Below are 121,896 nucleotides of genomic sequence, written 5' to 3' on the forward strand. Positions count from 1 at the left end.
TTACGCATCCCTGGCAAAAAAATCCCTAACTCTCCGTTCTTATTTTAGGTGTCTTTTCTTCTTTTCTTTCCTTTTGAGGTTACCTGTGCTCCTCTTAAAGAAGCGATTAGCAATCTGTTTCAGCTTTTAAAATCCTGTCTTGGTGATCAATTGAACCAAATTGAAAGTCAGATTACCAGATTAGACTTTAAAATGTCATACTGCTAAACCAGTTCTTCCCAAAGCGGAGAGATCAGGCTGCCCCAGGCGGCCAACCCTGGGCGGACACACAGCACTCGCCATCAGAATGAACTCCCACCAGTTCGTTCAGCGGACCTGGTAGCCCAGTCAAGACCCAACCAGCTACAAGGGAACCTGCACACTCCCTCCCACATCCCCGCAACAGGCCCCTGCGTTGCTTCCCTGGAGGAAAGGGAGCCAGAAACCGGATCCCACCCAGACCCCCCCGGGGTCTCTCTTTCTCTCCCCAAGGGTGAGCAGTCTCTGTTTCTGAGGCCAGAGGGCAGCGTGTACAGGAGTGCTGGTGGGCAAGGCGGAGACCAATAGGCTGTAGAGATTGTCCGCCCAAGAAACTTGACTGTGAAAGAAGCGGGGGGGGGGGGGGGGGTCTAAAGGCACTGAGCTCTAAGGGCACTTACTGGTGGTTAATATTTTTCCACCTAGAATAGATTTAGGGTGCCAGCCCGGCTAGGTGGTAGAGCTTTCGGTGCCCGATCTCACATTCTTGAATTCAAGCTTCACATTGTTCATGACATTCAGTGGCTCCTGGGTGGTTCAGTTGGTTAAGCATCAGACTCTTGATTTCAGCTCAGGTCGTGAGCTCAGGGTCATGAGATTGAGCCCTGGGCCTGGCTCCGTGCTCAGTGTGGAGTCTGCATGTCCCTCTCCCTCCCCTTGCTGGACTCTCTCTCTCTCATAAATAAATAAGATCTTTAAAAAAGTAGATTTAAACATTTGCATGAGAAAAAAAAGTCAAGAGAAGAAGGAAACAATTTTTTAAAAATTTTATTTACTTATTTGTCAGAGAGAGAGAGAGAGCATGTACAAGCAGGGGAGTGGCAGGCAGAGGGAGAAGCAGGCTCCCTGGCAAGCAAGGAGCCCACTGTGGGACTCGATCCCACGACCCTGGGATCAGGACCTGAAGCAAAAGCAGACGCTTAACAGACTGAGCCACCCAGGTGTCCAAGAAGAGAATTAAGGAGTGAGGGGGTGGGGTACTATCTGTGGAGCCCAAGGAGGGACACTAACCCAGTGTTCAGATAGACGCGTCCGTCATTTCTCATGTTAGGACAGTGGAGTAAAGACAAAGATGTTGCTGGATTCTTTTGGAGTATATTAACAGTCCCCTCGTAGGAGGGGAGATGCTTCCTGGACATGCACAGAGCCATAAGCTTCCTCCAGGGGATGGGACCAGTGCTGTGACCTCTTCACAGACACCTACTGCAGAGGATACAATAATGAAACATGAGACAAAAATATAGGGCCAGTTTAAAAATAACAGTTTAAAAAATATAAAAAATAAAAACAACAGTTTAACCTAAGAGATCTCCAATTTCATTTTGCCCCAACAATAAAAGGGGGCGGGGAATGCCTAGGAGACTCGTTTGGTTAAGCATTGGACTCCATCTCAGCTCAGGTCTTGATCATAGGGTCGTGAGTTCAAGCCCCGCCCCACACTGGTCTCCATCCTAGGAGTGGAGCCTACTTACAAATAAAAATACAGGGTGCCTGAGTGGCTCAGTGGGTTAAGCCTCTGCCTTCAGCTCAGGTCATGATCCCAGGGTCCTTGGATCAAGTCCCGAGTCGGGCTCCCTGCTCAGCAGAGAGCCTGCTTCTCCCTCTCTCTCTGCCTGCCTCTCTGCCTACTTGGGATCTCTCTCTCTGTCAAATAAATAAATAAAATCTTTTAAAAAGACAAAAACGACCTGCTATTTAAAAAAATAATGAAATAAAAATAAAAAACGTAACTATAAATAAATAAATAAATAAAGGGCCACCTTTTATTAAAGAACATAGTGCCAGAAAAGGTCTTCTACTGTCTTTATCTCATATTCGAAAACCAGGCACTTCTTTGAGCAAAATGATGAGATCCCAAAGGTTCTAAAAATTTGGCTCCTCAGACTCTTGGTAGTTTGCACGTTTCCACGTGGAGGTAAGAGACCGGCTCATCTCATCTTCAAGCCAACCTATTGTGTCTGTTACAATATTGATTTTAGTTACTGCGTTTATAGTGCCTTGCGCTTCCATTTCTTTGGAATAAACTGTTGACTTCTGCTGGGCCCGCTGGTGACGTCACCCCTTCCGTGGTTTACCTTCCCCGGTTGCTGTTCCAAATGCTGCCTGTACCTCCAGGGAACCGTCTCCAGATCCTAAGACAATTCCATATTAAAATTCAGTATTTAAATTTACATATATTTGCAACTCCACTCTAAGCTCTGAAAATAGGTATTGTTTTGGCATCATCTTTTAAATTTCTGGAGCCTCTCAAACAGCCCCTGAATATAAGAAAAAGGCAGGGCACCTCCAGTCCTATTTAAACCGGTCCGTACAGAGCACCTCCTGAATTTCTGTTTGCACGTGGAGATATCACCGCTGATCCTGCCTCTGCGGTCATGTCCTCTTCACAGCAACGTTTTGGTTGTGAAACTGTTTTTGCGGTTCTGCCTGCGATTCAATGAGCTCATTTCCTCGTCATGCATCTGCCTCTGAGAGCTCCGTCCAGGTCACGTTGGAAACAAAACAGTGGGGCAGCTCGTCGGGGCCCAGCTGTCGCCAAACTGACATGACAAACACCAAGATCTCGGCTCTGGTCTAGTGACCACTGGGAATATGCATTTGCTAAGCGTCATAAGAATCCACCACATTTTTTTTTTTTAAAGATTTTATTTATTTATTTGACAGAGAGAGATCATAAGTAGGCAGAGAGATAGGCAGAGAGAGAGAGGAGGAAGCAGGCTGCTTGCCAAGCAGAGAGCCCAATGTGGGGCTCGATCCCAGGACCCTGAGATCATGACCCGAGCCGAAGGCAGCGGCTTAACCCGCTGAGCCACCCAGGCGCCCCTGCACCACATTTTTTTATAAACATCTGACAATTCTTGTCCTTGCCGATTCCAATGTGGTTTCTTTGTCCTTGAAACCCAAACACAGAGCATTTTTAAGCACCTTAGAACAGCAAACATTTATTATTTCACACAGTTTCTGGAGATCAGGAACCTGGAAAGGGCTCAGCTGAATGGTTCTGGCTCTGGGTCTCTGGTGAGGCTGCCTTCAAGCTGTCAGCAAGGGTGGGCGTCTACCAGGAACCCCCCAATTCTCCAACATTTTCAAGGACTGTGCTAGGTCATGGGGAAACAAAAATGTATAAAATGTGGTCTCACCCTTGAGGAGCCATGGGATGTATAAATGAATTAACAGGGAGCCACTCATGACAGTTCTGAATTTCTGGTTATAAACCACAAGTCATGGCTAGGGGTCTGAGCGAAGAAGACGGATTTCCTCTGCCTTTAGCAGCACGGTCTCTGGGCTTACTGACTGTATATACCACCAATTTTTTCTTAAATTGAGCATTCAGGTCCAGTATACATATTTATATGTACGTATATTTATAATGCTATAGCACTAATATATTAGGTATATCCCATCATATACTCAAATTAGTAATTTAGATAGTATGAGGTTATAAACGTATAATTCTTCCTGTACCTCTGAGAACCTGCTCATTAGGGGAAGCCCTCTGAGATGCACCCTTGTACCCACTGAGAATAGTTGCTCATGAAAAATTCCTAGAGAATCTCAGAATTTTGTATTAGTGGGAATTGACAATAAGCCCAGAGAGCAACTAGATGAGATTATCTGAAATAAAGGGGCTTCAGGGGTCATAGCCAGACGATTATTTTCAAAATAAGTAGTTATCCTCATTTTCTTGGTCTTAAGGACAGATTAAATGGGGGCACCAGAGTGAAAGAACTATATTATTATTATTATTTTTTTTTTTTTTAAGATATATAGGGACGACTGTGGCTCAGTCATTAAGCGTCTGCCTTCGGCTCAGGTGATGATTCCAGAGTCCTGGGATCCAGCCCCCGTTGGGCTCCCTGCTCAGCAGAGAGTTTGCTTCTCCCTCTCCCACTCCCCCTGCTGTGCTCTCTCTCCCCCTGTGTCTCTCACTGTCAAATAAATAAAATCTTACAAAAAAAAAAAAAAGGACAGATTAAATTGGCTGTAATTCCTTTTCTTTTCACCAGTACTTCCTCCAGGAAGTTCTGGAAACGGCTAAGCCAGGAATAACCCATCTCTGGTCCTTGTGCATCAGCTGTTGCTCCTGGGACAGAGTCCTCAACCAGAATGGGTCAAGACATCGTTTTTTTGACCCCACATTGGTTGGTGAAGTAAATCACACTTTCCATTTTCCTATTTCATGAAAGGAAAAGAGAAAGGGAGAAAAGAAAAAAAGACAAATGGGCCAGTTTGAAATGTTTCAGGTTATCTAGAGAGAAATTTCTCTGTCTCTGGGACATCTCAGGCTGCCCTCCCCCCATCCCCTCTCCTCACTAACACCTTACGGGAGACCCAAACCTGATCTCACATCTCCAAGAGCCTAGGGGCTCCGGGACACTTGAGTTGGGCTGCTCTGTTGGAGGTGCTGCAGGTGCCTGGAAGGGCAAGCCAGTGCCCCCCATGCTGGGATCCCGGGGCTGGGGGTGCAGAGCACTGGTAACACAGGAGAGGGGGAGCCAGAAGTAGGTGGCTGGGGTAGGATGGGTAGGGATAAGGGACTTCAAATCAGAACAGCAATTTCCACGGTGAATATATGAACAGAGCAAACTAAATAAAGAGGCAGGGACAGGAGACACACTGGGGGTTTGCAGCTTTAGGAAAAAAGAAGGCAAATGAAAATGAAAGCCAAGGCCTTTTTTTTTTTTTTTTTTTACTGGTTCCACTTTCTGGAATATCCCAAATGCGGCTTGGGTGGGAGAGAAGAGACTCTCTTTTAATTATCTGTGTGGTTTTGAGTTTGGGGATGATAACGCACTGAGAGGAGTTGCTTTTGCAACTTGAGCTGAGAAAAATTTTGTCGGAAAAAGGGAAATTATTCAATAATAAAGGCAATCATTCTTCAACTTAATGCCTAGTTTCTTCACACCAAGCCATCTCACGGACATCCAAGAAACACTGTAGCTAGAGACAAACGGTGAATTAGTGCCTTCAGCCCTTGCTTTTCAGGAATAGAGATAGTTCAGTGTTTTCCTCCCTGGACTGGCCAAAAAAAAGCTATCTTAAACTGTTCAGATCTCTAAAAATCTTCTTACCTCTCTCCTCAGCCACCAATATTAGGAATACTATTGTTCTGAAGAGAGGCTGAGATGGATTTTCTTTTCTCTGCATATCTCTGGAGTGTCTAGAAACCATTTTATTTGGATACAATGAAATTTGGGAAGTAAAAACTCATCTCTTGTGGACATTTGGGGAATGAGTCTAGCTCTGCTGCTAGTGTCTATGTTTTACTCTGCTCAAAAATCAGCTTCTTGGGACGCCTGGGAGGGTTCAACGGGTTAAAGCCTCTGCCTTTGGCTCAGGTCATGATCTCAGGGTCCTGGGATGGAGCCCCACATCGGGCTCTCTGCTTAGCAGGGAGTCTGCCCTCCCCACTGCCTGCCTCTGCCTACTTGTGATCTCAATCTCTCTCTCTGTCAAATGAATAAATAATTAAATAAATAAATAAAATCTTAAAAAAAGAAAAAATCAGCTTCTTAACCCTTTTTTTTCCTTCTTTTTTTTGAGACAGGGAGGGAGAGCCAGAGAGGGAAGAGGTCAGAGGGAGAAGCTGACTCCCTGCTGAGCAGGGAGCCTGAGCTCAGGACCTGAGCCAAAGGCAGAAGCTTAACTGACTGAGCTACCCAGATGCCCCATTAATCTTTTTTCAAAGTTTTTATTTATTTAAGTAATCTCTACATCCGCTCTGGGGCTTGAACTCATGACCCCAAGATCAAGAGTTGCATGTTCTTCCCACAGAGCCAACGAGGTGCCCTTAAAAAATCATCTTCCAATATTGGTGGGCACGAGGTATTAGCTGAGAACTTTATCATTTTGAAGCTTAAAAAAAAAATACAATTATAGGGGCACCTGGGTGGCTCAGTGGGTTAAAGCCTCTGCCTTCAGCTCAGGTCATGATCTCAGGGTCTTGGGATGGAGCCCCATATCGGGCTCTCTGCTCAGTGGGGAGCCTGCTTCCCCCTCTCTCTCTGCCGGCCTCTCTGCCTACTTGTGACCTCTGTCAAATAAATAAATAAAATCTTTGAAAAAAAATACAATTATAAAGCATTATCGATTTGTCAATCTTGGAGAATACCTTGCTGCATTGACTTGAATGTTGGAAATATTTTTAGACAAGCAAATATATAATAGTTGTTATTAAATATAGGCCAAAGAAGGATATGGACTTTTTTTAAAGCTAGAAAATATAAACCATGGTCAATTTTGTTGAAGTGAAATTTACCCTGGGAAATTAACATCTTAAAGTCTTACTAAGAGAGAGAGAGTGCTTGCGTGGTAGGTGGGGTGGGGAGGGGAGGAAGGCACAGACTGGAAGGGGAGGGAGAATCTTAAACTGGATCCCGGACCGAGATCGTGACCTGAGCCAAAATCCCGAGTCCACGCTCAACCAACTGCACAAGCCAGGTGACGCTGGAAGATTAACATTCTAAAACATGGATGGGCCCCCTCCCATTCTTTATCTGCTTTCTCTTCTCTTTCTTTATCTGATATCTGATACGATATTGCTAGATTCCAGTTTGGATTTTGCTAAACATCAGTGATGAGGGAAGCAGAAAAGGCAGGGACCTTTCCAGAAACTGTTCTTAATGTGAGATGTTGCTCTCAGCTGACCTCCCTGGGACTGCTTCTCGAGCTCTATTTCTTGTTTGATCTGGTTCCTCTAAGACCCCTGGAAAGCAGGAGAACTTGGAAGTGATATTGGCCAAGATGATTACAGGTAGGTCCGTTCCTTCTTTATTGGCAAAATGAAGCCGAGGAGTTAAAAGGGTGTATTTACACAGCAGGGCAGAGCCAGGAAATCTATTGTTTCTGTATTTTATCAAGTCTGATTGCTGTAGAGTTAAAAAGCCTAGAAGCAAAACAAAATACCAGCTTCTTAACACTGTGTTGACATCTAATTTGGTTTAGGTTTCATTCTAAAAGGTATTTTAAACACATTGGAAAGTTGAGGAGACTGGAAATTAAATACAAATGGGTATCTAGGATCTTAATTTTAGCCCATCTGAGAATACAGAATATATTGTGTTTTTTTTTTAAATTAAGCTGGTTTTTTCCCCCAGTTAATTGTAGATTTACGTGCAGTTGTAAGAAATAATGCAGAGATCCCATATACCCTTCACCCAGTTCCCCTGGGGGTAACATCTTGCAAAACTACAGCACGCATCACAGTCATGATATTAACATTGATACAGCCAAGGTAAGGAGCTTTCTCCTCCAAGGATCCCTCTTGTTGCCATAGCCAGACCCACTCCCTCCTCCCCGACATTTCTTTAACCCTTGGCTACCCCTAAGCTCACCTACATTTCTGTAATTTTGTCATTTTAAGTATGTTTTATAAAACATGGGGGAATCTGCAGTTTTCTTTCAGCATTATTCTCTGGAGAGTCATGCAGATTATATTTTACATCTGTAGTTTGTTTCTACTGTTGAATGAAATGTCTTCGAATCTTTTGCCCATTTTTAAAAATTGGATTGTTTGTTTTTTTTTACTGTTGGTTTTGAGGATTCCTTCTCTATCTAGATACTAGTCTTTGTTGGATTTGTGGTTTGCAAATATTTTCTCCCAGTCTGGAGCTTGTCTTTTCATTCTCATAACTGGGTCTTATGCAGAGCAGAAACCTTAAATTTTTTTTTTTTTAAGATTTTATTTATTTATTTGTCATAGAGAGAGAAGCGAGAGTGAGCACAGGCAGACAGAATGGCAGGCAGAGGCAGAGGGAGAAGCAGGCTCGCTGCCAAGCAAGGAGCCCGATGTGGGACTCGATCCCAGGACGCTGGGATCATGACCTGAGCCGAAGGCAGCTGCTTAACCAACTGAGCCACCCAGGCGCCCCTGAAACCTTAAATTTTGATGAACTCTCAATTATCCATTCTGCCTCTTAATGCTTTTTGTGTCAAGTCTGAGAACTCTCTACCAAGCTCTATATCCTAAGATTTTCTCTTTTAAGAAAGTGTTATAGTTTTATGTTTTACATTTAAGTCCATGATCCATTTTGAGTTAATTTTTTTTTAGGGTTTGAGATTTAGGTCAGGGTTAACTTTTTTTTTTTTCCTATGGATGACCAAATGTTCCAGCACCAATTTTTGAAAAGGCTATCTTCCCACCATTGGATTACTTATGCAAATTGTGAAAAATCAGTTGTGCATATTTGAATGGGTTTATTGAAATTGTTATAAAATTAATTTACATTTATTTTAAAAGCATTTAGCAAGTCAGCTTAAAGGAATGCAAAAGAAATGTTAGATCAACTGATCTGCCTCTCTTCAATTTATTCCTAGTTAAGATATTTATCAGTTCACACTCTGATTATTTTTATGACTCAAGGCATGTGGGTTTTGGCTAGACCAAATATTTTCTGTAGTGATTAAATTCTATACTGTGGAGCAAATATTCAGTATTTCATAACCTAATGGTTTTCTGCCTAGAAATATGATAAGTAGTATATAATTGCATGTAGATAATTTTATACTTATCTGTAACTCTGTACTGTAATAACCATCTTCTTTGGCGTGATTTTAAAAAGTACAGTCTTACTATAAGGTGTTTCCAATATAACACAAAATTCATTATGCCATGAGGTCCTACACTGGAACCTTCCAGGTGGATGGACTTCCTTACGAGCAATAGATTGAATATATATGTAATTACGATGATTCCAGAGCACAGACTTCCCTTCTCCTAGTATCATTTAAAAAAAAAAAAAAACTATGCTGAAAGGAAATTGCTTTTCTCCCATATCCTTGCTTAGCTGACTATTAATGCCATCAAGAAGCCAGGCCATACCCAGAACGTCAGTTCAATCTCAAAGCTAGAGCAGTTGTTCTAGACCTCAGCTGCCTAATAGCATTACCGGGAAAGCTTTTTACAACCTCAGTACCCAAGCTGCAGCGGTAAATTGGGATGCAGGCATCAATATTCATTAAATTTCCCAAGTTATTCCAGTCTGCAGCGAAGTTTGAGAACTATTCCTGCCTACTTCTTTATGCAATTTATTATTAGCATAATTTATCACTCAATATGGTAAATACGGTATACTGGGTTGTCATAATGTACTGTGTGAACTTCCATCCTTCGGGTTCTAGTGTTCCTTGGGTGATTAAAAAATCTCTAACATGCTTTTTATTCTGTTGGCAAGAGTAACACATACTCAATGTAGAAAATTAGGGGAGGGGCGCCGGGGTGGCTCAGGGGGTTAAGGCTCTGCCTTGGGTTGCGGTCGTGGTCTCAGGGTCCTGGGATCGAGCCCCGCCTTGGGGGCGGGGGTGGGAATTTCTGCTCAGCAGGAAGTCTGCTTCCCCCTGCCTCTCTGCCTGCCTCTCTGCCTACTTGTGATCTCTATTTCTCTCTCTCTCTGTCAAATAAGTAAAATCTTTAAAAAAAAAATAAAGAAAGAAAATTAGGGGAAAAACAAGCAAGCATAATGAAGGAAAAAAGTCATTTTAAATTTTATCATCCAGAAAGAATTATAGTAACATTTTCGTCTTTTTTCTAGGCATATATGCATACATTAAAAAAAATATACATATATGTTTTCAGCTTTTATCCTATCAAGTTGAGATGATATTGTAAATGTAGTTTTCTAAGTTATTTTAGATATCTGATAAATAAATGCAAAAATTAGTATCAATAACAAACTGAAATTAATACTGATTTGCAATGATCATAATTATCATAATTTTTGTCAAATTTTGTAATGGTTAAAATGTCATAATTTTTACAACTTTACATGCCCTGATCTGGGTTATGGGTATTACTAGTTAAGATATACTTTTTAAAAAGTCATTTTAAGGATGCCTGGGTGGCTCAGTGCGTTAAGCATCTGCTTTCAGCTCAAGTCAAGATCCCAGGGTCCTGGGGATAGGGCCCCCAGCCCCGTGGGCGTCTGGCTCCCTGCTCAGCCTGCTGCTCCCCTGCTTGTCCTCTCTCTTTCTCTCTGACAAATAAATAAGTAAAATCTTTACAAAATTAAATAAATGAAATTAAAGATCATTTTACGTTGCTGTAAAATAACATTTAAGGTATGTGACTATACTTTCCAGTATATTTTCCCCCTAAATTGACAACTTACACTGATACCTCCGCTATCACTATATGAATTTAGAATTATTGCCAAAAATGCATCATTCCCAGCCAAGCTAATAACTATTATGGGAAGATAATTAAGTTATCATTTTTCCCCCCAAATCTTTTCAATACTCAGAGTAATGATATGAAGCGGGACAAGCATGTAAAATGAATACAAACTTATTAAAATACAGAATGGATTTGCCTTCAGCTGTAATTCAGGCTCAAATGCTGGTTGATTTATTATTGTCTGGATTTCAATGGGATATGCATTCATATATCACTCACATGTGCCTTGGTATTTTCATTATAGGGAAAAATCTCATACATATTCATTACTGAATATTTAGGGAAGTCATATAAGCAAAAAACATTTTTATAAAATAAAAATCATCTATAACGGGGCACCTGGGTGGCTCAGTGGGTTAAGCCTCTGCCTTCGGTTCAGGTCATGATCCCAGCATCCTGGATCGAGCCCCGCATCGGGCTCTCTGCGTGGTGGGGAGCCTGCTTCTCCTTCTTTCTCTGCCTGCCTCTCTGCTTACTTGTGATCTCTGTCAAATTAAAAAATAATAATAAATTAAAAATAAATAAAATTATCTATAACTATTGTTAAATGTTAAATAATTCAGTATAATTGTGGATGCATCTCAATATAATTATGCTAAGTAAGAAAAGTCAAATGAAGTAAAGTACATAGGAAGCAGATGATTCCATTTTTTATTTTATGTTATTTATTTATCTGAGAGAGTGTGAGAGCGCACGTGTGTGTGCAAGGGGTGGGGGCAGAGGGAGAAGCAGACTCCCCACTTCCCCAGAGCAGGACCCTGGGATCATGACCTGAGCTGAAGGCAGACGCTTAACTGAGTCACCCAGATGTCCCTACATGATATCCATGTCTATACATTTCTGTAAGATTCTAGAGGATGCAAACCCGTTTGTGGTGACAGAAAGCAGACCAGCGATTGCCTGAGAAAGCAGTGTGGGACCGGAGGGGCTGGAGAGAGGAATTAAAAGGGTACATGGAGAGATTCTTGGGTAAATGATTGTGCCCATTATCCTGACTATGATGAAGATTCCAAGAATGTATGCATTTACCCAAACTCATCAACTTGTATACTTTAAATGTGTGCAATTCTTTCTACACTAATTATACTGCGATAAAACTGTGAAAAAAATATTCTAAGGGACTGTTGGCAACTTTCAATCAGGGGATTTGTTCCGTACAGTTTTACTTCAAATGCTGAATACGGCACTCACTCACTGGGTGTTATTTTCACTAACCCATCATTTTTACTTAGCAAAACACCCCGTAATTTTGCACTCTGAAATAATCAGTGTTTCCAGTTCTCTCATAGAAACTGAATTTCAAATATTTTACTCATAATTTCTTCAAAGAATTCTCAAGAGCTCAATAACATTCAAAAGAACATATCCAAATGATTATTTCATTTTTCAAAGTTTTCAGTGATTTAGTAGCATAAGCAGCTGCAGATTTTGGAATCTTTTTCGTGTAATTGATTATGCTCCCAATGAAGTTATAATGAAGTCACACATTGGAGGGAGGGAAGGGAGGGAAAGTGTATCTAGTTTCACTATTGATTTTCTATCTTTTATTCTAATTTACCACAGCTATCCCTCCTATAGATACTGCATTTGTAGGAATGACAAGAAGTCATTAAAAAAAGAAAAAAAAAAAAAAAGCAGCCAACAGAATTGGGACCAATGCCCAAGAGTACAGAATCTCACCACCCATCAAGTAAAATTTAGATGGGAGTTGTATAAAATGGGATAAAATAGTCAACCTCTCCTGTGCATTTGCTTTTGGTAATTCTTAAGGTCAACCATCGGTCATTTCATTGCTAATCACAAACAATAACTGAAGTGTTTTTTGATGTCAAAGACAACAAAAATAAGGCACCTGGGTGGCTCAGTGGGTTAAGCAACTGCCTTTGGCTCTGGTGGTGGTCCCGGAGTCCTGGGCGAGACCGTCGGTCTCCCAGCTCTGCAGGGAGTCTGCTTCTCCTTCTGACCTTCTTCTCCCCTTTCGTCCTCTCTCTCAGTCTCTCTCTCAAATAAATAAATCTTAAAAAAAAAAAAGACAACAAAAATATTGTAGATCTGAGATTAAAAATTCACAAACGAGGGCCGCCTGGCTGGTTCTATTGGTCTTGATCTCAGGGTTGTAAGTTCAAGCTCCATGCTGGGTGTAGAGTTTACTTAAAAATAAATAAATACAGTCTTTAAAAAAATTCACAAAGGTATTCAGATTCATAGAGGAACATAAAAATCTCTCAACAATTTATAATGTGTGTTTCTAACGTCTTTTACAAGTCAGCAAATGTCGACTTATGAAACCCAAGTTTTCAGCTCTGAAAAGTTCCAAACGTTTTGCCTGGTACTCAACTCAATAAAAGTCTATTGAATTAATATGTTAAAATATATTTTTTTAAATATTGGATACATACAGGACCTGTGCAGAATTTGTGAAGTGATTTGAGGATAAGAGGATTAAGGTAACTTGGTCTGCCCTGGGGAATAGGAACCTTTCAGATACTTTTGGATACCCTCCAAAAATATGCCCAGAGAAATCTCTCTCCAGGTTGGGCAAATAATTCACTATATCATGGGCTCCAGTCATAAGTGGCTGGAGAGAAGCCTAACTCTAGAAAAAGGAGGAATTAAAGCTATCCTGGCTTCTAGGTGACTGCATTCCAGTTGTATTCATTTGTTTGTTTATATTAGACACATCCTGAACAAAGTTCAGCTACGTCAGGTATGTCGAACTTGTTCTTTGTGGAATTTGCTTTTTTTTTTTTTTTGAGTTTTATTTAAGTCATCTCTACACTGAACGTGGGGCTTGAACTCACAACCCTGAGATTGAGAGTCACATGCTCCTCTGAGCCAGTCGGGTGCCCCAATACATAAATTTTTAAAAAAATTTAAATATATTATATACATATTATATATAATATTTATTTTATATATTATATATTTCATATGTATTTTATATGCCATATATATATATATATATACACACACATATATATATCACCCCGCCATCTTTTTTGCTACTTTAGTGTAATCCTGTAATCTTAGATTTGGGCCAGAAGGCAATCTTAAATCTTAGTGAATGAAACTGATAGAGCTGGCTTTATAGTTAATCCAAAGAAATAGATTTCTTGAAATTTAGAAATTTAGCATTTGCCTGTATTTATGATGTAGGTCTACAGGTGGTTGACCTTTGATCTTCATCTGTACATTGAACTTTTTCTGTAGCTCCTATATGAATGAATGTTGATTAGTAAGTCATGAATAAAGTAAAATTGTTAATTCTTAGGTTTTCTGGTTTACAGTTAGTAAATGCAAGAGAGGAGTGGAGGAATTGGGTTCTTAGGTGATTTAGATATCTTGATGTAAGTAATTAGCTCAGAAAAAAAGTAGGCTTCTTATTTAGAGAATACAATGAAGTTATACGTGGTAGTTTCAAGGTTGGAGAGTTTCCGTGTTCTAAGTGAAATTGCCTGAAGGCTTTGCAGCTAGAGAATGAATCTATGGGGGTAGAGTTAAGGGTTGGTTTTAAATTGTTTTAATAATTATAATTATGATTGCCTTTTCAAGGGGCTGTATTAAGTCTGATATAACATGTTTCACAGTTGTGAATTCATTTAAAACATAGTCAAAGAGGTTTTGGTGTGTGCACAAGATGCCTAGTTAGGACTTTAACTTTTATTGGTAAATCTCGTGTGACCCGTCTTTCTGGAGAAATTAGACACGAAGCATACAAGTTCAGCCTGCTGTACCGGCCGTGTGTATTTGTTTTTGAGAAATTTCAAGCTGTTTTTATGAGAGTATCAACTCTCACAGAGAAACGACTCTACCACCAGCTGCCCCATGGGAGAAGATGTGTGGGACACCTGTGTCCTGCTGTTTGGGAGAGAAGGGGCTGCTGGTGAGAAATTGGGGTAACCGACAGCCCGGGACTGAGAAGTGGAAAATTGATAACAGCTGCCTTCTCTCTATCACTGACACTAATCCAAGCAATTCTAAAGGTGTCTCCAAAACCCTAGAAAAGCAAACCTTGGTGACTTGATTTAGAGTCTTGGCACCGAATGGGCACTCGATAAACAGCTGTTGAAAAAGAAAGGAATCAGGCACCTGCTTGGCTCAGTGGGTAGAGCACGTGAGTCTTGATCTCGGGGTTGTGTTTGAGTCCCATGTTGGGTGTAGAGATCGCTTAAAACAATGAGATATTAGGGGAAAAATGGATGAATGAAAGAAATGAATGTAGTGTTCTGAATAGCATATGTCCTATTATATTGAATGTTCTAAGTGGTATATCCAAAAGGTTGGGACATGGCATTGCTGGGGATAATAAATAGTACAACTACTCTTCTTAATAAAAATAACAGAGAGTAGCTCCCCAGTCTACAAGTAAGATGGAAAAGGATTCTTTAGGCAGTCCAGAAACCAAAGGTGCTTGTGTGAATATACAAAAGAGCCTGTCATTCTTTTTTTTTTTTTTTAAGATTTTATTTATTTATTTGACACAGAGAGAGAGAGAAAGAGAGAGTGCGAGCACACAGGCCAGGGAGCTACAGGCAGAGGGAGAGGGAGAGGGAGAAGCAGGCTCCCCGCTGGGCAAGGAGCCTGATTCAGGGCTTGATCCCAGGACCCCGGGATTATGACCTGAATGGAAGGCAGACGCTTAACCGACTGAGCGCCCCGGGTGCCCCAAGAGCCTCTTCTTCTTCTTCTTTTTAAAGATTCTTCTTTTTTAATTTATTTATTCGACAGAGAGAGATCACAAGTAGGCAGAGAGGCAGGCAGAGAGAGAGGGGGAAGCAGACTCCCTGCCGAGCAGAGAACCTGAGGTGAGGGTCAATCCCAGGACCCTGAGATCATGACCCAAGCCAAAGGCAGAGGCTTCACCCACTGAGCCACCCAGGCGCCCCGGCCTATGATTCTTAATATGCTTATCGGGGAGCTGTTTCAGGCAGATGAGGGAGGACTAGAAAGTGTGTATTTCTTAAAATAAGATTTTGCGGGCGCCTGGGTGGCTCAGTGGGTTGAACCGCTGCCTTCGGCTCGGGTCATGATCTCAGGGTCCTGGGATCGAGTCCCGCGTCGGGCTCTCTGCTCAGTGGGGAACCTGCTTCCCTCTCTCTCTCTGCCTGCCTCTCTGTCTACTTGTGATCTCTGTCTGTCAAATAAAAAAATAAAATCTTTAAAAAAAAAATAAGATTTTGCTGGAGCACCTGTCTGGCTTAGTTGGTGGAGCATGTGACTCTTTGATGTCAGGATTGTGAGTTCGAGCTCCACAGTGGGTGTGGCGATTACATAAAAATAAAATCTTAGGGCACCTGGGTAGCCTAGTCAGTTAAGCAGCTGCGTTGGGCTAAGGTCTGGGATAGAATCCCGAATCGGGCTTGAATGGAGAGCATACTTCTTCCTCTCCCTCTGCCTGCTTCTCTGCCTACTTGTGCTGTCTATCCTTCTGTCAAATAAATAAATAAAATCTTTAAATAAATAAATAAAAATAAAATCTCCAAAAAAAAAGGATTTTGCTTTAAAAAAATCAGAATATGAGCATTTTCATGGCCTGAAAAATAAGCACAAAGCAAGCAGTTGCTAATCGAGGCTGATGATGTGGCTTGTATAGTGTTGGCTTGAAATCCTTGACCTTGTAATATTTCTCTGAAAATTTAAAAGGTGATGTGAAAAGCTTTGTTAAGAATTTCCCAAGAACTGAGTAATTATAATCTCACAGAATGGGACATTTTGATAGTGTTTGTACTACATATTGATACATTTTCATATGTGCTGACCTTAGTCATTCTCAGATAGACTTTAATAGCATTTTTAACCCTCATGTGAGGCCTAAATGCCACTTTTTTACAGATACTCCTCAGAAGAGAGAACACACTGGAAGCTTCCTACAGAAGGGGAGTAAGGTGTTGAACAGAGACTCAGTGTAGGAAGAATCCTTGCTCTTTTCTGCCTACCAGCTGTGAAATCTTGAGCACCTGATTTAATGTCTCTGGGCCTACTTTCCTCCACTCCACTGGTAAAATGAGAATCCTAGGCTCTACCTCATAGAGTTGGTGTAAGGACTAAATATGATGAGATATGCAAAGTGCTTTTAACAGCACCTGGCACATACATAGTAAGTACTGGGATGTTTCCCAAGTAGTAAACAATTTAAGTTGAAATGGATGAAATGCTTAAAAATGATGAAAACCAGCCATTTTGCGTAATACTGCTTAAGAAGCAATATATTCTAGAGAAAGTGGCCTTCATGTGCTTCTTCAAATAAAAATGCTAAATGTAGAAATATTTTATGCTGGATAACCATATGCCATTATACTACAAGCCACAGTTAATCAGGCACAAAATATTCTACTACTGAACTAACCGCTTGCGTCAATTCTGCACTAACTTGTAGGAAATCTGAGCAGGGGATATTTCTCTGGTATCCGGGGTCCATATTCCAAGTGTCTTCATTCTTCCAACTATTTGTGAAATTTAAGGCAATTCTTTGCCACTGAAAACTGGGGATAATTTTTCTTTTGGCCCTACCACCTTCATGCCTGTGTGCCAAGTAATCCAGCTGAAAATTTGATTTCGTTCAAATAATTGTTGGCTGCCTTGTGTATTCATGGAACAAGTATTCAGGAGCATAAAGGGTAGGAAGGCGAGCCCCTTAGGCTGATCCCCTGGAAGCCTGTATCTGTGGAGAATTACCGATGGTCCGTGGACAGATCTATGTCGTCATGTCTCAGCATGGCGCGAGGGAGAAGTGGCCTGGACCTCCAGCATCACGCCCTCGAAGGAGGACAGGCCCATTTCCAGTCACAGCCTCACTCCCCCGAATTCCCCAGGGAAGGAGGGCAGCCCGTGTCGCTGATGGCATCGCCTGACATCACTGGTTCCGGATGATAGGCGAGCGTGGGGCCGCCTGGCCCACCTCATCCGTGGCCTGACTGCATTAACCTCTCGGTTCCCAGCTCCTGCCATGCGAGGTGTCCTAATATGGTCAGGCTCCGCAGAAGCCAAGGAGCGCTCGCCTTTCTCCTGCTCTTGGGGAGGAGGCAGGGACCAGCCTTCGGAGGCTCATCCAGGCTGAAGGAAAGCAATTGGGGATTTGGGGTCGCTTGCTGGGCGGATGGAAAGTGTGCTGCCGCAGACGCTCTGCCTTGGGTTATCAATCATTTAATAAACCTCAGCAAATCCAATCTCCCCGAGGGGCCTTCTGCCCCCCTCTCCCCTTCTGCAACCCTGGGTCGTCCCCCCCTCACGCCCCCAGCTCGTGTCCCCATTTAGGAATGGGAAGCGCCCGGGGGTCGGGGTGGGCGGGCCGCCTGGACCCTGGCTGGAGGCTGGGGCTGCGCCTCTGGTCCTACAGCCTGGGGGGAGATGCTGCTGCAAGGCGTGTCTGGGGCTGGGCTCATGTGATGAAGCGAGGGAAAAACAAGGGGGAGGAGGAGGAGGAGGCAGAGAGGTGGCTTTTTTTTTTTTTTTTTTTTTTTTCTTTTAAGGAGTTTGCCGCGAGCGCGTCTCGTTCATTCGCAGTCTGGGCGCGTTCGGAGCCGGACCGCGGGAGCGGAAGGCGTTCTTGGGACCCCGCGGGCGCACGGCTTCTCGCTCTTCTCCGCGTTCCTGCCGTTTGGGGGAAGGTGTAGCCGGGCAGCGGGGCGCGGGAGAACCGCCGAAGAGCCATGGGTGCCGGGAGCTCCACGGAGCAGCGGAGCCCGGAGCAGCCGGAGGCGGAGAGCGCGACGCCGGCCGAGCCCGAGCCCAGCGGCGGCGGCCTTGCGGCGGAGGCGGCGCCCAGCGCGGCGGGAGACCCGGCCGTCGCTGCCGCCGACCCCGCCACCAAGGTACGGGCGCGCCGGGCCACCTGCCCCGGGGACGGGGGTGGGGGAGGGTGGTCTCCCTGGTTTCCGCCTGCGAGAACTTCCCGGCCCGTCCAGCCCATCTGCAAACTCGGGAGCACGCACCCCTCTTTCTAGCTTTCCAGGGTCTCATGTGTCGGGGCGGGACCAGAGCAGCCGCGAGCGCGGCGGGCTTGCATCTTTGTCGTGGGTCTCCGGGGGAGGCGACTGCGCCATCCGCAGTAATAAAATCCGCCCCCCGCCCCCGGCTAACTGAGCCTTTCTCCTCACTCTTCCGGTGGGAGCGACCCAGCCCTGAGATGCCCGAGATGCCCGGGCTGCGCGGGGGAGTCCGGGCGGTGGGGTGGGGTGGGGTGGGCAGTGACCCATCCGCCGAGGGTCCTGAGCCCCCCGCCCCTCTTTCTTCCTCCCGGATTCGGAAAGTCAGCTTTTGGGCCAGGACCCGTGTCGCAGCGTGGCGAGGCCGCCACCCGTGGGTTCCCCGCCGCGTCTGGTCTTTGGCACCAGCTGTGCCTGGAGAGCGGGTTTGGTACCCAGCCCTGCTGCGGCAGCGGCTCGAGCCGACACCGCCTTCCGATGCAGAGAAAGCCTGGGGTGTAGCTCGCTCCGAGCCAAAGAAAACCTGGGTAGACGCTGCCCTTCGAAAAGGAATGACAGGTTCCGTCAACAAGGCAGGGTCCTCCTTTTCGCTCCGTTCATTGCCTGTGGACTCAAGGGGTAAACATACCCGGGAATAGTTAGAAGTTCTCCAAGGATGCGGTCAGAGGCTTCAGCGAGGATTGCTTGCGCTCCTGTGTCTATGGAGACAGTGCTGAGCCTCCTAGAAATTTTGTATTTTATAGTCTTGAGTCTTTCAAGGCTGAAATATTTACTCTTGGCCACTTACAGCCGCCAAGACTGGGACTTGTTTGGATCGTTGCATTCTAGATCTATTTTTCCAGCACGTGTTTTCATTAGCAAGGCGTCACCTAATCTGTTTTGCCATATCCTTGTAGGAAGATGGAGGATAACTTATCATACTTAATATATTTTTTTTTTTTCAAAAACCCCGTGTTTTACTTGGGTTGGGAAGGTGGTGGGTAACTTAATACGTATTTTTTAAAGCCCCGTGTTTTACGTGGGTTTACAACCTGTGTTTTATCTGAGGATAAAGAATGTGAGGAACTTCAGATGTTTACAGTGTGAAAAACATCCCCTCCCCCACCAGAATCTGGGTAAATTTCACAGAACTGTGACCTCATTGCTGTGCCCTCTTTAGCTGCCCTAGTCTAGTTTGGGCTGAGAGACTGCTCTTAATTAGATTCCTTCTAGTCTTTAACTAATAACTACTTGTAAAACCCATGGTCCCTAGAGCTGTAGATGCTACTTGAGTACAGACTGCTAGTAAGCTAATTTTCTAAGACAGGGGCTAAGCTTTGGGCATAAGTCAGGTGCAGTCTTATTGAGGTCTAAGTCACATTTTAATACGTAACTGCACATCACCTTTTGATGCCAACTACGCCCAAGGGGCCACATAACCCAGTATTTAGAATCCAGTAGTGAAAGTAGTTTTAAGGTGTAATTGACAAAAGCTTCCGATTGGGCGCAGTTTTCTGTTTTTTTTTTTTTAAACTGGTTTTCACTACTTCAGGTCTTCCTAACAATTCATGCTGGAATAGGATGTTTAATTTCTTCCTGGTAAACTTGAATTTGTCCCTTTAAAAATACTCCTTCCATTCTCTTTTTGTCCTTCTTCCATAACCTTGTCCTCCTCCTTTTCTAGTTGCCACCATCTTGAAGCAGCCAAGCATCCTCCTTTATAAAAAAAATTGACTTAAATAACATCTAGAATATCATTGAGCTTTTTGGCACACTGCCCAGTTATCAATTTGGAGACAAATCAATACACTTACATGTATCCTTGGAAAATAGTGTCGTTTTTCATTTCAGCTAGCAAAATTTATTACACAGGTTTTCAAAAGTCCTTTTAAAAAGAACTCCCTAATTAAGAATGACTCAGCACACAGCTCTTACATCCCCTGTTCACCCTGTGAAACTCCAGTTGCTGACCTCTGAGTAATCCCATCTGCCTTTCCAGGCTCCTGTAGCACCACAGGTCCTTCCCAGCAGTTTGCGGCACATTGAGGTTAGTGACTGGACTGTTGTCCTGGTTCTGGAAGCTCCACGAGGGCAGGGACCGTGTCTGTGTTTGCGCAAGTGTTCCCCAACAGGTGGCATGCTGCCTGGTTTTGATTGTACGCTGTCAAGTTGGGGAATATCTTGGGCCATCGACTTTGTCTACAGTTTAACCTTTAATCGTGTCATTGTCATGGTCTGCCTCAGGTATCAGATAGTGACTACACCAGATAGGTCTGGTTATTAATAGACCAAGTGACTATTTTGGCAGTAAACTCTGTAGGGGCTCTCCAGAAATACAATGGCTTGTTCGCCTTGCAATTTTAAATTGTCTTCGTGTCGAATAGACAGAACAGTATAAATTGCAGGTGGCTCAAATGAGACCACTTTATACATTGAATTAGTTAGGATTTGCATCTTGAGCTTTCTTGAGTGGGCATGTGGACATTTGGGGGGTTATACTGATACACGCCCCCCCCGAGTGCTGATCACTAATTAATTAAAAGCTATCAACATTTTTTCTATCTAAATGATGTTTATATCAGATGCCTGCTGCTTATTCAATAATCAGTTTACTTTCTCTCTCTCTCTCTCTACCCGTCCTTTACTGAGTTAAGTACTCAGACCTCAGACGACATTACGCTAATTGAGTATCACTTCTATCAGATCATATGGAACGTAAGAAAAAAGACTTCATTATTGAAGCCTAACATTTAGGAGCACTGAGGCACAAGTCCTGGCTTTATTTGGTATATTTCTATAAAATGGAAGGGACCTTTTCTTCCAGTCAATTCTTTACGATCTTACACATGTAAATTCTGGGGGACAATGGTATCAATTATTTGCTAGGTTGAATTTTGAGACTTGGAGGCTTTGGCCCCTGCAGGGACAGGGATTACTAGACTATGCAAATGCAAGCAGTAAATAAAGCCTCTCACTTATTCCCCATCATGCGGTTTTAAAAGTCTGTCTTTGAAAGAGTATTAGGTGTCAGTACAGGGTGGAATGACCAATGACAAACTCACGGAGAGTCTGGCAAACTGGATTTCTCTCTTTCTTTTTCTTTTTTTTTTTTTTTTAGATTTTATTTATTTATTTGACAGAGACACACTGAGAGAGGGAACACAAGCAGGGGGAGTGGGAGAGGGAGAAGCAGGTTTCCTGCCGAACAGGGAGCCCACTGTGGGGCTCCATCCCAGGACCCTGAGATCATGACCTGGGCTGAAGGCAGACGCTTAATGACAGAGCCACCCAGGTGCCCCCAAACCTTGATTTCTTAAGCCAGGTTCCACATTCAGACTGGACAGTCAAAATTCTCTGAATTATCCTTTTTGTATTTTTTGCTCAATCAATGACTGAAAACGGAGCAGTGGTCGGTTGTAACCTTCAGGCCAATGTCCTTGGCAGGTGGGGAGATGGGGACTCATTTCTGTCCTTCTGTTTATCAGTTCCATTTGGTCACAAGAGCTGGGAATCACCAAGGAACATAAACATGTACTCGAATGGAAGAATCCATCATCCGATTGGTGGAGTTAAGGATCTTTGCCCTTCATGCGCTAAAACAGACAGTTGAGTTGACCAGCTGCATTTCGTAATTCTTCCCAGCCTGAGGTGGGATGCTTTCTCCCGCTTCTGTTTACAAACTGGGAATGGAGGACGGAGGTGACCTTACTGTGATTATGGATCAGTTTTACAATAAAAGGGCCAGGATTTAGGGTTTGGAGAGAATTACACGTTTGTTAACAGTGGTGTGTTGTGTGTGTGGCTGCCTGTTTTCCTATGGATTCCCTCCAGATTACAAGAGGTGCTACTTCCTGAGTAGAACAGACTCCAGACATTGGAGACGTCGGGGTGAGGATGGTCATTTAGCCTTTGGGGATTGCATAGGTTAGTGAATGTGTGTGAGATCACTGGAGATTTCCCCCTGCAATACTGTTGGGATGAGCCCGCCTCACACATGCATCCTTTTGGATACACTTTAGGTTGGCTAATCTCTGCCTCTATCACTTCAAAGCAATTAGAATAAGGATCGTTCTAATTTGGTATTTTATAGGATAATCAATAAAACAGAAATAACATGTTTTGCTTTAAAAAGGCATTATGAGGGCGCCTGGGTGGCTCAGTGGGTTAAAGCCTCTGCCTTTGGCTCAGGTCTTGATCCCAGGGTCCTGGGATCGAGCCCCCCATCGAGCTCTCTGCTCAGCGGGGAGCCTGCTTCCACCTCTCTCTCTCAGTCTGCCTCTCTGCCTACTTGGTGATCTCTCTGTCAAATAAAATTTTTTTTAAAAACCTAAAAAAAATAAAAAGGCATTATGAAATTTTTTCTTTGTCACCATCAGCTTTAATGCATTAAGTATTACAGAATACCACCGAAAGGGAAATCAAGCTAAATGGTACTCTTCTCCTTGGCCTCTGTTCTCTCTGCTTTAGTCTACTCATGAACTGAGAAATTAGAATTCATAGCACTGAGAAAAAGATAATCAGTACTTTTATCTCATGAAAAAAAAAGCCAAACTAAAGATCATTGAGCCCAATTCTTTGCCCTCTTATAACCTGAAAAAAATATAACTTAACGATGTTTCATTTTAAAATAATGGAAAAATACAAAAAAGCTGTGTTTGGGCGAAGCACTGTATATTATAAATGTGAACTTTAAATTTTCAAGGGGCGCCTGGGTGTGTCAGTCGGTTGAGCATCTGCCTTCGGCTCAGGTCATGATCCCAGAGTGCTGGGAGCCTGCTTGTCTCCCTCAGCTTGTGCTCTCTCTCTCTCTCTCAAATAAAATCTTTAAAAAATGTATAAACTTTCAAAATCTGTCATTAAAATTGACCTTTCTGCTTAGATTTTGGAGGGTTTTCTTGCAAATTAGCACCTTAGAGATTCTAAGTGTTGGGTTTTGTATGATCATCCTCTTGTTTCCTACTTGTTAGTGCATCTAATAAAAGGATTTAGGGGAATTTCAGTGATACATCCCTCTGTTATTTCTTAACCTTGAATAATTAAGTTATTGAAAACTGACTATAATCTGACTTTCTTGAATCATCTTCATAAGATCAGAAGTTCTTGTTTATTGTTGAAATTTTTGCTTAAAAGCATTGCATAACAGGATTTATTTAATGTTTATTTTAATTTCTTTTTAAGATTTTTTTTTTTAAATTAAGTAACCTCTATATCCAGTGTGGGGCTCAAACTCAAAAGCCTACAATCAAAAGAGTCACATGCATTCTGGACTGAGCCAGCTGGGTGCCCTTAATATTTTATTTTTCTAAAAATGTTAATGTTGAGGACTTTGATGTGTAGAGTATGATAAAAAATAAGTCTTCTATTACCTCTCTATCCCCCAGGCATTCACTGTGGATAGTTTGAAGCCAATGTTGGTGGTCTCTTGCATGTACTTTCCAAACTCGATGCATGTACCCGTATATAAACAAAAGCCCCAATTTTTAAAAAAAATTGAAAGAGTGGCGTGCTCTATGGAGCCAACCCAGTGCCACGCCCCATGTTTTTCCTTTAACAAATAAAATCATTATCACGCATGTTCTGCTATTTTAGGTTTGGAATAGCTTTTCATATCAGGACATAAAGACTTGCCACTGTTTTTATTAATGACTGCATATGTTTTCCCTTTATGGGTTGAAGTGCAGTAAACGTTTAACCAATCCCCCTGTGTTTACATGACATTTTCCTGGTCTTTCACGGTATTGAAGTAGCACAGGGACTGTCCGAGCTCAGATATCTTTGTATGTGTGCAGATAGATCTCTGGGGTAGATTTCTGCAAGTGGAATTGCTTGCTCAAAGCATTTATATGCGTTTAAAGATAAAAAAAAAAAAAATTGGGGGGCACATGGGTGGCTCAGTGGGTTAAATCTAAATCCTCTGCCTTCGGCTCAGGATCCTGGGATGGAGCCTGGCATCAGGTTCTCTGCTCAGTGGGGTGCCTGGTTCCTCCTCTCTCTAACTGCTGCTCTGCCTACTTGTGATCTCTGTCTGTCAAATAAATAAAATAAAATCTGTAAAAAAAATGATTCATAACAGGGAAAAAAAGCAAGTTGAAGAGTAAAAAGGTGGCTCAGGTACCGCTTGTATTTACTCATTCCTTCCCAGATTCATAAACAGACTTAATTTTATTTGCTTGGGCAATGACTTACTTCTTTAGCAATAAGTTTTCAAGTTTCTCCTCTAGGAACAATCTAAAATCATCCAGTTGCCAGAAATTTCTTCATACTTCTGGCCCATGAAATGTTGGAACCTGGGACCGGGACGGGCACTGGGACCAGCAGAATTCCACTCCTGGGAAAACAATAGGTTAATGCCCGCCCGCCCACCCATGGGTTCCAGTCCCCTTAGGACAAACTACAGGCTGGGTCTGTTAGCTGGAATAAATGTCCTTTCCCAGAAAAAAGGAGGCACTCAAAGCACAGAGACGACAAGATAATTCTCAGACCATGATAGGCTTCTCTCTCTCCTTCTTTTGATTATTTATTTATTTATTGTTGTGTGTCTGTGTGAGAGAGAGAGCACAAGCAAGCAGGCACGAGTGGTGGGGAGTGGTAGAGGGAGACGCAGACTCTCCGCTGAGCAGGGAGCCCGATGGGGGCTGGATCCTAGGACCCTGGGATCACGACCTGATTTGAGCCAAAGGCTGACGCTTAACCGACTGAACCACCCAGACACCCAGTCTTCTCTTAACACAAGTATCCTACAAGTTCAAAGGTTTTTGTCCTCCTCACAGCTTGTGATGTTTTAAAAAAAGTAAGGTGGGGGTGGGGGTTTCATTCTGCCCAACCTTAATCCCAGTTTTAGTAAAATGTCAGTTTTATCTTTGATTTGTAAATGAGGGAAGCTAAAACTTGGGAAGGCAAGATTACTGCCACTCATGGACGGATCAGGTGCAGACATTGCAAACCTGGCTGTCCAGTTCAGTCGTCTGGAAGCTCGTCGAAGACACCGTCCCCGATGGCGCTGTCAGAATCCCGGCAATGGAAGGAGCCCATGTTCTGTAGCCGCAGAGCTCGTCGGTGTGCCGATTTGCCTGGCGTGGCTGCCATTGCTTTAAGGGAGGGGTACAGGATGTAGGAGGTGACAGAGGGTCAGGGAGAGGGGCTCCAGGCTGGGATGACAGCAAAGGTTGACCGTGGTTGGAGCCTGTGTGCATGGGAGGGAGAGTTTCAGAAGATGCAGGAAGAACAGGTGCTCCAGGAAAAAATCAAGGGAAATACTTCCTCCTACGTAATTTCATCCTTTTATTCTGCATTGAAAATGAGTGTGCCGCCAGTAGAGGCTTCTCTACGTGGAATGTGAGATTCAGGATAAATAGATACTGAATTCCATGCGATTATGCTTTCTGAGCCAGAAGGAGCTACTTGTCATTGTTCATTTCCACCTGATGCCTCTTAAACCTCTTCCCTCATTTCTCTCAATTTACAATTTCCGCAGAGCTGGGGAAGGAGTGAGTTCATCCCTGAGGAGGGCTCAGTGGATGGTAGTCCGCTGATCCAAAAATCCTTGAAGAAATACTAAAGCCCAGCTAAGTCGTTGAAGATCAGGATAGGGTTCTGGCTTTGTCCATTATGTATTTACTAGTCAGTCTGGATTGCATAAAGATTTTTTTTTTTTAAGATTTTCTTTATTTGAGAAAGGGCGCAAGCAGGTTAAAGCAGCAGAGGGAGAAGCAGACTCCCCGCTGAGCAGGAAGCCGGACGTGGGGCTCGATCCAGAGACTCGGGGATCATGACCTGAGCTGAAGGCAGAGGCTTAACCTTAACACTGAGCCACCCAGGCGCCCTGACGTTTCTTTACCAGCTGCTCTCCTGCAGGCACCATGCCAGGACATGGGGCTACAGAGTGAGCGCCAAGAGCTCAGGACTAAGAAAGTCACAAGCTTTTCTTTCCAGAGTTAGCTCCTGACTCTGCTAGAAATGAATTGTTCTATGTCTGGAGGGAGAGATCGGAATTCATTTTCCATGCTGGTTACCTACTCTTACCAGTAGTATTGAGTCAGTAAGTCCCCCTGTTTAAAACTTGTTATGGCATCTATGTATAAATCTCTTTACTTTTTTTTTTTTAAGATTTTATTTATTTATTTGAGAGAGAGACAGTGAGAGAGAGCATGAGCGAGGAGAAGGTCAGAGGGAGAAGCAGACTCCCCATGGAGCTGGGAGCCCGATGTGGGACTCGATCCCGGGACTCCGGGATCATGACCTGAGCCGAAGGCAGTCGTCCAACCAACTGAGCCACCCAGGCGTCCCTCTTTACTTTTCTTTTTACTTAAAAAAAAAAAAAATTCCCTGCCGTGTTTGTATAGTAAATTAAAAGCATTAAGGGAGTGGCTCAAATGTCATCAGTTGTAATAGCTAGCCTGTGGTTTAAAATACTTTCCTGTTCTGCATCTCAGGTGTTAACCTACAGAGAGGCCTCTTTTAGGCAACAGGTTTGAGCAATGGAAACTTGATCAAGGCCAAAGGGCCTGGGGCAACCACCTGGCTGAATTCAGACGGGCTATCGACCCACCTCACACTACCCATAGGCCCTCACTGACCAGTGGGCTACTTAGATGCAGGCACAGTTACCATAAAAGGGAAAATTCCATACGTGCTGCTACGTGCCCACCTTCTCGCTTTAAATACAGCCTCCATCCCCTGCCTCCTGGCAGACACCCTCTCCTCCACTCTCCTGCCGGCTGCTCCCTTGCAGCGTGTTTGGTAAACATCTATCTCCTTTGTTCTGCCTTGGGTGAAGCCCGATCCACTGGCTTCTACCTGATCGTCCCCCCACGCTTGGGGGCCCCCATCCTATCGAAACACCAGAGAGAACACCTTACACTGGTCTGCCACGGCTCCAGATGGTTTATACATCCGTAAATAAAAAAAAGTAAGCGGGAAACAGATGTTATCTTCTAAACTTAATTTCTCTTGGTATGTATTAACATGCGTTGAAATTGGTCAGGTGTTCCAGGGGCGCCTGGGTGGCTCAGTCAGTTAGGTGTGCCATCTGCTCAGGTCCTGATCCCTGGGGTCCTGGGATCGAGTCCTGCATTGGACTCCCTACTCAGCAAGGAGTCTGCTTCTCCCTCCTTTTGCCTGTCTCTGGCTCACTCACTCTCTCTCTCTCAAATAAAATCTAAAGATTTGAATTAATTTGAGAGAGAGAACAGGTAGGAGAGCACAAGTGGTAGGGAGGGAGAAGCAGGCTGCCCACCGAGCAAGGAGCCTGACTCGGGGCTCGATCCCAGGACCCTGGGATCATGACCTGAGCTGAAGGCAGCCATTTAGATAGAAAAAGATAAAATCTTTTAAAAAAGTAGTCAATTATTCCATAAAACCTGTGGAAGACATTGGTCTAGATGGAGAGAGATTGGAGAGCTGAAGAGAGAACACCACCCAGCATTATCCCGAGTGCCTCATCATCTGGGTGAGGCGATGGAGTCCCTCTGGAACTCAGGATCGTGGGGTGGGGGTGGGGGATGAGGAGGCCTCAGGACAGGTCACATATCATAGGATAGGTAGCAGGCGATACTGCGGAAGGAACTTCGGGTACTCGCCACGGAGAAGGTGGAAACAAGTGATACTAACAGAAAACTAGGTAGAGCAGAAGCCACTGGGTTCAACGGCTGTTGGACCCTCTGCGTTGTCATACGCAGTCACTTGACCCCAGTGTGGCGGGTCCTCCTGAAACGACAGCGCCCTAGGGTTGACCCCGATTTCTTCCATTCCTAGTCAAGGAATCTAGGTAACATGGGGAATGTTTACGTTGACTTTCAAAGAAGACATTTCTTTGTCATTTTTTTTCATCTCCACTGCCTGCCCTCAGGTTTGCTGTTCAGAGGACGAATTACGGTTTGCTATTTTTCACGGTTTGCTATTTTTCACGTCGGAGCATTTGATTTCTTACTGAATTGAGCCATTGCAGGCGCTGAGCTTGTCTGCGGTGAGAATCGGTTTTCTATCGCCACTCCCCTGATACTGACCATTTTTGTTTAAGACCTGCTTTTGTTTTTGGAGTTTTTTTTAAAGACCCATTTCATTGCACCCTTGATAGGTTTCCTTACTCCATACAATACATATTGTTGTGGTGCATAGAACAAGAGTGTTGATGTATTTTATGGTTTCTAATCTTTGTTTACATTTTCAGTGCTGGGTGATAATTTTTCACTAAGTTAGCAAACTGTAGAATGCGTCTTAAGAAACTTTGCTTTGAAGTTATCCTTCATTTGGGTATTTATGTAAAACAGTCTTACTCCATACCCGTAACAAATCACAGGCTGTGCAAAGTTCAGCCTTAGATGTGGTCTGTCTACTTTGAATTTACAGTGTACTAGGACGAGGGAGGGAGAGTGGAGATCGGCTTGTCTACAGGACATTGCTAAGAGTTAGCCAGTCTCTTTATGACAAATTTTTCTTACTTGAGGAAGGACACATTTAACTAATATTTAGACATGAGGGTGTTTTTTTTTTTTTAGTTTTTATTTAAATTCCAATTAAGTGAAAATATAGTGTAATATTAATTTCAGGTGTACAGTTCAGTGGTTCAGCACTTAGACACGAGTTTCTGAGTCCTGTAGTGTTAATCTAAATATTTAAAGGGAAATTTTTGTTCTTTTCGCTCTTTTTATATGAAGAAAGTTATTGAAAAGTAGTGGAAAATGTCTCCACTAATGTTTACTAAATCAGTCTTGATTATTACCATCTTTTCTCCAATCCTGACAAAAGTTAGTGTATAAAACTTAAACAAAAAGGAGTTGACAGTCATGGGGGCAATACCCCAGTTGGTTTGGTTTTCTATCTGATGTTTTTCTTTGTAAAACCTTCAAGAGTTTAAGTTAACTTTAAACTCAGTTTGATGGTAGTTTTAGATCTGGCTCTTGTTTACAGTATAGAAAGTTGTTTTGCTTTGATTAAAAGGAAGGTTGGTTATTCTTTTGATACTAATTAAAGACATATTAAGATCTTTCCAAGGCTCAAAAGGTTTTTGTCCTCTATGCAGAGTCCGGTGACCAAAGAGGCCCTACAATGTTATCTATAAAGAAAGATTTCAAGTCACTTCTGGAACTGTGCCTGATAAACAGTCCTCCAGGACACGGAAGAATGCAAAGAATGCTTAAGTATTCAGGGAACTAGGTCATGGTTTAAAGTATTCTATTTGTCAGAGAAAGTTTCTCAAGCAGTCCCTCGGAAGGAGGGTGCTTTAGTCTTAGGCAAATTAGGTGTCTGAATTCACTTCTCAGCCTCAAGGAGGGCTGAGCTGCAGGGAGCAGATGCCACACTCCCCTGCACTTGGAACACCAAAAAGACAGTTAAGGCTCTAGGTTAGTGACTGGAAAAATCAGAGATGTGGTGTGTGTGTGTATGTGTGTTAATTGCATGATTGCAGACTAAAAATTACTGAGTATATATAGGCAAGTGATAATAGACTGTAAGTACATTTAGGAAGAAGAGGAAAACCAGAGGCTTCCTTTTAAGTGTACGGGGGTCTTTTTCTTTTCTTTTTAAGATTTTATTTATTTGTCGGGGGAGGGGGAAAAGCCGGTAGAGGGAGAAGCTGACACCCCACTGAGCAAGGAGCCCGATGTGGGATTCCCTCCCAATATCCTGGGATCGTGACCTGAGCCGAAGGCAGATGCTTAACCAGTTGAGACCCCCAGGCCTCCTGAGCCGGGGGTCTTTCTTGGCTGCCAGTGTTAAGCACTGCAGGGGACCAACTGAGGTTCTGCTAACTACATGTGACCACAGTGCCCACGGTTTGCTGTGGACTCAAGCTTGTAGAAACCTTAGTTTGCCCTGAATTGTAGCTGAGTGTTGGACAAGAGTCACAGACATGACAGGTTGTGAAGGTAAGAGAGAGTGTGTATATTCAGGCACCAGGGAAGGTGACCTAGAGGATGGACTGAGTGTCCCCTGAAAATTCATACCCTGACACATTAACACCAGATATGACGGTATTAGAAGACGGGGTCTTTGGGAGGTGATAGGTCATGAAGATAGAGCCCTCGGGATACAGGGTTAGTCATCTTGTAAGAAGAGAAAGCAGACAGCTTGCTTTCTCCCTACTATGTGTGGATACAATGAGAGCATGGAGAGAGCTCTCAACCAGGACTCAGATGGACCCACACCTTCATCGGGGACTCCCCCCGGCTCCAGAACTCCGAGAAATAGTTCATAGCAGCCTGAACCAAGGTAAAGGAAATAGAATGGATGGTGAATTGTTGAAAAATGGAGATGCTTGAGAGGATGCAAGAAAATGGAGAAATAGTAAAATAATAATAAATATTTAAAAGTGCTGAAAGGAGGCAAGAGGGAACCTTGTCATAATGGGAGAGAGAAAATGGTCTCAGGAAAAGCTGGGTGCCCCAAGTCTGTCTGAACTACAGGACTCCGCAGAATCTTTAATGTGGCGTCTTTAACCAAATGGAATTGGAAAATGCAGGGCTAGAGAAGAGAGCGGAGCTGAAGGAGGGGTTGAAGAGTCTGAAGAGGTAGCTTGTGGCTCTGCCGTGGAGAACGTTGAATTCTAGGTGTGACTTTTCTGCATTTATTGTGATCGGCAGCGTGAAGCCAATAATTAATTGGGATCCAAATCGACATCTGTTAGCATGTAGGCGGGGACTGACAATAACTTTAGTTTCTAAGCTGAGACTGAGAAAATAATTTTAAAATACTAGGGAAATTTGTTCTTTTTTGGTGGGGGCACCAGAAGGATGGGTTTTCACTTTCATTCATATAAAACTGATTGTATTTTTTATATGGAAGTTTTAAATTAACCACATGTAGAGAGACTCCCCCTCTCCAGTTAAAATGGGAAAATACGGAACATGTCCCAGCTTTTAAATGTATGTTATTTGGGAAATGTCTCAGATTATCCTGAGATGAAATATTTCACGTTTTCATATTCTTATTTAATGGCGTCGAGATTCGTTAGTGTATTTTGGTGGGGGAGGGCAGAGAAGTGGAAAGTTGGTACAACAATAAGGATCATTCAAACTGGCGGGTTGAGGACAGTTTGGATTAATTTCATTGCTAGATAAATCAGATAATTGCATCAGATTGAGATTATATTCAGTCTCGTGAGTCTAATTGTTTATAGACTTAATATTTATAGCACTTAATTGCACGGAGAACTAAACATCCTAGCAGAAGCCATGTTATGCCTTCATATTTTCCTTTAACGGTATTTTCTGGAGCCAAAGACAATTGGACTACTGTGGAGTTAAATGCTGTCAATACTGTGTTCCTCTAACCCTTTCCAGCTCCTGCAATGAATACTGGAGGTATTGTAACTGTATATGAACTTGAACGAAGATCGGGAGGGGGGCGGTCAGAATAGAGCCTACTTGAATGGGATTGCAAATTCTTCCTCTGGCAAATAAGAGTAAAGAGAAATGTCACCCGTTTGTTGCTTTTTATGGTCATGAAGAAGGAAAAACCCTCAAAGCTTATGATTCCTTTGCTATGAGCTGAGAGCTGGCTTATTTGGGCTTTGGATGAGAAGTTGAGAAAGACACTGATTTATTTTTTTTTTCTCGAGGCTGATCAAAGCTAATAACTGTATTTGGGATTGTAACTAAGCTAAATTTTAAAGAAAGTTGCCTCTTTTTCCCCCCTCTCTCTCTGCCTGCTGCTCTGCCTACTTGCAATCTTCTTCTGTCAAATAAAATCTTTAAAAAAAAAAGGGGGGGGGGGGTGCCTGGATGGCTCAGTGGTTAAGCCTCTGCCTTCGGCTCAGGTCATGGTCTCAGGGTCCTGGGATCGAGTCCTGCATCGGGCTCTCTGCTCAGCGGGGAGCCTGCTTCCCCCTCTCTCCTCTGCCTGTCTCTCTGCCTACTTGTGATCTCTCTGTCTCTGTCAAATAAATAAATAAAATCTTTAAAAAAAATTGTTTTAAAAAAGAAAGCTGCCTCTTTTAAAACCTAAAAGTCGGGGCGCCTGGGTGGCTCAGTGGGTTAAGCCTCTGCCTTCGGCTCAGGTCATGATCTCAGGGTCCTGGGATTGAGTCCCACATCGGGCTCTTTGCTCAGCAGAGAGCCTGCTTCCCTCTCTCCCTCTCTGCCTGCCTCTTTGTCTACTTGTGATCTCTCTCTGTCAAATAAATAAGTAAAAAAATCTTAAAAATAAATAAATAAAACCTAAAAGCCAACGTAGGGCTCTGCGTGTAAGATTGTTTTAGGCAGTAGTAAGTAAGCAGGAGCGGTTGAATCAAGGCATAAAGTACTGATTCTTGCTTCTTAATAAATATTTGATATTACCGTTTGTTTATTTTTATTAGATAGAGAGAGTGTGTGTATGAGGTGAGGCAGAGGAAGAGGGAAGAGAGAACCCCAAGCAGGCTCCACACCCAGCGTGGAGCCCAGTGTGGGGCTTGATCTCAAGCTTGACCGAGATCATGACCTGAGCAGAGGTCAGTAGTCGGAGCTTAACCGACTGAGCCACCGGGCGCCCCTGCTGTGTCTGTTTAGGTCCGTGTATACACAGTGTGTTGATTGAAGACACCCCTTTCCTGACCCTTTTCTTCAGTGTAACTTCGTGCTTATTCTCCCACGAGGCACTGATGTCGGTGAAAAAATTGGGCCTGGATGTGAGTTGAGTACTCTCTGCCCATGACCGAGGTCTCCTGACCCATTCCTGCTCGGTGTATTTCAGTGTTGACTTCAAGGTTGAAACGTGTTTAGAGAATGAAGTGAAGATACGCATAAACAGTAAGAGTCAAGTACGTAGGGAAATGCAAAGGAGTTGCTCTTCTCGGTGGCTGTCAGCTCACTAATAATTTTGGTTGGTTTTGAGTACCCATTGGGCACCAGGCAGTTTTGGGGGCACTTCTATATACTTATTTTACTACTAGCTCACAGCTTAGGTGCAGTAAAGGTATCAACCCTATTTTAAAGTTAAGCCCACAGAGTGAAAATTTAACTAGGAAGTAGAGCTTTTGGTTCACTAGCTCTTGGGTTCCGCGCTGGTCCCCGTGGTGTGCTCAGCTCCCAGTCTTCAGGCTGGTGGGTATGGGAGGGACCACTGCAGCCTGAAGTGGGTCTTGGCTATGATGCCAAAGAGATGTCCTTATTATAATTTTTGATATCTCATTATTAACTTCTGGGATGCCAGACAGCACCTGGGATGCCAATGCCCTCTGTTTTTCTAAGTATTTTAGAATATATTCCTATATCTGTAAATGGCAGACGATTCATTTTTATTAGCTAACCTCTTATTTCCACAGACCCCACTCTTCTACCCCATCATGGACTGGAAATCGCTAATGCAGGCTGTATAAGCAGTTTGGGTTTGGAGCCAAGTTACATACAACCTAAATAAGAATTGATAGCACTTATTTTTCTTCTTAGATGGAGTGACTTGAATGCCAGGCCCATGTAATCACCCTCCTTTCCCTTCTTGTTTTGCTCTGCCCTCCTGACTTCTCAGTTCATCATCCGTCCTACTGTACCCCATTGAACTCCATTTCATGTCAAACACATTTCCTCCCTTTGGACCAAACCCCAGCTGATTTGCCTTCTGTGGTCAAGGCATTGTCCTTGGGCGATTTTGTCTTTTAATACTAAATTATGTCCCACTTTTAGTCTCACGTACACCTCTGTGTAGTATCAGAGAAGTGGACCTCAAAAGAGTAGCATTCCTTCTGTCCCTTTTGTCCACCTTCCTTCCCATAGAGGGGGACTCTCTTGGTATCCCCCCCATCTTGGGAAAGGGGATCCCTGTCTTACTTGTGCTCTGCCTGTCATTTATCCATGTCCAGGCTGCTGTGAGGTTCTACTGGTTCTATTTCTGTTTCCTTGGATCTTTTCTTTATTCCCCAGTTTTAATGACCCTATGCAGTACAGGCAGAATTCATCTAAACTAGTCTTCCTACCTGTGTGCCGCTCCCACTGCTCAGGCCACTGAATGGGTGGGAACCACTGCTGCGAGTTCCTAAGCTGCACTTGTGCAAAGGCAAAAGTGGAAATAAGGTTGATGGAAAATAGTTTCTAAAAGTTGAAAAAAAAACCTGCTAATCTTCCTTCTTCTAGCCATTTTTTATATATACAACTGCTTTAGAGACAGAGATGGTTATAAAGGGGAAGTACCCTGGACCCCTGTAATTGGAGAGGTCCCCTGCTTGTAGTTGTATAAAGCCCTGCAGACTTTCCTTTGCTTCCAGCCACCCACCTATGAGTAAGTCCCTTACTCTTCATTCCCAAGTTGCGTCTTGAGCATTGAGAGAGAAGACAAAAACCAGTGGTTGAGTAAATGTTTTCTTTTGATCATCTATACATTTTTCTTCCTTTCAGTCCGTGAAAGTGGTAATAAGAGGATGTTCTCTGCATTGCATGTTTAATTTTAAGTGCTTTCCCATGTAGTGTGATAGCATAGCCTAAGAATTGTCTACATGACTGGGAGGTCAGTGTTCCACCACCTTGGGCATCCTAAATGCAGACGGTGGAAATCTTGATCATGCTTGTATGGGAACACAGTTGTAGTTTGGGCTGTAAATTTATTTCCTTACTGGGTTGGCGTTTATTTGGGGAATTCTGCTTGAATTAGAAATAAGGTCAGTTGACTTAAAGGTTTAGACATTTGATTTATTGGTACTTTAATTTTTAACTAATAGTGTCTGGTATGAATTAATGAACGTTTAGAAAGTCTTTGTTTTCCTTCTCCCCACCTCCAATAAGAAAATCCCTAAAGCCTCTATGGTTTTTATCACAAAACAGTAGGCTTAGATGGGAGGAGTTTTAGTGAAGCCGTTGTGTATCAGGACTACTTCAGGTGAACTAGTGTCAGCAGGTGATTACTGTCTCAAAGGCCATGCTCAGTCCCCCCTTCTTTCTAAAGCCAAAGAGACATTCCACAATGAATGCCTGCCAAGTCCAAGGTTTTGACAAGTTTTCTGGGTCTGTGTCCGTATACTTCAGAGTTCAAGCCCATTTTCTTTGCCTGCAAACCAAAGACAGTTTACTACCCAAAGTACTCAGCCTTTAGATTTATTTCTTATGTGAGTAAAAAAAAGGGTTGATTTGACTTCCAGAGTCCTTGCTTTTCTTAAACTTAAATTTTCTTTCTTTTTTTTTTTTTAAGTTTTTATTTATTTATTTGACAGATCACAAGTAGGCAGAGAAGCAGGCAGAGAGAGAGGGGGAAGCAGGCTTCCTGCTGAGCAGAGAGCCTGATGTGGGGCTCAATCCCAGGACCCTGAGATCATAACCTGAGCTGAAGGCAGAGGCTTAACCCACTGAGCCACCCAGGCGCCCCTTAAACTTAAATTTTCTCTCACTCACGCTGATTGAGTGTCTGGTAATCAAAAGGCTGAAGTACCACTTCCTTGAACTAGTAGCTTTGGACTTTTTCTAACTCAGAACTCATGTAGCTAGAGCCTTGCGAGCTGGTCTTTGAGGCCTCCGTTCAAAAAAATACTAAATTCCTTCCGTTGCTGTTTCTTTAGTCATTGCTCCTCTCCAGGCTCTCCTGGGAGCTGGTGTTCAGGGGCTTAGCTTCTGTGACATCAGGGTGCTCTGGAATTCTGAAACTGTCTGTCTCCAGCTGGGACACCTCTGTTCCATTGTCTCTGTCTCTTCAGCCTGAGCCCACTCATGTTAGATCTCAACCTGCTAGTCTCTTCCCTGTGGATGGCCATTTACAGGTTGGGGTAGGTGGAGAGGAGACTTCTGTGAGGAAAGCTACTGTGAGGAAAGCTAGTGGGATGTAAAAGGGAAGCAGAGAGAGGAAAGGGAAGGAGAACATCCTTTACACCAAGACAGAAAGCAGGCAGGAGCAGGGCGTGGTCCTAAAAGGAGTTTTGAATCATCTGCTGACAGGCCTCAAGGACCGAGGCAAAGCCTGTTAGCTCAGAAATGTTGTGTTTCCAGCAGTTTATTAACTTTGCTTGCCAATATCTTAAGATCTGTGTTTAATGCTAAATCATAGATGATTGTTCATTTGTCAGTAGATTCTATATGAAGATAGTATATACAAGTGCATGTTAAAGATACATTTTTAGATACTATAAATGTGTATGTAATATTTCTGGTTAAAAAATGAATTTAGCTGGGATGCCTCACTGGCTCAGTTGGTTAAGCAGCAGCAGTCTCTTGATTTCTGCTCAGGTCATGATTTGGGGGTCATGAGATCAGGCTCCTTGCTCAGCGGAGAGTCTGTCTACCCTCTTCCTCTCTCCCCCTCCCCCGCAAACGCACGTTCTCTCTCCTTCTCTCTCTCAAATACATCTTTCAAAAAAATGAATTTAGCTTAAAAAAATCTTACTTGCAGAAAATTACATACTGAAGCTTAAATCTGGGAAATAGAATTTTTCTAAAACTTAGGTTTTAGGTACAAAATTTAAGGATGTAAATTAAAGCATTCTTGAAAAAGCTTTAATTAAGATAAAAATTTACCCAACATGCAGTTCACCCATTTAAAGTATGCAGTTCAATGGTTTTCATAATTTAAAAAATCTTAATTGAAAAATTATCATTGAACCACTGGAAGCAGATACTTGTTCACGGATATGATACAGGTGCTTGTATCTGCTTAAATCTTTTCCTTCATTGGAATCCAGCTGGCCCCTTCTAAATTTTTTGAAAATCAAAGTTCTAAGAAAGGAACTCCTATTGCTATTGTAAATTTAGTCACTGTAGGGGTTTCCATTAAGTCGCTTGGCTAGATTAACTTCCATCCAATAGGTTTAAAATACACTAGAAGAAAATGAACTTGAAAAATAGATCTGAAGAAGATAAACTTGAATATATTAAGGAGAAAGGATAATAGGCTTATTAAAAATGAAACAGTACATACCTAAGTATATAAAAGCCAAACCTTTTCTTATGCTTCCATCCCCCCATCATTCTCCCTCATCAAAGAACTACAGTTAATAGTGGTTATAATACCCTTCTTGGGCTAGAATGGATTACTCAGCAGATAATGAAAAAAAAAATCAGTGATCACTAGGAGTCAGGTTGGGTTCACTGAAAACAAACCCAGTAACCAGATTTACTTAATTTTTTTGTTTTGTTCTTCCTTCCTTTCTTGGTCTTTTGTTGTTGTTCAGGTTTCTGTACTATAGGATTTTCGAGAATGAACCGATCGTGTTTCTGGATTTCACCAGAGATCGGACAAAATTGACTCAGCAGCTCTCCTTAAATGTAGGCGAAACATACAGTTGAATAAACATAACTGACGGGTCATCCTCGTAAGAATTGGTGGCTTCAGAACTCTCTTTGTGGCCTTGCCAGAGTAATTTTATCAACTTGCATAAGCCGTGAACGCAGAGGTCTCATTGACAAGGGGGTCTCATTGACAAGTGGTTAACAAGTTAACTACAAAACAAATGCTGTATTTTGTCTTTAAGTGTCGGCATGGTGAGAGTGTTGGGATAAAGGGGAAGGACCGTACAACTTTCTCTGCACCAGAGCAGGCAGACAGGAAGCACACAGGACAGAGGAAGGTTCTGCGTCTGTGTAGGGACAGGGAGAGAGAAGCATCTAATAGAGCAGAAGAAAAACACCCTGAAATGCACTGGATCTTGTGCTTTTGAAAAATCAGATTATAAAGCAATTTGGCCATGCGGTGGACCATACTGAGTGTTCACATCCTTTGTTCCAGCACTTCAGGTTCTGGAAATTGTACAAATAAATAACACAAGAAAGGAAAACTGTGCCGTGTGATGTTTGTTTCAGTGTTTATCACGCCTCATTTCAGATGCTGAAAGATCAGCGGAGTGAACTCTCTGTGTGGTGCCTGTACCCAACTCTTGTCATTAAAGGACATGAGAGAGGGGCGCCTGGGTGGCTCAGGGGGTTAAGCCACTGTCTTCGGCTCTGGTCGTGATCTCGGGGTCCTGGGATCGAGTCTCGCATCGGGCTCTCTGCTTAGCGGGGAGCCTGCTTCCCCCTCCCTCTCTGCCTGCCTCTCTGCCTACTTGTGATCTGTCAAATTTTAAAAAAAAAAATCTTAAAAAAAAAAAAAGGACATGGGAGAGGAATTGGTGGTGTCTCAGGCAAACGTGTGGTTTCAGAATGGGGGCGGTTCGCTGAACTGTACTCTGGACCAGCGATTCTCTAGTCTATGCGTGAGGCTGAAAGTTCTTGAAAATGAAGAGGTGTTAGAATGGTAGCGTTTTAGACAATTTAGGGTTTTTCCTTTTTAAGATTGTTGCAAACCCAGCAGATCAGCATGGGAGGGAATTGAGGATGAGCGGATATAATTTATAAGCAGGAGGGCAGTGGAAAGCTGGGGTTTTCATTGAGCGTCTGCTCATAATAGTATGCAAGGAGGGAAGGTGGTAATACACAATTCAGATACACTCTTACACTGTAGTAATAAATGCTACACTGGTTAACACTGGTCCAGGTGGAGTATTGTCCTTAGGACAGAGCCACATATGAAATCCAGATATGGCTACATAAAGTCAAAAGTGTGCTTTTCGGGTCCTTGAGAAACAGCTGCTCCACGAGAGTCCATAAAATGGCCAAACTCTGGTGACAGAAGGTGGGGTTTGAGGTATTAGGAAGAGGGTAGTCTTCAAAGGGTCAGCCCCATTTCCTATGCAAGTTTTACAAGGTCAGTTACAGATTCAAAGGACAAGGGATGAGATTTTGTGTCTGTAGCCTTTTTTTTAATAGACGATTTTTGATTCCTGTTAACATGGCCTTTTAAATTTCTAGAAGGCAGCTGCAGGACAGCATAGTTGTTCTCGGATTGGCAAAGTATCATTGTCCGTTAGGGAGGCTTTCTGTAGATAGAAGTAATCACAGGAACTTAGAGTGTGAAAGTTTCCGTGGAAGGTTAGCATGTGGTTTCTTTTTAGTGGACGCTGAGATGATTCAAAGGCAGGGTCTCCAGGCTACCATTCTTTTCCTTTGCCAGCAGGGAGCATCCTTTATTCTGGCCTTTGGAACCTTTCTTTTTAGGGTTGCTGATGGGAACAGCCTGGTGATCCTTAAGCCCCACCTAGTTCTGAATCCTGCACACCACTCACTGGGTGTCACTTTTTTGCCCGACATACCATTTCCCCAAGACCCCGTTTTGACTTTTCAGTTCCTACTAAGCTAAACTCAGATCCAGACCCTCCTGGGAGCGAGCAAGTCATCATTATTAAAATAATGGCACATGGGGCGCCTGGGTGGTTCAGTGGGTTAAGCTGCTGCCTTTGGCTTTGGTCATGATCCCAGGGTCTGGGATCGAGTCCCGCATTGGGTTCCATGCTCGGCAGGGAGCCTGCTTCTCTCTCCTTCTCTGCCTGCTGCTCTGCCTGCTTGTGCGCACTCTCTTTCTCTCTCTGACAAATAAATAAATAAAATCTTAAAATAAAATAAGGGCACCTGTTCTCAAACACATGTATTTAAAACAGAAGTAAAACTTTGAAAGCTGTGTGTATCAAACTTGTTTAGTGTGAATCTGTAAGTAGTGGTCCATTTGCTTAGGAGGGAATGCCTGATACCTAACTAAATTACCTATATTATATGGAAACTCCCAGTTCTGTACATTGTTTTAGTTTTGGAAATAGACTTATGTTTATCATTTACAAGACATTTCGATCGACTGTCAAACTCTCGTTTTAATATTCCAGAAAGAAAGTGAAGACTTGGGGCATATTCATACTCAGGGTTGAGAATGTGAATACCATGTCACGAGTGTTGGAAGGAAGTCGTTCCCAGTACCAGGTGTGGGAAACATTTGATGTCAGATGACTAGATTTCATGGTCAAGATGAAAGATGTTCAGTCTCAGGTGAAATCTTTGATGTAGAAGGTTTCTGCAGGCTTTTGAATATAGACACTACTATGGCTTTTCTAGGCTTAGCTGTCTTGGAGATCGCTGTAGCCCGTCAGTAGGGTGAATGGTGATCCCCAAGTGTTGGCCTGAGTCTTGACTTTTTTGTGGGGGGGAGGGTACATCCTTCCTAAATTTCTATTTAGTGCAGACTTTCTTTCAGTTAGCACTTTTGATTTTTTATCTTACTCTTTCTTCCATCCAAATTTGGTGGAAAAGAAGTTTGTCATCAGCCAAGACATCTGGAGGAGGCTTGCATAATTAAAGAATGTATTTGCTTTCCTTCAGGATTCAGCACCGCTCAAATCTGATTGTCATGACATTTTACTGTTGTTCAAGAAGCATTGTAGATTCTGTTTGTGATTAATCGGAAACGAACACCCTGGAGCAGATAAATTTATCCCGGAAAATATCTATGGGTAACATTACTTAGAAGTATTTACTAGTCTCAGTTGCTGAAAGATTATTAATTATTCCTGGGTTTTTTTTTTTTTTTTCTTTAAGATTCTTTTTTTTTTTTTTTTTTTTATTCCAGAGAGAGCGAGAGAGCCAAGAGCACAGGGAGAAGAGCAGAGGGAAAGGCACCAGCAGAAAGCAGACTCCCCACTGAGCGTGGAGCCTGACGGGGCTTGATCCCAGGAGCAGAGATCATGACCTTGAGCTGAGACCAAGAGTCAGATGCTTAACTGAGCCAAGCAAGCACCCCTTGCTCCTGGTTTTTTAAATAACAGCTTTATTAAGATATAATTCACATATCATAAAAAAATAATTCACATATCATACAATTCACCTCTTAAAGTGTACAGTTCAGTGGTTTTCAATTTGAAGAGTTGTATAACCATCATGGCAATCAATTTTAGGACCTTTGACCCCCCCCCCCCACCAAGGAACCCTAGAATCACTCTCCACTTCCCCCTCCCTTAGTCCCTTATAACCACTAATCTACCTTCCATCTCTAAAGAGAAATGTCTGGGGTTTTTGTTTTTTTTTTTTTTTTTTGACTTAGTGTAATGTTTGTAAGGTTCACCTGTACAGCACATGACAGTACTTCGTTTCTTCTTCTTGCGGGATAATAAGGTATTGTATGGCTACACCTCTCATTGTACTTAGCCTTGCATCAGTTGATCCACATTTGGGTTGTTTCCACTTGTTGGCTATTGCAAATAATATTGCTATGAACATGAAGGTCCAAGTTCTTGGGTGAATATGTCTTTCCTGTAGGAGTAGAATTTCAGGGTTATATGTTAACTCTATGTTTAACTTTTTGAAGAACTAACACACAGTTTTCCAAAGCCACTGCACCCTTTTACTTTCCCACCCTTTTACTTTCCCAGCCATGTAAGAGGGTTCCATTTTGGGTTTTTTTTTTTAATAAAGATTTTTATTTATTTGTTTGACAGAGATCACAAGCAGGCAGAGAGGCAGAGAGAGAGGGGGAAGCAGGCTCCCTGCTGAGCAGAGAGCCCGATGTAGGGCTCGATCCCAGGACCCTGAGATCACGACCTGCGCTGAAGGCAGAGGCTTTAACCCACTGAGCCACCCAGGTGCCCCTCCATTTTGTTTTTAGAGAACTAAATTTCCAGTATTCTAATTCACTCGTGCAAAGCTCAGAATTAAAGATGCCTTCTGAATGACTGTGTACAAACACCCTGAATCCGTGTGAACCTTGTGCATTGTGCACCCTGGCTTCTGGAAAATGGTCCTTATGGCCCTGACTGGTAAGCTCTTACCTATGAAGAAGTTCTCCTTCTAGAAGGGGGAGTTACTCAAATAGTAAAATATTTCCATGGTGGGAAGCAGGTAATGGTGAGAATTTCTGTTGGTTTAATGTGTTTCTCACCCAGTGTACAGAAGCAGTTTAAGATTGTATTTTGCCAGGTTTGTTTTCCTTCTCTTACTGGTTTTCCTTTGTTATTGAACTCTTAGACATCAGAATGCTTCGCTTTGAAAGAGGTTAGCAGTGATTTGTAAGAATGAATTCCTCTTCCTCCTCCTCAACCACAGTACTGTTACTGCTTTTGAGAGGTTTAACACTGATGTGATGATCTCATCTAACAGAGTCCATATTCAGACTTTCCCTGTTACTCCTTACATGGGTTTTATGCCTGCATTTGAAAAACTGAATCCAGGATCTCCTCAGTTCAGTTATTTGTTTACTTTTTTTTTTTAATATTTTATTTATTTGCCAGAGAGAGAGAATGCGCAAGCAGGGGGAGCAGGAGAGGGAGAAGCAGGCTTCCTGCTGAGCAGGGAGCCCAGTGGCAGGACTTGATCCCAGGACCCTGAGATCATGACCTGAGCTGAAGGCAGATGCTTAACCGACTGAGCCACCCAGGTGCCCCAGAAATTTTTTTTGTCAGAAATGTTCATATTTTTCCTGAAGGAAGTTGTGAGTTACATGATAAGACAAAATGAAGAAGTTCTGTACCTAAAGAGTCTTCAAGCGTTAGAAAATACGGAAACTAGAAATTGTAGAAAGATGAAAAAAGTAGCAGAAAAAAAAAAGTAGAGGTTCACACTTAACACAGCCATTATCTTTTAACACCGTCATCTCTTTTGTATGTTTGTAGAGAAAGAAAGATCATTTCACAGTTTATAATATTTAACTTCAAACACATTAAAAAAGAAACTCCGAGGGCGTCTGGGTGGCTCAGTTGTTAAGTGTCTGTCTTCGGCTCAGGTCATGATCTCAGGGTCCTGGGATCGAGCCCCGCATCAGGCTCTCTGTTCAGCGGGAAGCCTGCTTCTCCCTCTCTCTCTGCCTGCCTCTCTGCCAACTTGTGATCTCTGTCAAATAAATAAAATCTTAAAAAACAAAAAACAAAAAAACAAAAAAAAACCCCTCCAGTACATAGCAACAATGGGATGAAAATGGATACATTTTCCTCATCCTCACAGACCTGTTTCATCCTCTTCATCCTCACACACCAGATCATCCTCACAGACCTGTTCCACGCATATGCTGACCGTTTTAGCCTGACTGCCGTTTTGTGTTCACAGCAAGGATTTCCAAGCTGTCTTTTTTTCTAGCCCTTCACCTGCTGCATCTAGAAGACCTCTGGTTGGCCAGAGGATTTGCAAATGACAGACTCCAGAGCAGACAGTGCCCCTCATGTTTGAGATTTCCAGTGTTTGAGCCCTCAGAGCACCCCTTTAAGAATGCATGTCCAGGGGCGCCTGGGTGGCTCAGTGGGTTAAAGCCTCTGCTTTCGGCTCGGGTCATGATCCCAGGGTCCTGGGATCAAGCCCCTTGTGGGGCTCTCTCTCTCTGCTCAGCGGGAGGCCCCCCCCCGCCCCCGCCTGCCTCTCTGCCTGCTTGTGATCTCTCTCTGTCAAAAAAAATGAATAAAATCTTAAAAAAAAAAAAAAAAAAAAAGAATGCATGTCCAGGGGCTCCTGGGTGGCTCAGTTGATACCTTCAGCTCTGGTCGTGGTCCCAGGGTCCTTGGATCGAGCCCTGCTCGGGCTCCCTGCTCAGTGGGGAATCTGCTTCTCTCTTTACCCCTGCTGCCCGCGGCCCCCCCCGCCCCCATTTGTGCTCTTTCTCTCCCTCAAATAAATAAGCAAAATCTTAAGAAGAAAAAAAGAATGCATGTCCCTTTTACATCCAGAAGAGGGAAAAAAAACTGTTGAATAGATTTTTGAAAAATGAACCCACCATCCAAGAAGGTGATAGTAAAAAAAACAGCTTGACTGGGATCTTTCCTTAGAAATTCCATCATAGGAAACATCACATTGCTAAAGCTCACATTTTGCTGTAGAAGGCCTTTGAATGAATCATTGACAGGTTTTTTTAATAAGGATACTTTACACATTTTATATTGATTTAGTAATTTAAATGTTAAAATTTTTTTATACTATCACTGGAAGAAGAAAGATTTTTTTTTTTTTTTTTTTTTTTTTTTGTCAGAGAAAGAGAGAGAGCACAGGCAGACAGAGTGGCAGGCAGAGGCAGAGGGAGAAGCAGGCTCCCCACAGAACAAGGAGCCCGATGTGGGACTCGATCCCAGGACGCTGGGATCATGACCTGAGCCGAAGGCAGCTGCTTAACCAACTGAGCCACCCAGGCGTCCCAGAAAGATTTTATAGAATTATTTTCCTCCTATCTGTCTCAACGGGACCACCTACATATTTTTTACCCACCAAGTTGTGCATTTATATTTTTTTATTCTAATGCAGGATTGCAGAAAGGCTGCTTTTTATTATTTTAGTTGAATGACTTTATGCAGATTGAACCATTAGAATACCTCATTGACTTGGAAAAGTGTTTTAATTATCTAGACATCTAGACTGGTTTTGTTTAATTGGGTAAGATTCATGTTTGCAGGAAGAGAACAGCTCATAAATAATACAAATTACACTGAACATAATTGTTAATAGATGATACCACTGCCCATTTATTTGTCTAACAGTTGTTCACTAACAAACTGATCAGATGAAATTTTGCATATAAACAGAATTATGGTCGTGCTGAGGGGGCCCCCACAGACCGTGAAATACAGTTTGCAGAGTTAAACAATAAATTTTGATTTTATTCCCGTTCCCCGAGACCTTTTAAAATCTTGTACAAAATGTAAATGTAGCAAAGCTAAAACCGTAAAAGCTGATTTTCAGAGCACGGTGTTCTGGTGCCTGGAGTCCTTGTTGTCAAAGGCTCCCAAGGAGAGCTGGGGAGGAGGTGAAAATGTACATTTCTTCCTGCAGGGCTTTGCTTCATGTTTGCAAGTGATTCAGACATTTTTCTAGGTGCGAGTACATTTGATCTGCTTGGGGCTTTTGTGGGATGGAGAAGGGATGGCTGATGACACTTGAGTTAGCTTCGTCAGCAGTCCTGGCAGGGGGAGGGATACACTTCACATCCAGGTCTGCAGTCCCCGCAGTGCGTCTCCCTGTGGACGGAGCCTCCCGGAGCCTCACACAAAGGGAAGCTGGCAGGACTGGGAGTGGCTGGAGGAGCGTGCACACCTGCCGAGCCAAGATCTGGAGGAACCTAGTATTTATCATTTATTTTTACCTTTTTCCCCACCTAGGAGGTCACTGATTGTGTTTTATTTATCACAGTCACATGCCTTTAGGAAAGAGTTCGATAGTGCATTGATTTCTCTGTCCCTTTTTATTGATGTATCTCTTTAAAAAGAGTACAAAGGGACCTTTTTAAAAGACTGTCCGTTTTGGATGGATGTGGAAGGATTGACTTTTTTTTCTTGGTACTTCTGTAGTGGCATTTGTGTGTCCGTGTGCACAGGTGTAGACTCAGTTTAAGCAGATGGTGTTCATGGTCATTTAGGTAACAAGAAAGCCTAAAAGCAAGTACCACAACTTAGAAAATCTTGAAGATACAGAAGAAAATGAATCCGTCCTTTCCTAGGGGTAATTACTTCTGCAGCTGTTTAAAGGTGGGTTTGTACTCTGGGGGCTCCGGATTTCCGTCAGAGCAGGTGGAGATGATGAGCCTGTGTCTAAGCCTGGTTATTAACCGATGCGGCTGCAGTGAGTGTTGGACACTTAAAAATGTTATGTGGACCTCAGTGCCTTACTAAGTAATATGTATGTTCTTAATTTTTTTAAAAAAACTTGGATTTTACCTTTTTGGGATGGAATATTCCTATGGTAAACACACCCAGAGAGCTAAAACTCATTTTCTAGATCTTCTCTTTAAGAGTTTTTTTTTTTAAATGTAGAATGGTGGGGCGCCTGGGTGGCTCAGTGGGTTTAGCCTCTGCCTTCAGCTCAGGTCATGATCTCAGGGTTCTGGGATCGAGCCCCTCATTGGGCTCTCTGGTTGGTAGGGAGCCTGCTTCCCCCTCTCTCTCTGCCTGCCTCTCTGCCTACTTGTGATCTCTCTCTGTCAAATAAATAAAATCTTAAAAAAAAAATGCAGAATGGATGGAACAAGGTTCTGGCATATTGTTTCTAAAGGTCTAGATGTTACCAGGGGAGAACTTTATAGAACTAAAATAATAGGAAACAGTTCTGTTTAATTTCTTTTATTTATTTATTTATTTGTTTGTTTGTTAGAGTGAGAGAGAGAGAGAGCACAGTCAGGCAGAGTGGCAGGCAGAGGCAGAGGGAGAAGTAGGCTCCCCATAGAGCAAGGAGCCAGATGTGGGACTCCATCCTAGGATACTGGGATCGTGACCTGAGCTGAAGGCAGATGCTTAACTGACTGAGCCACCCAGGTGTCCCTGTTTAATTTCTCTTAACTTAAAATTTGATACTCAAGTAATGGCTCAGTAGGTATTTATTGAATGAGTTTCACACTTAGTTCTTTTTTTTTTTAAAGATTTTATTTATTTATTTGACAGACAGCAAGAGAGGAAACAGAGGCAGAGGGGGAATGAGAGTGGGAGAAGCAGGTTTCCGGCTGAGCAGGGACCCTTACGGGGGGCTCCATCCCATGACCCCAGCCAAAGGCAGACGCTTAACAACTGAGCCACCCGGGTGCCCCTCACACTTAGTTCTTAAAATGAGAATGCTTAAAACTGCAAATAGACTATTGCTTCCCATTGAACCATCTTCTTTGGTCTACTATATTTTAACAGGGCTATAAATCCTACTTCTTTTTTAGCTTTTCCCTTCTGTTCTTTTTGAACAAATATAAAACATTTTAAATGCTAATAAGAGTATACATAGGAACAGATTTTAGGAGTGATGTGTGGATTTTGTAAAAATCTATTCTCTGACTGTATTGGTTTGCCAGATAGTGGTGCATCTCCTAATATTTAAAAAAGTGTTCATCACTGAGTTACATGAGACATGGGAAGCCTTTTTTCCCCCAGGTCTTTAGGGAGTAGCTAACAGGTGCGTGTGAGTGTGTGCATGCGCGTGCATTTAGTAGGGAAGAAGCATTTCCTGTACTCCTGTGGAAGGGGGATAATAGAAGTTCAGCTTCTCATTTAAATTTTATTTAAAATCTACAGTAATGAAAGTGTGCTATAATTGAAAATTTCATAAATTAATTTCATATTAATTTCTGTGTTGAGGATAGTCTTTGGATCCCTAATGTATGACTGTGGATGGACTCACAGTGAGGGAAACTCCAAGTGCTGTTTATCTTTTTTTTTTTTTTTCAAGTGTTGTTTATCTTTGTTAAAGTTGCTCTATTAATCTGGTTGGATTTTGCATTTGGAAGGGTCCATTCTGTGAGCACAGATGTGCCGGATATCTCTCTCTCTCTGCAGTGATATTATAGGTATTGGAGTCATGAAAAGATAACTAGTTCATGACTTAGCTTAGGACAATGAGTTTTGAAGTGTTCTTCTATCAAAACCTCCTGCTGCTTTTCTAAAATCCTCCAGTAAGTTCTTAAATACAATGGATTTGAAATTGAGAACAACAGACTTTGAGTGTCATTACAATCTGTACTACGTCAGTGGTCTAGTTTGCCCACACCCAGAACCTTATTCCAGTTCTTGGGAAGATTCTTGTTATTCTAGTGAGATTGTATTCCCTGGGGCACCTGGGTGGCTCAGTCGGTTAAGCATCTGACTCTTGGTTCCGGTTCAAGTTCTGATCTCACCGGTGGTGGGATTGAATCCCGTGGGAGACTCTGTGCAGGACAGGGAGTTTGAAGATTCTCTCCCACTGCTGCTCCCCCACACCCCACTTACACTCCCTCTCTAAAGGGGAAAACAAATCTTAAAAAAAAAAGATGGTATCCCCTAGTATGATCTTATTAACATATTATCTTTTTTTATTTTATTGTATTTATTTGACAGAGATCACAAGGCAGAGAGGCAGGCAGAGCGAGAGGGGGAAACAGGTTCCCCGCTGAGCAGAGCACCCGATGCGGGGCTCGATCCCAGAACCCTGGGATTGTGACCTGAGCCAGAGGCAGAGGCTTTAACCCACCGAGCCATCCAGGCAACCTCTTTCTTTCTTTTTTTAAAATAGAGATAGAGAAGGAGTCTGGAACAGTGGCCTGGAAGCTGGCGTGTGTTTTTGTTTTTGTTTTTGTTTTTGTTTTTATTTTAAAGGGTGGTTTCTATTCTGAACAAGGTCTGTGACCTTAGACAAGTCACATTCTTTCAGATCTTGGTTCTCAGCAGTGTAGTGGAGGAACTATTCTAGATCTTGAAGAGGAACCCTTCATGCTCTAATGTCAAAATTTTGCTGTCTCCTTTTAAAAAATGTTACAATATTAGATACTGTATAAAATACTCAGAACATCCCCCCTCCCAGTTTTGCTGTATAAATTTTAAACTTATATTTACTTATGTCAATGTATATTACTTATAACTTACTGAATGTATAAGCATAAGAATTTTTATTAGGTTTCAGTTAGCTCAACACACTCCTATTTTGCTCTCATTTATAGAATTCCTTATGTTTTTGGGTTACTTAAATATATGACAGTTGACTAAGCCGTTCTTTTTTTTTTTTTTTTTTTTTTGACAGGGACAGATCACAAGTAGGCAGAGAGGCAGGCAGAGAGAGAGAGAGGGAAGCAGGCTCCCTGCTGAGCAGAGAGCCCGATGCGGGACTCGATCCCAGGACCCTGAGATCATGACCTGAGCCGAAGGCAGCGGCTTTAACCCACTGAGCCACCCAGGTGCCCCTAAGTCGATCTTTTTATTTGCGGGGAAACACACTGACAGCCTGTTTCCATTCTGCAGGGAGTGGCATTGTTCTGGGCCCTCTTCCTGTTCTTGCTATAAGGGGAGCTTCCAGGCTTCAGGAGAGAGAGGAGGAAGAGCCTGAGTTTTGTAGTCGAGACAGGAATTTGAAACCCCAGTCTGCCACTTACATAAGACCAGTGGCTTAACTTGCAAGTCTTCCTCTGCAAATCGGCTAGAAGGCTGGTCAGGCACACTTTTTACGTTGTGCTAATTTCAGTGCTGCCAGGAGCCTGTAAGGGTTGAGATGTCCCTTCCACGTCCCCGATACTGTAGTTGACTCGGACAGGCAAAGGATGCGATCTTAAATGTGCTTTTTGCGTTCCTTGAATTTATTAGAGCAGATAATATATTTCCGTTTGTTGATGTATTGGTTTAATTTCAAGTAATGAATGGTATCTGTTGCCCACTTTATCTATTGGTCTTATTACTTTAAAACTGATGGTTTATATTTTCACATTTCCAGGCAGTCCCTCAGCTGTCCAAATTTCACAATTTATTTCTCTTGCTGACAGTGTCTTCTCTCGGATTTCCAGGCGAAGGTCCCAGTCCTGACTTAACCTATCATGTCCTGATGGTAACATAGAATCTTGGCTTTGGGTGGGTAAAACATTGTCCATGAGATTGGGACCCAGTTTCTTGTGGCTGCTTTCTTTTGTCCACACACGCTGTTTATTTAACAAACGCGTAGGGCTTAGTCTGTTTCAGATGCTTCACAAATACCAACTTGTGTAATCCTCTCAACGACCTTATGAGACGACCTTACGAGACCAGGAAACTGAGGCACGCTCTGAATGGTGAAGCGGCTGGCCTCAGGTCACACAGCTTTCAATAATCGGAGCCCGGGTAGAAATCTTAGAGATCAGGCTTCAGAGAGGCCCGGCTTTACCTCCCTGGCTTTACCTCCCTTTACTCTGATGGACTAGGCTCTAGGTTTTTCCCTTCAGGACCTGGCCTGGTCAAAGCCGGATTTGGCTCTCCTCCAAGCTCACCCCTAACATGTGCAGGGCCCAGGGCAAGAATATAAATGAGGATCCACATAGCACATGTCAAAATACCTTAAATCTGTTAAGCTGCTGAGCTATTAGATTGAATGTTGTATCCCCTTTGCTGACAAGTAAACCTTCATAATGACCAGGAAGGCCAAATCTGAGCTTAGAATTCTTAAACCTTCGACCTTCCAGGCCAGAAGGTGGTAATGCAGGGGGCACCTGCTTCCAGCCTGTTGTCTCCCCACTCCTGGCTAACCCCACACCTCGAGGGGCCTCCAGCCTAAGCAGGTGATCGTCCAGCTCTGTCCCCGCCCCCTCCCAGCATTCATACTAACAGATGCCCACTGGCTGGTTTCTCTCGGGCCTGGGAACACCACAAGCTTGGGTCCCAGGGCAGGGGAGATGCTGATTTCAGGGAGGTTTCTCCTCTTGGTTACTGTAGGGAGGAGGAGGCCTGAGGAGGGCCAGATTGGGACTCTCTAAAGTGGGGATGTTCTTTGGCCTGAGTCTAATAGTGTTACCACTCATAGGGATTCCTTGAAGCAGTTGCCTTTCCCTTGATGGCGTCCTGCACTTTGTTGGTTGTTTCTCTCAAGGTTCAGGCCAGTCAATCATGAGTTCAGTAAACTTAGAGTGTGTTATGAGTAGGGTGCTGGACCTCCAACCTCATGAGTTCATCGAGTTTTCCCACTGGCTTAGCCATGGCTCGCTTCCCTCAGCATGGCCTGCATTCGTGTTGCATGAAACTGCAGAGGTGACTGGCGAAGAAAGTTGAGGATTTCTTCCTGATTAGCCCAAGACTGAGCCTTTAGGAAGGAGGATGATGGGGGCAAATGGGAAGTGGAGGCTCTTCTATAAGGAGGCTTTGTCTCCTGCTACAGATCGTGAGGAGTTAGGGTTTACGAAGTAAGGGAGACACATAGCAGATGGAAAACTAGAAAAGGTAACCAGGGTCAGTGCTCAGGGTGCAGGGAATCAGACGTGCAGTGTTGACATCTAAGCTAGAGCAGAAGTCAGAGTGAGTGCAGACAGCACTGAAAACATGACAAATGATGGGACTTGATGGTGCATCAGTGTTGGGATGAACAAGGAGCAGAGGAGCCCAAGGTGACCCCCGAGTGTCTCAGTTCTTGGCACGGAGGTGTTCTTTTCCTGGGAGTCCCATCAAGGAAAGATGGCCCCATTGTTGGGGCCAGATGGAAGGAAAGGACAAGAAAAACAGTGATTTGTGCTTTGTGATGTTAATAGTTGAAATTAATTGGATGCTTACCATGTGTCCGGTGCTTTCTTAAGCATTTAATATATACAGACTTGTGAATCCTCTTTCTACCAATGGCCAGAACAGGCATCAAGAGATGAAGGAAGCCCACCCAACTGGGGAGGTGGGAGAATGAGAAAATGAAAATGAAGACAAAGCCCAGGGGTTAAAAACCATGAACAGGATGAGTTTTTTTCTGAGCAACCAAGCCTCCAGTTTGGGAGTCCATTTTCCAGTGTCAGGTCTTGTGGGCCTCACTCCAAAACACATGACTGATTGGGTATGGCTGTTCCGAGGGTCCCCTCCCTGTTTCTGGTCTCCCTGCTGCCATTCTTGGCTTCTGTCATTTCATTGTCACTTCTCAGCCAGACTGATGGTTTTGGCAGTTTTTAAGTCGGCTTATGTCAACTCGACACCCAGTAAAGCATGAGACCTTTCAAGGGCGTGTAACTTTGATGGATTCTTAGAAAATGAACGTGTGTGTAAAGAGCTCCCAGGTCAGTTTGTAGAACATTCCCAGTGCCCCAGAAGCCAGCCTTGTGGCCTCTTCCAGTGAATACTGTTTGCTCTAGAATAATCCTGTCCTCTGCAAAATTTGTATGTTGAAGCCCTAACTCTCGTTGTGACTGTATTCAAAGATAGTCCCCATAAGGAGGTAATCAAGGTCAAATGCAGTCATAGAGTGGGGGACCTCATTGAGGAGATTCACATCCTTAAAAGAACAGACACCACAGAGTGCTCTTACTCATGGGGTATATGTGTGTGTGTGTGTGTGTGTGTGTCTTTCTGTCCTTCCTTTGCTATGTGAATGCACAGTGAGAAGGTAGCCATCTGCAAGCAAAAAAGCAGGCTCTCACTAGAAATCAGATTGGCTCACGCCTTGATACTGCACTTCCCAGCCTGCAGACCTGTGAGAAATTTCTGTTGCAGGTGGTGGTTCTCTGTTATAGCAGCTCAAGCTCAGGAACACAGAAACTTTGGAAACTGTACTTAGAAGGTCAGTAAGGAGAACAGAACGCAAGAAAGCTGTATGAGCATGCAGTGGTCTAGATTTCCAGATTCCATGAACTTATCTTAAGAAAGTGGGAAGAGGGGTGCCTGGGTGGCTCAGTCAGTTGTGTCCAACTCTTGATTTTGGCTCAGGCCCTGTTGTCAGGGTTGTGGGATTGAGCCCCATGTGGGGCTCCACACTTGGCTCAGAGTCTGCTTGAGATTCTCTCTCTCCCCCCCTGCCCCAATCCCCCCATGCACTCTCTTTCTCACATTTTTTAGAGTCTTCTAAAAAAATAGTGTGAAGAATGTCATTTATGAAACAGCAGAGTGGGATGTGTATTGGGCTCAAGTAAGACTAATCCCTTTTTTTTTTTTTTAGGCTTGGTTTTTGTTTTAAAGACTTTATTTCTTTATTTGACAGACAGAGATCACAAGTAGGCAGAGAGGCAGGCAGTGTTGGGGGGAAGCAGGCTCCCCGCTGAGCAGAGAGCTCGATTCAGGGCTCGATCCCAGGACCCTGAGATCATGACCTGATCGGAAGACAGAGGTTTAACCCACTGAGCCACCCAGGCGGCCTAGTAAGACTAATTCTAATTCCATTATACAAACTTAACTGTTAAAGCAGAGTGTTGTCCCCTACTCCCCACTGGCAGTAACTGTAGACAGTTTATAAGACATTTGCTAATTTCGTTTTTCAGCCATTATTATATGATTGGATACCAACTAATATATTTGTCTCACTGGTAATTCGCTTTATTGAGTTTTCCATTAAACTCTTTTTTTCCTTGCCAGAAGGTGTTCATACATACTAGAATTGCATTTTATTTTCTGCGTGTCTTTCTCAAACTACTGATTACCAGAGAGCTTCTAATCCTCAATGGAGAGTTTATGGAAAAGAGGGAAAGAATGCTTTTTAGAAGAATAAAGCACACACTTGAGACAAATGAATATTAAAACCATTGAAGTTCTCTTTTTTTGCAGTTATTTGGTAATCTACTCTTGTTTAGAAAAAAAATCTGTTTTATAACAAAATAGGGGGTAGATTAAAGTTAGAAAAAACTGGAAAATAACACCATTCAAAGGACTCTCAACTCTGTGTGCTTAGATAAGACATTTGAACTAGAGAATGTGCGTAATGATGGAAAGAAGGCATTTACAGTAACCTAAGCTCTATCTTGCATAAGATGCCTGTGTTACTTTGGAGAAAATGAAGTTTGAAACCTACTTTTCACCCTGATAATAACTGTTTAGTGTTGGTGATACCTTAGGAATGATGTCATTTTTTTTTTAAGATTTTATTTATTTATTTGACAGAGAGAGATCACAAGTAGACGGAGAGGCAGGCAGAGAGAGAGAGAGGGAAGCAGGATCTCCGCCGAGCAGAGAACCCGATGCGGGACTTGATCCCAAGTTCAGCGTGAGTCTGAGATTCTCTGCCTCACCCTCTCCAAATGCCCCCAGCTACACACTCACTCTCTCAAATAAATAATAAAATCTTTTTTTTTTTAAGAATTTATTTATTTGACACAGAGACACAGTGAGAGAGGGAACACAAGCAGAGGAGTGGGAGAGGGAGAAGCAGGCTTCCCGCCGAGTGGGGAGCCCGATGCAGGGCTCGCTCCCAGGACCCTGGGATCGTGACCTGAGCCACCTAGGTGCCCCAGTAAATAAAATCTTTAAAAAAGTAACACAGTTCTTTCATTCTGGTGTCTAGGTAGTTATATATCACAAAATAAAATTGTTTTATTATCTTTAAGAAATCTTTTCTTCCAGAGATCATTCACTTTGCTTATGAAGTTTTTGCCATGTGAGTAAGGAATTGGCCATCTCTGTTTATTTATTTTTTTTTAATATTCAAGAGATTTTTTTTTATTTCAGAGAGAGAGAGAGAGAGAGAGAGAGAGAGAGAGAGCACAAGCAGGGGGAGCTACAGAGGGAGAGGGAGAAGCAGGTGACATGGGACTTGATCCCAGGACCCTGAGATCATGACCTGAGCCGAAAACAGACCGTTGACTGAGCCACCCAGGTGCCTGGATTATATACTAGTTATTTATAGAATATACTAGTTACTTATCAAAGCATTTGTGGACAAAACAAGCTTGTCTACTCTGTCTCCAGGGGTCAAAGCAGATCATTTGCTTGTCCTGACTGAGATTCCTGAATGTGACCTATTTTAGAAGGTTAGAGCTCAGAGTTCTGGGTTTATACTTAAACAAGAACCAGAGAGTTGCCAGTTTGGGCCTGGGGCAGCCAGCTGAGATGGGTGCAGGTGTGTAAAAGAACCAGGAGCGGCACCGTTGAAACAGACTTCAGACAATAGGTGCTAACGTTAGTACTGTTGTAAAGTTGGTACTTAAATGTCATGATTGCAGATGTCTGAAATGCTTGATTCCTACATTTGTCGGATTTGGGATACGTGTGTCCTGTGTCTCACTGCTTCCCACCCTAACCACCCCCATTCAGAAGTAACCACTTCTGCATTTAACAAACGGAGTGCCTCCGAAATGAATGCTCCTGCCTCCCGAGTCAGGACAAGACTCCTTGTGTGTGTTTACGTGGCGAATGAGCACTGCTCTGTGTTCCCCGATAGAGCTAAAAATCAAGGTATTAATAGCATCACTAGGTGTTCTTTATGATAGCTGGCAGCTCTGAAAGCTAATTTGACAGGTATAACTTACGATTTGTCAATTAGGTTAATGGATTCCTTTTTTACTGGAAAATGTGCTTGTATAAGATCACTTATATTCAAGTAGTAATTAACTACCAGCGACAAGTGCAGATGAAGAGATTCAAGCTTCAAGCTAATACTCTCCCCAACCCCCCAACCATGCTGAGAGATGGTGACAACAGCTTTGTTTCTCTGCAAATTCATTGTTGCCCAGACTGAGTGTGCTTTTAATTAGGTCATGTTTTCGAGAGTGCTTGCTTATATATTAGTGAATATTCTGACCGCCCTGTGTGTATCAGAAGCACAAGTATGAGGGAATCAATTTGGTAGCAAAACCAAGCAAGCTAACAACAAAAACTTTGTAGTTGGTGTGCTTTTCGTAGCGCTTTGCCAATGATAAAGCTTTTCGCTATGTCTACTTTCTAGAAACACCTTCCAGGGGAGTTGGGTACATAGGTCCTGAGAGGAAAGTTGGTGTATGTGCAGAGTGTAACTCATGTAAGAACTTCGAGAAATCTTTAAAAACCAGGAAAACAGGCAGGAGGGGCACCTGGGTGGCTCATGATCTCAGGGTCTTGATTGAGCCCTACATGGGGCTCTATGCTCAGCAAGGAATCTGCTTGAGATTCTCTGTCTCCCCCCCTACTCCCCCCCCCCACTTAGCACACACATTCTCTCAATCTCTCTCTCTCAAATAAATCTTTAAAAAAAAAATAACAATGAGGGGCGCCTGGGTGGCTCAGTGGGTGTTAAGCCTCTGCCTTCAGCTCAGGTCATGATTTCTGGGTCCTGGAATCGAGCCCCACATCGGGCTCTCTGCTTGGTGGGGAGCCTGCTTCCTCCTCTCTCTCTGCCTGCCTCTCTGCCTACTTGTGACCTCTCTGTCAAATAAATAAATAAATAAAATCTTTAAAAAAACACAAAAAAACAAGAAACAACAACGAAAAGTTCCCAGAGCTGCCATGTTTCTATGTAGGTGTTGTCTTTCTTAGAATATCATTATAATATAATATAATATCATGTAATATAATATAAAATATCATTATAAATGCAGTTTAACCAGTTGAGGCTCACCTAGAGGAACAAGCAGGATGGGAGGGCAGAGGGGCATCCCAGATGTCTCTGCCTTCCCCGGGTTTTATTCATAGGCTTGTCTCCGCTCGTTTAGGATGAAGACGAGAGATGCTTGACTTGGAGAGACGTGTGTTGTGGCACCTGGACTGTGAGCCTGTCCCTTGGGTAACACGATGATGCGTATGTCTAGGGTTTGTGTTAGTGTTTTTTGTTCCAGTATCTTTGGCTTAGTGCAGAAGGCAGGCTTGGGAAGAGGCATCTGAACAAGATTCCTTGGATGCTTACAGTTGATAGAAGAAACACATCAACCATTATAAACCTGTTCTTAGAATAGTCACTGTTCCTTTGTGGAAAAAAACATTTTGGTGTATCTGCATGCTTACGGGACCTAGCATCATGGTTCCTCCTCCATGAGTCATGGTAGCTTGATCAGGGCCATCTGGGTGACAGGAACTCCAGGCAGTGTCGGGGAGGCCAAGATGCCGTCTCTGCTGAGCACCCTGGAAGGGGCCGGTGATGGATCCTTCCAGCACACCACTGCTGCGCTGGCTGGACACTGTGGTGCGCCAAGTTTCAGGCCGGCCGGCTGGACACGAGAAGCAGTGCCTGCTGTCATCTCTTCTCCTGCCCCCCCGCCAACCTCACCCCCTCCCCCGCCTCCACTCTGAAATGGATACAGAGGAAAACTTCAAGCCTGGCCGGCTGATCCCTCGTGCTAAGGTCTCAACAGTGAGGCCACCTCACTATCTTTTTTTGAAATGCCACTTCCCTTTCAGCTTCCCATGGGGGGGGGGGGGACACGACTCCCCTCCTCATCAGTTTCTCCTTGTTTTTAACCTCTCCCCCTCCTCCTGTACCTGCAGGGAAACCACGTCTCTGTGCCTGTAAACTTACCTCCTGCAAACTCCCCTGCCTCCTGACTCGTTTCCCCTTTTGAGAGCTGTTTTCCAGTTGTGACAAATGACCGAACTCCCGTGTCCCTGTTCACCAGCGGGTCATCTGCTGTGGTCAGTATCCGGTCTCTGGGACAGTGGCTGCCCCTGGGAATGGCCTGAGCATTTTGGAAACTATGGATGCCTGGGTACCATTCCTCCAGGTGCTGATTTCATCGGGCTGGGGTGTGGCCACAATGATGGTGCCAAGTGTCAGCCCCATGTTTATAGGCTCAGGATGAGAAATGTGCTCCTGTCTCACGGCTCATAAGGAGGGGATTCCCACGCCCTTCGTTTATCATGCTGCACGTCCTGCTGCGTCTGGAGGAACCCGGTAGCCCTTTGACCAGTTAAGGGAATGGTCCTACCATCGCCTGCCTCTTTGAACCTGTGGGATGAGGCAGTCTTTGCTGGATTGAGAGCAGACTTTCCTGGTCAACACCGGCTGTGCTCAAGGACTGGCAAGACCGCATTCATATCACTGGTATTTTGGTCCGCAGGCGGCCAGCTGAATTCCAGGGAGTCTGGGGCAAAGCACACGTGTCACAGAGACCCATTTCAGTGGATCATTTTAATTCTGCCGGTAACCGTCCACCCACCCTAAATGGATTCTCCAAAATGGCGTCTTCAAGTCCATTATCAGAGCTAAATGTTTAATAACTTCATTAAATAATCCATGCCATGGTGTATAGGAAACTTTGTAATTTTTTTTTTAATTTTACATTGAAGGAGGCATTTCTGGACGTCCCTTTGGATGGCTTGACATGGCTCGCACCGGCCCCCTCGCCTCCTTCCTTGCTGAGTGCCTTCTTCCATCCTAAAAGCTCCAGGTGGGCGAGGCTCTGGCAGTGGGACTCCCAGCCTGGCCGGCTTCAGAAAGAAGTAGATGTGAGGCAGACATTGAATCAATTGAAAAGCCGTTGAGAATTCAGTCTGGGAAGCTGTGGGTTGGCTCTGTAGCAAACACGGCATGCCACTCTGTAGATCGATGTGTGGCTTTGCTAGTCTCTTGGGATTCCTTTCAATGATGATGCTTGAAATATTTGGAGTCGAACATTGTAGAATAGCAAGCTGTTGTCGGATCTTTGGTAAATCACATTCTCTTAGATGGGCCATGTTTAAAAATTAAGTTCACTCTACTGAACATAAGACAGGCTGTTTTGTGTGTTCATTTTCTTTCAATCAAAGGGAGCACAGACTTAGAACTGAAGTAGCAACAGGGCGATCGATAAGTTCTCTCTACCTGGATATTAATCAGCAGTTATTTTATTTATTTATTTTTAAAAGATTTTATTTATTTATTTATTTGACAGTGAGAGAGATCACAAGCAGGCAGAGAGGCAGGCAGAGAGAGGGGGAAGCAGGCTCTCCACCGAGCAGAGAGCCTGATGCGGGGCTCGATTCCAGGACCCTGAGACCATGACCTGAGCCGAAGGCAGAGGCCTAACCCAGGCACCCCTCAGCAGTTATTTTAAACAATATAATTCAAAGGCAGGACAGCCATGAAATTTATACTGAAATTTATACACGAAATATATACTGATAATGTATGTCATTTAACTTTGACCTCAGTTATGCTCCTAATTAAATATTGCTTAGGTTGGACAAAGCTTGCAGTAAACTTGAACTCTCATTTCTATAGGCTGGGGTGGAACCTGCAAGACGTGGTAATTTGTGCTGCCTTGGGCTGCTTTGAACAAGTGATTAGACAATTTCATCAGGATGGGAGAAGAGCTTTGTGTAAAACACCCTTGTGTGTCCCACTTTTCCGTCTCTGTCTTCCCTCCTACATATTGGGGATGGGCCACTACCACCGGACACTCAGTCGATGTGTATTTGATGTGTCCCAGATGTGTATTTGATGTTAGATATTGGCATTTATTGTGCAAAGTTTGGTGCTGCAGATTTTTCATAACTAAGCCCCTCCCTGAAGTTTCTGATGCTCATTTTATAGGGACACATCTTCAGGGGTTTTTTTGTTTTTCAACTTTTTATTCAAAAAATTTTTTAAAAATATTTTATTTACTTACTTGTAGAGAGCACAAGCAGGAGAGCAGCAGGCAGAGGGGGAAGCACATTACATTTCCTGCTGAGCAAGGAGCCTGATGAGAGACTCCATCTCAGGACCCCAGGATCCTGACCCTAGCCCAAGGCAGATGCTTAACCGACTGTGCCACCCAGGCATCCCGAGGGACACATCTTTGATTAGAAGAAGTATTATTAGCACCTAAAAGGTGTTTGAAGCTGGAGATGATCCTAGTTTTCTCCTTTGTCAAAACTGTTTATCTGTCAGGCTAAGAAGCTAGTTAGCCTTTCTAAGGCACTCAGTGGATTTTAGAACTTATTTGGATCACTGAATTCCCAAGAAGGGATGCAATGGAATATTTTGCTACCTAACGCAGATCCCCCAGAAAGGATCTTAACGAGAGGAATGACTTGAATGGGACGGGGTGTGTAGGATGCAGGGGGAGTGGGGATCTTGTTGACTTGTGGGATCTTGTTGACTTGTGCGTCTACCACGAACCAAACGAGTATGAACTCAGTGTTCCAGGGGCTCAAAAGGAACAAGGCATGATTATAGCCAGAAATGTCTCAGAACACGTCTTGTGCTTTTAAGCTACTCGTGTTCATTGTTCTCTACACAGTAACCCTTTGATTATCTTGCCTTTGGAATCCTTAGGGGCCTATGAAGTCAAAATGGCAAGCAGTTTCCTTGTATATCTTGCAGGTGCAACGGTTCAGGCGGGGTGGGGGGACGATGGCCTGACTTAGACATTCATAATATATGTCATTACACTAGAAAATAATGCTTTAGGGATTCATTATCCTGAGTTGTCTAACTTGGCCACACCTGGAGAGTCCACGGCCAACTAACCACAGATGTCAGGTGCCTACTATGCGCAAACATGCAAGTTCGGCTTTGCTTGGAAGCTTCACAAAGTGATTAACCTGAAAGTCTTAATTCAAAACTGAATTGTTGGGTTGCCTAGTCTGTGTCCCCACGTGGACACACTGGTTCAGCTGTGGTTCACTTCTGTATTAGGAAGGTTGTATCAATGATCCAACATAAGTAGCATCATTTTTTCTTGGTTTCAGGGAAGCGGGGATTGGTGGGGGTTTAAAGAACACAGTTAAAGTTCAACCTGGAAGAGTTCTTCCTGATTCTACGAGGCTGAGTCGTGGTTCTTAGCCAGGAGTGTTAGGACCACCACCTAGAAGAGGCACAGTTTGAGGCGGAGAGCACCAGCAATGCCTCCTGCCCTCCAGTTCCAGCACGTAGTTTGCACACTAGACGCTGGTGTCTAGGATTCACGTGTTCTTTTGTGGTTTCATGGAGCATCTCTCTCTCCATTCAGTACGATACGACCTAAGTGTGGCGGGAGCTCCAGACCTTGCCAGGTAAGCCTTTTGTGTCCTGGGCTTCTGGTAGACCATCTTCACACAGCGAATGGCTGTACCTGGTAGGTGGTCCTTTTTATTTCCCTGATCTCAAGCAAAGATCGTACAAATTCTCTTCGTTGGAGGTCAGCGTGACAGATTTCCCACCTCACCAGATTCAGAGCTCTGTTTTCTTTCACATACTTTCCCAGAGCACTGAAGATCGTTCATATTTTTTCAAACAACTGTAACTTTTTAATGGATGGGAATACATAACCGACTGAAAAAACATAACTACATTTACCCTGGTGTCTTTAGTTACAGGGGCTGTTGATAGATGTGACTCAAGGGTTCTGTGGGCACGTTGTTTCAGAAAACAGTTCCAGTGGGGCGCTGGGCTGGCTTAGTCGGTAGAGCATGTGACTCTTGATGTCAGGGTTGTGAGTTTGATCCCCACACTGGGTATAGAGATGATTTAAAAATAAAATCTTAAAGTGTTGAAAGGATTTCCTCCTCGGAGATTGAGAGTGCACACTATACTTGATCAGAGTTTCCCCAGATGATCTGCTGTTGCAGACCTAGTGTATTGATACTCCTGGATACCAGTTTGAAAAGTGCTGATCATGGAGATTAGAGGTCTGGTTTGTACTTAAAATTCCCATTAATGAGTTACCTGTAGTGACCAAGGCTTTGGGATTTACATAAATAATACGAGATGTATTCTTTTTTTTTTTAAGATTTTATTTATTTGACAGATCACAAGTAGGCAGAGAGAGAGGAGGAAGCAGGCTCCCCACAGAGCAGAGATCCCGTTTTGGGGCTCGATCCCAGGACCCTGGGATCATGACCTGAGCCAAAGGCAGAGGCTTTAACCCACTGAGCCACCCAGGCGCCCCTTACTTTCTATTTTTAAATACTTGATTATTTGAATACTAGCATTCAGTTGAATGAAATTAGTTTTGTGTGCTGAAAGCATCACTGGTGATGCTAATGGCTCTCTCTCCACTTTCATCCTTTCTCATGTCTAGGGGTGACTCTGGGCTTTTCCTCCTGAAACTACATTAAGGATTATAATGAATTTTGCTGAAAATTACAAGAAATAGGAAAATCATAGAGGTGAATACTGCTTTAAAAAAAAAAAGAAAGAAATAAGGAAATCGGAGATTTCTGGACAGTGGCCAGAGACTCTGTGTCTGGTATTAAATACCCTTCACGAAGTGGCATTTTAAGGACCCACGAGCTCATGTGCTATGCAGAATCGTATTCCAGAAACATTACTTAGTGAGTTGAAATTTCAAAAGCATCGTTAGTCAGAGTGTGTGTTTTCTTTACGTGGGGCTGGAGGGAAGGAGCCACGTTGACTCTAGATGATGGTGATGAGATGCCCACCCCCTTTTCAAGGTCCTTCAGATGAACTCAGTCATGTTTAATGTCAGTAACCAGTAAGGAGATAACTTGTTGGTGTTGTTTTGATGAGTAGATGAGTGGAAAGAGAGAGCATGAAATTAAAAGCAAGCAGAGGTTTTATTTAAAGATCAGATGCTTTGGGGCATTAGTATTTTAAAGAGATGGAATTGCCTCCTTATAGGAGGGCCTCTTTTAGGAGGAAAGTGAGGACCAGAAAGAGATCTCTAAATGTCATTTCTCAGAGACAAGGACATCCTGTTATTATTACTTGAGAAAGAGAGAGCTTGGGCTAAGTGGGATGGGAGGGGTGAGGAGTAGAGAGAGAGGGAGAGAGATTCCCAAGCACCCCAGGTTGAGCCAGGAGCCTTGATCTCACAACCCCTGAGATCATGACCTGAGCCGAAATCAAAGGTCAGCACTTAACCGACTGAGTCACCCAGATGCCCCCAAAACATCTCATTTTTAGAGGTCACTAGACTCCCTCCTGACCCAGTAGTCTTCTCAATTTCATGGTTTGAAGAGCTTTTAGTGCAAGGTTTTGACAGTACCTCTGAAACTTGAGAAGCGGTCATTTTCTCTCTTCAAAAAGCCTTGCAAGTTTAAAGGTCTCCTTTCTCTCTCTCTCTCTCTCATTTTTTTTTTTTTTTTGGCTTTTTGTTTTGTGAATTACCTTGCATCCTTTCTAAGTTCATGGAATATAGAATAATAAACACCATGTGCCCATCCCCCAGTTTCAGCTGTGATCAACATTTTTCTAATCTTATGTTGTCAAATATGTATATGTATTTATATATTTTAAAGAAGATTTTATTTGAGAGAGAATGAGAGTATGAGCGGGGGTGGGGGGAGCAGAGGGAGAGGGAGAGGGAGAAGTAGACTCCCTACTGAGAAGGGAGCCCAATGTAGGACCCAATCCCACCTGAGATCATGACCTGAGTCAAAGACAGATGCTTAACCAACTGAGCCACCCAGGTGCCCTGATCTTACTTTATCAAATTTTAATTTTTACATTTTATTTGCTTATCTTAAATAACAAGATATGTTGTGTGCAGACCAGTCATTATATACCAAATAGTTGGACACTATAGAATAACATGACCACATTAGTACTGTCAGACATTACAGAATTGACTTTTTTGGAATCTTAAGAAAACCTTTAAAGATTAGTTCACCAGGGGCGCCTGGGTGGCTCAGTGGGTTAAAGCCTCTGCCTTCAGCTCAGGTCATGATCTCAGGGTCTTGGGATCGAGCCCCAAATCAGGCTCTCTCTGCTCCACAGGGAGCCTGCTTCCTCCTCTCCCTCTGCCTGCCTCTCTGCCTGCTTGTGTTCTGTCAGCCAAATAAATAAATAAAATCTTTAAAAAAAAATTATTCCACCACTCCAGTTTTCTTAAGTTTTATTTCTGCATCTCAGATATGGACTGCCCTTGGGGTGGAATGGTTTCATAACCAAGAAAGAGAGCATCTTAAGGCTAACTTGTTAGAAAGCATGGCTGTGTAGGGGAAGGCCTGGAGGGATTAAAGAATTCAGTGCAGTTAGCTCACAAAAATTAGGGCTGTGGCTAATCTAAAATATTTACAAATATGCGTTAGTGATGGAGCCATCTGTTTCTACATTTAGCCTTCCGCTTATTTCTAGAAATTTAAAAATAGTTTGGGAACTTCTCTCTGTGCTTACGTTTAAATACAAGAGAGAGCTGAAATAGTTTTACCTTATTCAGCTGTGCCTGTTCGGACAGTTTGGTTCTAGAATGAATACGCTGTTTGGAGCTATAGCTGTTGACTTAGTAAAATAACTCTTCAGCTGTAAAAATGGTTAACTTTTTTTTTTCCTCTTATGTTAGATCTCCACCCAAAATGAGGCTTGAACTCACAACCCTGAGATCGAGAGTTGCATGCTCCACCAACGGAGCTAGCCGGGCGCCCTGAGATGGTCAACTTTTTTAGCAGTGTTGACAGATGGGCTCATTAATCCCATGTAGTCTGTGTACGTGTGGTAGTGGGGTTCTGTATAGTCTGTCTCTTGCAGCAGCATAACTTGCTTTTGCTAACCAACGGTCAGCCCAGCCAGGAACCCCAGGCAGGAGAGCCTACATCTCCTGAGTCATCGTTGCCTTGTGGCTAAGTCTGTCCCCAGGCTCTAGCCATCTTCCCGCAGTGGTGCCCTGTCTCTTGAGCTGTAGCCCCATTTGTGTGGAGGGGTAGCAAGAGGCATTCTCTGTACACAGCTGTGTCTAATACTGTTGGATCCCCATGTCCTTTCAGATCTAATGGTGCCTCCTTCAACACCCTCCTCACTGCAAATATGAGAATTTTTCAAAGTTGGCCTGAGTATGATACAAATATCAGAGTAGAATATATACCTTGGTTTGTGCAAGTGGATTGTGACTCACACGATGGCTTCTGAGAGCTTTTCAATTGAGAACGAGAACCTTTACAAATACTATTCCATTTGAATCTCAGTCTAAAAACTGAGATGGTCTTAGTCCGCATTTATAACTGGGAGAATGAGCTAAGAGCAAAGGTTCCACAGCTGATGGGAACCATGCTATATGGTCTCTGCTGTTTCTCCCATACTTACTATGGTTAAAAAATTTTTAAAAAAAGAAAGAAAAACAAGAAAACCAACTCTGGTGTCCCCTCCTTTAGACCTTTGTGTAAAATGCCTGGCCCCTCTCCTAACAGAGAGTCTTAGAAAGCTAGAGGACTAGAAGTCTCCATGCTGGGTATGTTGAGTGCAGAGGTTGGACCAATCAGGCAGGAACTCTTGTTGCTTTTCGCTTCAGAAGGGGAAACGGGCCTGGGACAAGTAGTTCCCTTTAGAGTCATAGTTGCTGACAGCAGATAGCATAATAAAAGCAGGTAAAACTTGGGTTAACATGTGACTCACTACAAACTTAACATGTGTTGCGGGATGTTCCAAATATTCTGTGAGGTAGAGAAAATGAAATCTTACGTATTTTACAGAGAAAGGGAGGTAGGAGAGGCTAAGTAATGTGCCCAAGGTCACAGATCAGATCCAACTTTCATGGCCGCTTCCCTTTGCTGGCCTGGAGCCCCACGTTTCAGGCTAAGACTGATGGGACAATTAGAAAATAAATGCTGAATCGAAGTACTTAATTTTGCCTCAGAGTACCCAGCCCTCCACTCTACTTCTCTGTCTCTGAACCCATTGTGTCATCTACCCTTGAGGAAGGAATATGGATTTGTTTGCATGATCAAACTCCTGAAATACGATTTCACTGCGGAGTGTCTTTCTTAAAGCAATGCACTTGTCCCATGAACATTCATGTGACTGGTAGAAATCAGAATTACAGCGCTTCACTGTAAAGCAAATTTTCTTAGCTGCCCCCTTTCACCCATACTAAAAATAAACTGAAACAAAAGAACTTGCAGAGGAAAAGCTCTCCCACCACCCAATTGTAAAAGCAATCATGGTATATAGGTAAGAAACAGAACACAAAAGTGGAAAAATAAAGGATATCAAATATTCATAGTTCCTTCCCCAATGATTTTGATATGATATGATATTAAGTTTGGTAATGTTGCTATTTTATAGTATGTTCTCGTATGTATTTGTTGTTATTATTTTATACAAACTGTTTAGTTTGCCTTTTAAACTGACTATTACAACATAAAATACATCTCCATACTATTATGCTTTGTAGGTTGTATTTTTAATGCTGCAAGATAGGCTGTAACCATTCCCCAAATTTTGTATATTTAGAATTGTTTTGATTTTAAGTTAAATCTTTTGCTTTCCCTCCTCTTACTCTTTTTTGCAATGACCTTAACTCAATCCATTTGATCTTGTCAGGCATCAGCTTCTGTTCCTCACCCCCTGTCCTAAAGCTTTATACCATGTTTAGACTTGGATTTTATGAAGTTTCTGCTTGAATTGGTTTGAATAAAAATGCTTACTTTTAAAAGAAAAGCAAATCTTTTGAAACCCATAATTCTGTTGGTGTTCTGTAAATGACCTCTAAATTAGAGGGAAAACTTTTCACTTAAACATAACCCAGGCTGGTTGGTCTTGTCACGATGACTTGTGTTCTTAGAGCCTATGCCATTTTTGGGAGACGAGGTTCCTAAGTTAGGGATTCTGCGCTCCAGAAACTCCGCACCTTGAGTCCTCCAGTGCAGCTCAGGTCACCCTCCCTGCATTGTGGCTCAGTCCCTTTGGTCACAGTACCTCTGTGAAGGCACCACAGTACCTTCAGCCTCTGTGGCTGGCTGTAAGCTAGGGGTGATGACAGTAGTCGCCTTAAGGCGGAGGGTTAAATTAGCAAAATTGCCTATAAATCACATTTGTGAAATGGGTCCGTAATACACACATCAGTGTATCAGGAGTTTCTGGTAGCCTGCAGTAGAGCCCTGGTATTCCTGGTTGGGTCTTGGTCAAATTTATTTATTTTTTTAAAAGATTTTATTTATTTATTTGACAGACAGATCACACGTAGGCAGAGAGGCAGGCAGAGAGGAGGAAGCAGGCTCCCTGCTGACTGGAGAGCTGGAGGTGGGGCTTGATCCCAGGACCCTGAAATCATGACCTGAGCCGAAGGCAGAGGCTTAACCCACTGAGCCACCCAGGCGCCCAACATATATATTTTAAAGATTTATTTGTCTCCAAGAGTGAGAGAGTGTGAATGAGCGAGCAGGGGGAGTGGCAGAGGGAGAAGCGGGGAGAGAATCCTCGAGCTGACCACCAGCTGAGTGTGGAGCCTGACCTGGGGCTCGGTCTCCTCAACCTCAGATCATGATCTGAGCTGAAATCAAGAGTGGGCTGCTTAACTGATGGAGCTTCCCAGACGCCCCAGTTCTTGGTCAATATTTGTGATTAATGGTGTGGCCAAGGACGTTATTAATATGGTAATCGCATTTGGAGAGCATAGGAACAGAGGGCGGGAAGCTCGGCGAGAGCAGTTTGGTCCATCATTGCTCAGATGGACTGAAAAGATTTATGAGTCCTGGAAAGCCGGGTGAATAACCTGCTTACTGCCCAAGAATCTACACATTTTAGGGTTCCAAGTATTTTCACCTTTGCAGTAATATAATGAGTAAAAAGGAAACCATGCCTTCCTATGATCTGTAGCAGTTAGATCTCTCAATAAAAGAAGCAAACGGGGGCGCCTGGGTGGCTCAGTGGGTTAAGCCGCTGCCTTCGGCTCAGGTCATGATCCCAGGTCCTGGGTTCGAGCCCCACATCGGGCTTTCTGCTCAGCGGGAAGCCTGCTTCCTCCTCTCTCTCTCTGCCTGCCTCTCTGCCTACTTGTGATTTCTCTCTGTCAAATAAATAAATAAAAATCTTAAAAAAAAAAAAAGAAGCAAACGGTCTCTTCCCCAACACCTGTGCAAAGTGCAAAACAAAGAAGTCTGCAAAGGCAGTGTCTGTTAAAGATTTTGTGTCGTGTTACTAGAGTTCTGTTCTTTTTCTTAAAAGTGCTTGTGCGGAGATCGGAGGGAGCCCTCTCATTCCCTTCTTCCCTCCCTGTTAGTGGGTTATTTTTGTCTTATTTTAAATACATAAAGGAATCAGTCTCCATTAACTTGCTTTTCCCACTTAAAGTGGAGACATCTACCCACATCAGTGTCCCTAGATGTACTGCGTTCCCTTCGATGCTGTTCTGTGGATTGCGTGTCGTACACCACGGCACCTACACCTTCTAGGTGTGTAAAGGCATCCATGTGCCCATTGGAATCGTGTGGTGGATGGGGCGCCTGGGCCGCTCAGACAGCCAAGCATCTGAGTCTTGATTTCAGCTCAGGTCTTCATCTTGGTGGTGAGCTAGAGCCCGGCCCTGGCTGGTGATCAGTGGGGAGTCTCTGCTTGTCCATTCTCTCTCCTTCTCCCTTGGCCTCCTCTTCTCGAATCCTTTGACATGCGCACTTGCTCTCTCCTGCTTTAAAAAAAAAAAAGTGTGGAGTATGTATGCACATTCAGATGGTTTATAGCTATTTCCAAATTGCTTTCCAAAGACATAGTTTACTGATTCAGACTCTGATTTCTGTTTTCTTCTGTTTGACATTTTTAAAGGCTTACCTTCAGAACGTTCCCTATTTGAAGAAAAAGACATGGAAGTGTTCTCTTCGCAAGTTTTATTAGGGGTTTAAAATATCCCCCAGATGGGGGTGCCTGGCTGGCTCAGAAGAGTATGTGACTCTTGATCTTGGCTCATGAGTCCCACATTGGGTATATTCATTACTTAAATAAATTTAAAAAACTGAATTAAATCCCCCCAGATTATCTTTTTCATGTCATACAGATTTCCGGTTGTTCCTGCTTATATCCACTTACCACTTCCGCTTCTTGAATTTTAACAGTTCTGCTTCTTGGGTTTTGCTAGAACTGTGCTGGGCAGAGCCTTATTTACTACATTTATGGCAGGACTGTGGGGCCAGTCCCACTTCTGCTGGTCATCCAGTGAGGATGTAGACAGAGAGTGTCTACTACTAAAGAAGTTACCTCAGCAGGCGCATCTCCCCTACCCCCAATATCCTGAGAGCGTCATGAACTCAACTCTTGGAACATTGTTTAACTCATTCAGTAAAGAGCTTGATAATCCTGGGGAGCTTGGCTAGCTCAGTCAGGAGAGAGTATGACGCTGAGTCTTGGGGTTGTGAGTTTGAGCCCCCTGTTGGGTAAAGAGATGACTGACTTAAAGATAAAATCCATAGAAAAGAAGGGTGCTTGGGTGGCTCAGTTGGGTAAGTGTCCAGCTCTTGATCTCAGTTCCAAGTCTAGATCTCTGGTTTGTGAGTTCAGGCCCAGTGTTCGGCCCTGCCCTTGGATACAGGGCCTGCTTTAAAAAAAACAAAACCAAAACTTGATACTCCTCCTGCTTACTCTGTAAAGGGGGCTCAGAGCAAATCATGGACAGTCTTGTGGAGGAGGAAGAGGAACAGAGGAGTCTGGTAGTTTTTCTTCAATGCTTTGGCTGCCATTTTGGATAGTCTCTGGTCTTAGAAGAATGAGAGGAAAATAGTTGCTGGAAGCACTGAGTTGTGTTTTTTTTTTTTTTTTCTAAAGCTTGTTAAGTTAATGTGGTAATACTTTACGGGAATAAACTCTGGCTGACCCACTCAGAGGATATAAGCTTGAAAACATTAAGGGTTTTGATTTGCTCAAAAGAGGCGTTGACGCTTTTTGAAGCACAAATCCAGTGGGAAAAGAGCTTTCCTGGTGCTCACTGTGTTGAAGTGCAGGGAGCATGTCTTTCAAGTCTAATGTCTATCTCAAAAGTCAAGGTTCTAGAACTGTATTTGTACAAGTGTGAAAGTTCAAAAGGAATGGAAAAAGCTGTGTGCAGGAATGAAGTAGACATTTCCTCTTTCTTTCTTGTTTGGAAACTTGAATCCCGATACTGCTCTCTTCCCTGAAGTAGTTGGCCCTCATGCCTGGTCTGGCTCCAGTGTTCCCATTCCCTGGCAATAAGTTGTGCCCTTGCCTCTGTGTTTACCTGGGCATAACTGATAAATAAATCCTGGTCTCTGGTGGGCATGTGAATTACAGACAGAAGAGAGAATGACTGGAGACAAACCCTAAGAGACTCTTCATCTCAGGAAGCAAACTGAGGGTTGCTGGAGGGGAGAGGGGTGGTCGGGTTTGGGTGGCTGGGTGTTGGACATTGGGGAGGGTGTTTGCTATGGTGAGAAAAATAAATAAATAATAAAGGGATAATCAGAAAAAAAAATGAAGACAAGCCAGATATGTATTAAAAAGCATGTAATTCTTGGGACACTGTGGCTCAGTTGGTTAAGTGTCTGACTTTTGGTTTTCCGCTCAGGTCATTGATGGCGGGGTCATGAGAATGAGCCCTGGGTTGGGCTTCACGCTCAGCGGGGAGTCTGCTTAGATACTCTTTCTCCCCACCTTGCCCTGGCGCGCGGGCTCTCTCATAAACTTTAAAAAGCGTGTATTTCTCCCCTTTTTCAAATGCTTATGAAAATATATATACACATAAAGACAGGACTTTAATATTAAGGAACAATGGGTCCAGTCTCTTACAACTTGAGGTGACTTTTTTTTTTAAGATTTTATTTATTTATTTGACAGAGAGAGAGAGATCCCAAGAAGGCAGAGAGGCAGGCAGGCGGTGGGGCAGCAGAGAACCTGATGCGGGGCTCAATCCCAGGACCCTGAGATCATGACCTGTGCCGAAGGCAGAGGCTTAATCCACTGAGGCACCCCCAATTTGAGGTGACTTTAACTTACTGGTAACTCTTAGAAGCACCTAAAATTTTTTTTTTAGATTTTATTTATTTGACAGATGGAGATCAAAGGTAGGCAGAGCAGCAGGCAGAGAGAGAGGAGGAAGCAGGCTCTCTGCTGAGCAGAGAGCCCGATGCGGAGCTTGATCCCAGGACCCTGGGATTGTGACCTGAGCTGAAGGCAGAGGCTTTAACCTGCTGAGCCACCCAGGCACCCAGCATCTAAATTTTTTTAACAGTAGTATAAATTAAGTAAATGATTGGGGATGGGGGAAAAGCAAACAGACACTCTTTGTCACAGAAAAGCGAATTATCTATCTAAAAGGACACATGAGATTTTGTAAATAGCATCTCTGAATGAGACATAGAATGGTGGAAATAATCTGAATATGGTTGGGGTGAAGACCCATGTTTGTTGTGCAGGTTGGTGTGTCATGGGTTTTGCATGCTCACTGGAGATGATCACCTGTGAGAGTTAAGCTTGGGTGGTCCCCTTGCATTGAGACCCAAGCTGTGAATATAGTAACATTGGCTCAAAACACAGTTTTAATAATGGTCCCTGTCATCAGTTGTCTGCTACCAAAGTTAATTCATCAAATGCCTTCTGGAAGTAGAGACCGTTGCCCTGTGGCCATTGGGATTAGTAATCCATAATTACCACACCGTGTGTATAAGGAGGGCTAGCAGGTGACCTCCGATTTTAAGACTCATTTGATGTTATTTAATGTGCTTCATTATATGTGTGTAACATTTTTAAGATTTTATTTATTTATTTGACAGAGATCACAAGTAGGCAGTGAGGCAGGCGGAGAGAGGAGGAAGCAGGCTCCCCGCTAAGCAGAGAGCCCGATGCGGAGTTTGATCCCAGAACCCTGGGATTGTGACCCGAGCTGAAGGCAGAGACTTTAACCCACCGAGCCACCCAGGCGCCCCAACATTTTTTTTAAGCAGGGATTTTTTAAAGATTTTATTTATTTGACAGAGAGAGGGAACACAAGCAGGGAGAGTGGGAGAGGGAGAAGCAGGCTTCCCACTGAGCAGGGAGCCCGATGCGGGGCTCGATCCCAGGAACCCGGGATCATCACCTGAGCCGAAGGCAGATGTGTAATGACGGAGCCACCCAGGTGCTGCTATGTGTCTAACATTGAAAGGCAGAGGAAAGTTTGTGTCTGAATCCTGTAGTTCTTCCACATTTCAAGACAGTTGGGCTCTGGGTAAAGATACCTTGATTTTGACAATTCACAAAGAATGATGAGACCTGTTTAAAGAATTACAGAAATTCTCTAGGACTCTAAACTCCGTAAAATTTCAGATTTCTGGTTACCAAACAAGGGGCACCATTTATTGCATTGAAAAATGGAGGCGTTCAAGCTGCTTTTCCATGATCCACATTTAGTTTGCAGCATCATGGTGCAAACGTCAGCACTTCTTAGGTTAGATTCATTGTGTTTCCGTGGATCCCACAGTACTAAGTGTCCCTGCTTTCCTCCTCCCACTCTTCTTCACGTTATTAATCAAATCTGAGCCTGATGAGTTCACATAACTAGTGATTTTTTTTTGTCCAGATACCTGACATTTTTGCTAATGGGCACTGCGGAGACCTCCTCCTTCCCTTGCTTTTGTCTTCGGGTTTCATTTAAGACTCCATCTTCTGTATTTCGGGAAGAGAAGACTTTAAGTGGAAATGTAATCGGAGTGTTCTGTTTGATAAATGCACTCAGCATGGGCGTTCTGAAGCCGACTGTCCGTCTGTAAAGTCAGTATTAAAGTACCGTGGTGTTAGTTCAAGGAGCACCTCATGCCGTCGAAGGCAGCTGGGAGCCTGGAACAGCCAGGTGGAATCAATTTAGCTCAGTTCAAGTCTTCTGGATTGACACACAGTCTTGAACCTGCTGTCCCTTGAAGGCTCCGATCAAAGCAGTGGTTTGGCTAGGGCGCTCCGTTAGCCTGGAAGCATCATTGAATCATGCCAAGTAGAGTGCGTGGTTTTGAGATTTCTTTGAAGTAGGCAGGTCCGGATCCTCTGGAAGACTCTTAATGGCATTTTATTATTATGCACAGCAGCAGGTCCTTCTGTGATCTCTACTGCTGTGTGAAAACCCTGGAGGTCCTTGATGGTGAGTGGTGCTGGCCTTTGGGCCATGGTGCCTCGCTTCTAGGCTGTAGGACCTGTGGCCAGCCAACCCCAGCTTCTGTGGTCACACACACTGAGGTCCAGTGTCCTCTTCTACCCAATGGAGATACTGCTGTCTGCCAAAGTTGGCTTTTTTTTTTTTTAAAGATTTTATTTATTTGACAGAGATCACAAGTAGGCAGAGAGGCAGGCAGAGAGAGAGGAAGGGAAGCAGGCTCCGTGCTGAGCAGAGAGCCTGATGCGGGGCTTGATCCCAGGGCCCTGAGATTATGACCTGAGTCGAAGGCAGAGGCTTATTAACCCACTGAGCCACACAAGCACCTCACCTAAGTTGGTTTTGATAAAATGAGATATGTATACAAGATAGAAAGCTTTGTTGGAATCCTGGGGTTCCTAATGGTTATTATACTATGTTTGCCATAGCCTCAAAACTTTTTACCTATGGATAAAAGAAGGGCAAATCTGTGTATCTGCTATTAATGACAACTGAAAACCTCAATCGCACAGGTTATCCTCTGGGATAGAGGACAACTGACCACTTTAGTAATGTTTTAAGGAAAAATCAGTGACTCACAAAAGCATGAGTGGCCCATCTCTTTGTTGTGTTGTCTCTGGGTACACTGGTCTTAGAACTGGGGGGTTCCTAATTCACTTCCCTTCCTGCGTTCCCTGGACCCTTTCTCATATGTCCATCTTGTAGGATCGGAGATCTAGCTTTATCTGTACTTCCTCTTCTGTTTGTGACTGGCTCTGTGTATTCCCATCATGACCGTTTCCCTGATTGCTTATTTACGTGTCCTTTTTCCTGAGAAGGACATATTGTCACTTAGGTAAACTTTGATCAAATATGCATACCCTGCATCTAATCACAAGGAGACTTTGTTTTAAAGAAAAAAAAACTTTCTGAAGTAGGTTCCACACCCAGCGTGGAGCCCATCCCTGGGCTTGAACTTAGGACCCTGAGATCAAGACCTGAGTGGAGATCAAGAAAAGTTAGTGGCTTAACCAAATGAGCCACCCAGGTGCCCTGAAAAAAACAAAAACAACAATTTTTAGAAGTCTAAAAGTCTAGTTTTCTTAGTAGTCTCTAAGCTCAGAGGGGCTGGGGCTGCATCTGACTTACTCAGTGTTGTAGCTCGAATAGGCCTGTAGATGATGCCCGCTGTTTGGATGACTGAGTGGAAAAAGGAATGGTGTGCTCATTTACCCAGATGCAAAGCCCTATTTCCTTGATAAAGCTCCTGGGATACCTTTTGTAAGGTAGCTGAATCATTCAAGCTCATGGGACACTTAAAATCTTCATTACCATTGACAGTAAGTTTACATGGTTTTTGTTTTTTCCCCTTAGCTCCTGCAGAAGAATGGTCAGCTGTCTAGTGCCAACGGCTTAGCTGAGGAAGAAGAGTTCAGCCCCCAGGAGGGAGCCCTGAATGGCCAGGAGGAAGAAGCCATTGTCACAGATGGTAAGCAGCTTTTCAGTCTCTGGGTAGAAGTAGGGATTCTAGGGCTGACAACACCTGCTCTGAATCCAGTGAAACAATGAAAGCCAGGCTGGTTGGACCACACGGTATCCTACCGGGGGCGGGGTGGGGGTTGGGGTGATGTTGACAATAGACGCAATCCATTGGTTACAAAAGGAAGTATTTATCAGACATTTTTTGTGGCCTCTGCACCCAGGTATACGAAGTTCTGCCACTATTTGGGTATAGGAAACGAAGTCATGTTTCATCTTCCTTAGACATTTTTGTCTGGAACTTAGGCTGGTGGTTTTTTGTTCTGTTTCGTTTTAATTGTTGACTGGTCCCAACTAGTTGTCCGTTATTGATGTGAAATCTTGTTGGAAACCCCCAGAGTCGTGATTGCTTTAAGATTCAGTATCTCTCACTCTGGTGAGTAGCCTGCTTCCTTTGCACAGATTTTTCTAGAAATGTGTATTTCAGGGTGCATGCTGCTCTTCGCCCAAACTATGATTTGCTGCATGTGTTATAGCTCTTGAGCCTAGAGGCCCGGTGGGAGTGGTTATTGGAAAGTGAATCACCACAATGTGATTCTAGTTGGACTAGTTAGACTAGTTGGAGTGAGTCCACTTGAGGTCGTAGGGCCCATACCTTCGGGTCAGGAGCAAGGACCTTGACCCAAAGGCCCAACCTCCCCAGGCTGGAGAAGAAACGTCCTCTGCCCTAAAGTTCTTGCCTCATCATTCCATTCAATCATAAACAAAGGAGAATTTAACGACCACTATCGAAGATGCATAAAAGGATGATTTGGCAGGAAGTGAAGTGAGTCTTCGCAATGTGAACAAGACAGATGAGGGAGAAAGTCCCAGGAGAGGAGACTGGCCATTGCCTTGGTTAAATGAGACTCTCCTAACATGTGGAACCTGTTTCTCTTCTTGTTCACTGCCCCCATGGAGCTGCTTCCAGCCGCGAGCTGCTTTTGAAGTTGGTGGGAAGACTGATCTTTATATAACACCACAGGCACAATATAAAGTCAGAAATATATACAGTCTCACAGAAGGGAGGATTTGCATGACCTAGTGTGAAAGTTTCAAATCATCTCCACCAAAAGAATTGGAATCGTCCCAACTCACATTCCAAAGTCCCGTGCTCTGTCTTTCCCATGGCAACTTTTGAATCCAGTCGAGCCACAGCGGGTCTGGAGCCTTCTCTGGCCAAGCGCCTGTGCTCTGTGCTGCAGGGAAGAAGAACAAATGGATAGACAGCCTACCGCTTACCCATTGCAGGGGGAGAGGAAGCTGGTCTATAGGATACACATGATGAAGGGAAGATTAACATGGTGGGTATCAAATGAATTTGCAAGAAATGAGAGCTGGTCCGAGTTCTGGGGGTGCCATCATTTGAGGTCAGAGCGTAAGACCTGGGGACGGGGGGAGATAAGGGTTAGACTGGTTGATGAGTCTCAGGCCAAAGTGAGGTGACTAAGCATAGCAGCCACCACTTTGCAGGTTTTTACCATGGGTCCTAGAACTGTGCTTTTGTGCACGATGGTCTTTAATGAGGTGGGTGACACTGGTGTCAGGACTCAAACCCAAGGTCAGCAAATTACCAAACACAAGCTCTCAATTGCTGTGCCTTCACCATGCTGGGCATGTCCAGAGGCTTGTCTTCTGGCACAGCGTTCTCTGAGCAGCGTCAGTGGAAACCCAGAGAGGCAAGTGTGTTGGGTAACAGGGCTGTGAAAGCAAGTATTTGCTAGCAATGTGGGATCACTGACATGAGTGAGGCAGGGTTCCTCTGTAATGCCGACATATGTGATCCAGAAGCGGGGGGGGGGGGGCGGAGAAGGGTCAAGGTCAGGCCTTAGCAGAGGAACATTCCCTGGTCTCCCCGAGCTGACCCAGGCTTCTGCTCGTGACCTCAGGGTTCTGAACAAATAGCAAAGACCTCTTGTAAGAAAAGTGGTCATTAATAACACCTTGTCCTTTGAAAAATCCTGAAAAGACCTTGTCACCTAGGAAAAGATGGGTGGGTGTCCTAGGCCTGCAGGGGCCATCAACCCAGAGCCCTGCCTTTCGAATGAGCTTTTACTGTTTAAGGCAGAACTGTTAATCCATTGGCTTATTAGTGTCTATAATAAGCTTGGTGCACTTGTTTTCTCTGCTGTCTTCATTTTGACTGCCTGGCATTGTAAACATTAGTACTTTTTCCTGCCTTTTTTTTTTTTTTTTAAAGATTTATGTATGTATTTGAGAGAGCGGGCGAACCGGGAAAGGGGTGGAGGGAGAGACTATCCAAGCTGACTCCCGCTGAGTGTGGAGCCTGATGCAGGGCTCGATCTCAGGACCCTGAGATCACGACCTGAGCCGAAACCAAGAGTCGGGCGCCCAACCGACAGAGCCACCCCAGCACCCCTTTTCATGCTTTCCTTTTGACTACAGTGATCGCCTATGGCTAGATTTTATCGTTATTTCCAGAAATCCTTTTTACACAGAAGCTTACTGGGAAGTCAGTGATGGCGTAATTTAGTAGGTAACACGTTGGTTTCTCCTGCTGTCCATATCAGTACGGGTAGACTGACCCACCTCCTTCCCTAGGAAGATTGACCAGCAGTGGGATTGGGTCCTGCCCTAGGCGGATCAGTCCATGGGAGAAAACGATGAACGAGGGGCGTTCCTGCCAGTGGGTTTTTAATTTAAAGCAGCCGACTATATTTAGACAAAGCCAGACATGAAAATACTGTCTGACCTTGACTTGTTGGCTTTCTTGCTGAAGCCAGACATACTGGCAATTCAGAACCCATCCTCTTCCTATAAGGAAAATGGAATCCTGTTTCCTTATAAATGTTCCTCAAATGACAGAAGAAAGGAACTGCTTGCTATATAAATATCTTTGTGCCTCAGGCTTAGGTACGTATAGAGGGGTTTGGGAGAGGACTTGAAGATTGTAGAATTCCATGGGCCATCTTATAGAAAGTACGCAGTCAGGGTTGAGAACCAATAATTATTGGGGAAACAAATGGGATGCCGGGTGGCTCAGTCGGTTAAGTGTCTGCCTCCAGCTCAGGTCATTATCCCAGAGTACTGGGATCGAGTCCCGCATCAGGCTCCTTGCTCAGGGGGGAGCCTGCTTCTCCCTCTCCTACCTCTCCCCCTACTTGTACTGTCTCTCTTGCTCTCTCTGACAAATAAAATCTTTAAAAAAAAAAGAAAAGAAAAGAAAAAATTACATGACAAGAATTCACAATAAATTATTTTAGCCTTGGAGATTTTGTCCTCCTGAATTTTTTAAGGTGGTTTCCATTTATTAAAACTGCTTCTGGGGGGCGCCTGGGTGGCTCAGTGGGTTAAGCCTCTGCCTTTGGTTCGGGTCATGATCTCAGGGTCCTGGGATCGAGCCCCACATCGGGCTCTCTGTTCAGCAGGGAGCCTGCTTCCTCCTCTCTCTCTGCCTGCCTCTCTGCTACTTGTGATCTCTGTCTGTCAAATAAATAAATAAAATCTTAAAAAAAAAAAAACTTTCGGGGGGTGGGGACAACAACAGCAACAAAAAACTCTTCTGTTGAACAGCAGAAAGAGCTAGAAAGTTCTTTCATGTTATGCTATTTCCAGCATTCACAGTGGTCACACAAGTGCCATTAGTTTTGTGGAAAATCTGCTTTTGTGGAAAAATTTTTAAAAAGCCCTCTCCATCCCAAACTGTCATTTTATTATAGTCTGTGGCCTATGGATTTTCTAGGAGTTAAATGCCTCAACAGGAATGATTTTTAAAACATTACATGTGGGTCCAGGTCAAATTTTATATTTGAAACTTTTGCAAATTAAAACTTCCAGATGAAAAAAAAAATAATAATTTTAGTATCTGTTGCACACATTATTTTTTTCCCGACCAGATGGGAAAATTCAATATTATAAAACCAAAAAATTGAAGACCTTCTTTATTTGGATAATACATGTATTTAAAAAATTTGATTTATTTGACAGAGAGAGAGAGTGCAGGTGCTTGGGCACAAGCAGGGGGAATGGATGGGGGAAGCAGGTTCCTCACTGAGCAGAGAGCCCACATGGGGCTCAATCCCAGACCCTGAGATTGTGACCTGAGCTGAAGGCAGATGCTTAACCCACTGAGCCAACCAGCCACTCCTGGATAATACATATTCTTTTTATTAAAGTACCTGTTCAACTCATTGCCATGTGCAACTACACAAGTGATTGTCTCCAATCTTAACAATTTGAATTTATCATTTACAAGTGTGTTACTTGTTTCCTTTTTGAGATTTGCCTTTCTGCAGAGTAGACACAGCAAATATTATAAAGTAGGTGATTTCTCTGTTTCCATAGGTCACATTTGTTTGTGTGAATAAACGATAGTGATTGCCTTGGTTTTTAAATTTTTGTTCACACACACAGAAAAAATAATAACAAACTTTTGTTCACATGTGCTTTCTACTCTTTGCCTGCCCAGAGTGAGGACATGTACCCCAGCAGTAGTGGAGCGTTCGGGGTGCTCTGCCCTTGGTGTTTGCCACTCTGGAGCCAGCTGCGTTGAAAGTAGCAGCCAGCTAACTAGGGCGACAGGCTTTGTTACGCTGATCAGAATGGTGAGGAGCTGGGTGCCTGGGTGGCTCTGTCCATTGAACATCCGACTTCTGATTTTGGCTCAGGTCATGTTCTCAGTGTCCTGAGACTGAGCCTTGCAAGGGACTCCCTGCTCAGCAGGAAGTCTGCTTGACATTCTCTCTCTCCCTCTCCCTTTGTCCCCTTTCCCACTCTCTCTTTCTCTCTCTTTCAAAAAAATAAATAAATAAAATTTTTAAAAAAGATTTTATTTATTTATTTTTTAAAGATTTTATTTATTTATTTGACAGAGATTACAAGTAGGCAGAGAGGCAGGCAGGCAGAGAGAGAGAGGAGAAAGCAGGCTCCCCACTGAGCAGAGAGCCCGATGCGGGGCTCGATCCCAGGACCCTGGGATCATGACCTGAGCCGAAGGCAGAGGCTTTAACCCACTGAGCCACCCAGGTGCCCTTTACTTATTTTTTTGACAGATCACAAGTAGGCAGAGATACAGGCAGAGAGAGAGAGGAGGAAGCAGGCTCCTGCTGAGCGGAGAGCTCGATGCGGGGCTCCATCCCGGGACCCTGGGATCATGACCTAAGCTGAAGGCAGAGGCTTTAACCCACTGAGCCACCCAGGTGCCAGTAAAATCTTTTAAAAAACAGTGAGGAGGGTCACTACTGCAAAAAGGATAGGTAATCCTGGAAAAAAAAAAAAAAAACAACCCTCTCAGATCCCGAGAAAAATTTACAAACAGGGAAACCCCCAAATGTTGTCACTTTAAACAGAAGTCTTTGAGAGAGCGTGTTTCTTACATTCTGTAGGATTCCAGTTTTTCTGCATCTGGCTTTTGTCCCCCAGATACAGAAACAAAAAAATGGAGTATGGCGTGCTCAGCTATCTAGAAGCTCAGTTTGCATTATTACAGAGAATTTCATCTTCCTCATGGTGCTTAATGTCACTGTCTCAGCTTTTATTAAATTTGCTGTTTGAAACCTACCAGATTCTGGTGTTTAGTGCCTTTGGGACATGGAAAGGCCAAAAGGTAAGGCCAGAAGGTTATTTACCGCCAACACACCCCTCCCTGCAGATCTTATTACCTTACAGAAAATCCATTCTGGAGTTGCTAGTAGTTTTGATCATCTATATCTTTATCTGGATAGTGAATACCTAAGATCCTTTCCAGGCCTCTGTTAGAAGGTGGATCCCCTGCCCCATACATGTTCTTCTGTGAGAGGCTGCTCTCTGAACAGTGAAGACATACACACTCAAATGCTTTTCTCTTTCAGTTGGTGACATAATTGGTACTTTGTTTGTATTCTCATGAAGACAGATGCCTGTTGCCCAGGTCACTACCCTCCATTCCTCCTCTCTTTTTCCCACACCATTTGTCAGCGTGGGGCGTGGCTAATGTCTCTTACCTCCACCTCTGCTAAAATGTAGGAAGCAAGTTCTTGAATGAATGAATGGTTAGAGTTAGCAATATGACTTTTCCGCTCATGGGAGAGGAGCGTCTGTTAGCTTCGCACCATTGTCTCATTTTCACATAGTTAAATACCACAACGTTCTAGCACCCGTGAAGCTGGGTCCTTCTCCGCGCACCATGCTGGGCTCTCGAAGGTGCTGACCGTCGCTCATCCAGGTGTTGCCTGAAAAGGTGAGGTCAGACCCTGACCTGCTCGGGGATGCTTTCCAGTGGGCGCGCTCAAACGACAGAGTGCTCCCCCCTACCCCCACTTTGGTATTTCCAATACAGTGTTACTGCGTGACATTTTCTCAAGCTGTATCCTGTTTTTGTAATGTTCTGAAAACTAGGGGGAACGCTTATAAAACAAGCCTTGAACATCAGCAGGAGTGTGTACTTCGCAGTTTCTGGGAACCGGTTTTTATTCATTGCTCTGCTGTGCGGGAATGTTTGTAGCGTTCCTCTCTGAAATGACTATGTCATTGACAAATTTCTGGGAACAAATAACTACTCTTTCCTCTTTAAAGAAACAGATTTTTTTTTAAAGTAATTAACAGCTAACCTATACCGAGAGGAATTTCTCCCTTGAACTATATTCAAGTCTGGCAGTCCGGTGAACCTTTCTTTTCCTTCTAACTTGGTAAATGGTAAATGAGGAGAGAAGGATTTCTGGTCGTCCTTTTTCTGCTCAGTTGATTCTAGGGGACAAAACCACGGGTGGGGCTGCTCTAGTCACCATTTCTTCGTGTGCCCTTGAATTGAATCTATCCCTTAATCTCACTGACCATCAGTTTCCATATGTAAAATGAGCATCCTCAGTCATCTCTGAAATTCTAGGACTGAGTAACATCAGTATTGCTGGTAATAGGAAAACCAAATGATGGGGTTAGCCGTTGAAGACACCCCAGTGACCTTGGGCAGGTGGGAACCTACTTGGTAATTTCATTATGCCTTTTTGTAAAGACACTTTTTCTTTTTAGTCTGATGTCAGAAGTCCTCTTCCAGATTTGGGGCCCCAGGTTGGCTTGGTGGGTGGAGCAAGCCACTCTTGATCTCAGCATTGTAAGTTCGAGAAGTTCGAGTCCCACACTGGGTATAGAGATTACTTAAAAATGAAAATAAAAAAATATTTTTAAAAAGGTCTTCTTGTATATATGAAGTTTTTAATTTAATGAAAAAAGCTCAAGAGGGGAAAATGTGTTCAGGAATGTCTGAATAAATAATCATTCAAGTATGAAAGAAAGCTATGTAGTTTCATAAATGTGGCTATATGGTAACCTATCTCTCACCCTGTATGGGAAATGGAAATTATGTCATAGGATTGGTTATGGCCCTATTTTTTGACAGATACTGGTAAATGCCATATCTGTCTGCCCTGAATACTGTCATTCAACCTTAAGTTACTTTGAAGGCTCGGCCAAAAATAGCTATAGTTTGAGGCTACTCCAGTCCACTGAGCAGGGTGAGTTCTGGCCCATGTGAGGAGGCACGTAGGTGAGATGGTCTATAGGCTGGTCTCCGTTACATACCAAGCTTCCGACCCTTTCCCTTGGAGGGACTGTAATGGTCTGAGGTTACCGGTTCTTTAATTGTGACTAAGCCCTAATGGAAACATTAAATTCTTTAGCTATTAATTTAGTTGACAGTCCTTTAGATCTTTTCTCCGACTGACTCATTCTTAAGACAGTCCCAGTTTAGGTTCACCTGGCTGGCTCCGTTGCAGGAGCATGTGACTCTTGATTTCAGGGTCGTGAGTTCAAGCCCCAGGCTGGGTGATATTATAAATAAACTCAAAAAAGATTTTTTTAGGGGGGTGGGAGGTTGGGGGCACCAGGTGTTGGGTATTGTAGAGGGCTCGGATTGCATGGAGCACTGGGTGTGGTGCAAAAATAATGAATACTGTTATGCTGAAAAAATAAAAAATTAATCAAAAAAAAAAGATTTCTTTAAAACATCTAATTTCTCCTAATGTAGCGAACCCTGAATGGTTCTAGCAATGGTATGTTAAATGTCCCCATGTTACATAAATAATGACGCTTAGGTAACTTACGGAGGATGCAGTCTCTGGGTATATTTCCCCCCAAATCATTAGTTTCAGAGTATCTTAGCTGATTATTGGTTTTGTTCTTTATTATTTTTTAAATGTAGCTTTTCTACACTTTGAATTTTTACAAACTGCTTTTGTAGTTAACATGTCGGGACAGTGTGACTAGTTACAGGAAGATGTAATTAAATGAAGGGACTGGTTACTTTCCCATGTCTGAGCATGCCGTGCTTAGACTGACAAGCCCAGGGCAGTTATCCTGCTCTGTAGTTCGCTAGAGCTGCCACAATAACATATCACAGAGCAGGTGGCTTATACAACAGAAATTTACTTTCTCCCAATTCTGGAGGCTGCAGAGTCCAAGTTCAAGGTGTCAGCAGGTGTATGTTCTCTGAGGCCTCGCCTTGGCTTGCGGATGGCCACCTGCTGGCGGTGTCCAGTCATTCCCCTATACATGCGTATCACTGGCCTCTGTGTCTCAGTCTCCTTTTATAAGGATACCTGTTATTTATTAAAAAAAAAAAAAAAGTGGCACCTGGTTGGCTCAGGTGGTTGGGCATCTGCTTTCACTTCCCAGGGTCCTGAAATCCAGCCCTGCGTCAGGCTCCCTGCTCAGTGGGGAGTCTGCTCCTCCCTCTGCCTGCCGCTCCCCCTGCTTGTGCCCTCTCTTCTGCTCTCTCTGTTAAATACATAAAATCTTAAAAAAGAAAGAAGAAAAAAAAGATACCTGTCAGGTTGGATTTGACGCACCATAATGGTCTCTTTGACTTAATCCCCTCTCTGAGCACAAACAAGCACATTCTGATGTGCCGGCAGTTAGGGCCTTCAGCATCTGAATCGCGAGAGGGCCCAGTTGAGCCCCCCACACCTGTCCTGTCCGCATGATCGACAGAACCGCAAAGTCCAGTTTAGTGGCCTTCGCGGAGGGGGACTTAGAGGTGGTCCAGACCAGGCTCCGGCCCCCTGGCAGGAGGCTCTTCTCTCAAACACGGATATAGGGAGTTTCTCCATGACTGGAAGCCAGTAACTACTTCACTTCAGGGAAGACATGCCCTCCCCCCTCCCCCACAAGCTGTGCTGCCTTCTGGAACTGTCTAGAACAAACTCACCTCCCTTTGCCACATGGTGGCCCTCTAAGTATTTGAAAACATTTATCCTGTCTTTTGCTTTCATCTTTTCTTCCCCAGGCAAAACACTGCCAGAGAAAATAAGCCGTCTCCATTTGAAGAGAAATGCCAGGGGCTTATTACATCTTTCGAGTATGAATGTGCTTGATGGACGCTTGCCAAGCATAACGGGGTTTCGGTTTCAATATTCCCGCCTTTTCAGACTTGCTTAATTTTCCCACCTCTTCAGCACGTGAGAAAGTAGTTGGCTTCCCGCCAAGTATTCTGTGCAGAAAGAATGGCTTAGAGAGGAGATAAGTGCATTGATGGAGAAGCATAGGAAGGAGTCGTCTTATCAGGGATGTTGCTTAATGAGCCAAAGCCAAGTAGCGTGAAGGACATGTCAGTATCCTTTGATACGTATTTCTAATGGTGGAATTATAGTCGCTCTCTTGGTGTTCACTCATTGGGAGCCCCGGCACACAGCCTACACGGTGAGACCCAGGAGCTAAAGATCAGAGTAAGATAATCTCCACTTTGCAAATCATTGCTTGTCCCAAATAATGGAGGCTGCTTTGGTTTCCACATTAATAGCTTCCTGCAGAGCTGAGGGCTCGGTGGCCTCATTGTCTAAGCTCCGTGAATGAACTTTTTACAAAAGAGCAACATTTTCTAACTGTGTGTCAGATTTTGGCCTTCAGCACCCCCAGTTGGGTTAATTTTTCCTTCCATTCATTCCTCAAGCGCATTAGGATTCTCTATGTTGTCTTCATACGTGTATCACCGTCGGAGTCTGATGCTGACCTGCTTCTTAATCCCTCGGGTCGCTTACAGTGTCCTTTCTGTCCTAAAAGTCTTCTGAAAATCTTACAGCGATGGGTCCCCTTGTGAATCCATTTATCACACGCCGGGGAAATTATTTCATCCATTCCCATCTTTTTCTTTGTTCTCTTTTTGGAATTACTATTATTCAGATTTAAGACCTTCTACAATGGCCCTCATTAAATCTTTTTTCCCCCCTTCTGTCATTTATCTCTTTGCTTTTTGTATTTGGCTCTATTTCCTGAGAAAATATCCTGAAGACTAGTTTTCATTTTGTTATTTTATTTCTAAGAACTGATTTTTTTTCCTAAAATTCATTTTTGAAGTACCCTGTTTTGTTTTTGGTTTTTTTTTCCTGGCTGCATTATCTTTCTTTCCTTTTTTTTTTTTTTAAGATTTTATTTATTTGTCAGAGAGAGAGAGGAAGAGAGAGCGAGCACAGGCATACAGAGTGGCAGGCAGAGGCAGAGGGAGAAGCAGGCTCCCTGCCGAGCATGGAGCCCGATGTGGGACTCGATCCCAGGACTCTGGGATCATGACCTGAGCCGAAGGCAGCTGCTTAACCAACTGAGCCACCCAGGCGTCCCTGCATTATCTTTCTTTGGGTTGCTTTGAAGGTTGATTTCTCTGCATTGCCTCTGTCTCTTCCAGATTGCTTTTTTGTCTTTCATAATAGGTGTGTTCGTTACATATCTGATTTGGGGGCTGGTTTGTCGTATTTAAAAATCAGTGGGTGGGGGGCACGCCTAGGTGGTTTAGTCAGTTTACTGTCTGACTCTGGATTTTGGCTCAGGTCATGATCTCAGGGTCATGAGATCAAACCCCGCATCAGATTCCATGCCAGGCATAGAGGCAGCTTAAGAGTCTCTGTTTCCGGGTGTCTGGGTGGCTCAGTTGGTTGGGTGATGGCCTTCAGCTCAGGTCATGATCCTGGAGGCCTGGGATCGTGTCTGCATCGGGCTCCCTGCTCAGCGGGGAGTCTGCTTCTCCCTCTGACCCTCCCCACTCCCATGCTCTCTCAAATAAATAAATAAAATCTTTTTTTTTTTAAGATTTTATTTATTTATTTGACAGAGATCACAAGTAGGCAGAGAGGCAGGCAGAGAGGGGAGAAGCAGGCTCCCCGCTGAGCGAGAGAGCCCGATGCGGGGCTCGATCCCAGGACCCTGAGATCATGACCTGAGCCAAAGGCAGAGGCTTAACCCACTGAGCCACCCAGGCGCCCCAATAAGATCTTTTTTTTTTTTTTTAAAGTCTGTTTCCCTTTCCCTCTGCTCCACGCCCCTGCTCGTGTGTGCTCGCTCTCCTTTCCCACTCTCTAAAGTAAATAAATAATAATAAAAAAATAAGAGTTGTTTGGGATTGTGTTACTGGGGCAACGTGGCCATCCTTGGAGGGTGATCTGGTTGATCTTCATGTGTCTTTTCTTGGGCTGGTCACATTCCCGCAAGTGTACAGGCTCCTTTCTGGAGCCTAGTGAGAGAGGGAGTGTGGGAGTGAGGTGGCTGAATGCCTCTTGTCTTTCACGATGGGGTGCTGTGGTCTGCCTGCGAGTCTCTGCCCCCCCACCTCCCACTCCTGGCCTGGAGACTGAGCTTCACTCTTGTCACCTCTGGGACCAGTGAGTGAAGAGGGTCTGGCTCTACAGTAGGAGAAGGAAACCTAGGGTGTTTTTGTTTTTCTTTTTAAATAAAATTTTAAAAATTGTGGTACGTCACATAGGAGGGACCTGCCCTTGTGTGAATGGCTTGCATCACTGTCTGCATCACATATTGAGGGTTTGCCTGAGCTGTAATAATGGGACCGGATTTCTGTCCATTTTAAGGCTGGGTGACCATCCATTGTTTGTATATTTCATATTCAGTTCATCCACTAATCCGTGTCTTGGGTCTTTTCACCTGAATCTATTTGCGTTAGGTCCAGTGAGGCTTCTGGAGATTTCTGTAGCATAAGTGGAGTTAATTACTTTTTCTACTGCTGGTCTAGGATGCTGGTGTATTGAGGTGCTCAAACTGGTTGCCACTGCGAATTTCTTAACCTTTTTCTGTTTTTCTCTGACCTTGGAGTTTATGCATTTCCTCTCGATGATCCATGAGTATGTTTTCTGGAGGGAGTAAAAGATAAAATACGCTGTCATCCAGAATTTACTCTCTATCTAGACAATAAATTTTACACTGACTTTAAAAAAATTATATGCTTTTAACTATGACACTCTAGATTTGTAAACAAAAAGTCATCTTTATAAGAAAATAGGAATTCTTGTCGCTTAAATGTATTCTGCAAGTGTCAACTTTTGCTTTATAATTATTTTTTAAGCCGATCTAAATATACCCATAGGATGACCTTTTAAGTAAAAAATCATTTAAAGCATTTTATTGTTGTATGTGATTACTGTAAAAGTTGGTGGAAAAATAATAGATTTAAACATATTAAATATATTAACAAATTAAGAGACAGTGGAAAAGACAAGTGTACCAATTCAATCTATCAGTGGGAATTTTAATTCCTTGCCATGTAGAGGCCACCAAGGAACTCATCCATTTGTCCAACCAAGTTTGGTTTATTTAAGTGCTACGCCAACGGAGAATTCCTGTGTGGGAGCACAATAATGGGGAGGTGGAATGGTCTTACTGTAGGATTTGGGCTTACGCTGGAGAATTCTAGGTGAGCGGAAGGGCCAGCTCTAAACTGGGAGCTGAGGTAGGGAGGGCATTTCTGTGACTGGGTATCTTGGTAATTTTATCTAGAAGGCTAGGAAATAAAACAGGGATAGGATTGTTGCTGACAAAATGGCCGAAAGAGGGGAACGTTCCAGGTGCCTGGCTGGCTCAGAGGTAGAGCTTGTGAGTCATGATCTCAGGGTCGTGGGTTCAAATCCAATGTTTAGCATGGAGCCTGCTTTCTAAAAGAAAAAGAGAGCGGGAACATTCAGTTAGGTTTGAGGTTTCAGAGCTGTTCTCTGGCCGCAGGTCGCTATTTAGCCCTTGAAATTCTTCTAATCCTACTTGAGATATGCTTTGTGAATAAAGTACATCCTGGGTTTGAAAGACTTACTGCAACAGAAAGTTTGTAAAATGTTTTCATTAATCATTTTTTATACTGAGTACATGTTGTTCTAACATTATGTTAATATTGGGCTAAATAAAGCGTAATAAAATTGACCTCAATTTTTTTTTTAACTCATTTTGGTGTGGCTGCTCTAACACTGGAAGTTGTGTATGTGGCTTGCGTGGGGGTCACACCATGAATCGGGGGGACAGATGTGGAATGCGAGTGGGTGCTGGGCCCATCGCCACCGTTGTTCGACTCAACCTTCCGCTGCTTCCCCCACCCCACCCCACCTCCGTGACTCCTTTTCATTAAGAATTCAGGCAAATTAAGATCCTCTCTTTCTTTTCTGGCAAAGTGAGAGGAAAAGAGGCATTTTTAATAATAAAGGGGCATTTTTGTCTTCCCAGAAATAGTTTCCAGAGGATTCTTCAAAATGAGACTTATCGATACTGCAAGCAGCAATTCTCGGCCTTTTTTTCATTATCGCTCCCGGAAGGAATCTTTTTAGATATTTTCATAGCATCTCCCCCCCATAATATTCAGATAGCACAGATGTACTGTATCTATCGGTGTATGTACTGTATACCTTCTATCTGCATCATGCTCACATAGCCTCCCCATCATGAAACCAGCTTTCCTCCCATTGAGGGTGTGCCTGGGTGGCTTAGTGGGTTGAAGCCTCTGTCTTCAGCTCAGGTCATGAACCCAGGGTCCTGGGATCGAGCCCTACATCATGCTCTCAGCTCAGTGGGGAGCCTGCTTCCCCGCAGACCTCCGCCTGCCTCTCTCTCTGCCTGCTTGTGATCTCTGTCAAATAAATAAATAAAATCTTAAAAAAAAGAAAAGAAAAGAAAAGGGCATGGTTTTAAACAAGCTAATAGCTAACATTTACTCTCCTTCTAGAATATACTCAGTAGTGCTAGCGTTAACCTTCATTTGCACCTCAACATAACATTATTGTGGGTCATATTTATTCTCCATTAGTTGAAGTACAGAGACAGCATTCTAATATTTTGCCGTGTGCCATATAGCCAACAGAGTCAGGACTAGAAGCTAGCTTTTCAGACTTCAGAATCCTTTTTTTAATTTTTTTTTTATTTTTCATTTGACAGATCACAAGTATGCAGAGAGGCAGGAGGGGTGGGGGGAAGTCGGTTCCCTGCTGAACAGAGAGCCTGATGCGGGGCTCGATCCCAGGACCCTGGGATCATGACCTGAGCTGAAGGCAGAGGCTTTAACTCACTGAGCCACCCAGGCGCCCCTAGAATCCTTTTGACAGCATCAAAGACAGGAGTGTTCAGACCTAAGATGAATGGAGGATTTGAACACAAGGCTCTTAAGAAAGAATTGATTCCTCTTTTTTTTTCATGTAGCTCACCAGATTTGGAAGTTTTTCGTATTTCCTAATTTTTAAAAGATTACATTTAAACTTTAGTCTCCTTTCATTTTGCTAATTTCTGTGTTCCAGTGTTTGGAGAGTTAAGATCATGATATTTTGGAGCACTGTGCAGTTATATAGCACATCAGAGGCATCGCTCTGGGGTTCGAGGTCTGGTAGTGCTGGACGCCATCCCGTCCAACCCAAAGCCAGCTGTTCTGACCACAGAAGTAACGATGTTGTGGAAGATTCGTAAAATGTAGGAAAATATTGGGACACGTGGGTGGCTCAGTTGGTAAAGCGTCTAACTCTTGATCTCAGCCCAGGTCTTGGCCTCAGGGTTGGGAGTTCAAGTCCTGTGTGGCGTGGCGCCCACTTTAAAAAAAAGAATAGGAAGATACTGACTGAGATTGCCTGTAATTTCACTATGTTTGGCTTTTGTTATTTTTCTTTCTGGGCCTTCTTCCTCAGCCTTATGTACCATATATGCATTTTGAAAAAGCAGAATTGGGGTTAGATTCAATATATAGTTTATATCATGCTTTTCACCCTGAACAAAGGTGTGGACTTCTGTATCAGTGTAGCCATTTTCCTTGTCATTAACTGCTTCAAAGATGGTGTTTTTGCCAAATATCCCCCCTTGCTACTAGTGGAACACTTCTTAGGCTCTTCAAACATGGTACACCCCAAGCAGCAAATGTTCTCACACGTAAATCTCTGCCTCTCGTTGGGTGTATTTCGCAGAAACAGAATCGCCAAATCAAGGAATGTTCCAATATGGACTCAATGAGAGGCGAAATAATTCTTAAATTACGTCACTTTTATCATTTGTATTGAGTTTTTAAATATTTTCCCCTTGCCTTGTTTTAAACTGTATTGTGAAGTCATTTTAAAATCCCCTTCTAGCCTCTCTGTGGTATCACCACAGTCCCTTTGAGAAACCACTCACATTATTTGTCTTGAGGATTTTGAGTCAGAGTAACCGTGTCTGTATAAACATGTCCAGTTCAATGGGACCGTAAAAATGGATTAGCTGGTATTCGTCAGGGTCTGCGGCGTGAGGGCGGAGCCCAGGAGAACCCCCATCCTGCACATGATGCTTGCGTCATTGAGACCATGTCTGTGTCATCTCTTCCGGCAGCTTTGAGCTCACCCTGAGTTTATCTTGAAGCTTTTTTTTTTTTTAAATATATATATTTTTAAAGGTTTGATTTGAGAGAGAGAAAGTGTGCACGAGCAGGGCAGAGGGAAAGGAAGAAGCAGACTCCCTGCTGAGCAGTGAGTGTGGGGCTCCATCCAGGACTCGATCCCAGGACCCTGAGATCATGTCTGGAGCCGAAGGCAGACAGACCCTCATCCACTGAGCCGCGCAGGCGTCCCTTGAAGCCTTCTAAAGGAGTCACGGTGGTGAAGACGCTCGCTTAGATTTCACCGGCCCTCTTCCTGCCAGAGGAAGAGACCTTGTGGGTTTTTTGGTTGCTTTTTCTGCAAGGGAATGCCGCTTTGGAAAGGCGGTGACAAGGGGTTCGGAGGCCTGGGTTTGGTGGCCATCTCCGGATTGCTCCGGTTCTCACGTGTGGCATTAATTAATGCTCAATCCCACTTGGAGGCAGGCAGTTAGGGACATTCTGATCTCTCCTAAAGAACCCCGAAACCCGTTAGCAGTCAGTCCTGCTCTCCCCACCTCTCTGGTTCTACGCAGCCGCTTTTTGTGGACATTTCATTTAAACGGAATTAAATATTTCAAGTGGTGCCTGGGTGGTGCAGTCAGTTAAGCGTGTCTCAGCTCAAGTCGAGATCTCAGGGTCGTGAGATCGAGCCCCGAGTCTGCTTGAGATTCTCTCTTCCTCTCTGTGCCCTTCCCACTCCTTTTCTCTCTCTCTCAAAATAATAAATCTAAGGGGCGCCTGGGTGGCTCAGTGGGTTAAAGCCTCTGCCTTCGGCTCAGGTCATGATCCCAGGGTCCTGGAATGGAGCCCCACATCGGGCTCTCTGCTCTGCGGAGAGCCTCCTTCCTCCCCTCTCTCTGCCTGCCTCCCTGCCTACTTGTGATCTCTCTCTTTCAAATAAATAAATAAAATCTTTTAAAAAAATTTTTTTTAAATCTTAAACATATTTCACAAGATGGGATCGGGAGGGAGACAAACCATAAGAGACTCTTTTTAATTTTTTCCCCCCATAAGAGACTCTTAATCTCACAAAACAAACAGGGGTGCCGGGGGGTGGGGTGGGGTTAGGGATAGGGAGAGGGTGGTGGGATTATGGACATGGGGGATGGTATGTGCTATGGTGAGTGCTGTGAAGTGTGTAAACCTGGCGATTCACAGACCTGTACCCTTAGGGCTAATAATTCATTATATGTTTATAAAAAAAAATAATTTTTTTTTAAAAATCTAAAAACAAAAACATATTTCAGTATGTTCAGTATGCTCTTGGGTGACGAGTTTCTTTTGCTTAGCAATGTTTTCATTATTCATCCATGTTAGAATATGCATATTTAGGGGCGCCTGGGTGGTTCAGTGGGTTAAAGCCTCTGCCTTCGGCTCGGGTCATGATCCCAGGGTCCTGGGATCGAGCCCCGCATCGGGCTCTCTGCTCAGCGCGGATCCTGCTCCCCCCCCACCCCCCGCCTGCCTCTCTGCCTACTTGTGATGTCTGTCTGTCAAATAAATAAAATTTTTTTAAAAATCTTGCATATTTAATTCCTTTCTATTACTGAATAGCCTTCTCCTTTGCAGGTATCCCTAATTTTGTTTTCTGTGCATCAGTTGATGGATATCAGGGTTGCTTCTAGTTTTGGGCTACCATGATTAATGAATACTGTTATCAGCATTCCTGTACAAATTTTTGCATGGATGCAGGTTTTCATTTCTTCTCGCTATATTTCTAGGGGTAGAATTGCTGGGTCATACAGAAGCTCTGTGTTTAACATTTTGAGGAATTGCCAGACTGTTTTCCAAAGCAGCTGCACCATTTTACATCTCTGCTAACCATGGATGAAGCTTCTCATTTCTCGAGTCCCTGTTACTCTCCCATCTTTTTGATGGTAGCCATCCTAGTGGGTGTGAATTGGTACCTCATTGTGGTTTGGAGAGGCATTTTCCTAATGGTGGATGATGCAGAGTATCTTTTCATGTGCTCTTTGGCCATTTGTGTATGTACTTCAGAGAAATGTCTACTTAGATCCTTTGCCCGCTTTTTAATGGGGTTATATGTGTTACAAAGCCATGAAGCTGTCATTCAAATTCATAAGCCTCAAATACAGTATTTCTCGTTCTCATTTCAGTTATCATCTCTGTCCTTCCCCACCCTTCCCCTGGTCTCTCGCCAGGTACTCTAAGATTGTAGCTAGACAGAACTCACTCATAATTTGCTAAATGTCATGTTCTTCTTCTTTGCCCATTTTCCTCCTGCGTGGACTGTCCCCCGGTGTCCCCTTCACGCATCCCACCCTTTCTGCAGCCAGCTCACATGGTATGTACAGTGAGCTACACTGGAGTGTGCCCATATTGGCCTCCAGATATGTCTACCGCTGGATGAGCTCCCCAAGGCCAAAGGATAATAACCGAGTGTATCCCCGGATGTATAGTGTAATTAACACAGAGCAAGAACGTGGCAAATATCTGTTCAGTGAACCATGAAGATTCGGGAAAAACACCTTCGCTGTCCTCTACCTATTTGAGATACGGTAAACATTTTCCCCATAATTTTTGCTTTGGGTGATTTCTTTCTCTATAGTTTTGATGTAATCAGAACATAATGACAAAAGAAAGTTTCCTGCACTGTATATTGACCCTTAGGTCTGAGCGCCACCACTGCTTTCACATGGTTGAGTGACTTTGCTTTGTAAATGCAGACCCACAGAGGCCGCCACCGTGTCACGCCCTGTCCTTGCTTACTCTTCAATCTGCTGAGAGAGTCAGCACCTTGCCACCAGATGCTCTCTTGCTCTGCCTTGTGGTTTTAACCACTTTAGGAATCCCAGATGAGATGTGTCAGTATTGTTACCAGTGTCCTAAAAAGAAAAGGTGTAACAGAATCACACAGCAATACGTTTATCTTTGTGGATATTATTTGGGGCCTTAAATTGGTAACTAGGGACGTTTCTTCCAGTCCAGCCCAGTGGAGTAGCTGTTGGCTGTGATTCGTTAGATCTTGGGCTTATGGGAAGGAAAGGACCAGGTAGGCACTGTTAAGCAAGGTCAGAATCGACATATGTGCCTATAGGTGGAACAGGTGTATTTCAAAGGGCACACCGGATGATGGCCATGTGCTGTCCCCAGCAGCTGGTGCCGAGAAATGAGGCGAAACTGAGATCCCAGATCCCTGAGGTGGTGGTGGTGGGGGGGTTCCTGGGACAGTTCAGGGGAGGGGTGTGGGCTGTATCTGGGGACACACTGTTGGGGCTTTTGCTTGGGAAGGCTGTAGACCAGTCATTTAATGTGGATCACCTGTGCAACCTCCAGAGGCTCATTCATCCAGGATCTGTTCAGCCAGGACTCCCCAGCCCCGGGGCTGGGTGCCTGTGTTGGGGGAGGGCAGAACTGCAGAGCCGTCTGGACCGCTTAGTGTGCGTGCGTGGACTACAGAAGGGGACCATTCCACCAGCAGTATTTGACACACACCAGACTCTGTAATTGAGGCAATTTGTGAACCCCAATTAAGGGCCCTCTAGGGAAGATGAAAGGTTAGGATGCGGCTTGCTCTGGGTATCATATCACAGGCGGCAGGACAGGGAGCTCATCATTCCATTCCCTGGGGACACATATGGCCTGGCTGGGTGTCCTCTGGAATAAAAGAGGGAAGCCGGGTGGTCAACAAAGAGGCTGAGGCGGATTTTTGTAACGCGGTCTGATCCCTAGCAACATTGCTTTCTTAACTTGGCTCAGTTGGGCCCAACCCTGGTGCGTTGCGCCTCCTGGTGGCCAGAAGAGGCAACTAGGTGTCCGCCAGCATCCCGGTGCTGGCCTTTTTTTTTTTTTTTTTTTTAATGCTTCTGCCCCACCCTTCTCTTTACTGCGCCCACTCTGGTCCATCCTAGGGCTCTCTGGCCCCTAAGCAGTAATGAGTAAAATCTGAGCTTCTCCGTCTGAAGGGAAGAGCAGTCCTAAAACCTTTCTTTTGTTTGCTTAGGGGAAGAGGCCGTGGTAATGGGGTGAGGCAGGCAAGGCATGAAGTGATAAACAGGACGAGGATGAAAAGGAAAGGAAGCCGGGGGGCCTCGGTGCACTTTCCCTTGCAGAACAATGACATACACAAGCATGTCGAAATTGCAAGACCGGTGTATCACTTCCTCTGTGTCTTCATATGGAACATTCTAAGGTTTCGGGAAGAAAGCATTTGAGATTCGAGGCTGCCTGAGATGTTCTGAGCGCTTGATGTGGGTTCTGACCTCCATGCTGTGTGCTTGAATATGGCAGTGTCTGTATTGCGGAATATGGCCTAGTTTGATCTAAATATTTAGTTAACGTGTGCCATAAAGACGACAACAAACAAACCTGCTTCCCCAGTCTTTGGGCTTTTTACAAGTTGCCTTGGGTTGACTGAGCGTGGGAGACACAACGGTGGCCTTGGAACACCCTTCTCAAGGGACAACGGAGGAGACCAGTTGCCATCCCTCAGCTCAGGGCCCGTGTGTCCGACGGGCGGTGGAGATGTAAAATACTGTCGCTGTGTTTTGCACCTCGTCAGCCTTTGCACAAACAAGGCTACAAAACGCCGTAAAAAAAAAAAAAAAAATGGTCGTAGACTGTAATATCTGCCGTTATTTGCTTCAAGTCATGCTAAAGGGTGAGGGCGCCAGGAATGAAGTAACGGCTCAGATAAAATGTTGCTGACTCGGGTTCTTCACCCCAGCAACGCCGAAACCCTCCCTGGGACCCTGCGGAGCCTCACTGACCATTAACGGAGACCAGCTCCAGGGAGGGCTCCTCGCCTGTAAAATGAAACACATGACCCGGGCCAAGTCCCGGCGCGCGGGGGCGGGGCTCCGGGGGGCGGGGCTCCGAGGCGGGGCTCCGAGGCGGGGGCGGGCCCTCCTATAATTAGACGTGGAAATGCATCCGCCGTCCCTTTTTGCCGCGGCTCCGAAGTCACTTTAAATTCTCCCTCATCCTCCGAGGGTGGCTCGGCGCGCACGTCTCTCCGATCTCAGCCCGCCTGCACGGGGCTGGCGAGACCCCGTGCTGCTTCAGCCCACCGCCCGCAGGAGGGCGAGCACCGGCTGCTCTTGCCGTCTGCAGGTGCGCGGTTAAATATGCTGGGAATCCTCACCATCACAGGTAAGGCGGCGGCCGGCTGGTTGTGTTCCGCCTCCGTGGCAGGTGGAGTAAATGCTTTCTTCCCTCCACCCCGCATTTGGGGGCAGAGACCTTCGAGGTCCTTGGCGGGGACACACTGATGGGCATTCATTCCCGTGTCGGCTGACTTTCCAGCCAGAAGAGCGTTCTCTCTTTGGCTCCGTGAGAACTCAACACGCCCAGCGTTTTCTTTTTGCCTACGCAGGAATCTTCCCGACTGCATTTAGGGGAGACCTTGAATGTACTGGGGGCGCTTGGTGGGGGGGGGGGCAGAAGAACAGCCAACTGAAGAGAGAGGTGTTAGATTGGGGTGAATTTGAAGGTAGGTTGTGAAAGCCTAATCCCTGGTTGTAGTCCTAAAGAAGTAAATTCCTGTCTTTGCGAAATGAGGATATTTGGCTTGGCCTGCTCATTAATAGGAAACTTTCAGTGAAGGTGCACTTGGCGATTTAGGGGCCTAAAATGTTAGCTCTGGCTTAAGTGGTGGTTTTAGCAAATACATAGTGTAAAGTTGATGGCCAGCCGGTAACAGGATTGAAGCACTAATAGTAAAAATGCATGTTTTTAAAACACGCTTTCTAGAAATCTGGCTGTAAGTATGAATTGTAATATTTAATTCATACGTCTAGCAAATGAGTTATATATATCAGATTTGTGGAAAGCCCTCACAGCTCTTCTAACTTGATATTTGATGGTTGATGCATGTGTGCTGTGTGTAGCCTGACTCCTTAGGAACTTGCCTGTTTTCTCTTCCCTCCTTTTTACCACTCCAGCACAAACGCCCATTGGCTAATTTAGATTTCTAAGACCTGCTCTTTTCTATTGTCTGAGATCACTGCTCATCCAATCTACACCTTTTCTTAAAAATGCTGTGTAGGATTTCTAGACTTCACATTTTTCTCAATATAATGGCTTCTGTGAAGCCTGGTTCTTCTGTGGAATTTTAAATGAATGTGAAAGTTTAGCAAAACTAAAAATATCCCTCACTTCCTATAGATTAGCTTGTTTACTTGGAGATTTCCTTAGAATTCCTTCCTCAAGTTAATGCCATAAGCCATATACCATTTGTATAGCAACAATGTTTACGAGACACCTAGAATCTATTATTTAATAGACTGTACAAAATAAAATAGATTAAAACCAAAACGTTTCATTTTTTCCAGATCATTTCTTTTTCTCTGAATGAAACAGCCATGCCAAACCGTGAGAGAGGCTGCCTGGTAGTGTGGTTTGTGGGGGGTGCCACGGCTAGGGATGGGCCTTCTATGATTATAACTTTCTTCTGAGTGCTTTTTGTGTATAGCATGACCTTTATTATATTCACTGCCTGATAGATTTGTCAGGTGTTGAGTTTCTTACAAGATAGGTGTTTCTTTTTCAAAGTAGTTAAAGAGGTACGAAACTTGGGGTATTTGGAGGGCTTTCAAAAATTGGTTCAAATCATCCCAACGGATGAATGGAAACAGTTGGAAGGATGGTGTCATTTTAAAAAAATTTTATATATTTATTTGACAGAGAACACAGGCGGGGCGGGGGGGAAGCAGGCTCCCTGCTGAGCAGAGAGCCCAGTGTGGGGGCTGATCCCTGGGACCCTGAAATAATGACCTGAGCTGAAGGCAGAGGCTTAACCCACTGAGTCACCCAGGCGCCCCTGGATGGTGTCATTTTTAAGGCAACTTCACGTTAAGTAGATCTGTTGCTTTCTGAGTTCCTGTTACAGTGCTGGTATGGAGGATGGACAAAATTTGGTATACTTTTCCCTAGTAATAAGAAAGTGCACATAAATTCCTACCTCCAAAACAGTACAGCAAATAACCATTTTGTTGTGGACCAAGGGAGTTTGAGCTGTCATCTTTTCCCCCCGCTCTGTAAGTTATCCTGATAAGAAAGATTTACAGTGACTAGTCTTTAGTTGGTCAGAATCTTGAAAAGCAACAAAAGCTTTTAAAAATGGCATTAAGTAGGGGTGCTTGGGTGGGTTAGTGGGTTAAGCCTCTGCCTTCAGCTCAGGTCATGATCTCAGGGTTCTGGGATGGAGCCCTGCATCTGGCTCTGCTCAGCAGGGAGCCTGCTTGCTCCCCTGCGTCCCACCCCCCCACCGCCTACTTGTGATCTCTGTCAAACAAATAAAATCTTTAAAAATTTTTTTTAAAAGTTAAAATGGCATTAATTACTAATTAAATAGCAGATTACTCATATAAATAATGTGAAATATAGTATTCTAGTCCTCTTCAGTGTTACGTTATGTGTGGAGCATTTAAATTTCACAGTGAACAGGAAGTGATCAGACTGATATTTTTGTACTTAGGAGCGAGTTTCCTTTTCTGAAAGTAAGGAAATGCTGTCACTTACAGGACTATTACTCCTCCCTCCCGCACAACCCCCCCTACCCAGACCAGTGAAATGAGGGCAGCAAAACTTACTGTGAAATGATGGCATATTCTCACACACTCTGGGTCTTCCTTGACATCTTAACCTCACATCACAGGAGCAATACTTAGCTTACAAACTGGACAGTAGGAGGCGTCTGGGTGACTCAGTCAATTGAGCATCTGCCATTGGCTTGGGTTGTGATCTCAGGGTCCTGGGTTTGAGCCTCGTATTGGGCTCCTGGTGGGCAGGGAGCCTGCTTCTCCCTCTCCCTCTGCTGCATGCCCTGCTATGCTTACTCTCTCTGTCTTGCTCTCTCTCAAAACAAAACAAAACAAAACAAAACAACGTGAGGACCGGCTGGCTCTATCAGTACAGGGTGTGACTCTTGATCTCCAGGTCTTGAGTTCGAGCCCCACGCTGGGTGTGGAGATAACTTAAATAAATACATTAAAAAACAAAACAAGAAAGTAAGTGATCACATAGGATGGTGGAGGTGTTATCTCCCCCACCAGCCTACTAATGGTGTGCCAAGAGAAAAATGCTTCTTGAATTTTGAAAGGTAATTTGAAAATATCTAACCTGTTTCTTCTAACACGTTATTGAGATAACTGTGGAGTGTCATGGGGAATTAGGGCAGCATTACTCTGTCTCTACTACAAACCGGGGAAGGAAGAGTCCTCCAACATTCATGCAAGTTCTAGATGATTTATATTGCCTTTCTCTATGCAGATCTTTGGACAGGATTTTAAAAAATCCTCTACATGGCTGCTTCTGTCTGCCAAGGAGGCAGGTTAGTTGTTTAGAGACTTGTGGGATGTTGAAATGAGGACCGTCACACCTACTAGAGTAATAACTACCTCCTACTGAGGGCCCATTCGCATTATTCTCTACAATAATCCTGCACACAATGGGTGTTTAACACCCTTTTAAAGATGATAACTCAGTTTTTTTTGGTGTTTCACAGCTACTAAGAAGCACAGCCGTAGTGTACCTTGTAAAGGATATTAATATGGCTTTAGTGTGCCCCTGTTTTTGTATGCCTGCCTCGAGGTACAAGGACCATTCAGCATCACTGTTGAGGCGGGGACAAATGGGGACCGTCACCTGAACCCCTCCTACGTGGGGTTTTTCTTCTCTGAGTTTGAATCCCAGTTAAACATCTCCTTTAGAGGTTTTGTGGTTAATGAGCATGACAACATAGGGCGTTGGGTGTGTGGGATATACGGGATGGATTTAGAATGTAGAGAATTTCTGGAAAAACTCCAGGACAGTGCCGCAGATTGTAGGAGAAAGTTAACCAGATCCAGATGTCAGCAGCAAGAGGGCTTAACGGGGCTACAGAAGAGAGCGCTCTGGTTACCCTAAACTGAAAAAGTTAATGTTGCAGCTTTTGCAATATTGCACTTTTTCTCTGACAAAAATGACTATTGTTGTACCACGGGACTTGGAAAGCTACGTTTGGATAAAAGCATTAAAATTTTGCAGTATATCATATGACTTCTTTCTTGTCTTCTTTTAAACATCTACAATAGAAGAAACGAGTTACACTTTTTATGTCTTAATCTCTTAAGTATTTGGAAGAGTGAGAACAGACCCTGTAGGTTTTGGACCTGTTGATTGATTTGCAACTGTCGATTGCATTTGTGGAGTTTGGAGGTGGGGTGTCTGTGTGGAGCACAGCTTCTATGAGACTTTTGGGGGATCATGTGCCTTTTGAAACTTGGGAAGTAGGGGGATGAGGACAGTTCCACAAGGACAGTGTAAATTTGGCCATGCACCTCGGACGTCTCTTGTGTTTGATTTCATAAATGGGGATTGACTAACTGGACATTCATCTGGAGATGAAGCAGAGTTTACTAGAAATTAACACCTAAAAGCTTTAATATGTTCTACCGAAGTGGGATTTCTATACCATAAATGATTTCAAGTTTTGCTTGAGACATCATTAAAAATACTTCCCATATTCTCACATTAACTTGACTCAGTAATATTTCGCAGCCTGTAGGGGTCTTGTTCTTGTTTTTTGACATTGAAAGGGCTTGTGATGACAAATTCATAATACTAAGAAATACGTAGATTAGGGGCACCTGGGTGGCTCAGCCATTAAGTGACTGCCTTCTGCTCAGGTCATGATCCCAGTGTCCTGGGATTAAGCCCCACAACGGGCTCCCTGCTCAGCAGGAAGCCTGCTTCTCCCTCTCCCACTCCCCCCGCTTGTGTTCTCTCTATAGCTGTATCTCTCTCTGTCAAATAAATAAAATCTTAAAAATAAAAAGGAAATACATAGATTACTATCAAAGCTCTTAACAGTTTTCCTATAGTTTATTGAGGGGAGTGGCTTATATTTTTAAAAACGAAAATACAGTTCCAGGTGTTCACTCCAGAAAATATATACTATTAGACGTCACTGTTCTCTTCTACTTTCTACACTTTTTAGGGATACTTTTTCATTTGTCTTAGAAAAACACAAGACAGACTGACAAGCTTACCCAAAGCCTCCGGTGGTAGGACAGCTTTAGGAAGCTGGTACCTTCGTTTGTGTCTATCTGTAATGTACTATGTCTTCAATACCTTAGGTTCACCATAAGGATTTTCCTTCGAGGACATATTCTGAAAATGTAAGTGCATGAAAGCACCTTGTACATCATTTTAAAAATAGTGTTTTTTGGGGTGCCTGGCTCGCTCTGTCAGAGGAGTGAACAACTCTTGATCTCAGGTTCGTAAGTTCGAGTCCCACACTGGGTGTAGAGATGACTAAAAATAATACACTTCCCCAAAAATAAAATCATCCTTTGTGTTTCCAAGTAACGGTTTTCAACATATGGACACTCTCACACAGGCATATGATTAGAGTCTTCTCCCAGAAAAATGGAATAGAAATGCATGGTTTCTGTAATAATGTTTATTTGAGAAGCAGGACTTCTACGATGTTTTTCCACTGACGGCGATGTGGGAAAATATGTCCACACAGACCATGTCCCAAGCAAAAGGTGGGAAGCGTGGTTCTGGTGAGTGTGTGGCCTGAGGTTAGGACTGTAGTCTTTTTTTCCTTTGTAGTCAAAGCCCTTTTAAATGGCTTTGGGGTGTGGAGAGGACCAGTATCTGCCAGCTCTATCTACTAGAGTTTTTTCCTGTTGATAAGCAGACCCTCTCCCTTTCCAAGCCTTCTTGCTGTCTTTGATACCAAGCAAGAATGTGGAATTTTCTAGCTCAGTCACCAAAGCAGTGGGTAAATGAGCACTGTGTTTCGGCTTTATGGGTATTTGGGAATCTTGCTGGATTGAGAGCAGTGTCTTCAAAGTGGAAAATTTCGATCACTCTGAGTCCCGCAGGAGTGATAACTGTGTCAGAAAGGCCTACTGTAAAATCAGTTGTTTCTGGGGAGGGACTTTTTGGGTACCAAGAAAGTATATCCTCAAATCAGTGATGCTTAGATGATCAAGCCTTTTGATTGTCCTCTTTCAATCCAGTCGGACAAATCTAAGGCAGATAATACTAAAGGGAGCTGATGTGTTGAAAACTCGAGCAGAGGAGGTAAACTTATTAATGAAATGTTTCTGGGTCTGGTTGTGAATGGGTTCCACTGTGTGAATCTAGGTAGGTGAACAGTGGCCTGTCTTTTCTAGAAGATACTATTATCACTTGCCTTCTGTCTCTCATATCTGCTGCCTTCACTCCCAGCAGCGACCCTGCCCAGACCCTGCCAAACTGGGCCAGCAGGTTTGCTCCCCAGGCGATGATCTTTAACTCATTCAGAACCAATATGCAGACAGCACATAAAAATGAAACAAGATGGGATCCAGAGGGAGACAAACCATAAGAGACTCTTTTTTTAAAAATATTTTATTTATTTATTTGACAGACAGAGATCCCAGATAGGCAGGCAGAGAGAGAGGGGGAAAGCAGGCCCCCCGCTGAGCAGAGAGCCTGATGCAGGGCTCCATCCCAGGACCCTGGGATCATGACCCGATCTGAAGGCAGAGACTTAACCCACTGAGCCACCCAGACTCTTAATCCCTCCCACAAAACAAACTGAAGGTTGCCTGGGCGGGGGAGGGGTGAAGGGAGGTGGTTGGGAGGTGGTTGGGTTATGGACATTGGGGAGGATTTGTGCTATGGTGAGTGCTGTGAAGTGTGTAAGCCTGATGATTCACAGACCTGTACCCCTGGGGCTAATAATATATTATATGTTAATAAAAATTTTTAAAAATGCCTGGAAAAAGGTTTCTGCTCACCACAAACTAGAACAGGGACAGGAATGAGTATGGTTTTGTCTGGAGATCTCCCTCTTCTGGCAGCATGTGGGAAATGTACTGGGTACCGATGGGCCTGGAAAAGCGGGGGGGGGGGGGGGGGGGGGTGAAGTTCAACACAAAAAGAAGGGCTTCGTCACTGTTCCGACCCTCAGTTGGTCCAAAATGGGATAAAGGGTCTAGATCCTCACATGGTTTGAATAACAAACGAGAGGGAGGGAGCCAACTCAGGATATCTGTGTCCCGTTTTTTCCCTTAGCATCTGTGTTGAGAGTCAAAGAGGTATACGTTCAACTATAGAGAATTTGAAAAGGCACCTAAGCTTTATGGATTGGTAGATTTTTGAGTTTTTTTTTTTTTTTTCTGGTCCTGATCTAGGAAATTCGCAAGGCTTCCAGCCTGGTGGAGTTGAAAACCGTTCAATACTGCCCTCTTCTGTTCAAACACTTGCTCAGGGGTTTGGACAGTGATGATGAAAAATTGGACCAATAAATTATTTCTTAATAGGAGGGTGTAAAAATAAATTTTGTGGCCATTATCACAATTTTGAAAACTATAGCCAGAAGAAAACATTCTCGGTTAGTAATAGTGATCATCTCTGGACACAGTATGCATGTCATTCCCAGTTTTCCGAATTTGAAGAATCTCCTGCAGTTTATAAAGATCATTTTGGAGTTGGCAAAAAAATAATTAAAATGAAATAGTTCTATTCTAAAGAAGACAATGAAGAAAAAAATTAGAGTTTTTGTTTTATCTTAACAACAAACGGATACTTACTCCTAACAAGCCTTTGCAAAGGTGACCTATGTTTTAGGCGAAGACGCTAAGAACAGAAACTTCAGGAAATTGGCCCAAGGGCCCAGTGCTAGATGTGGTGCAGCTGAAACCAAATCTGTCTCCAGAACTTTGGCTCTTTTAATTTCCCCCCTCCCTGAATTTGGGAGAGAGTAATTTCTCTGTTAATACCTTGATAAAACATTATGGTCTATGCTGTGAGGTCAGGATCCAATGTCTTCTATGACTGCCACCCTCTCTCCTTTTGTTGTTTTCTGTATTATTAGTTATCTGCACCTGTTGATTCTGCTGAGTGTTTCTTAATTGAAGTATAACTACGTTATATTAGTTTCAGGTGTATAACATAGCGAGCTAACAGCTCTGTACGTTACTTACTGTTCACCACGTGGTGTCGTCCCCGTCTATCACCATACATTTCCTGTGATGTACTTTGAATTTCCATGATTATTTTATAACTGGAATTTTGTACCTCTTAGTCACTTTTATCTGTTTCACATATCTCTGGGTGTTTTTTTTTTTTTTAAACAGTGTCTTTTTTTTTTTTTTTAAACAGTGTCTTTGAACTTAGAGAAAGTTGCAAAAATAAAACACAAGTACAGGAGACATCTATATATCATTTAACCAGATTCCTGTATTGTTAGTATTGTATTTCATTCGCTTCCTTATTTACTTTTCCTTTGTGGTGGAAAACAAAATAAAACCAAAAACCAGCATACAGGTTCCTGTCAGCCCTTGTATGGGCAGGAGATAGGAATTTGTCTGAAGCTGTTGAGGGTTCAGTTATCCACGTCATTTATTCCCAAGTATTAAGTGTCTGTTTCCTAAGAAGAGATATATTCTCTTTTATAACTGTAGTTCCACATCCGTGTCCTGTATTGACATCATTACAGTCATTATGTAGAATCTATCATCCTTGTTCGAATTTCGTCAACTAATCTAAAAGTGTCCATTTTAGCATTTCTTACCTTGCACTGTGAGATCCCTCCGTGGATCAGTATTATGTGTTAAATCCATTAGCTTCTTTAATTTCTGTACTCCTTGTCTTTTAAGACATTGACATGTTGGAAGCCTATAGCTCTCCTCTCCCCATTTCCACTGCATTCCTTTGTGTTTATTTCCTTTATCATGTTAGGTTATGTATTCTTAGCCACAGATGCTGCTGTGTCCCTTGTGAAGGTTTTACATGCGATGTGCATCTGGCCCTAATGGAAGTTGGTGTTAAGTTTTTGCCCTGTCTCCCCACCCTTACAGCTAGTGAGCACGTAAATACCCTGCCCGCTCTGTCTCCCATCCCCCACTTAGTGCCCATAGATCATAGCCTCACCCAGTTTTTACCATAATGGTTGGAAATGGTGATTGAGTGATCTTTTGACTCTCAGTGAGTGGGTGGGTAGGATATATATGTTCTTTCTTTTTTTTAATGGCATGACTATAACCATCAAAAACAGCGTTTTTACACTGAAATACAATTTTTTAAAAAAGATTTTATTTATTTATTTGACACAGAGAGAGACCACAAGTAGGCAGAGAGAGAGGGGGAAGCAGGCTCCCCACCGAGCAGAGAGCCCGATGCGGGGCTCGATCCCAGGACCCTGGGATCACGACCTGAGCCAAAGGCAGAGGCTTAGCCCACTGAGCCACCCAGGCGCCCCGAAATAGAATTTTAAGTGCTGTTTACAGCAGACGTAATGGCAGTTTTTCCATCTAAGCATGGGAGTAGACATGTCTCAATACTTTTTCTTGTCATAAGTGGCAGTTACAAATTATAAAATGTTAAAATTTTTGGAAGATAAGCATAGCACTTCGAAAGTGTATGGAATTTTTCTTTTAAAAAGACTGACTTTGTTTTGTTCCTATTTAATGCTCCCCCTTCAGCCTTTGGCCCACCAGAAATGCCACACCCCTACTATGACACTGGCCAAGTCATGAGACCATTTAAAGAAAATAGTCTGTATTTTTTAGAACAGTTTTAGGTTCATAGCAAAAATGACTGGGAAGTACAGAGTTCTCTATGCCTCCTTGCCACCCTGCCATGCATAGTGTCTCCTATCAAATTTCACGCCAGAGTGGTGAATTTACTATTTTTGATGAAGCTACATTGGCATCATTACCACCTATTAAGTCCATAGTTGATACTAGGGTTCACTCTTGGTGGTGTACATTCTGTGGGTTTTGAATAAATGATATAATAATCATATGTATCTACCCTGAGAGTATCATAGGGTATAGTTGTCTCTTGAACATCATGGGGTTAGGGACCTACTGGTTAAAAATCCAAATGCAAGGTTTGACTCCTGCAAAACTTAACCCTACTATTAGCCTGCGGTTGACTAGAAGGCTTACTGATAATATAAGTAGTTGATTAACATACTTGTGTGTTATATATATATGATCCACTCTATTCTTATAATAAAGTAAGCTAGAAAAAGATTATTATTATTAAGGAAATCATAAGAGAAAATACACTTACACAGTATTGTGCTGTATTTATTGAAAAAAATCCATGGATAAGGGGCCCCACATGGTTCAAACCCATGTTGGAGGGTTCACTGGTTTTACTGCCACAAAATCTTTTTTTTTAAAAGATTTTATTTATTTATTTGACAGAGAGAGATCACAAGTAGACAGAGAGTACTGCCACAAAATCTTAACATGCTCTGTGTGTTCATCCTTCCCTCCCCTGATCCTTTGGCAGTACTGATTTTTTTTGGGGGGGGGGTCCTCTAGTTTTGCATTTTCCAGAATGTCATATGGTTGGAATTATACAGTATGTAACCTTTCCAGATAGGCTTCCTTCACCCGGTGATAATGCATGTAAGGGTCTTCTGTATCTTTGGGTGGCTTTTTGCTAGTTCATTTCTTTCTAGCCCTGAATGATGTTATAACATTTTCTGGATGTACCATAGTTTATTCATCCATTCATATAATGAACATCTTGAGGTTGTTCCCAAGTGTGTGCAGTTATGAATAAAGCCATAAACATCCATATGCGGGTTTTTGTGTAGACGTGTTTTCAGCTCCCTCGGGAGAGGTACCAAGGAGCAGGTTGCAGTATCATGGTAAGAAAATATTTAGTTCTGTGGAAAACTGCCAAACTCTCTTCAAAAGTGGTTGTACCATTTTGCAAGAACCATATAATATTTGAAGTTCATTTATTCCCCAGTTGGGAGGACAAAGTGAATTCTTCCTTCAAGCCCAAGGCGTTGTGACTCTGAATGAGTTCTGTAATGGGAACGTGCACGAGGCACACAGTTCTTGTTCTTAAACTCAAGATATTTAAGTTCTTACAACCAAACGACGAACCATGCTGTGGGCAGGATCCCGCTATCCCTTTGGCCATCACTATGCATTGCGATTTTGGAGTTGACTGCCTAAAAGTTCAGATCAGAGAGGCAGCTCAGAAATCCAACAGTATTGAGGTCTAGCAGTCTGCCAGTCATTTAGCCATGAGGATTTTCAGAGTTTGAGTGCACTTACATTTGAAGAGACCCATTGGGATGATGCACAGGACCCTCGGGACGTGTTCCTTGCGGGCTTGTGAGGCCAGAGCCCTGGGCGGCTGGACCACGAGGAGGCTGTGCCCTCTGTGACGCACGTGGTGGCTGGCCTCCAGGGGGCGCCCTCGTCGGCGGTATCCGTGTCCACTGCGCGATGGGGCAGCTGGGAGAAGCTTGGGCCTCCCCGGCCCCTGTAGCGCTTCTCTGCCGGGTGGCGGCGCGCGATGCCCTGGTGGAGTAACCTTTGCCGTGAGTAGCGCGCCCCCCAGCGGCGGTTTGCCCAGGGACGCGGTGGGCGGGTCGGCCTTGAGGGCCACCCACGGCACCCGGAAGGTTGTTGGACTGTACTGGCTCCTGGGGACCGCTTCGGTCATTAGAAGCTGTAGACCAGTTGGTTGACCAGTTAGGATTTAAATTTTCTCGCGATCCTATATCCCTCTTTAAAGAGATGAGTTCGAAATAATAATAATAAATTAAAAAAAAAAAAAGAGCTGAGTTCCTCGCGTAAACCGCTGTGTGTGAAGAGCCGGTGTCAGCATCGGTGGCTGGTGGGAGCGTCGCCGGCTGCTCTGTGCCGCCAGTTGGCAGCTGCTGGTTTCTGTCTCTCTCGTTGTGACTGTAAACATTCCAGTCATCCCAGAATTGAAGAAAAAGTGTTTCCGATTGAAACCGATCTGGGAGCATGGAGGGAAAAGAGGGAGGGAAATGGTGTGTATTAACACCTGTTTTCTCCCCCTGTGTTAGCAATTGTCTCAGCATTTATTTTCCAGGGAAGCTTAGAAAGGTTAGTTAATGAGTGTCTGTTTTTCTCTCATGCCTGCTGGCAGGAAATTTAATTGATATCTGTGTACGTTTTCAGTAAAATTGTACTAGTGTGGAGTGTATCATTGGGGTTTGACTTTTTTCCATAGTGTAGTTTCCTTGGTATTGTGTACCTTTAAATTAAAAAGCCACATCTCCCAGCGCCTGGGTGGCTCAGTTGGTTGAGTGTCGGCCTTTGGTTCAGGTCCTGATCCCAGGGTTTCTGGGATGGGCTCTCTGCTCAGCGGGGAGCCTGTTTCTCCCTTTCCCTCCATCCACCACTCCCCCTGCTTCTGAGCTTTCTCTCCCACTCTTATCTGTCAAATAAATAGTCTTTAAAAAAAAGTTATATCTCTTGTGTTACATTAAAAGAATTCAGGGAAAGGTTTTTTTTTTTTTTTCCATGAATGTACTTTTATAATTGGGGAAATTAACAAATTTTTAAAATTATTTATTGGAGGGAGAGAGAGTATGAGCCAGAGGGAGGGCAGAGGGAGAGGGAGTGAGGATCTCAAGCAAACTGAGCCCATGAGGACCATGTTGTATATGTATTTACAAATGTATCTGTATTTCATATATGTATAGATATATTCTAAGTATTGGTGGTGGATACTGTTATAATTATTAAGCTTCATTTTATGCTGTGGGTATTAAGACCTTTTCTGGCGGCACCTGGGTGGCTCAGTGGGTTAAAGCCTGTGCCTTTGGCTCAGGTCATGATCTCAGGGTCCTGGGATTGAGCCCCACATCAGGCTCACTGCTTGGCAGGGAGCCTGCTTCCCCCCCCTCCCGCCTGCCTCTTTCTGCCTGTGATCTCTTGTCTGTCAAATAAATAAATAAATAAATAAATAAAATCTTAAAAAAAAAAAAAAGACCTTTTCTGTGTCCATTTTAATTGACTTTGATTTATAGAAGTGAAGCTAAAATATATCAGAGGATGCCTGGGTGGCTCGGTTGGGCATCCAGCTCTTGATTTGGGCTCAGGTTGTGGTCTTGGGTTAGTAGGATTAAGCCTCACCTTGGGTCATGTGCTCTGTGGGAAGTCTGAGATCATTCCCTCCTCTTCTCCTCCCCACCTGCTCTGTTCACTTGCTCTCTCTCTCTTAAGAAAGAAATCTTTCAAAAATATTAAAAAAAAATTTTTTTTAAATCACATTTCTACTCCCCAGAGATCATGTGAGGGGTGTGTGTTTGCTGGGGTGGGGGCTTTGGTAAGTGGGGGGGGGGGTAAACCAAAACGGAATCACACTATATATACTGTATGATAATCTGCCTTTTTTTTTTTTTTGAAGTCAAACTTCAGCTCTTCTTTTCAGGAAAGAAGATTCATCCTAAATCATAGTTATGTTTTCCTAAAAAAGCCAAAAATCTCCTTTGGCTAGTTTGCCATCACCGATAACCAATCTAGGACCGTGCCCAGTAGGTCTTACTGTTATGCTTCTTAAGTTTATTAATTTAGCACGGTATCTCCCTTCTCACATTGATTTTGCTTGTTTAAACCCTCAATGATTTTTTAAATTTCAAAACTATAGACAAACAGAATAAAGTCATATACACGTGACCTAATTCAGCAGTTATGTAGAGTCTAGCACAGTCTCTCTCCTTCCCGCCCTCACCCTCAGTCTCTCTCCTTAAACTGTTTGAAAGTTGCTTGCAGACAGTCTACTTGGGTTTTCGTTTGACTGTCGTACATTGTGACATTGACATAGCTGCCAAGCTAGTTGTTGTACTGAATATCCTTCATTGATTCGTCTGCTCGTTTCCTCACAGTTAAGATTCCATTAAGCATTTTTGGCAGGAGTACTGTAAGTGATTTATTGGCCTTCTCAGTGCCTCACATCAGAAAGCACAATGATAGTTTTGTTCCGTTAGTGGGGATGTTTAAGGTGGTACTTGCAGATACCTCCACTCTAAAGGCAGGCTTTCCTTTTGATCTGTGTGTCGATACTCTAAAACTGTAGGTTTCCTGACAACCTTTCACCCAATGGTTTTAGCATTTCTGGATTTCTGACTGAAGGAGTTACTACAAAGATACTGGCAAAGAGCAGTTTTCTTAATCTGATGACAGACAACTAAGCTTTTTCAAATAACATGACCGTTTAAGCTGCTGCAAATCAGATAATTTCCTTACTCTGCGTTCAAGTCCTTTCTATAAAAACTTCTCCCCTAACTCCTGTCTTTTTGTTTTGCTTCTGAATGGCTGTTTTTTTTTTTTTAAGAAAAATACTTTATTTATTTGACAGAGAGAGCGATCACAAGCAGGCAGAGAGGCAGGCAGAGAGAAAGAGGGAAGCAGGCTCCCTGCTGAGCAGAGATGCGGGACTCGATCCCAGGACCCTGAGATCATGACCTGAGCAGAAGGCAGAGGCTTTAACCCACTGAGCCACCCACACGCCCCTTCCCTAATTTTCTACACTGAGTATGTGTTACTCTTTTTTTTTTTTAAGATTTAATTTATTTGACAGACAGAGATAACAAGTAGGCAGGGAGAGAGAGAGAGAGAAGCAGGCTCCCTGCTGAGCAGAGAGCTGGATTCGGGGCTCAATCCCAGGACCCTGAGATCATGACCTGAGCTGAAGGCAGAGGCTTAACCCACTGAGCCACCCAGGCGCCTCTGAATGGCTGGTTTTAATGGTGATATGACTAGTTCCAAATTTATTCAGTCACAGCTGCATTCAAAACAGTAAAACTTCTTGTAACCACACTTGGCCATGAAAATGGTGTTGTGTATTATTTTATATTGAACATAATGAGAAATGATTTTTTACTTTATTCTGAGCAGTGGAAAAGTTCAGTTCGGTTGACCCAGCTGATGAACTGAACTCTAAAACATGACTTTTCCTCCCCAAAGAACTAAAAGAAAATCTACTTATGTTAATTTCATGTAAGTGGATCATACTGGATGAAGGACGCAAGTACATCTTCAAAGACTATAATGCTCAACATTTTCACGGCCAAACAGCTGTTTACCATGGTCTGGAAGGAGCCTGTGTAATCGGCTATAAAAACAAACATTTTTGTTAACTCATCCTTAACAATGTGAATCTTGATGTGGTAGAATTTTGAAATTCTAATGAGTGACTGTAGATCAAAGTGGAAATTATGTCTAAATTTATTATTGATTGGCACTTTTCATGAAGAAGTATTCCCTGTTCCCTATTTTACTTTTTTAGTATCACTCGTGATTCATGGATTCTTTTCTCGTTCAGTGTTTTGTACCCCATCCTTGTCATCATCTTCCTTATGCTTCAGTGTTTGTCCAGCAGGAGACCCCTTCAAGCTGACTGCTGTGTCCTTCTGTTACACCTCTCAGCTTGTGAGCACCACCTTTCCTTCTTTTTATTTTATTTTATTTTGTTTTTTATTTGAGTTTGGTTGACCCACATTACTTTAGCTTTGGGTGTACAACACAACGATTTTTCACATTCTGTGTTACATTATTGAGCACCTTCCATCTGTCACGTTAAATCGTTCCTTGCACTTGCCCTTCCCCAGTCTGGAATTTCCCCATGCAGCTCTCAGTCCATTTTGGGGGACTTGTTAAGAGGGACTGCCAGCTAGTTGTCACATAGAATACCTCTCCTTTAGATTTGTCTAGATTCTTTTGTTGCCATTTAGCTTATTTTTCTAAAATGGGTTGGATTCTAGGTCGTGGGTGTGATGATTGATCCATTTTCCGTTGCAACAGAATCTGCTTGTCCCGCTTTAATGATGTTGCAGCTACTTATATGTAACTAGTATTCTGGTACTTGGGTGTGTAAACATCGCTTTCACAGGGAACAGAAGGAGCAGGGTAGTATCTTTAAACCTGAATTTTTAAAGGTCATTTGAAAGAAGCAGATACTGCCTCATGGACTGAGATTTACAAATACTGAGAAGACTATCATGAAATTGCCTGAGATTAAAGAAAGTATTACTTGGTTATGTTTTTTAAACATGTATAATTTTTCTGAACTGTAATAATTTTATTCTTCTCCACTACTCTCTTTCTTCTGTAGTTGGACAGAGAGAGTCTGAAGATGTGAATGAAAGAGCCTCAGATAAGGCGATGGCTGCTGGCTCCATGGTCACTCAAGACCTAGCAAAGGATGGGCAGGAGGAAATGCCTGAAATCATCGACCAGATTCCTTCTTCAGAAAGCAATTTAGAAGAACTGATACAACCTACTGATGCCCAGGCTAATGATGTTGGATTTAAGAAGGTGTTTAAGTTTGTTGGCTTTAAATTCACTGTCAAAAAGGATAAGACCGAGAAGTCCGACACTGTTCAGCTACTCACTGTCAAAAAAGATGAAGGGGAAGGATCAGGAGCCGCAGACGGGGCTGGTGACCACCAGGAACCCAGCCAGGAGACCGGAGAGGCAACCGCCAAAGACCGTGAACTAAAACAATCCACGGAGAAACCCGACGAAACCCTTAAGCATGAGCCAAGCAACACAGAGATTTCTCTCCAGGCTGAGTCTGGTCAAGCAGCAGAGGAAGGCAGAGAGGACGGGGAAGATAAACAAAAAGAACCCACCAAATCTCCTGAGTCACCAGCTAGTCCGGCGGCCAGCGAAACAGCGTCACCCTTCAGAAAGTTCTTCACACAAGGCTGGGCTGGCTGGAGAAAAAAGACCAGTTTCAGGAAGCCGAAGGAGGAGGAGCTGGAAGCTTCAGAGAAGAAAAAGGACCAAGAGCCCGAAAAAGGAGACTCGCAGGAACAGGAAAAGAGAGAAGATAACTCCGAGAAAGTGGCAGCTTCCGAGCAAGAGTGCCCCCAGGAGATCGCCGAGAGCGTTGACGCTGCCAGACTGTCTGCGGAATTTGAAAAAGTCGAGCTGCCCTCTGAAGATCAAGTGCAGGGAGCGCCCGAAGAGAGACCCGCCCCTTTAGCCACAGAAGTATTTGATGATAAGGTAGAGATTGTTGCCGAAGTCCACGTTAGGATGCCAGAGAAGAAGACAGAGGAGGAGAAGGCTGAGGGAGAAGAAGCAGTGGAGCCCCTGCCCTCTGAGAGAGGGGTAGAATCCCAGGCTGAGCTCGAGAAAGCCGAGCCTCCTGAGGAGCCAAGGAAGATGAAAGAAGTGTGCACCCCCGGAGGGGACCACCCCCAGCCGGCTGACCTGAGCCCCGAGGAGAAAGTGCTCTCTGCACACCCGGAGGGCGTCGTGAGTGAGGCAGACATGCTGTCCTCCCAAGAGAGAATGAAAGTTCAAGGAAGCCCTTTAAAGAAACTTTTTACCAGCACTGGCTTAAAAAAGCTTTCTGGAAAGAAACAGAAAGGGAAGAGAGGAGGAGGAGGGGATGAAGAGTTGGGGGAGCACCACCAGGTCGCAGCAGAGTCTCCGGACAGTGCAGATGAACAGAAGGGCGAGAGCTCTGCCTCGTCCCCAGAGGAACCAGAGGAGATCGTGTGTCTAGAGAAAAGCCTCGGGGACGCACAGCAGGAGGGGGAGGCTGAGGAAGGGACTACCTCCGACGGGGAGAAGAAGAGAGAAGGTGTTACTCCCTGGGCATCTTTCAAAAAGATGGTGACGCCCAAGAAACGTGTCAGGAGGCTTTCTGAAAGTGACAAAGAAGATGAGTTGGAGAAAGTCAAAAGCGCCACCTTGTCCTCCACGGAGAGCGCGGCCTCTGAGATGCAGGAGGAAGCCAAGGGAAGTGGAGAAGAACAGAAGCCAGAAGAACCCAAGCGCAGGGTTGATACCTCAGTATCTTGGGAAGCTTTGATTTGTGTGGGATCATCCAAGAAAAGAGCGAGAAAAGCATCATCTTCCGATGATGAAGGGGAACCGAAAACGATGGGAGGAGACGGCCAGAAACCGGATGATGCAGGAAAAGACAAAGAAACTGGACCGGACGCTGCGCTTCTCGGTTCTCAGGAACAGGATCAAGGGCCAGGCAGCCCCTCACCTGAGCAAGCGGGTAGCCCCACCGAAGGAGAGGGGGTTTCCACCTGGGAGTCCTTTAAAAGATTAGTCACTCCAAGGAAAAAATCGAAGTCAAAACTGGAAGAGAAAAGCGAAGATGCTGTACCTGGGTCTGTTGTAGAACATTCTGCGTCAGATGCTGAACCTGGGAAAGAGGAGTCTTGGGTTTCCATTAAGAAATTTATTCCCGGACGAAGGAAGAAAAGGTCAGACGGGAAAGCGGAACACGCCACTGCTGAGGATGCGGGGCCGCCAGAGGTCAACGAAGATGACTCTGATGTCCCGGCCGTGGTGCCTCTGTCTGAGTATGATGCGGTGGAAAGGGAGAAAATCGAAGCTCAGCAAGCCCAAAAAAGTGAGGAGAAGCCCGAGCAGCAGGTAGCTGTTGCTGTGTTGGAGGAGCTCAGTACGAATCTGGTTCATGGCGTGAAGGTGACTGTCCTCGACGGGGCAAGGGCTGTTAGCAGTGTCGAAGAGAGGTCGCCGTCTTGGATATCCACTTCGGTGACAGAACCTCTTGAAGAAACAGAAGAGGAAGCCAGACCCCTAACTGGAGAGGTACTTGAAGGAGAGATCCTTGCAAAAGAAACCTCCGTTGTTACCAAAACTCTGCCAGAGGGCCAAGATGCCACGGATGACACGGTTGTGAGCGAGGCGGAATTAACTTCGGAGGCCGTGACGGCTGCAGAAGGTGCGGAGGCATTTTGTGCTACAGAAGCCGCAGAAGCATCTGGGGCTGAAGAGACCGCTGACATGGTCTCAGCTGTTTCTCAGCTCACCGACTCTCCAGAAACCACAGAGGAAGCAACACCTGTTCAGGAGGTGGAGGGCAGTGTGCCAGACCTGGAAGACCAAGAGAGGCGGACTCAAGAAGTCCTGCGGGCAGTTGCGGAGAAAGTTCAAGAAGGATCACCGCTGCCTGATACCAGGGGGTCAGAAGACATGATTCAGACAGCACGGGATGTAGGAGCCAAAATACTGGAGAAGCTGGATGGAGCCGAAGAGGATGCTCCAGGGCTAGACTTGAAGAAAGAGGCAGATGCAGTGTTGGAAGTGAAGGCACAGGAAGCTAAAGCTGAGACTTTGACACAAGCCGAAGTAGTCATCCAGGCCACCCCAGAAGGCTTTGAGAAAGTTCCTGTAGTCACAGACAGTGTGGACTCCAGTGAGCCTAGAACCACTTGTCAAGCTGAAACCTTGGTTGGGGTAAAATCAGAATTGATTCTGGAACAGGCTGTTGCTCCTGACTCCACTGAAACCCTTACAGACAGCGAGACCAACGGAAGCACCCCAGTAGCAGATCTCGAAGCTCTCCCTGTGACACAGCAAGAGCAGATCCTGGAGATGCGCGAAGATTCCCAGGTCCCAGAAGCAGAAGCAGTTTCTGTCCCCAAACAGCTGCCTCCAACACCTGCTAGTTTTCCATCCCAGGAAGAAATTAAAGGACTTTCAGAAACGGAAGAGGTTCTAGAACATATGGACAAAGAGGTACCGGTGGAAACCGTACCCATTCTTTCAAAGATGGATGTGATTGAAGAGGAAGGTCAATTTACCGGTGGGGAGAGCAGAGAGAAACCGCTTCTCGAAGGCCCTGTCACAGGTGCAGACCTCGAGACTACCAGGAGTCAGGAAACAAGTGAAGTTGTCTTTGAAGATGAAGCTCCTAAAGAATCTGAATTTCAGAAGGATGACGACACCGAAATCCACAGTCCTACACCATCTCCCACCCCAGCGGGGGGAGAGATGGAAGTTCAAGGAGAAAGGGAGGAGACGGAAGCAGAGCCAGCTCAAGACCCCGAAGAGGAACTAGAGCAAAAACCAGCTGTGACCACATCTGAGGAGCTTCGTAAGCACCTGGGGCAGACAGACGGCGTGGCCGGCCTCCAGGGGGAAGAGGAGGTTACCGCTTGGGAAGGTTCTCCCCGGCCAGTGCAGGAGGAAGCGGTACGCACAGAAGTTCAAGTCCAGACCCCAGAGGCGTCATTAACTCCAGCGGCTGCAGCAGTGGAGGAGAAGGTCTTAGAAGAAACTGTCAAGATTTTAGAAACCACGGAAACTCAGGAATCTGCAGACGCACAGTTAGTACCAGAGGACGAATCCTCCAAAAAAGATGAGGACTTGACCGCCCGGCCAGAGGACATCAAGGTGCCCACAGGGACTGAGGCTCAGCCAGACTCCACACCCGTGACCACAGCTGCTGCCCCTGAAGGAGGCATCGGTGCTGACCTGGAAGGAGAGAAAACCCCACCCCGGAGACCGTCCCCAGAGGAAGAGGACGCGCCCACTGCTGGTCCGGAAGTCCAAGGGAGTAAAACAAGAAAGGAAGATGGAAAGGCTGAAACCGAGATTTCTAAACTTGAGACCGAGAGCAGTAAACTTGTACAAAATGTAATCCAGACCGTTGTTGATCAGTTAGTGAGCACGGAAGAAACAGCCGCTGATTTGCAGACACAGGCCCTGCCGATGATCGCCGACGCCCCGGAGGGGAGGGCGCACCCTGAGACCGAAGAAGGGGAGCCGCAGGCCACTGCACGGGATGGAACTCGAGCTGTGGTGGCCAAAGGAGAAGCCACGCTCACCGCCGGGGAACAGACCCGTTCCGACGTGTGCGAAGCTGTGAGTGAAGCTTCTGCTGAGGTGGCAAGTGCTGAGGTAGAACCTTCCAGCATAAATGACCAGCAGCTCGAAGAGGCAGTTCTCCTGTCCGAGGAAAAGAAAGAAGCAACCGGGACCGAGTCTGTTGCAGAAGATGGTGATCGTGCCGGCTTAGAAGAAAGGCTAGAGGGGTCCTTCTCTGAACCCCAAGAAGATGAAAAAGGTCATGTTGTTGAGCGGGAAAACCAGCACTCAGCCCTGGAAGGTGTGGCGGCCCCAGGAGGCTTGAGCAAAGAGTCCTCAGACACAGATGGACCAACACTGAAGGAGAAGGAAGATGGCCAGGAAGTAGAATTTCCAGAAGGAAAAGTGCACAGCGAGTTAGAAGAAGAGATCAAAACCGAAATGCAGGACGACACTCAGAAACAGGAGGGAGAACCGACAAAATCCGAACCCACAGGATCCTAAAACGTCATGTAAGCAAGCTTCCTCTTCTAAAACAGTCTTTTCCTCTTTTCTTGCCATGTGATGGCAAATTTGTTATAAGGGAAACAGGAGTTTGAATCATTGTGACTGTAGGCAGAACCTTTAGTTGGGCAAAGAACAGTCAAGGAGATCCTGGTTCCCTTCCTTTTTTTCCCCTCACTGACCTGCTGCCATTCAGGGTTAACTGATGTCATGAAAACAATGAGCTCATTCTACACCCACGTGCCTGCTTTCAAAGAAAGTGAAGGGGCATGTGTGTGTGCACAAGCGTGCATGTGTGTGTGGCTCAAAGCCTTAAGAAACCGGTTGTGCTCCCATTGAATTTTTCTTTATAAGCAGAAGTTCATGGTGAGTTGCTATCCTACAGCCTGAAATTTTAGTTGATAGCTCTCAAGGAAAAAAAAAAAAATTGTTCCCCCATCAGTAGGAACAGGCATTTAAAAAATTTCCCAGTGTGTGTGATGGGCCCAAATGTTGGTGCTGGGGAGCCACAGGCCCCAAGTTTTGGGGTGGCCCAGCCTGAACCGCCACGGTCCTGACCCACTTGCTTTTTGGGGGGCGGCGCTCTGCTCTAAGGGCTTCCGCTGCTCCTGGAACGAACAAGGGAGGAGAAGACCTTGACTGACTTCGCATTCTTCCTTCCTCCTCCAGGTCCAACCCACGTGTTTGCAAGACCTGAATATGAAGATGAGCAGTAGGAGGGAGGGGATGGATGCTGCTGACGAGACTCGAGACCAGTGTTCCGGACTCAAAACCGAAGAACAGGTCCCTCGACTCAACTTTCTGGAGCCCCTGACAATCCTGAGGCTGCATCGGGAGCTAGAGCCATCTAACACTTCCTCCTCGCAGGGCCACCCCCCTCACTTTGCCCTGATACCCTGTTCCAGTGTTTCTGATTGAAGGTCCTGAATTCTTAACCTGGAATTGGAGTTGGCCAAACCTGGTTCTGCTTCTCAAACTGGAGTATCTTCCTTTATGTATTTATATGTATGTTTTAAGTAACCCTCCTTCTGTATCTATTGTATATTTTTTTTTTCTTAATGATTAAGGAAATGTGCAGGATGGTACATTTCCTTTTGTGTCGCCCAGGATAAGGCGGGCCATGCAGCCGCGGTCAAGCCTCGGGAAGTTGTGAGAACAGCTCCCTAGAGACAACATTCCTGATCAGAAGCTATAGTTCATACTTTAAAATCTACTAAGGAGTAGGGTCCGTGTTTCATACCGCTCTAAAATGGGTCACTTTCCTCTTAGGCACAGTGTGCTAAAAATAAAACACCTTTTTGGGGTGGGGAAGGGAAACATACAGAATGTTCCATTGTTACTGTGAAATTTCTTTCTAGCCCAGTGGGGTTTGGAAGGGAGTTTTGTGTTTTTTTTTTTTTTTTTCAGTAGCGGATTCACTCTAAGCCTTTTCTCTGAATTGTGGCTGTTTGGAGAGAGGAGTGTGCCGAAATCCTGAGGCAAGGTAGCGAGAAATGTTTTTCATCTTATCAAGAAAACAGTTGGCTGTTTTAAGGTTTTGATTCTATTCTTCTGTGCTGGACGACATTCGCACACAGCGTGAAGGAAAGTCAGGTTCTTGATGACTGATATTTTGGTAGGTCCTGGATTGTGTCTGTGCCATATCTGTGCCCACTCTTTAAAGGACAATGTCGCATTATGTTCATTTGGATAAACTGTGATTTGACAACCGATTTAAATAAAATATTTGCTTCACTTAGATTTGCTGGTTTTATTAGATACTAGGAAGCCTGGGGCATGTTTGTTGAGATCTAAAAGCAGCTGAGGTAGAAGTTTCCAGTGTGGTCACTACATGGTGTCACCACTGGATACTGCTCTGAGGTAATGTTCAGAGGAACTCCCAGCAGAGAGGCATTAGTGCAGGTCAACCAGGAGCTTTTGAGACGGACAGGACTGATAGAGTGCTACCATCTGGTGGTGCCTTCCTGAAAAAGTCCGTTTTCTTTCATCATTCTAGGTTTTAATGAGAAACGTCAAGAAAGAAATTTTTAAGAAGGCTTAATAGTAAAAATGCCTTGCCCAGTAGGTGATTTGAGTATTTTTTAATAATACCAAAATGATTCCTAATTTATGCCAAAATGTCAAATACTGTCCGACTTTGGCCACAGTTAGCTGTGTCGTGTTCCGCTTCTTCACACGTAGAAATGGCCTCGCCACACGAGCATCTTAAATTGCACTCAAACTCAGAACTCTGGTTTGCAAACTGAAATTATGACTGCTAGTTAATGATTTTATTCTAGATGTTCTAGAAAGACAAGTTTGGCAGAAAGAACAAAGGTTGTTAAAATTAGAAAGTAGTTGATCTTAGATCAACAAACCTGACGACCAAAAAAGGGGGGGGGCATATCATATCATGAGACACCTCATGATAACAGTGTATGACATTGTAGTTGGGAAATATTTGATCCTTTAAGGAGTTATTCTCCTATATAATAGTCATCTGAACATCGTTATGAAACTTAAAACCCCCAAATTAAAAAAAAAACCCTCTGATCTAAATAATTTTTTTGCCAACTTAGAGACTTAAAAAATCCAAGTGCTGATGTTGGTTTTTGAAGATCAACCAAGAGGCAATGGAGATGAGAGCAAGCAATCCGTAAGGGGCTCCTGATGGGTCAAACACTGACTTCATCTCTATGGCACGAGACGCTTTGCTTTGAACTGATTAAGGCTTTATGTAGTCAAGTGGTAAACTTTGATTTTTTTTTTTTTTTAAACCCCCTCCCACTCCATTCTGTTTGGGTTTGCTCTTCCCGGAGCACCCATGGCCAAGTCATTCTGGTTTTCCAGCAGCGGTTGCTTCATGACTGTGCTTTTCATACTCCTTTATCTGGATGTGCCTCAGATTATCTCTGTACGAGCTCTAGACCTATGTCTGTTAAGCAACACTTCCATTAGCTGGAGGAATGCTATTAACAGCATGACATAGAATCCTGTATTATAATTCTAAAGCTGCTGTTGATTTATGAAGTATGTTAACAGCGAAATGTAAACTGCAGAAGTTGGAGCAAGTGCCTATATTTTGCTACTTTTGGCATTACTGTAGAGCCATGTACAGTAGAACGCAATGCAAGACTTGTAAACTCTCACCACTTCTTGTAATTGGGGAATGTAAAATGTTCCCCCTCAGGTTATTTTGCTAATGGTACACCTGAGTTGCCTCTCTGTTAACACATACTGTGTTTCCCGTATTTTCCTTTGGTGTTTGGAGCTACAAATAGTCAAGGGCTGGAAATTTTAGCTTTCAGTGTAAGCTTCAAGCATAGCAAGTTTCCTTTTAACCTGAGACAATATTTGATTCCTAGTTCTGTTTGGGGGGCAGATTTTCATTTATCTAAATAAAATGCGACCTAATTAAAGCCCTGGATTTTCTTTTCTGTAATCTCACCTTAATTCAGTTTTGATTGCTTTTCTCCACTGCTGTGATAATCCTCACACATTTAACTTCTTTTAATTACTTACACCTTTGCAACATTCTCCACAGAACATTGTGGGAGTTTGGAATGTACCTGGGACATGTGTAAATGCACCAAAAATGGCCAGTGATTCTTAACCTTTTGGGGGCCAAGGGCCCTTTAACTAGAATCTCATTAAACCTCTGGCTGACCTCGAACTCCCCAAAGTAGTTTTTGGATAGTCAGTCACACAGACCTCTGAAATCCCAGCCAGTAACTAGAACTAGAGTTAGGAACTCCTCACCCACCCAGCTCTATAAGGAAGGCAATGGACCCAGCAGCCCCAGGTTTCCGAGATGGTGAGAGGATGGAGGCTGAACACAGTGTCCTGTAACTTCAAGCCTAAGTGACCGTTCATTTCTAATGAACAGTCTAATGGAAATGGATCAGGATATCCTGGCATAATTCTTGTGTAAATGCAGACTTCTCCTCCCCACCCAATTCCTTACCATCTCCCACCTGTAGTCACTGGAAATGATCTGGGGATTAGGGTCCTAATTTCACATATGAGAAAGCGGAGATTGAAACCACCGGCTTTTAATGGGGCACGTGGGTGGCTCATCTGGTTGGGTGTCTGCCTTCACCTCGGTGGTGGTCCTGGGGTCCTGAATCGAGCCCCGCCTTGGACTCCATGTTCAGCGGAGAGTCTGCTTTTCCCCTCTCCCTCTGCCCTTCCCCACCCCCTTGCTCTTGGTCACTCTCTCTCAAATGAATAAATAATCTTAAAAAAGAGCAGTGTCACTGTAACACTCCTATTTGGAGACCAGTATTAGTATTTCATAAATGAAGAAAATAGGACTGAACGTGCCGTTTTCCCGCGGCAGGATATTGAGTACTACGGCCTACCTCTAACTCAACCCTGTGCTTTACCTTTTATTCTAACTCCAAATAACTTGGTATAATTCACAAGCGCAGAGGCAATACTATAAATTAGGTTAATTTAAAAACCACGTTTTGCTTGATTCTCCTCATCCCTGTTCGCTTCAGAACTCACCTGATACCTGAAAAAGCAGGCAGGGTTTCCTCTAGAACTTGAAACCTGAACAAAATTGGTGTTCTTTTGAAAGACTTTACAGAAATAATACTGCGGAGTTGGCCCGTGGGCCATTTTGGGGTATGAGACTTACTGTAAATCAATAAATAACTTAGCTAGGAAGTGAAACGGTCCTTGTATGTTAGCGATTCCCAAGGAGGGTTCGGGCCTAGTGTGGTGCGCTTTTACCCTATTCCCTTGTAGCGTTCTTAGATTCAGTGGCGAGGAAGGGTGTTAATGGAATTTAATGTGCTGGCCCAGGAAAGCCCTTCATAGGAAAGGAATTTCTATCTAAAATGTCACGTGTCTGGGGCGCCTGGGTGGCTCAGTGGGTTAAAGCCTCTGCCTCCGGCTCAGGTCATGGTCCCAGGGTCGAGCCCCGCATGGGGCTCTCTGCTCGGCAGGGAGCCTGCTTCCCCGCCTCTCCCCCGCCTCTCTAACTACTTGTGATCTCTGTCTGTCAAATAAATAAAATCTTAAAAAAACAAAACAAAACAAAAAGAAACCAAAACTTAAAATGTCACGTGTCTCAGGGGCACCTGGGTGGTTCAGTTAAGCTTCTGCCTTTGACTGGCCATGATCTTGAGGTCCTGGGATGGACCCCCGCCCCACATCAGGCTCCCTGCTCAGAGGGGGCGTCTACTTCTCCTTCTCCCTATGCCCCTCCCCCTCCTCCCCCCACTGCACACAAGCTCTCTCTCAAATCTTCAAAAAAATAAAATGAAATGCATCTGGAGAATTGCTTCCAAGACTGGAAGTTGGGAAGAGGACTACAAACGAGAATACCATAATCCAGGCAGGAGTTGATAATGGGCAACATGAAAGCAATGGCCTTTTGGCTGGCGAGCCTATGGGTGAGATGGAGAGATTTAGGAGGGTAGAATCAACAGGGCCTGACACCTCATTATCTGTCATGGGAACTTGGTGGAGTGAAGGTGGACATTCTGGGTGACCAGCCTATGTGTGGAGCTGAGCCATGACTTGGGTGGGGCCAGGAGATGATAATCAATTTGGGAAATGTTCAATTCGGGAGGCCCAGGAGCTATGTAAGGGCAAGAACAGATCAGCCTCGGGGTAGGTGGGTCTTGGGAGATTAGAGAATTAGAGCCATGGCTCTTCTGTTCCGTGTCCTGGGAGACCCAGAGCCGGGAAATAACGGCTTAAAATCTCACACACAAGCTTTGGTCAGGTGATTGAGAAGAGGAAGCTTGCTTTCTTTCCTCCTTTTCTTCCTTCCTTTTTTCTTTCTTTCTTTTCTTTTTTTTTTTTTTTTTTTTAAGATTTTACTTATTTGCCAGAGAGTGACCACGAGAGCAGGAACACAAGCTGGGGGAGTGGCAGAGGGAGAAGCAGGCTTCCTGTTGAGCAGGAGCCCGATGGCGGGTCTCGATCCCAGCACCCTGAGATCATGACCGGAGCTGGAGGCAGATGTTTAACGACGGAGCCCCCCAGGCACCCAAGAGGCGGCTTTATCACTTGTCGCTACAGTGTCATTTCAGAACGTGTCATTTCAGAATCTTCACAAGAGTCTCCTCTTGGGAATGTGCTTCAGGAACTAAGAAAGCAAAACGCACCACAATGCATTCATATTAGTAATTAGAAGGGAAAGAGAAATATGTAAATAAAGCTGCCCGCCAGAGGCAGCGTCGTGACCGCTGTTGACTGCTGTGTCCTTGAAGATCTTGGTAACCTTCAGAATGACACGGATCTTCCCAAACTGTTATGAAGACCCATCTTACTCACATGGGCTCTTTCTAGAAATGAAACCTCCACTTGTGTGTCATCCGCATTTCTTTTCTTTCCTCCCCTTTTCCCTTTCGGCTTGGGTGGCCTGTTGCACAGCTCTCGAGGGAGACTTGACAGGGGAGACCCGTTTCATGGGGCGGAGGGCCTGTGGGAGGGACAGTCCCCGCAGCGTTCTGGGTCTGTCCCAGCTTCCACCCCACGCTGTAACGCGCAGGCTCCGGGTCCTCTCCCGCATTTGTCTACTCATGGGCGTCCCTACCTAACTGCAAAGATAAGATTTTTTAGTTTCTTTTCTTTCGCTGACAAAAAAGGACATGGGGGCTGTGTACGTACTTCTCAGGGGTTGTGTGGCCTCAGCTGACCACCTTAATGCCATTTTGTGTCCTCACCCAGATCCTGGCCACTTTCCTACGGAGGAAGCTAGGTGGCCCCCCGGAAAACTACTTAGAATATTCGATTACTTTAGCTTTATTCTTTTCTGTGCTCACAGGTTACAGGTGCCTCTGGAAGGAGAAGAGGGAGGTTTAGAATAAAGCCCACTTCTTCTAAGGGCTCCTGTACCAATGTGTACAAATCATATATCTCGTTAAGGAGCACTTTGCCTCAAAGAAAGCAGAATGCTAGAAATGTCGCAGGTCCCTGTGTGGCCCCATAGTAGTTCCCCTGCAATTCTAAGGAACAAGTAGAACCGGGGAAGGATAGGAATATAGCAGAAATGATAGAGTAATGCTGTGGTTCTCAAAATGTGGCTCCTGGGAGCACCTGGGTGGCTCGGTCGGTGAAACGTCTGCCTTTGGCCCAGGTCGTGATCCCAGGGTCGTGGGATGGAATCAGCAGGGAGTCTGCTTCTTCCTCTCCCCCTGCTCGTGCTCTCTCTTTTTCTCTCTCAAATAAATAAAAATCTTTTTAAAAAATGTGACTCCAGGGGTGGGGGGGCGGCGCTGGGTGGCTGAGTTGGTTGAGTAACTGCCTCCAGCTCAGGTCATGATCCTGGAGTCC

The 121,896-nt window shown here is 44.1% G+C and overlaps 1 protein-coding gene across 4 annotated transcripts; it reads left to right on the top strand.

Moving 5' to 3' along the window:
* The first annotated feature begins 17,890 nt into the window (after positions 1–17,890).
* AKAP12 (A-kinase anchoring protein 12) lies at positions 17,891–117,176 on the top strand. Of its 4 annotated transcripts, none has more exons than XM_047734023.1 (4): positions 17,891–18,219; positions 73,102–73,216; positions 109,649–114,634; positions 115,297–117,176. In XM_047734023.1, the coding sequence occupies exons 1-3, from the start codon at positions 18,058–18,060 to the stop codon at positions 114,622–114,624; spliced, it is 5,253 nt and encodes a 1,750-aa protein (XP_047589979.1). In that variant the 5' UTR covers positions 17,891–18,057; the 3' UTR covers positions 114,625–114,634; positions 115,297–117,176. The 4 variants fall into 4 exon arrangements, with proteins under 4 accessions (XP_047589979.1, XP_047589978.1, XP_047589980.1 ...); XM_047734022.1 differs by having other exon boundaries at positions 109,649–114,632; positions 115,294–117,176; XM_047734024.1 differs by lacking the exons at positions 17,891–18,219; positions 73,102–73,216 and adding an exon at positions 93,707–93,913 and having other exon boundaries at positions 109,649–114,632; positions 115,294–117,176.
* The last annotated feature ends 4,720 nt before the right edge of the window (positions 117,177–121,896 follow it).

The sequence above is a fragment of the Lutra lutra genome, chromosome 6, assembly GCF_902655055.1.
Source record: "Lutra lutra chromosome 6, mLutLut1.2, whole genome shotgun sequence".
NCBI classification, from domain to species: domain Eukaryota; kingdom Metazoa; phylum Chordata; class Mammalia; order Carnivora; family Mustelidae; genus Lutra; species Lutra lutra.

Excerpts from the sequence above, each read along its gene's own strand:
- AKAP12 (XM_047734023.1), top strand. The coding sequence starts at position 18,058 with ATGGGTGCCGGGAGCTCCACGGAGCAGCGGAGCCCGGAGCAGCCGGAG. Across the intron at positions 18,220-73,101 it reads CCGCCGACCCCGCCACCAAG|CTCCTGCAGAAGAATGGTCA; the intron begins GTACGGGCGCGC and ends TTTTCCCCTTAG. Across the intron at positions 73,217-109,648 it reads AGAAGCCATTGTCACAGATG|TTGGACAGAGAGAGTCTGAA; the intron begins GTAAGCAGCTTT and ends TTTCTTCTGTAG.